The following is a 143,595-nucleotide window of genomic DNA, read 5'->3' as shown; positions in this document are numbered from 1 at the left end:
CAATAAAATTAGAGATTGAAAAACTATCCAACGACTTTAAAGTTTTAGGTGAGAGCGACCAATTACTTAGAAGGAAAAAAGACCAGTTAGAACACTAAAAGATAACATGGGGGTCTACAGGGGGTGAACATTTCTCTAGCATGAGTCATCCTAAGGAAGGATTTCTTATCTAAGGGGTAAGTTTCCAAGGGGGCCCTGAAGGGGTATCTCAATCATCCACAATGGATGACATCCTGATTGCCTCAGATAATGAGACCACCCTGGAACTTGTCAACACTGACATTTTAAAGGAGATCATAAGTCTGGTCTACAAGTAGCCAAAGATGAAGTGCAGTGATCCTCCCCTTGCAGGTACCCAGGGTACAGGCTCACTGTCACACCACAGATCAGCCACCTGCAGGAGGAACTCACCACCTTACACCCTCTGCAGAAACTCAATTAACGGGGTTAGGACCCGCCCTGGAATCACAAACCAGGATTTGGCTCCTTTATTTGATTTATTAAAGGGAAACACGGACCTGAACTCTCCCAGAGACTTCACACCAGATGCCAGAACCGGGTTGGATAAAGTGGCTACAGCACTGCACACTCACCAAGCCCACTGATACCACCCAGAGTCACATTTTTATTTGCTATTTTGGGTGAACGGCCACATTTTTATTTTTCAACGGAAAAAGGATTTGTCTGTCCTTTTGTTAATTTTAGAATGGATCTTCCTATCTTATCAGATGCCCAAAACAATCACTACTTGTTCTGAAATCCTTTCTCAGCTGATCATGAAATCCCAATCCCAAGTTTTAACCCTTTCCAGAAATTATTTCTCTGTTATGTTTATACTCATTACTTCCCTGTATTTAGAATTCTTAATTCAGCAACCTGAGGTTTTTCAAATTGCTTTAGCAGCTTTTACAGGACAAATGTCAGTTCATTTTCCAAAGCATAAATTAATACACCTTCCTTTGAATTTTACCCAAAAATCCCTAGAAAGCCACACCCCTCTTAATGCTCTTTTTTTTACAGATGGCTCCAGCAAATTGCATAAATCAGTTATCACCTGGAAAAACCCTAACAGTGATAACTGGGAATCAGACATTGAACTTGTAGAAGGATCAACACAGATTGTAGAACTTGCAGTGGTTGTCCGTATTTTCTCAAAGTTTTTAATTCCTTTTAATTTAGTTACAGATTCCTTTTATTATGCAGGCATTGTGGAATGAGCAGAAGGTCCCCTCCTCAAATTTATCACTAATGAAAACCTATACAATTTGCACAAAAGTTCAATTTTCTTTTTTAAGAAAACAACCTTATTTTGTCACACTTTGGTTCACGTACCAACCTACCTGGAAGTGAATTCAGGGCTGAAGGTAATGCCCATCCTGATCACCTCACCACGCCCATTCAAACCACCCTTCCAAATTTTTTTGAACAAGCCCATTTAAGTCACTCTTTCTTTCACCAAATGCCCCATCCCTCATAAGATCTTTTAATCTAACTAAAGATCAGGCCCACATGATCATCAGCTCCTGTCCTGATTGCCAGCAGCAATCCATTCTCTCGGGGGGAGGTGGTGTAAACCCCAGGGGACTCAATAGGTGATGGTGATCAGGAAATGACCATGAGATGACCATAAGATGATCAGGACAATGAGATGACCACATCAGGGTCACCTCAAGGCCATGGCTGTGCCATGACCAACCCATGGTCATCTCTTGTTCCAATCATCTCATGGGGCTGTGGTTGTGTCATGGTCATCCCATGGTCATCTCAGGGTTGTGTCACTCATGGCCACTCTCATCTCATGGCCATGGTCATGAGCAGGAACCTCTCTGAGATCCCAAATCCAGATTTTGGGACAGTCAAGGACCATTGGGGACAATGAGGCCTGGCCTGATCCCTCCCCCCATCCCACTGCCCCTCCAGGAGCCTGACACAGCCAAACCCTCCTGGGGACACCTCGAACATGGGACACAGAGCGGGAAATGAATCCTGGGGGATGGAGCCAAGGGTGGCTGGCAAGTCCCCATGTCAGTCCTGGTGTCCCCATCCCAATCCTGGTGTCCCCATTCTAGTCCTGGTGTCCCCATCTTGTTCCTTGTGTCCTCAAACTGTTCCTGGTGTCCCTATTTTCATTCCTGGCTCTCAGAGAAGAACTGACAGACACTGGAGGAGGGAACCTGGATTTATTGCCTCAAGCAGGATTTATTGCCCAAAGCAGGATAATTTCACACCAGAACTAAAGCATTGGGAATGTTTGTGGTTCTTGGCTTTGAAGAAGCCAAAATGGGAAAGTGATCCATTAGCAGAAGCTGTGGGTGGGTAAAAGCACGGGGAGGAGCTCTGCTGGAAAGCCTCAGTTTCCTGGGAACAGGAAGGGGCTGGATTCAGCTCCATGGATTGCTCAGGCAGTGATTGCTGCTGGGATGAGAGAGGGTCACAGTGTCACCCTGACCCTGTCCCCATCCCACAGGATGGGCCTGGCTGGAGCCCATGGAGAGCAGGAGCTGCTCCAGATCCAACCGGATCCTGCCCACTCCTGTTCCATCCATCCCACCCAAACCCACTCTGGAATCCCAACCTGATCCTGCCTCATCCATCCCACACCAATCCTGCCCTGTCCACTCTTCCATCATCCATCCATCCATCCATCCATCCATCCATCCATCCATCCATCCATCCATCCATCCATCCATCCATCCATCCATCCATCCATCATCCATTTTCCATTCATTCATCATCCATCCATCCATCCATCCATCCATCCATCCATCCATCCATCCATCCATCCATCCACCCATCATCTATCCATCATCCCAACTGATCCTGCTCCAGAATCCAGCCCCGATCCCACTCCACGATTCCATCTGATCCTGCTCTGGACCCCTCCTCTGATCCAGAATCCCTCCCTGATCCCAATCTGTCCATCCTGTCCCAATCCCCCTCTGGAATCCCACCCTGACCCCACTCTGTACCTGCAGTCAAGCCGTTGCTCCCACATCATTCCCTGCAGAAAGAGAAGATCCATGAGATTCCAGCACGGATCACACACTGGGATTAACCCCAGGATCCATCCTGGGATCCACATGGAGGGGATCCAAAGCTGGATCCGCCACTGGTACTCACTGGGTGCCTCGTGGTATATCTTCTCATTCTTCCTCCCTGTGGAAAAACAGTGGGATCAGCGTCGGTGGCACAGGATTCCCAGAAAGGTGCTGGGTGGATCTGTGCCCCTTCCTGACCCCCATCCCGTGTGTTACCGGATTGGCGCTTCCAGACAACGAATCCAGCGAGGACAATGAAGATGATGATGGCAACAACGGACACAGCGACCACCACGGTGAGATTCCCACCAGATGTCGGCTCTGGGAATTGTGGGATGGTGAGGAGGAGGAGGGGAATCCCCATCTGGGAATTCCAACTCCCCAGTTCCCACATTCCACATTCCCAGCCTCACCCCAAGCGAGGATCCCGGGCTCCGACATTCCGGGATGCTCCACCCGGCACCGGTACTGCTCCCGCTCCTCCGGCCGCGCCTCGATCCTGGCCCAGGTGTGGAAGGTGCCGTCGCTGTTGGGAACGACCCCGCCCCACTCCGTCTCCTGATCCCGGATTTCATCTCCCTTCATCCAGTTGACCGCGATGGCCTTGGGGTAGAATCCGTACGCGTGGCAGGACAAGATCAGCGTCCCGTGTTCCTCTTTTCCGGACACATGGACATCAGGGGGCTCTGGAATGGGATAACGGTGAGAGACATCCATGGAATTCTATGGGAATGGGATGGGGGTGAGATCTGCACATGGAATTCCCACTGGAATGAGATGGGGGTGAGATCTGCCCATGGAATTCCATGGGAATGGGATGGGGGTGAGATCTGCCCATGGAATTCCAGGGGAATGAGGGTGAGATCTGCCCATGGAATTCCCACTGGAAGGGGATGGGGGTGAGATCTGCCCAGGGAATTCCCACAGGAATGGGGATAAGATCTGCCCATGGAATTCCATAGGAATGGGATAGAGATAAGGTCTGCCTATGGAATTCCATGAGAATGGGATGGGGGTGAGATATGCCCATGGAATTCCCACTGCAATAGGATGGGATGCCCATGGAATTCCCACTGGAGTGAAATGGAGGTGAGATCTGCTCATGGAATTCCATGGGAGTGGGATGGGGGTGAGATTTGCCCATGGAATTTATTATGAATGTGATAGAGGTAAGATCTGCCCATGGAATATCATGGGAATGGGTTAGAGATGAGATCTGCCCATGGAATTCCCACTGCAATGGGATGGGGGGGAGATTCGTCCGTGGAATTCCCACAGGAATTACCCTGTTCCCAAGTCCTCCATTCCCAAACCCCACACTCCCACAGGAATTCTGCTCCCACCTTTGTGGTCCAGCTCCTTCTGCCCATATCCGACGTATTTCTGGAGCCACTCTGGGCAGATGTGCTCCAGGTAATTTATCAAACTCTCAGCCTCATTCTCATCTTCCCAGCGCCTCCTGGTGACCTCAGCAGCGCTGTCGGCTGCCACGAATCTCCTGGATTCCAGGTCAAAGGAGATGAAATCCCTCCCGTCGTAGCCATGCCGGTAAGATCCACGGATGCTCCCGTCAGACAGGAGGTCACAGCCATAAACTCGCAACCTTGTGTGGAGACCTGGGGGTATTGAACCCACAGAGACCCATGGAATTGTGTCCCAGCCCCACAGAGCCCCATTCCAGCGCTATGGAGCACCAGGAGACACAGAGAGCCTCATCCCAACCCCAGAGATCCCGATTCCAACCCCATGGATCCCACCCCAGCCCCATGGATCCCATCCCAACCCATGCAGCACAAGATATCCCATACCAGCCTAATGGATCCCCATCTCAGCCCCTTGGCAGCCTGTGAATCCACATCCAAGCCCTATAAATCCCATTCAAGCACTATAGATCCCCACTCTAGCCCCACAGATCCCATCCCAACCCCACAGCCCCATGGATCACCATCCCAACCCATGCATCCACATCCCAGCCCCACAGTTCCCCCCACTCACCCCTGCTCTGGTTGTACCGGTCCCGCAGTATCTCCAGGCCCCTGGCAGCCCCGTGCTGGCTCCCCACATAGATCTGGGTCTCTCTATCCCAATATTCCGGCTCTGCTCCGTCCTTCATCCACTGTGTCAGTGGCTCGTCTCGGCCCCGCTCGCTGTCGTAGCGTGTGAAGGGGATCCCATCCAGGTACCCAATGGACATGAACTGGGGGATCCCCGGGCTGGGCTCTGACACTGCCACCTCCAGGTAGTGCAGGGAGTGGAGAACTGGGGGGACACAGAGATTTGGGGGGGTTGAGGGGTCATGGATCAATGAAAGGGGAACTGGGAGAGCTGGGAAGGGAGTGCATGGGGTCCCAGTGTCCAGGAATGGGGGCTGGGGACTCCCAGTGTCAAGGAAAAGAGGATACAAGGACCGGGAGAAGTGAGATAAGGGATCAAGGAAATCCCCAGTGCCAAGGAAAGAGGGGTCACAAGGTGGGGAGACCCGGGATGGCTGGAATGGGGGGCTCAGAGGTCCTTGATGCAGAGGGAGAGGGGGGCTGGGGGCTGATAAAAAACAGGAATGGGGGTCCAGGAGGTCTCAGAGTCAAGTAAAATGTGGGTCTGGAGCTGGGGAATGCGGGGTGGATGGGAAAGGGGGTGCAGGGGGGGATTGGTACTGGATAAAGGAGTGCAGGGAGGTGCCTTCCTTTCCACTGGGACTGGGAATTCAGGGGGGTCCCAGAGCCAAGAATCCCCCCTGGGAGCCTATATGATACCCCAGGGACCCTCCCAGACCCCCCGCAGGACGAGCAGGGGGTGGAGATCTGGGGGGATGCAGAGATTTGGGGTGGGCAGGAAGCGGAACGGGGAGAGCCGGGAAGGGTCCAAGGTTCAAGGGAGGGACTGGGAGAGGCGGGACGGGGGATCCAGGGGGTCCCCGTGCTCAGGGAAAGGGGGGGCTGGGACTGGGAGAGGCGAACGGATCCCGGAGGCGCAGCCTGGGAGACGGGAAAGAGACAGAGGGAGTGCGGTGGGGGAGGGGTCGGGGAAAAGGGGGAATTCCAGGGAGTTTATCTGGATCCCATTGAATCCCCGCTGAGACCCCCCTGAGACCCCTGGGACCCTCTGGGACCCCGTTTCGGGAAGCGCCGGGAGTGGAAAACCGGGGGGACACGGAAAGTTGGGAGGTTCGGGGGGTCCAAAGGTCAAGGAAAAGGGCGGGACTTGGGTCTGGGAACAGCGAGATGCCCGAAAAGGGGGTTCAGGGGGGTCCCAGTGCCAGATGAGGGGGTTCAGGGGGGTCCCGGTGCACAGAAATGGGGGTTCAGGGGGGTTTTCTGCTGGGAAAGGCGATGGAGAGGTAACAAGACCGAAAATGACGATTCAGTGGTTTCTCCGTGCCCGGAAATCAAGGTTTAGAGGATTCCCAGTGCCCGGAAATGGGGGTTCAGGGGGTGCTGGTGACAAGAACAGGGGGGTTCAGGGGGGTCTCCATGCCAGATAAGGGGGTACAGGCGGACCGATGCTGGGGAAGAGGATCGAGGGGGGTCACACGACGTAAAATGTAGATTTCAGGGGTTCACCTGCCCGGGAATGGATGGTTAGGGGGTTCCCAGTGCCCAGAAATGGAAGTTCAGGGGGGCCCCGGTGCCCAAAAATGGGGGTTCAGGGGTTCCCGTGCTGGGGAATGTGTGTTAAGCGGGAGTTTCCTTCCCGGAATTCGGGGCTCAAGGGCGTTCTGCTGCCCGAAAATGGGGGTTCAAGGGGTGCTGGTGAGCAGAAAATGGGGGTACAGGGGGGTCTCCGTGCCAGATAAGAGGGTACATTGGGGTTACGGTGCTGGGGAAGGGGATCGAGGGGGGTCAGAAGACCCAAAATGGAGATTTCCGGGGTATCCCTGCCCAGGACTGGAGATTTAGGGGACTCCCGGTACCCGGAAATGGAAGTTCAGGGGGGGTCCCGGTCTCCGGGAATTGCGGTTCAGGGGGGTCTCTGTTTCGGGGGGTCCCACTGACCTTTCGTCGCGCCCCCCAGGCCGCCCAGGAGCCCCAAGAGCAGCCCCAGCCCCAGCGCTGGAGCCATCGCTGCCGTCCCCGCTCGCAGCTGTGGCGCAGCTCGAGAGACCCGAAAGCGAAAGTGACCGAGGGAGCGCGGGGGGGAGGGGAAAAGGGGGAATTGCAGAGAATTCCTCTGGACCCCTCTGGATCCCCGCTGCGACCCCCCTGGAGCCCTCTGAGAAACACCTGGGACCGCCCTGAAGAAAGCGCCGCGACTGGAGAACTGGGGGGACACGGAAATTTGGGAGATCTGGGGGTGCAAAGGGAAGGAAAAGGGCGGGTCTGGGGGCTGGGAAGGGCGGGATGCCCGAGAAGGGGGTGCAGGGGGTCCCCATGCCGAATTAGGGGGTGCGGGGGGAGTCCCCATGCCCAGTAATGGGGGCTCAGGGGGTCCCGAGGTGAAGGAAAATGGGGGGCTGGGTCCCCGAGAGGGGGAGGGCCGGGAAATGGGGTACAGGGGGGCACTGGGGCTGGATAAGGGGATCCGGGTGCGCAGGAAATGGGGTTCAGGGAGGGTCTTTTTGCGAGTTATGGGGTTCAAGGGGTCCCGGTGTCCGAAAATTGAGGTTCTGGGGGGTCTCGGTGCCCAGAAATGGGAATTCAGGGGGTTCCAGATTCCAGATAAGGGGGTGATGGGGTTTTCAGGACTGGGAAACGGGGTACAGAGGGGTCCCGGTGCCCCGAAATGAACCTTTAAGGGGGTCTCTGTGCCCAGAAAGGGGAGTTTGCTCAGAAATGGAAGTGCAGGGGGGTCCCCGTGCCCAGGAACGGATGTTCAGGGGGTCCCGGTCCCGGGGTCGATCCCGAAGCCGCAGCTTGGGAGACGCGAAAGTGACCGGGGGAGAGCGAGGAGGGGGAGGGGACAGAGGAAACCCTGGGAATTCCCTTGAATCCCCCCGGGGACCACCCAGAACCCCCCGCAGGACGAGGAGGAAGTGGAGAACTGGGGGGGAACTCAGAGATTGGGGGGTCTGGCGGCGTCCAAGGATCAGGAAGCGAAACTGGGAGAGCCGGGAAGGGCGCAGGGTTCAAGGAAGGGACCGGGAGAGGCGGGATGGGGGATCCAGGGGGTCCCTGTGATACCGAAATAATGAGAAAAAGGACTAATGTAGATATAGTAGTAGTCATGCTAAGGCTTAGAAAACTGCAGTTTTCGGACAGGCCCTGAGAACCTACCTTGTGAAACAATAGTGAAAAGAATTAGTAGAGCATATAGAACATTTAGAACTGTGAAAACAATAATCAAAGGATTTAGTAGGGCATATAGGACATCTAGAAACTTTCAAGATAAGGCTAAAGTATAATAATAATAAATAAAGGGTTCTGGTGATGGGCAAACATACAAGGGGGATTAAGGGGGGTAGCCTATAGTTCTAAGTAGACAAGCATGCAAAATTTATAACTTTTAGGAATGATACCTGCAAGATTTATGTATCTGTATTGTTTTGAAGAATGTGTATTTCTGCACGTAGACCACTTTGTAAAAAGGTATAAAAACTTGATGGAAAAAGGGAGCTGTGGGATCCTGACTTTGGACGCTAGTCCGCAGGTTCCCCGGGCCCTGAATAAAGCACCGCATAAACTAACTCTGTTAGTTTGTGTTCTGTTTGGGGCATCGGGCAACACCTGTGCCCAGGAAAGGGGCTCCAGGGGTCCCCAGTGTTGACAAAAGTGGGATCTGGGAGCTGGGAAAGGCAGGAACGGGGGTCCAGGGGGTCCCTGGTCCACGGGAAAGGGGGGCTGGGCTGGGAGGGGCGGGCGGATCCCGGGGACGCGGTTTGGGAGACGCGAAAGCGAGACGGGAGTAAAGGGGAATTCCAGGGAATTCATCCGGATCCCACTGGATCTGCGCTGAGACCCCCTGGGACCCCCTCCCAGGAAGCGCCGGCAATGGAGAACTCGGGGGATGCAGGAATTTGGGAGATCTGGGGGTTCAAAAGCCGAGGGAAAGGGCGGAACTGGGGTGTGGGGATGGCCGGGAATGGGGGTGCAGGGGGGTCCCAGAGCACTGACGGGGCTGCGGGGGGATCCCAGCCCCGGATTAGGGGGTGCAGGGGGGTCCCGGTGCTGGGGAAGGGAGTATGGGGGAGTCCCCGTGCCCAAAAATGGGGGTTCAGGGGTTCCCGTGCTGGGGAATGTGTGTTAAGGGGGAGTTTCCTTCCCGGAATTCGGGGCTCAAGGGCGTTCTACTGCCTGAAAATGGGGGTTCAAGGGGTGCTGGTGAGCAGAAAATGGGGGTACAGGGGGGTCTCCGTGCCAGATAAGGGGGTACATTGGTGATGCCGGTGCTGGGCAGGGGGATTGCGGGGGGTCACAGGACCCAAAATGGAGATTTCCGGGGTTTCCCTGCCCAGGATTGGAGGGTTAGGGACTTCCAGGTGCCCGAAAATGGAAGTTCAGGGGGGTCCCGGTGCCCGGGAATTGCGGTTCAGGGGCGTCTCTGTTTCGGGGGGTCCCACTCACCTTTCGTCGCGCCCCCCAGGCCCCCCAGGAGCCCCAAGAGCAGCCCCAGCCCCAGCGCTGGAGCCATCGCTGCCGTCCCCGCTCGCAGCTTTGGCGCAGCTCGAGAGACCCGAAAGCGAAAGTGACCGAGGGAGCGCGGGGGGGAGGGGAAAAGGGGGATTTCCAGAGAATTCCTCTGGACCCCTCTGGATCCCCGCTGCGACCCCCCTGGAGCCCTCTGAGAAACACCTGGGACCCCCTGGGACCGCCCTGAAGAAAGCGCCGGGAGTGGAGAACTGGGGGGACACGGAAATTTGGGAGATCTGGGGGTGCAAAGGGAAGGAAAAGGGCGGGGCTGGGGTCTGGGAAGGGCGGGATGCCCGAGAAGGGGGTGCAGGAGGTCCCCATGCCGAATTAGGGGGTGCGGGGGGAGTCCCCATGCACAGTAATGGGGGCTCAGGGGGTCTCGAGGTCAAGCAAATGGGGGGCTGGGTCCCCGAGAGGGGGAGGGCCGGGAAATGGGGTACAGGGGGGCACTGGGGCTGGATAAGGGGGATCCGGGTGCGCAGGAAATGGGGTTCAAGGGGGGGTCTTTTTGCGAGTTATGGGGTTCAAGGGGTCCCGGTGTCCGAAAATTGAGGTTCAGGGGGGTCCCGGAGAGCAGAAATGGGGGTTCAGGGGGGTTTACGTGCACGGGAATGGGGGTTCAGGGGATTCCAGGTTCCAGATAACGGGGTGATGGGGTTTTCAGGAGAGGAGAAAGCGGCACAGGGGGGTTCCCGTTCCCCATAATGAACGCTCAAGGGGGTCTCTGTGCCCAGAAAGGTGGGTCCGCCCCGAAATGGAAGTGCAGGGGGGTCCCCGTGCCCAGGAACGGGGGTTCAGGGGGTCCCGGTGCCGGTCCCGGGGCCGATCCCGAAGCCGCAGCTTGGGAGACGCGAAAGTGACCGGGGGAGCGCGAGGAGGGGGAGGGGACAGAGGAAACCCTGGGAATTCCCCTGAATCCCCCGGGGACCACCCAGAACCCCCCGCAGGACGAGCAGGGGGTGGAGAAATGGGGGGGACTCAGAGACTGGGGGGTCTGGCGGTGTCCAAGGGTCAGGAAGCGAAACTGGGAGAGCCGGGAAGGGCGCAAGGTTCAAGGGAGGGACCGGGAGAGGCGGGATGGGGGATCCAGGGGGTCCCTGTGCCCAGGAAAGGGTCTCCAGGGGTCCCCAGTGTTGAGAAAAGTGGGATCTGGGAGCTGGGAAAGGCAGGAACGGGGGTCCAGCGGGTCCCTGGGCCACGGGAAAGGGGGGCTGGGGCTGGGAGGGGCGGGCGGATCCCGGGGACGCGGTTTGGGAGACACGAAAGCGAGACGGGAGTAAAGGGGAATTCCAGGGAATTCATCCCGATCCCACTGGATCTGCGCTGATACCCCCGGGACCCCCTCCCAGGAAGCGCCGGCAATGGAGAACTCGGGGGATGCAGAAATTTGGGAGATCTGGGGGTTCAAAAGCCGAGGGAAAGGGCGGAACTGGGGTGTGGGGATGGCCGGGAATGGGGGTGCAGGGGGGTCCCAGAGCACTGACGGGGCTGCGGGGGGATCCCAGCCCAGGATTAGGGGGTGCAGGGGGGTCCCGGTACTGGGGAAGGGAGTATGGGGGAGTCCCCGTGCCCAAAAATGGGGGTTCAGGGGTTCCCGTGCTGGGCAATGTGTGTTAAGGGGGAGTTTCCTTCCCGGAATTCGGGGCTCAAGGACGTTCTGCTGCCTGAAAATGGGGGTTCAAGGGGTGCTGGTGAGCAGAAAATGGGGGTACAGGGGGGTCTCCGTGCCAGATAAGGGGTTACATTGGTGATGCCGGTGCTGGGCAGGGGGATTGCGGGGGGTCACAGGACCCAAAATGGAGATTTCGGGGGTTTCCGTGCCCGCGAATGGAGGGTTAGGGACTTCCAGGTGCCCGAAAATTGAAGTTCAGGGGGGTCCAGGTGCCCGGGAATTGCGGTTCAGGGGGTCTCTGTTTCGGGGGGTCCCACTGACCTTTCGTCGCGCCCCCCAGGCCCCCCAGGAGCCCCAGGAGCAGCCCCAGCCCCAGCGCTGGAGCCATCGCAGCCGTCCCCGCTCGCAGCTTTGGCGCAGCTCGAGAGACCCGAAAGCGAAAGTGACCGAGGGAGCGCGGGGGGGAGGGGAAAAGGGGGATTTCCAGAGAATTCCTCTGGATCCCTCTGGATCCGCGCTGCGACCCCCCTGGAGCCCTCTGAGAAACACCTGGGACCCCCTGGGACCGCCCTGAAGAAAGCGCCGGGAGTGGAGAACTGGGGGGACACGGAAATTTGGGAGATCTGGGGGTGCAAAGGGAAGGAAAAGGGCGGGTCTGGGGGCTGGGAAGGGCGGGATGCCCGAGAAGGGGGTGCAGGGGGTCCCCATGCCGAATTAGGGGGTGCGGGGGGAGTCCCCATGCCCAGTAATGGGGGCTCAGGGGGTCCCGAGGTGAAGGAAAATGGGGGGCTGGGTCCCCGAGAGGGGGAGGGCCGGGAAATGGGGTACAGGGGGGTTTCCGTGCACGGGAATGGGGGTTCAGGGGATTCCAGGTTCCAGATAACGGGGTGATTTGGTTTTCAGGAGAGGAGAAAGCGGCACAGGGGGGTTCCCGTTCCCCATAATGAACGCTCAAGGGGGCCCCGTGCCCAGGAACGGGGGTTCAGGGGGTCCCGGTGCCGATCCCGAAGCCGCAGCTTGGGAGACGCGAAAGTGACCGGGGAGCGCGAGGAGGGGGAAGGGACAGAGGAAACCCTGGGAATTCCCCTGAAACCCCCGGGGACCACCCAGGACCCCCCCGCAGGACGATCAGGGAGTGGAGAACTGGGGGGGGACTCAGAGATTGGGGGGTCTGGCGGAGTCCAAGGATCAGGAAGCGAAACTGGGAGAGCCGGGAAGGGCGCAAGGTTCAAGGGAGGGACCGGGAGAGGCGGGATGGGGGATCCAGGGGGTCCCTGTGCCCAGGAAAGGGTCTCCAGGGGTCCCCACTGTTGAGAAAAGTGGGATCTGGGAGCTGGGAAAGGCAGGAACGGGGGTCCAGGGGGTCCCTGGGCCACGGGAAAGGGGGGCTGGGCTGGGAGGGGCGGGCGGATCCCGGGGACGCGGTTTGGGAGACGCGAAAGCGAGACGGGAGTAAAGGGGAATTCCAGGGAATTCATCCGGATCCCACTGGATCTGCGCTGAGACCCCCTGGGACCCCCTCCCAGGAAGCGCCGGCAATGGAGAACTCGGGGGATGCAGAAATTTGGGAGATCTGGGGGTTCAAGAGCCGAGGGAAAGGGCGGAACTGGGGTGTGGGGATGGCCGGGAATGGGGGTGCAGGGGGGTACCAGAGCACTGACGGGGCTGCGGGGGGATCCCAGCCCCGGATTAGGGGGTGCAGGGGGGTCCCGGTGCTGGGGAAGGGAGTATGGGGGAGTCCCCGTGCCCAAAATGGGGGTTCAGGGGTTCCCGTGCTGGGGAATGTGTGTTAAGGGGGAATTTCCTTCCCGGAATTCGGGGCTCAAGAGCGTTCTGCTGCCTGAAAATGGGGGTTCAAGGGGTGCTGGTGAGCAGAAAATGGGGGTACAGGGGGGTCTCCGTGCCAGATAAGGGGGTACATTGGTGATGCCGGTGCTGGGCAGGGGGATGCGGGGGGTCACAGGATCCAAAATGGAGATTTCGGGGGTTTCCGTGCCCGCGAATGGAGGGTTGGGGGGTTCCCGGTGCCCGGAAATGAAAGTTCAGGGGGGTCCCGGTGCCCGGGAATTGCGGTTCCGAGGGGTCCCGGTATCGGAGGGTCCCACTCACCTTTCGTCGCGCCCCCCAGGCCCCACAGGAGCCCCAAGAGCAGCCCCAGCCCCAGCGCTGGAGCCATCGCGCTGCTCCGCTGCGATCCCGCTCCCAGAGCTGGCCGCGTCCCCAGCGCTGGCCCCGCCCCCAGAGCCGCCTCCGGCCCCGCCATTGGCGCCGCGATTTCCTGCCCGCCAATGGAAACTCAACGTGTCTGTGACGTCACGGGTAGCTGGGTAGATCCCGGTCTCTCGGTTTGAGATGCGGAAGCGAAAGTGACCGAGGCAGCGCGGTGGGGGAGGGGAGAAGGGGGATTTCCAGAGAATTCCTCTGGATCCCTCTGGATCCCCGCTGCGACCCCCTGGAGCTTTCTGAGAAACACCTGGGACCCCCTGGGACCGCCCTGAAGAAAGCGCTGGGACTGGAGAACTGGGGGGACACGGAAATTTGGGAGATCTGGGGGTGATTCCCCATGCTGCCATAATGACTACTTTTATATGTTCCTATCCATGGTGCCACAATGGCACCTTGGTTCTATTAGGCCCCGGAGTGTACCAATTCCCCTTTGGTTTCTGTGGTCCATTGGTGTCACAATGGCATTTTGGTTCCATGAGACTCCATGGTGTCAAAATGGCCCCATGATTTTTTTAGGCCCCAAGGTAACACCATGGCCCCTTGCTTCTCTTAGACCTCATGGTGTAACAATGGCCCTTGGTTTCAATAGTTTCCATGGTGTCCACATCACCCCTTGGTTTTCAGAGGCCCCATGGTTCCAGAATGGCCCCTTGGTTCTATGAGGCACCAAAGTGTCACAATGGCCACTTGATTCCATGAGGTTCTATGTGTTTCTAGGTGTTACAAGGGCCCCTTGCTTCTATTAGCCCCCATGTGTCACAATGGACTTTGGCTCTGTTAGGCACCATGGTGTCACAACACAACCTTAATTCTATGAGACCCCACGGTGTCACCATGGCCCCTTTGTTCTATTAGGCCCCATGGTGTTAATAATTGCCCCTTGGTTCCATGAGCTCCCATGGTGTTCAAAATGGGCCATCGGTTCCATGAGCCCGCTTCATGTCACAATGGCACTTTGGTTCTGTTTGGGTCCATGTTGTCAAAATGACCAATTTGATCAGACATACCAGATGGTGCCACAATGGACCCATGATTCTGTGAGGTCCCATGATGTCACATTGGCCCCTTGGTTTTATGAGGCCCATGATGTCAAAATGGCTCCTCAGTTTTTTAAGTTCCAAGGTGTCACAATGGCACCTTGGTTCTGTATGGCCCCATGGTGTCATCATAGAACATTGTTCCATGAGGCTCCATGATGTCAAAATGGCCGCTTGGTTCCATGAAGTGCCATAGTGACACAATGGAACCTGGGATCTATGAGGCCCCATGGTGTCACAATGACCTTTTGATACCATGAGATCCCATGGTGTCTCAATGGACCATTGGTTCTATGAGCCTTCACGGTGTCACAATGGCCCTTTGGCTCTGTTAGGTCCCATGGTGTCACAATACACCCTTGGGTCTATTAGGCCCCAAGTGTCACAATGACCCCTTGGTTTTCTGAGGACCTATGGTGTCACAATGAACCCTTGGTTCCATGAAGTCACATGGTGTCACAATGGGCCTTGGGTTCTGGTGGACACCATGGTGTGATTATGATCCCTTAGTTCTGTCAGACCCCATGGTGTCAAAAGGACCATTGGTACCATGCAACATAATGGTGTCACAACAGCCACTTGGTTCTGTTAGGCCCCATGGTGCCACAACCACCACTTTTTTCTCTTAGGACCCATGGTGTCACAATGGCTCCTTGGTTCTCATAGGCCCGACAGTGTCACAATTCAATTTTGGTTTTTGCGGTCCATTGGTGTCACAAGGGCATTTTGGTTTTACGAGGTTCCATGATGTCAAAATGTCCCCTTGTTTCTATTTGTCCGTATGGTGTTTAAATTGCCCCGGTTGTTCTATGAGCTCCCATGGTGTTCAAAATGGCCCCTTGGTGCTATGAGGCCCTGTGGTGTCACAATGGCCCCTTCGTTCCGTGTGGTCTGATGGAGTCACAGTGGCCCCTTTGCACTGTTAAGCACTATGGCGTCACAAATGCCGGTTGCATTCCTTGGGCCCCATAGTGTCACAATTTTCCCCTGGTTCTCTTAGGAGCCATGTTGTCAGAACAGCCCCTCGGTTCACACTGGCCACATGGTGTCACAATGGACCCTTGGTTCCATGAGGTCCCATGTTTTTACAATGGCCCTTCGGTGTAATGAGCTCCCATAGTGTCACAACAGACCCATCGTTCTGTTAGGCCCAATGGTGTCACAATAAACCCTTATGCCATTATGCCCCAGGGCATAAAATGGTCCCCTTGGTTCTTTTAGACCCTATAGTGTTCAAAATGGCACGTCAGTGCCATGAGGCCCTATGGTGTCACAATGGCACCGTGTTCCAGTCAGGCTCCATGGTGTCACAAAGGTCCCTTGGTTCTGGGAGGCCCCATAATATCATAATGGCCCCTTGATTCTGGTGGACACCATGGTGTGGAAATGGCCCCTTTGTCTGTTAGGCTCTATGGTGTGACCCAAACCCCTTGCTTCTTTTATGCCCCATGGTGTCACAATTTCCCATCTGTTAAGACCCATGGTGTAACTATGGCCCCTTGGTTCTGTTAGGCCCCATGGTGTTAATAATTGCCCCTTGGTTCTGTGAGCTCGTATGGTGTTCAAAATGGCCCTTTGGTGCCATGAGGCTACTTGGTGTCACAATGGACCTTGATTCTGTTTGAGTCCATGTTGCAACAATGACCACTTAGATCAGACATGCCACATGGTGTCACAATGGACCCATGGTTCTGTGAGGTCCCATGGTCTTATAATGGCCCCTGAGTTCTATGAGCCCTCATATGTCACAATGGACACTTGGTCCTGTTAGGCCCACTGGTGTCACAATACACCTTTGGTTCTATGAGGCCCCATGGTGTCACAATGGCATCTTGGTTCACTGAGACCCCGTCATGTCATGATGGCCCCTTGGTTCCATGAAGTCCCATGGTGTCACAACAGCTCATTGGTTCTATGAGGTCCCATCAGGTCACAATGGTATCTTGGTTCTATGAGGCCCGTGTTGTCAGAATGGCCCATTTATTCTGTTAGGCCCCATGGTGTCACAATGGAACATTGGTTCCAGGCAGCACATTGATGTCACATTTGCCACATGGTTCTATTAGGCCCCATCGTATCAAAATGGCCCATTGGTTTCATACAGCACAATGGGGTCACAATGGCTACTGGGTTTCCTTAGGCCCTATGGTACTCCCAATAGACCCTTGGTTCTTTTAGGACATATGGTGTCACCATTTTCCCTTGGTTTTGTTAGGACTCATTGTGTCATGATGGACCCTTGGTTCCATAAGGCCCGATGGAGTTATAATGGCCCATTCGTTCTGTTTGGCCTCATGGTGTTACAAGTTCCCCTTGGTTCTGTTAGACCCCATGGTATCACAATGGCCCCATGGTTCAGATAGGCCACATAGTGCCACAGTGGATCTGTGATTCTCTGAGATCTCATGCTGTTACCATGGCCCCTTGGTTCTATGACTGCCATGTGCCACAATGGACCCTTGGTTCTATGAGGCCCCATGGTGTCACAATGCACTCTGGGTTCTATGAGGACGCATGGTGTCACAATGGCCTCTTGCTTCTCTACGGTCCCATGGTGTCACAATGGCCTCTTGGTTCTGTTAGGCACCCTTGGTTTCAAAATGGCCCCTTGGTGCCATGGGGCCCTATAGTATCAGAATGGCACCTTGCTTCTGTTAGGTTCCATGGTGTCACAATGGACCCTTGGTTCAGATAGGCTGCATGGTATCACAATGGGCCCTTTGTTCTCTTAGGCTCCATGGTCTCACAATAGCCCCTTGGTTCCAGTGGACAGCATTGAGTAACATTGGCACCTTGGCCTGTTTGGTCCCATGGTCTCACAATGGCTCTTGGTTCCATGAAGTCCCATGGTGGCACAATGGCCCCTTGGTTCTGTTCGACTCCATGGTGTGTCAATACCCTCTTGTTTCTATGAGGCCCCTTGGTGTCACACTTGTGCCTTGATTATCAGAGGACTCATGGTGACACAAAATCCGCTTTGCTGTATTAGGCCCCATGGTGTTCAAAATGGCCCCTTGGTGCCATGAGGCCCCATGGTTTCATGAAAGCCCCTTGGTCCCATTGTGCCCCATGGGGTTACAATCTCCCCTTGTTGCCCAACAGAGAGACACGAAACAACTAGGTTGTTTAGTGCGATGCTTTATTAAGGGCCCTGGGGTCTGAGGACTAGCGTCCAAAGTCAGAGCTCGCCCGATTACAATTTCTCAGAGCTTAAATACACTTCTTGGAGAATTTCTTTATCCTTGATTTTCTTACTTCACTACCTCTATGTGATTTTCTCAACGTTCTCCTAATCTGTCTACATTCCTCTAAGTAATAAATTGTTACACTCGGCTAGACAAGTCACATACATCATGTAGATAAACAATGCACTATTCAAGAGAGTAACATTTCTACTGTGTCAGCAAGTTCTACTTCGGTACACACATAAATTTACTTAACTGAATACCCCTCACTCTCGCCAACTCAGGGCCTAAGCTACTTGATCAGTCCTTAGCATAACTACTACTAATTTTATATTTCAATTTTACTGAAACATACTGCAACAACTCCCCCCTTTTGAGCATCACTCAATCTCCTTTGAAGGGATGCTCAAATATTCACTCGATCCTCATCTGGAGATCGGACAAATTGCACCGTGTCCTTATATGATGGAGGTGGTGTCACTGGAGCATAGGTGACAGCGCTGAGCAGTCTTCTAGCATGCAGTCGCACCTTGGTTATTACACCTGTAATGCACTTAAACACTCCAGCGACAATAAGTACCACAATTACAATCATAATTACATATTGTATCACTGATGAGATCCATCCAGAAAGTTGGAGCCCTAATGACTGAAACAGAGCACCAACCCAATTGTGCTCTGCCTCTTTTTCCAAATCTTTAATTTTTTCTTCTACACTTTCTAATTGAGAAATATCTTTCTCTACGTCAACTGTCACATTTGCGATATGGATACAACAGTGGTCTATTTTATTGCTTAAATATCCACACACCCCATGTTCCTTTAACAACAACAAATCTAAAGCCATCCTATTCTGTATAGTCATACGAGTTGTAGCTTGCAGCTGGAGATTTAAATCCCTAAAACCCTTCTTGGTGGCAGCTGCTAATCTTTCTGTTTGTCCCATCAATCGATAGATCATTTCTCTATTCCTGTAAGAGGCAATTTGAGCAAACAAGGATTCTAACACCCAACCAAACTTTACTCCACTGTCAGGTTCATGCCATTGATCTTCCTCATTTTCTGCTTCCCTCTTGTGCCTTGTCATTTGTAGTTTTAATTTAGATTGTTTCCAGAAGGGACATAATGTTTGGATTCCTAACGTGATTTGGGTAACTGGCCCATCTACTGGCATATGAGTTGTCCACAAACCATGTCCTAATACCCATACTAAATTCCCTGGACTCCTTAATCTGGTAGTCTTGCAATTTATGTCCTTCTGGCTGGCAGTTCCTGTCATAGAATGGTTATATCCTCTACACTCACATCCTAATTTTAATAGCATCCTTACAGGCATCAGTCCAATTTCTAATTCCGGAGTGTCACAAGTGTATATTTTTATACAATTCCAATTTTCCTTTTGCTGTCTGAGTTGTCTCTGCGTAGAATGTAGCATAGTTAAACCTTTGTGTGTCTGATTAACTTTCCCCGTCCACTGGATGCACCATTTAACTGTATCAATGTAACTATAGGTTTCTAACAAGCTTGGTCCCCAAATTGTTTCCCATTCTTCCAAGGTAGTAATCCGTGTATGTTTTTCACACACTTCTTCCCTTGTTACCCTTTTCCTGCGTATTATACTTTTTGCACACGGCGACATTACTGTTCCTGTTATCATGCAATTTCCATCCACCTTAGGATCATTTACCCAAGCAAAATATCCTGGTAACTGTTCACATTGGTTTTGAGTTAACTGTTGAAATAAAATAGTACATGTTTTTATCCATTCAACAATTTCTTTCGGTACCATCCTGCAGTTTCATGTTATATTAGCAAAAGCATTTGGCATTTCCGTAATAGGTATTATTCCCCATGGAATGGGTTCACCTGCGGCTTGTGGTAAAGGCAAACATGCTGTAATCCTGGACATATTTTGAACCATCCCAAAATCTCTAATTAATCCTACAATTAGATTTTCCTGTTCATTACCTCGTTTGAACTCCGGGAGTTCAATTTCTGTATTATTGGGTGCCTCTCTGGTTTTCCGTGACCGAATCCATCCCTGTGTTATTATCACCATGGTCCTTGAGTGAGCCCACCAAGCCTCTTTCGCTACCCAGCACCAATAAGTTCCTTCATCACTTTTTTGTACGTCTTGTATGACTAAAGTAAGGGAATGTCCTAGCTTTCTCCTTTCAGCGTGATGTTTGCTACTTTGGGGAAGGTTACCCTTCCTGAACCACCATCTCAATCCTGTGAATTCAGTTCCAGCCCTCACCTTACATTCCAAAATTACCGGAACTCCTCGTTCTGCTCGGTATATTCCATGTGTTGGTCTCACTCCCAGTCCTAAATGGGTTGTCCCTACAACTTCCCTTTTTCCATAGTTTGCATACCAACCACATATTATTACACAAATATAACTTCCCTCAGATGACCCCAATTTTGCTCGAGTATTATTTAACCATCATACTCCTGCAAATTCACTTATCACCACATTTGCTTGTCCTATAGGTTTTGTCCATTGCGCAGCCTCCTTCTCCCATTTCCACCAAGTAACTGAATATTCTTGTCCACATGATCTTTTCATTGTCCATGTGCAATTGATCCTTAAAGGAGGTCCATCCCACATATCAACCTTGGCCTTGAAAGGGGAAACCACTATCTTGCTAATATTACTCCCCCACTTTTCTACCTTAAGTCTAATTTGCTTGTAATCGAAACTGCCTTGTACCACTACTAAACATGTGAACAGATCTGTCTCATCTGTCGTTACATTTGTTATCATCAATGTAGTATTACCAGTGTGTGTATCTCTATCCCAAACTGTGACAATATCACCTTTACAGTCTTTACCCCCCTTTTTCCAATATGGTATAATTTCCTCAGCTCCAATTTTCTGGTCATCTCGGATCTCACAGGTCAAATTCACGTTCATCCTTTCCATTGCTACAACTATCTGTTGTATCCTGTTCTGAAACAGAGACAATTACCATTCCATGAGTAGACAAAGATCTCAACATCACTAACAAAGCAGTAATTAACAGTTTGGTACAGCCCGTATTTTCAAACACGTCAGGGACATGATTTGAGTTTCCCATTGAGTAGGAACCTTTTTGACTCGAGTGTAATGTATCCAGTTGTCAATTCCCGCCACCTTGATTGCTGTAAAGGTTGTCAAAATTACCAGATGCGGGCCGTCCCATGTTTCCCTCAGTGGTTCCATTGACCAGTTTTTTATGTACACATTGTCTCCAGGTTGAATGTCATGGACAGGATTCTCTAGAGGAAGTGGTCTGTTCCACTGCAAAGCCCTTCGCAGAGAACTAAGAATTCTGTGAAGAGAAATTATATAATTGAAAACTACCTGGTCCCCTGTTATGTGTAAATCACCTTTCAGACTATTTGCGTGGTATGGTTTGCCATACAGTATTTCGTATGGACTTACTCTCACCTTCTCTCGTGGCTTGATTCTAATTCTTAGTAGAGCTAGTGGTAATGCTTGGGGCCACTGTAATTTGGCTTCCTGACAGATTTTTCTAATTTGCCCTTTTAAGGTCTGATTCATTCTCTCTACTTGTCCACTTGATTGAGGTCTCCATGGTGGGTGTAAATTCCAGGTTATATTTAACATTCATGCTACTTCCTGTACTATGGTGGCAATGAAATGTGGCCCCCTGTCTGATGATAGCCCTAGTGGAACCCCGAATTTCAGAATAATTTCCCTCAACAATGTCTTAACTACCTCCTTAGCTTGATTGGTTCTACATGGAAAAGCTCCTGGCCATCCAGAAAATGTGCACACATAAACCAGTATGTACTTATACCCCTGTGCTCGTGGCAATTCTGAAAAGTCTATCTGCCAATAATCTCCTGGCTCCGGCCCTACCTGCAATTTTCCTAACTGAATTTGCTTTTTCACTACAGGATTCTTTTTCAAACAAACTGGGCACATTGCATTCACCCGCTTTGCCAATGTTAGCATCCGGTTAGAGATTATGTCATTTTTCAGAAATTTCACCAATACCTCTGCACCCCAATGGCATTTATTGTGTTCTGTGGTTAAAATGACTTTCGTGATATTCCCGGGTACCACTACTTGTCCTGTAAGGGTTACATACCATCCCATAGTGTTCTTCTGGGCCCGGAGCAAGTGCACCAATTTTTCATCCTCAGGGGTGTACTGCGGCTGTTGATTTAAATAAGGTGTTATAGGATTTACCTTAACAGGTATTAAAGCCATCTGAGTCCAAACCTGTCGAGCCGGATCTCGTGCCGTGTAATCTGCCAAACAGTTACCATCGAATATCTTTCCTTCTTCCTTTCGATGTCCTCATACATGCATTACTGCCACTTGCTCCGGTCTGTGCACGGCATCAAGCAGAGCCAAAACTTCTTCACGATGTTTTATTAGAGTCCCCTGTGAATTAAGAAGCCCTTTTTCTTTCCACAGTGCACCATGAATGTGTACCACTCCGAAAGCATATTTTGAATCAGTCCAAATATTTGCTTTCTTTCCTGTGCTTAAAATTAAGGCTCTGGTTAGTCCGATAATTTCCGCTTTTTGTGCTGATGTTCCGGGAGGCAAGGCTTTGGCCTCTATTACTTGTGAAACCGTGACCACTGCATACCCAGCATACCTGGTGCCGTTTTCCATAAAGCTGGATCCATCGGTAAACAACTCCCAGTCTGCTGTTTCCAATGGTGTATCCTTCAATTCCGGCTGGCTGGAGTATACTTGTTCAATTACTTCAATGCAATCATGTGTAAGTTCTTCTTCTTTCGCCTCACTGCGAAGAAACTCTGCCGGATTTACATGGTTAGTAGTTTCTAATTCTACATCATCCTGCTCTCTCAATATTGCCTGATACTGCAACATTTGGCTGGATGATAGCCAATGTGGTCCTTTTTGTTCTAACACTGTTAACACCATATGAGGAACATACACAGTCATTTTTCCCCTCAATGTGAGTTTTCAAGCTTCTTGTATCAGCAGCACTGTTGCTGCTACAGCCCTCAAGCAGGATGGCCACCCGGCACTTACAGAATCCAACTGCTTTGAAAAATACCCCACCGGCCTTTTCCAGGACCCCAACCTCTGAGTCAATACCCCAGTCACCAGCCGCTGTCTTTCATTTACATACAGTTGAAAGGGTTTGTTCAAATCTGGCAAATCCAGAGCCGGCGCCTCTTTCAGGGTTTGCTTCAGATCCTGGAATGCCTTTTTTCCAAGAGGGGGTCCATTCCAGTTGTTGATCTTTCAAAGCTTCATACAATGGTAGAGCCATCAGTCCAAAATTCAATATCCATAGTCTACATCACCCGACCATGCCTAAAAATGATCTCAATTCTTGATGATTTCTGGGAAGTGGGATAGAGCAAATTGCTTCTACTCTATTCACGCCTAGCCGGCGTTGTCCCTGGGTTAGCTCACATCCTAAATATAGCACGCTTTCTTGTACTAACTGCGCCTTTTCCTTTGAGACTCGATATCCTGCTTGTCCTAACATGTTTAGTAAGGCAATTGTCAAAAAGGTACATTTTTCTTTTCCTTCTGTAGCCACTAGTATGTCATCCACATATTGTAATACCACATAAGAAAAAGGAGACTCTTTTACCTGCGTAGTCTTCCACTCCTCTAATTCCTTGGTGAGTTGATAACCAAAGATTGTGGGGCTGTTCTTAAATCCTTGAGGAAGTCGGGTCCACGTGAGCTGTCTTTTCCGTCCTGTCGCAGGATCTTCCCATTCAAAGGCGAAGTACTTCCTACTTTCTTCTGCCAACGGGATGCAGAAGAAGGCATCTTTCAAGTCAATCACAGTAAACCATTTAAATTTCTCTGACACGGATGTTAACAGGGTATAGGGATTGGCAACCACCGGGTAAATGTCCTTTACTATCTCATTAATTGCTCTTAAATCCTGTACTAATCTATATTTACCATTGGGTTTTCTTACTGGAAAAATTGGGGTATTATATTCAGACTCACACTCCTTCAATAACCCAAGAGTTGTATATTGAGAAATCATTGGGGCTATTCCTCGTTTGGCATCTAATTTAATAGGATACTGCCGTACCCTCACAGGTTTTGCTCCCTCTTTTAATTCTACAATTGCAGGGGGTGCCGCCTTTGATTTTCCCGGTACCCCCACAGCACAGGATGTAGGTGAATCCCTCCTCCATTCTGGGTCTCCATTGGCTGCAAGTGGATCTCTGCTGCATCATGAGATACCTGAGCCAGTCCCCCTCCCCATGTGTTGCTGCATGATTAGGGCAGGGGAAATTTGGGAGGACCAGAGCTCCTGTTTCCTCCAGTTACACGGTTGTGAATACTGAGTTTTCGGAGTAGCTACTGCCCATTCTGGTGTTGTGTCACCAACTGAACCATCCAGCAGTTCAATCTTAGGTCAGGCTCCCATATTGACAGGATCTTTTCTTGATCCCCTCTGGCTCTCATCCATAATTTCCTATATACTAGACCTAAGCATTGTTTTTCCAGGAACAATCTTAAAATGTTGGAAAAAAGATTTTAAAGTTTTAGAATAGAATAATACATATATAAAACAAGTAGTACTTTTAGAACAAAAGTTTGTCCTTTTGGCCTTCTTCTTCATAAGTCTAAGTAATATTTCATAATTAAATAAAAAGTCTGCATTACAAGCCACAAATTGTTAGTTATTAAGTTAAAAGTAAAAATAATTTAAGCATCATTTCTTAATTAAGCAATTTATCCTTAAAATACCTGCAAAAAAAGTCTTCATTTTAAATTGTTTAACTCAAAATATCGCAAAACTCACCTTTGGTAAAACTAGAATAGAAATAAAAAGTAATAAACATCCAAATCCAAACAGAAATAAAATCTCGCACATTTAATCCCAACCCTAACAAGAAATCCCCCCCACAGCATTAATTAATCATCCAAACATTGGGCAAGTCTTTGCAATCTTCAGGCCTAGATATTGGATTGAGTCCCATCAATGTTGGGATACCCAGACTCCATCCTTCATGCTGGAGTGCAGGATGACATCACATGTACACGGTGTTAGGCATTGCCATTCCTTGACAGTTGATCAAATCTGGAGGTCAGGGATTCAAGGAGCCCTGCTTTTGTATCCATTTCATCTGCCAAGTATCTTAGTCTAGGGATGGTGTATATGTTTTGGGTTATGTCAGTTTTCTGAAGAGGTTTTCATGTGAAGATGTATGTTCTGACACGTTACTCACCAAGCTGGTGACATGGCAGTCCACTTCCCTTTGTTGCAGAGCACGTAGAAAGTGCTGGTGGTCAAAAGCCTTAGCCAATATCCATGAATACAACACCCAGCTGCCTGTGTTCTCTTCTGGCAGATTAAATTTTTTGCTGGAGTATCAATTTTTCAGAGCATCCCGCTGCTTCATAAAGCCTCTTTGCCTTGGCTTGAGGGAGCATGCCTCAGTTAACCTTGCTGATCTTATTCTGGAGAACAGTCTTAACAAGATGGAACCAATTGTGATCATTCATGGCTTCTTATAAATAGATATGATAATAGATTTCTTTTCCAGGTTAAGTATAGGTGGCCCATCCACCTGGGCCAAATTGGTAAATTTATCTCAAATATGGGCAGTGGCCAACAAAGTATGATTGAAAGAATTGTATTGCTCCCACATGTCCTACCCACTGTCCAGCAATGTTGTTCAGCCTTATATTTTATTTTCATGAACAGGAACAATCCATCGAGCTTTGTCCACAAAAGTATGTACCATACCAATGGAGAAGAGCAGTGCTCTGGATGCTCTGGGCCCAGACTGTCTTCTCTTGCCTCATCTTAGAGAGACCTAGGGCCAACAGCAGAAGAGTTCTTCTCACACCACTTTCCTCGTGCTTCTATAGGAAATCCTACAAATTCAATGTCTGATGCATCTTGAGTTACTCTGTTGAAGGCATTGGTATTTCCTGACCTTCTCATTGGCAGCAACTTTCAAGGAGGAGTTGGAGTGCTTGTATCTGACTGTCATGTTCACCATGAATGCCTTTCCTCCTTCAACAAATATCAAATCTGGCTTGTAAAACTTGTTGTGATCGTCTCTTGAAATACAGTCCAGTTCTTCTTTTTAACAGCTCACAGATGTGTCTCTTTGTGCCTTTATTCCTGGTGTTTTGAGTAATTGGACAGTTCCCTATGATATGGGCTGATGTTTCATTATCAGCACCACAATATTATCAAGTTTCCACAAGTACCCCTGGCCAGGATCTCTCTCGTGGGGCAGACATTGACTCTCAACTGCAGTGCAGTTACCAATTTTCTATGAGGTGTGCTTCTGTACCTGGTTATCCTCCAATTACTGATATTATCATTTTTAAACTTCTCAATACCGTGGCCTTGGCATAAGAGTAATTTTATGATATGATATGATATGATATGATATGATATGATAAACATCATATGCTTTGGAATACTTGGCCAATTCCTCCCAGTTTCCACCAAAGTAGTTTACATGTTCCAAGAACTGTTTAGCAGGGCTCCTCCTCGGGTTTGCCTTTTTAGAGCCTGCACATTTCTTGGCTGTGGTTTCAGTCTGTTCTTATTATCACCTCCAGCCTGGGCTTCGGTCCATACTTGGTGCTGATTGTAGCAGGGGACTTCATCACCTCTCCATTGGAATCCCAACCAAGCAGGCAGTTCAATTCCCACAAGCATGACTATATCAGCTATTTCACTACTATGTTTCAGTTTAGTTAATAACTGAAATAAAAAAATATATTTTTATAGCAAAATTGCTATAACAGTATACATACATCATGCATTTTAATATTTGCAAAAAACCAATATTATAATGTGGATTTATATCATGCTGGACATTTTCCAGCCCATTCCCAGCTCAAAGCAGAGGGAAGAAGAAAAGGAAAGAGCAGCCCTGACAGAATCCCAGAATGATGGTGATGAGAAGGGGCCCAGCAAGGTAAGACACCTCAAGCCCAGTGAAGGTGCAAATAAGACCATAGGAGCTCAACCTGCGAATTTGATTGAACATGGATTTGACTGAAATGGAAATGTGAGGTAGAGAAATAGGAAAGAGAGAAAAAGAAAGAGGGAAGAGTTGAGGCTGGGACTGGGCAGCTGCTGGGAAGAGCCACAGAGCACAGAGTTATTCACCAGCACGGCCAGAGCCCAAACTGAACAATTTGCTCAGTGGTAACTCCACAGAGAGTGGCATGAAAAATGTGTTTCTTTTTGTGTTGATTTAAAAAGGTGTAATACAAGAAAATAAGAGACAAATAGTAAAGTAAAAGGTTATAATGGTTGGGAGATTGGTATTTGGTTAAGAATACACTTTTTTTTTAGGTATATTTCTTGAATTTATTAGCTTCTTGTATGTTAATAGACTTATTGTATAGTTTCGAACTGTTTTATAAATTATATTTTATAATTTAGGATTTGTTTTAAAGGTTATTTTATGAGTTCGGTTTTTAAGAGCATTTGTGGGTTTTGTTGTGCTTTTTAATTTAGTTTTTTTTAATAAGTTTTGATTTGTGGCTTTTAGTTTTTAGAGACAGTAGGTGTTGGTAATTGGTATATTAGCAATAGGTGTTTCTATTGAGTGTTATTTAATTAAGTAAGTAGTTTCTTTATTACAAATACTCTTTATTAACCTATGTTACTTTTAAAGAAAACTATATTTAAAAAATTATTTCAACACTACACATACAGTATTTATCTGAATATCCAGGAGAAGCCAATGCCATAACATGTGTTTGTAGCAGCGGCAGAGCCGCAGCGCCCAGCGCTCCCCACTCCCACCCCACCTGCGCCACCCCCTCGCATCCAGCGACCCCCGGGAGCGGAACTGGGGCTCGGGGGGAGGGGACAGCACGGACGGATCTGCACTGGGGGGCCCCGAGCCCCCTGCCCAGCCCTGTGAAGCGCGGAAAAACTCTCTCTACCGCACAAAATAAGGTATAAGAGTAGGAATGTATTTATTCAGCGCTGAAGGGGATAGCTCCTCCAAAACCACGCACACCTTTGGCGACCTGCACCTCTCTTTTTATTCTCTACGAACTAGGATTGTACAATACACCTAATACATATTCATTGCCTGTCCCCGCTTCATATTAAAATTAGCTACACGCCTCTTTCTGCTCCACACTGCTCCTTGGGAAAAAGTAAACAGTCTTCCTCTCAGTTGAACTTTTCATCTTATCTCCTAGCACATATTCTTTTTACTCCTCTGCCCATCTTCTGGACTTTGATACCAGTTTTCCTGGGTTCAGGGATCTGGAGAATCCCCCTTATCCGGTGGTGCCTTTGTCCTTGCATCCTGTTCGCCCACCCCAGCTCTTTATCTTATCCTGCAGCCTTGCTCTCCCCTGTTCTTGTAAGCACCGTAAATTCCAGCAAACATAGGGTTTTGTCAGCCCCCTTCTAGTCCAAGCATTTCTCGATGCTCGATTCCTAACTCTCAGTTGCTCTGTCTCCCCTGCAGGCTCAGGGGGTGCTGCCCCCTCCCCAACAGCCGCTGCTGCGGCGGCCGTGGGGCACAGGGGGTGGCAAAGGGGGGTCCGGGATGCGAGCGGGGGAGCAGCGGGAGGAAGAGGAGAGAGGGGAAGGGGAGGAGAGAGGAAGGAGAGGAAGAGGAGGAATGGGAGGAGCAGGAGGAGCAGGAGAGGAGAAGCGGGCGCAGGCGGAGAATCGTGGTGCTGCAGGGCGAGCCCGCTGAGCCCGCAGCTCCGCTGGCCCCGGCAGCATCGCATTCCTGCATCCCGCGGGTGAGCGCGGAGGGGAAGCTCGGCCCGGGGCTATCGCGGCAGCTCCGGCACGGCTGGTTGGGTTTTGGATTCTTGGGGGATGGGGGTTGGTGTTTGTGCCTCTCAGATTCGGGAATCGAGTCCCAAATGTATTTGGGTGTCCCTGGGAGGGGTATTGTTTTATTGATGTGAGGAGGGGATGTTTCTGGCTCTTGCAGGAATCCAAAGCTGAGCCGTAAATGCTCCTTGGGGGGATTTGGAGGGGCCCACGTGGCGATGGCCCAGTCCCGGCGGGGCGGGACATCGGTTTTGGGGATCCCCGGGAGAGGCGGGGGATGAAAGGTGGGAGCCCCGGCGTGGGGAGAGGGGCGACAGCAGAGCTGGGGGACCCCCGGCAGCCTGGAGGGGAGGTGGAGCCGGGAGATGAGTGGGGTGCGGGACCCCCGAGCCTGGAAGGGCTTGGCAGGGAACGGGGGAAGCCCCGAGTGCCTGGAGTGGGGGGATGCTGGAGAGGGGGACCCTGGGACCTGAGTCAGGATCAGGGCAGGATGAGACCTGGGACCCACAAAACTCCTTCAGTGTGCCTGAGCAGGAGCCAGGAGAGGGGGAATCCGCAGGAGCCACGGGTCCCCATCAGCTCTGAGAACAGGAACCCCCATAACCACAAAGTGAAGACAGTGCAAACAGAGATCTTCTGGGAGAGTGTTTTTGGGCTCTTTCGTGATTTTTGGAGGTTTTTATGGACACCAAACAGCCCGGGCATTTCTAGAGATGTACTCAGGCAGCAGGACCTTCAAAGCCATATCAATCACTTTGTTTTTCCCCTAAACCAAGATTTTCAATTCCCAAGTCTTATTCAGGTGGAGGAGAAGGCTGTGAGGAACAGGAAGATGCCCCTGGACAGCCAGGCAGGTGAGGAGGAAGTCACTGCCCCTTTCCCCCTCTGTCCTGCCGGGGAGGACTGGGGGCATCTCCTCCTTCCCTCTGGCACAGAGGCAAATCCCATCCTCTCCTTGTCCTTCCCCCCCCAGACCAGGAGCTGAGGACGGAGACCAGGGAGGACAAATCCCCACAGCAGAACCTCATGGAAGAGGCCGTTTGCAGCGGCTCCACAGTGCAGGAATCCAACAGGGAGGAAAAGCCGCGGAGATCCCGCACAAAGAGGAGCTGCAAACACAGATCATGGGGATCCGAGGAGGAAAGAGCCAGCCTGGGCCGGGAAGGCAGCCAGAGATGTGGCCAGAGCTCTGAGCTGAGGGTCCATGAGCAGCTTCATGATGGCAAAAAGCCCCTTCAGTGTTTGGAATGTGGGAAGAGTTTCCGCACGAGCTCTGGCCTGGTCCGCCACCAGAAGATCCACACTGGGGAGAAGTCCTATGAGTGTGGGAAATGTGGGAAGGGATTCAGAGACACATCAGATCTGATCAGGCACCAGACAGTGCACACTGGGGAACGGCCCTATGAGTGTGAGGAATGTGGGAAGAGCTTCAGTGTGAGGTTTGGTTTGACCCGCCACCAGAGGATCCACACTGGGGAACGGCCCTACAAGTGTGGGGAATGTGGCATGAGCTTCAGGATGCGCAGTGACCTCACCCACCACCAGAGGATCCACAGTAGGGTACGACCGTATGTGTGTGGGGAATGTGGGAAGAACTTCAGCCAGAACCGCAGCCTGATTGTCCACCAGGTGATCCACACTGGGGAACGACCCTATGTGTGTGGGGAATGTGGGAAGGGCTGCAGAACCACCACTGAGCTGATCTGCCACCAGACAGTGCACACTGGGGAACGGCCCTACAAGTGTGGGGAATGTGGGAAGGGATTCAGGAACACCTCTCACTTGATCCGCCACCAGACAGTGCACACTGGGGAACGGCCCTACAAGTGTGGGGAATGTGGGAAGGGATTCAGCCTCAGCTCCAGCCTGATCCGCCACCAGAGGTTCCACACTGGGGAACGGCCCTACAAGTGTGGGGAATGTGGTAAGAGCTTCAGCCAGAGCTCCAGTTTGATCTACCACCAGAGGATCCACACTGGGGAACAGCCCTTTGTGTGTGGGGAATGTGGGAAGGGATTCCACAAGAGCTATGGTTTAATCTGCCACCAGAGGATGCACACTGGGCAGAAGCCCTATGAGTGTGGGGAATGTGGGAAGGGCTTCACCGTGGGGTCCTGTTTGATCCGCCACCAGATGATCCACACCGTGGAACGGCCCTACAAGTGTGGGGAATGTGGGAAGAGCTTCAGGCACAGATCCCACCTGAGTGTCCACCAGAGGATCCACACCGGGGAGAAGCCTTATGAGTGTCCGAAGTGTGGCAAGAGGTTTCAGAGGAGATGCAGTCTGCTAAAGCATCAGCAGATTCATGTAGAGGAGAGGAGAGGCCCTTCCGCTTCCCCTAGTGCAGGAAGGGCTTTAAGAAAAACTTCACCATCGTCACGCACCAGTGGATCCACACCAGGGAGAGGCCCTAACAGTGTCCCCAGTGTGGGAAGAGCTTCTCCCAGAACTCTGCCATGACCCAGCACCAATGGGGGCACTGGCAAGGGAAGCTCTGTAAGTGCCCTGCGTGTGCGAAGAGGTTCCTGCGCTGCTTCAGCTCCATCCCCTCTGTTGGGCCCCGTTAGATGCTCCCCAGTGACCCTCGTTGGGCAGAGCCTTGGTGATCGATGGTCCTGGTGATCCGTGTTGGGAACTCACCTGGCTGGTGGTCTCCACATCTTCCTGGCTCATCGTGGGCACCTGGACTCAGCAGGCCAAAAACCCATTGGGATGCAGACTGACATCAGGAATTCATTTGGGACAGCGGATTTTACTTTCCACCCTGTGAGAGTCCGTGTGAGCCTCTCGCATGTTTCTGCCCAACGACCCTCGCCTGAGGCCTGCGCTGGCCAAGGATGGGAGGATAACCAAGTGACTGCTCCACAGGTGATGCCTACCAGGATTGGTTTCTCATGACAACTAGTCACGGGGCATTTACTCAACAAAGCTCCCACAGATAGAAAAACAATGGACTGGTCAGTATGGGCTGCCCTGCATGTGTTCATAACAACAAAGATGATTTTGTGTTCCTTGAAACGTCCTGTTTCCACCTGTTCCTCAAGATAACGATCACCACATACAATAGTCCATAAATCTTCCCACCTTTTGGCCAGAAGCCACTCGCTTTGGGAAAGGACTATAAAAGTGACTTTCTCAGAGGAGACCCCTGAGATCTCCCCAGACGGCAACAGACATCTATTGGCTGGCTCCACGAGGATTCGTCTGCCCGTCTTGGTAGCTATAATCCTGACCCCTCTTTCTCTCTCTCTCTCTCTCTCTCTCTCTGTCCCCCTATCACATTTTGGTTGGCACTAAATAAAGTGCATTTCTGCAAAAGTAAACTGGTTTTGTCCCCTGCTGTGTCTTTTGCACTCTGAGATCCATAAAAGAACCAGTCACAACTCCCTCTTGAATTGGGAGGACCGTGACATTATTTGGCGTAGTTGGCAATTGGATTCTCGATACTGGAGGAGTTGGGGTTTTCTGTGCACTTTGTACCAGGGGAAGACCTGTGCCATTTCAGCTGCACCTAGCCTGTCAGTGCCGTAAGGACTGAACAGTGTTAGAAAGCAAGGGAGGTGGTATTGGGTTCTTCTCGCAATTTGCACACAGACCCAGGTGGATAATCAACTCCATTTCAGTTATCAGAGAATTTTTTTAAAGGATCTCAGCTGAGCAAAAGATGGGACTTGTGTTTTATGTTGTTTGCTGCTTGATGTAGTCGAGGAGACACCCATTGTGCAACTAAAGAGATCCTCCCAAGCAGTTTGGTCTCCTCAGCCATCCAGGGATGGCAGGGAGTTGTCCCCAGCAGAAGTCTGGGTGACAAGTGTTGACCTTCCTGAAGTGGTTTTTTCCCCCTCGCACATAATCGTAACTCAGAGGTTACAGTTGTTGTATAATTATTGTATTTGACTACTTGGGATCGCAAAGAGACAAGTGGTTTTTGTAGTTAAGTTAGTATCTCCCAAGTAGTGTGTCTCTTCACCCGCTCCAGGGAAGAGAAGGGATTCACAGTTTCAGCTGTGCTTTTTGTGTAACTTTAAGTGTGTCTCCCTGAGAGTGGTTTTTGTCCCTTCATAAAAATGTCTGAAAATGATAAAGCTGCTAGCTTTACTAGCTAAGTATAATGCCAGACCCTCCCAAGGGGGGGAAGATTGGGCACACAGTAATTGGTTTAATTTAGAAAATGTGATTGATAGGATACATTCTTTGCAACATGAAACAAAATTCAAACTGAGCAAGAAAAATAAGACCGCACTTTGCTCAGTTCTAGGCGCTTGTCTTTCAGCTGATGTAGAATCTCGTTTTAAACGAGTGAGTGAGGAAAATGCAGTGATAGACTCCTTGCAAAACCTGGTGGAAGCTTTGCAGAAACTATTACAGGAGGAAAGAAATCAGGTACAAACTCTGCAAAACCAACTAGAGCAGGAAAGAAATCAAGTAGAAACTCTGCAAAACCAACTAGAGCAGGAAACAAATCAGATAGAAACTCTGCAAAACCAACTAGAGCAGGAAAGAAAACACAACTATTTGCTACAACTATCACATGCCTCACAACATGCAGATATACCTAATGAAGCAGAAGAAAAGGAAATATATCACATAAAGCAGATATACCCACAGAGAGAACTAGTACATGTACAGAATTGTGGGGAAAAATTGCTGCTCTAAAACGAGACCTCTCATTAAAACGGAACATAGATACTTGAACTACGAGGATTTTGACCCCCACATAACCTCCAAAGAAATACCATACACTGCTACTGAATTGGCCAAATTAAAGAAAGAATGTTCATGTCTCCCACAAGCATGTGAGACCAAGTATGTTTTTAGAGTTTCACTCACTGGAGGACATCAAATTAAATTGAGTGAACAAGAAGCCAGTGGGTACTGGGGGCCTGGAGTTTTCTTAACAACTGGAAACTCACGTGTTCCATGGTCTCTAACACAGCATGCAGCCTACTCGGCTGGGGGACTTAGCCCCCTAGAAAGAGGTGATCCTCTAGCCATAACTGGCACCCTAGACCAACTCCTAACAAACATTCAATAAGCTGCCTGCTTGCAAATTATACATGAAATACAATTCACTGCTGGTCATAAATCACCTATGCAATTATCTGTAAATGTAAAACAATACCCTCTTTTCTCTGGTGCCAAGGTAGAGATCAAACCGGTTATACAGGACTTGCAAAACTCCCCTGTATGGCCAATCCAAAACCCCAAACCTGACACTGTAGCTGTGTACCAATACATAGATGATGTATTGATAGGAGGAGAAGAAAAAGAAGAAGTGAGGGATGTGCAACAGAAAACAATTTCACTCCTACAAAGCATTGGTTTGAAGATTCCTTCAGGGAAAATTCAAAAAGCTTCTCAGGAAGTGAAGTTTTTGAAGACAGCTACTACTGGGACTGCCCCCTCTGACTGGGTGGCCCAGAAATCCTCAGTAACAAAAGGAACTGTAAAAAATCTGACATTAACAGAAACTGAGACGTTGGGCAACAGCGATGACAAATCTGCCTCAATAATTAAAGTAGCCTCTGCTTTCTCCCCCAAACACTCTTTGCTCACTAATTCTTCATTCACTGATGCTTCTGCTGAACAAATTATTGCTGTGGGATTGGGTGGGTCTAGAGTTGGGGTGCTGATGGTTATTTGCAGTGTTTTCCAGCTTGAAGTTCAGAGTGCCTCCTTTGCTTGTAACTACACTGACTCTTATGCTGTGTTTAAAGGAGGTACAGAGTGGCTTCCTTCTTGGCAGCAAAATGATTGGGAAGTTAACAGAATATATGTCTGCATAGTTCCATCATTTTAACCTCCTGCCTCTTCGTGGCAGATTCTGTTGTGTTTACTTTTCACAGAACAACGCCATGGAACGTGAAGATTAATTGCTGAATCCCTCATCGAACCTGAATACAGTTATGGCACAGGACCTTACAGCTGTGTTTTATTTTGTGAAGATTCAAAATCAAAATTGAACTGTTGTACAATTTTTCCAAAAAAATTATGTGTGGGAAAAAAATACAAAATATAAAGGAGAACTTGATGTCAATGTTGTAACACCTACTACCCAACCACCGGTTATACTGAGCCTGAAAATTTTTGAAATTGGACCTTGGGTAATTCAGAAAACTGGCCAACAGCAAATATTGTTTAATTCAGCATGGCCTTTTAAAGAAGTCAAATTGCCAATGCAAAACAATGTCTCAGTAATTCAGCCAGCTTGTTCACCTTTTCTAGGGGTGGACAAACGACCTGGTTGCAAAAGCAGGATGATCCTTTCAAGAAAAAAACAAGAGACATAACCGGTGTTGTGGGAACAGGATGGGGAATTTTAAATAGCATTGATTCAGAGGTATTAATGAACAAACTGGTTGCCACCACCAGAGACCTGACCAAATTGAAACAACCTCTGCAGTCCTCTTTAACAGCCCTGGGGTTGCAACAGTGGTTTGCGTGGGTGCGGAGCCACTTGTGGAGGAATGGCGAGGGGATCAGCCAGACAATCAATGTGATTGATAAAGCATAATCCAACTTTATTGAGAGCATCAGACAGTTTTATAGCCCAAAATAGCATAAATCAGCATTATTCATATTAGTATAATCTTAGTGGTTTTTACTATGTATGCCTTCTCTTATTATTGGTTTTTACAAGTGTGAGATAATCACGCCTACTGAATTTCTAGCCAAAAATTTTACGTGCTACCTCGCTGCTAGTCTTGGCTGCTACTTCCCTTATTCTTACACTTATTGCTATATAGTATCCGTCCCAGGGTTATACCTCGCTTGCTACGTGCTTCCCTGGAAGTTAAGGCCTTGACTGAACAATGGGCATATGTATTACTTATCGACTAACTCTGCAGATTATGCTAGCTGCATTGCTTTTGCAAAAGTCTCTAAAAAGCAAACACTGCTGCTCAGCAAAATCTGCTTAAGAGCAAGGCCTAGCTACTACTTAGCAGGAGCTGCTCTCCTGCAACAAGGCCTCAGCTGAGCCATATCCACAGTTGTGTCCATGGCTTTCTAACCAATTCTCAACAGTGGTTATTATCAAACATTTTACCAAATTGGGAAAAGGCAAATGTAAATGATCACAAATTGAGAATTGATGCTCTTGGTACTGCTCAAAACAACATCTCCTTAGCCCTCAGCTGTAGACCATGGTGACAGTAGGGAAACTCATGCAACCAAGCGTCCATTGTGACCAAGCAAGGCCTTGTGGAACCAAGGGTCCATTGTTAAACTGTGTGACCTCATGGAGCTGTGAGCCATTGTTACACTGTGGCCACAAGGAGCCAAGGGGGCATTGTGACACTGCCAATTCAAGGAGACCATTGTAATTGAGGAACCCCATGGAGGCAAGAGTCCATTGTTACACTGTGAGGCCCTGTGGAACCAAGGGGACAATGGTGACATTGCAGGGCCTCATCAAACCATGGAGACTATTCTGACACTTTGGGACTCACTGGAACAAGGGGCGTTATATCATGGTAGGGCCTCATGGAATCAAGAGCACTACAGTGAACACTGTGGATCTCCATGGGATGAAGGGTCCATTTTGACACCATGGAACCAAGGATACCATTGTGCCACTAAGGAGCCCCATGGAATCAAAGGTGCATTCTTACATGAAATCATGGAGGTCGTTTTTACACTTTGAGGCCTTGAGAAATCAAAGGGCCATCGTGGACTTCAGAGCCTTGTGGAGCCAAGGGGACCACAGTGACACCGAGAGTCTCAGTGAAATCAAAGGGCTGCTGTGACACTGTGGGACTCAATGGATCCAATGATCTGTTGTGACACTGCAAGTATTCCTTATGGAATCATGGAGACTATTGTGACACTACAAGCCTCATTGATCCAAGGGGCCATTGTGACACTGCAAGGCCCCATGGGAGCAAGGGACCAGTGTGATGCTATGGAGCCCCATGGAAACAAGAGGCCAGTGTGACACATCTGGGCCTCAAGGAACCAAGGATCCAGTATGACACTGCCATTGTGATACTACAGGGACACATGGAAACAAAGGAACAGGTAACAGGTCTGGATGTCTTGCCTGACTGATCCAACTGCCCTTGGCATATCAATGGTCTCTTCTCATGTGCCCCTGAAACACTGGGGATCCCGTGGCACCAAAGACATCACTGTGGCCCTGCTGGGCTGCATGGTCCCAAGGGGCTGGTGTGCAGCAGCAGGGCTGTGTAGAACCAAGAGGTCATTGCTGCATTACAGGGCCTGGTGCAGCCAAAGGGCCATTGTGATCCTGCAGGGCACCATGGATCCATGGACACCATTGTGGCATTTCAAGGCCTCATGGAATTATGGAGACCACTGTGACACTGTGGGGTCCCATGGAACCAAAGGGCCATTGTGACCCTGCAAGGCCTCATGGAACCAAGGGGACATGGAACTAATCTGGTGGGTTTGGCCTCCCAGGGACTACCTGACAACCCCAGCTGACTTTGGCATGTGGAAAGTTGCCTCTCATTTACCCCTGTAGAACTGGGGCTATGTGCTTTCCTTCCAATGGAAAAGAACCTTCCCTCTTTCCAGGAACCCTTGGCTGAAATTGGTACTGGCCCTAAAATATTTCTTATATTCAAGGGTTTCTCCCAGGCACAAGCTGCCAGGACAGCCCCTGGTGGTCACAACTCATCGGCCCCTGAGACACTCAGGTACGTTCCCTCCTACCTATTAAAAGAAACCAGCCTTATGGTTCAGGGGCCATGGCCAAAACTGTGATTTGGCCTCCCAAATTCTATCTAGGCAAGGATTCCTCTCAAGCAAAATAAGCTAGAACAGAGAAGTCTGGCTGCTTTAGTTCTTCTGCTGATTTCTGTAGACAATGAACAAAATGTTTTTGCCAACACATTAGAGAGGACCCAGAGATCTCCAAAGATGAGGTTTGCAGTCCACAAGCACATGACCACTGTATAGGAACAAAAAAGCTCTATGCTTAGTGGAGTGGAGACTGAGGACAGCAGAGGAGTGCCGTGGGAGTGCTTGGAGGGCAGTTTCAGAGATGGTGGATCTTTTTAGCACAATAGAGAGCAGTTGGAGTAAGAAAGAATTAACGCCAGTGGCAGCTGGGGAGGTCTGAACTGGAAAAATGGAGAAAGGAATTTCTCTTCCAGGACAGGTCTAGGGTGCAACACATCCCTCAGAAGGAGTCTGGAGTAGCCCAAGGTTTTGTGTGGCCAGACAGAGGCAGGCAGGATGCAGAGCTGTCAGCAAAGGAAGGGGCCAGCGAGGTGGGGCAGTTGGGGGATGACGACAGCCTGCAGGGACAGAGGCGCAGGACATGGACACTGTAGGACAGCCTGGGCTGCAGAGGGCACAGAGATGGGCAGCAGCTGAAAGGCCCTGCCAGAGCCAACTGCTGCAGCACTTGGGCCATGGCTGCTGGCCCTGGGCCTGAGGCCAGCAGGGGACAAGTGAGCCTTGCTGTGCTGGGGTCTCATTGCCTCCTTGTCCCTTCTCAGCAGCCTGGCAGGGGCTGCCCCATGGTCCTGCCCTTGGCATTGCACATTCCCAGAGCCCAGTGCCCCAGGAAGAGCCCTGAGCAATGAGGGAGGGACAGGATCTGCCTTGCCAGGTGCTGGAGCTCAGGCCTTGGCCCTTTGCATTCCTGAAACACATCCAGGTTTGCTCAGCATCAGAGACACCTTTCACTTGTTTGTCTCCCCCCTGTCATCAGTGCCACCTGATGCTCTAACTGGAAGCTGGGGAAAATTTCAGTCATATCCCTCAGTGGAATCCATTAAAACTTAGAGGAACTTTGGACTTTCAATTAAATTTTGAGTTCTTGAGAAGTTTTTTGAGCACACTCTCTCAGGGACTGAGTCTGATGTAAACAGAACCAAAGTCCTGAGAGATCATTAAAGTCCTTGTGCTCTGTCTGTGCTGCTGAGTTGGGCCAGGCTCCTGGCACAAAGGCAGCTCCCAAGGTAAACCAAGAAAAGCTTCAAAAAGATATTTCTGCTCAAGAGCAGCTCCTCTTCCAGCCCAGCAGGGCTGAGGCACTGCCTGCAGGCACTGAGGGGACAGGAGCCAGGTACAGACAGGCTAAAGGCAATCAGGACTGGGAAGACATTGAGCTGAGACTTCACTTGGGGAAACATCTTCACAGCCCTGGAAATGGTGAGTCTGTGGGTGCAGAGTAATGTTCTCTGTGCTGCTGGGAGGGATCTCCTGGAGCCAGCACAGCCCACAGCCTGGGGGATGTGTCAGGAGGACTCTTACAGTTTCTCTGAGGCACAGGAGGAGGAGGAGGAGGAGGAGGAGGAGGTGGAGGAGGAGGAGGAGGAGGATGTGCTGCAGAGCGGGGCTGCCCTGGGCACCGTCAGAGGGACAGGGCAGGACGGCTCCTGCTGCCAGGGATGGCTGCAGGGGCTGAAGCTGGGGTGCAGCCAGGGCTGCCCAGGGCTGTCCTGCAGAACAGCTCCTGCAGCCCGCATGGCTCTTGGCCAGCCCAGGGTATGTGCCACCTGCCAGGGATAGCTCTCAGCCTGCCTGGCAGCTCCCCATGGGCTGTGGGGAAAAGTTGGAGGTGGAAGGAGCCACCCCCATCAGGGCAGATTCCTCCTGCTGTGGAGATGGTGCTGCATGGCCAGGGCTACTCTCAGCTTTCTCCTCAAGGGAAGGGAAAGGGGCTGTCAGGTGTGTCTGTGTCACTGAGACTCCTGCACTGTCCCACTGGGGATCTGCCTCAGGTCTCCCTCACAAAGTGCCTCCTCACCCTCCTCTGCCTACAGACAGCTGCAGCAGCACCTTGACTTAAAACATCTCTGTCTGAGCTGCCGTTAAGGCCCTGCTAGAAGGGCGATGCCCCTGGGCAGTGCCGTGTGCTGGGAGGGGTCTGCAGGGCAGAGCTGAGCCCCCAAGGCTGGTCTGGGCTCTTGAATCACTGGCAGGGACAAGATTTGGATAGAGAGAAGAAGCTCCTAGTAGGTACAACTCCAGGAATCAGAGAGCAAGACCAAACCTCATATTCTCTTCTCTGTCCATCTGCACAGAGAAAATAAAAGATAATAAGGGAAATTAATTCAAAATTAGGGCATTCAAAAAGGCTACCTTTTTTACAGGTATGTTTTATGTGCAACCACCCTGAATTAGTGGGAGGTGTGATGAACAAATGGCACGTTTGGGGGACCAGTAGGTGTGACTACACTGGGATAAACGGAGCCCTGTTTTCCCTCTGGTCTCCCCAGTATTCAGGCTAAGAGCAATGTTGAAGACTCAGCAGCAACAGATAGCCAAACTCAAACAACTTTAGCAACATTCTCCTACAGGAAGAGCAGTATTTTGAGGGAATTCCTAAGAAAATAGTGTAGAATTGAGTCAAAAAAGTTCATCCCAACTTGTCAATGCTTACTTTGAACAGCTGACTATGTCCAGAGGGAAGAAATGTCCAACATAAGCTCCATCAGCCACTTCCTCCTGCTGCCATTGGCAGACACATGGCAGCTGCAGCTCCTGCATTTCTGCCTCTTCCTGGGCATCTCCCTGGCTGCCCTCCTGGGCAACGGCCTCATCATCAGCGCCGTAGCCTGCGGCCACCACCTGCACACCCCCATGTTCTTCTTCCTGCTCAACCTGGCCCTCAGTGACCTGGGCTGCATCTGCACCACTGTGCCCAAAGCCATGCACAATTCCCTCTGGGACACCAGGACTATCTCCTACTCAGGATGTGCTGCACAGCTCTTTTTCTTTATAGTCTTCATTTCAGCAGAATATTTCCTCCTGACCATCATGTGCTATGACCGCTACGTGTCCATCTGCAAACCCCTGCACTACGGGACCCTCCTGGGCAGCAGAGCTTGTGCCCACATGGCAGCAGCTGCCTGGGCCAGTGCCGTTCTCCATGCTCTCATGCACACGGTCAATACATTTTCCCTGCCCCTGTGCCATGGAAATGTCCTGGGCCAGTTCTTCTGTGAAATCCCCCCGATCCTCAAGCTCTCCTGCTCCAAATTCTATCTCAGGGAACTTGGAATCATGGCAGTTAGTGTGTGTTTAGGAGTCATATGTTTTGTGTTCATGGTTTTCTCCTATGTGCAGATCTTCAGGGTCGTGCTGAGGATTCCCTCTGAGCAGGGACGGCACAAAGCCTTTTCCACCTGCCTCCCTCACCTGGCTGTGCTCTCCCTTTTCCTCAGCACTGGGACATTTGCCAACCTGAAGCTCCCCTCCATCTCCTCCCCATCACTGGATCTGTCAGTGTCAGTTCTGTACTCAGTGGTGCCTCCAGCCCTAAATCCCCTCATCTACAGCTTCAGGAACCAGGAGCTCAAGGTTGCTGTGTGGAGACTGTTGACTAGACAATTTCAGGAACATTAATTTCTGGCCAATTTCTGCAAATCCCTTGGAATAAACATAATTTCTGATACTTCTTGTTGGTTTCATATTGGAGGTTCTTTTACCTTGTTTTCCCTTCTGTTAATACTGTCCACAAAGAAATGTCATTTTTTGTGCCATTTTGCATTTGGTTTCACTCCACCTTCCCTGTGGCCACAGACTGTGTAAATGAATGCCTGCTCTCTCAGGGGCCTTAAATGAACAAAATGATCTCCTAGAAAAGTTTTCACTGGAGATTCCCATTTTCTTCCCATCTCTGGAGCTGCAGCAGCAATGTCTGTGTGCAGAGCTGGGGCAGATCAGTGCTGGCACAGCAGCTGTGCCCAGCAGCAGCAGCACTTGGTGTTGCCAGTGCTGCTCCCGTGCCACTGCCCCGCTGCCCTCCTGCCCCTCGTGTTTCTGCAGGGCCTGAGTGCTCTCGGGATCGGGCACAGCCCTGGGGGTGGCAGTGCCGGGGCTGCAGCAGGGACAGGCCATGGCCACCGCTGGGGCAGTGCTGGAGCTTCAGGGCAGGGCCTGGAGGCTCCAGGCTCCTTGGCCAGGCTCTCTCCACAACACTTGGCCAGGCCAATGCTTAGCAGAGAAAACCCCCGTGAGCAGCCCCAGGCTGGCCGTGGGCAGGCTGGGGGCAAACAGCATGGCTGGTGCTCTGCAAGGTCCCTGCAAGGGGGAGACCCTGGCAAGGAGCAGCAGAGCAGGGGCTGATCCATCCCCACTGCACTGGACAGCACAGGGCAGCGTCCCAGAGCGTCCTCATGCACCTGCCAACAACATCCCCCCTCTGCAGCCCTGGCCTCTCCCCCAGCTCACACAGATGCCACATCCTTGCAGGCACAGACACGGCAGCACTGGCTCAGGAGCCCCTGTTTGCACTGCACAGAGCAGGTGTCAGCACCCCCATGGTGCTGCTGTGGGGAGATGGAGCTGAGTGAGCAAAAATGCCATCAGTCCCTGGGCCAGCAAGGGCTGGGGGATGACAGGGAAACCACTCAGGTTTGTAGTGGACTCTGCAGTCAGCCAGAAAATTTGTTCCCATGAGCTGTGAGTTTCCAGTCCCACTGCAGACACTCTTGCTCAGAGCCACAGCTGCCTTGTAGCCACCCCCACACAGCCTTGAGCATTTCCTTTGATTCACCTTTTCTTTCTTTTCTCATTCCTGATCCATATTTCTGTCTCTTTCCCAATTCTGTCCCCTCTCCTGCAAACAGTCAATCCTGATTTTGCCATTCCTCTATGGCCTGCACTTCCCATTTCAGTTTCTCAGTTGGCACCATGGGAACATCCCTTGGGGAGCAGGATCATCCTACAAGTGCTTCAGGAATTGCTGCAGTCTCCTGCAGTGCCTCGTGCTGCTCCCTTGCTAGAGGCACCACAGGCCAGGGGGGCACATCTGGGCTGGTGTGTCTGGGTGTGGGGCTCCCTGTTCTGGGCAGTGAGGAGGGGCTGGAGAGGCTCTGCAGGACTGACAGGATGGGCTTTGGGGCTGTGTGGAGAAGCTGAGTGACCTGGGCTGCTGGACCTTGTGAAGAGGAGGCCCAGGGCTCATCCTGCAACTGTTCCCGGTGTGGCTTCAGAGAATCACTGAATCAGCCGAGTTTGAAAAGACCTTGGAGATCATCAAGTCCAACCTGTGCCCTGACACCGCCTTGTCTTCCTGAGCCTCCTCCTCCCCAAAATATACATCATCAATTCACTCAGCCAGTCCTCACAGGACTTGTGTTCCAGACCCCTCACCAGCCTTGTTGCCCTTCTCTGGACGCACCCCAGCCCCTCCATGACCCTCCTAAATTAGGGGGCCCAGATCTAGACACTGCACTTGAGATGCTGCCCAACCAGTGCTGACTACAGGGGAAGAATTACTGCCCTGCTCCTGCTGGCCTCACCATTCCTGGTCCAGGCCAGGAGCCATTGACCTTCTTGTCCACCTGGGCACACTGCTGGCTCATGTCCAGCCTCCTGTCCATCAATGCCCCAGCTCCCTTTCTACCTGGCTGCTGTCCTGACACTGTCCCCAGCCCATAGCACTGCAGGGTTGCTGTGACTGAAGTGCAGGACCTGGCACTTGGTCTTGTTAAACATCACCTTGTTGGATCTGAGCCCTGGATTCAGCCTGTCCAGGTCCCTCTGCAGAGCTCTCATACAGTGAAGCAGAGCTCTCATACAGTGAAGTAGATGAACACTCGCAGCCAGCTTGGTGTCACAACATTTCCATGATGCCCTAGAGTATCACAAGTCTCTCCATGATTTCTTGACGTCTGCCAATTTCACAATGTCCCTTTGGTTCCATTTGACCCCTTGGTGTCACAGAATCCCATGGATCCTTGGCCCCCGCAGTGTCACAATGGTCCTTAGTTCCATGAGGTCTCGCAGTGCAGCAATGTTCTCCTTGTTCCTCAGTGTCACAATGGATCCTTGGTCCATCATGGTGTCAGACATTTTTCCTTCATTCCTGGAGTCCCTGAGGAGCAGCACTGGACCCTTAGTTCCATGGGGCCCTGCAGGGTCACAATGGCCCCATCATTACAGAAGGTCCTGCTCTGTCACAGTGCTCTGCATGGTCCCACAAGGCCCTGCAGTGTCACAGTGGCCTCTTGGTTCCAGGAGGCCTCTGAGTGCCACCATGAATTCCTTGGTGCTGCAGTGTCACAATGGAGCCCTGGTTACACAAGATCCTGCAGTGTCACGAGGACCCTTGATTCCATGGGGCACCACAGTGTCACAATTGTTCCCTTAGTTCCAAGAGTCCTTGCAGTGGAACAATGGCCCCTTGATTCCATTGGCCCCAGGCTCTCACAAGGCTCTTTTTTGTTTTGGAGTGTCACAATGGACCCTTGCTTCCCCAGGGCCTGCAGTGTCACAGTGGCCTCTGTGGTTCCACAATGACCCAGAGTGTCACAATGGACTCCTTGCTTCCATGTAGCCGCACAGTGTCACAGTGGCCCCTTGGCTCTGTGGTACCATGTTGTACACAGTGTCACTCTGGTCCTCTCAGTTCCATGAGGCCCTACAGTGTCACAATCATCAGAGAATCACCCAGGCTGGAAAAGACCTTTGAGAGCATCAAGGCCAACCTGTGACCCAACACCACCTTGCCACCCAGACCATGGCACTCAGTGCCATTGCCAGTCTATCCTGAAACACCTCCAGGGACAGTGACACACCCTCCTCTCTGGGCAGTCCAATGCAATGCCCAATCACCCTCTTAGTAAAGAATATTTCCTAATGTCCAGTCTAAACCTCCCCTGGTGCAACCTAAGGCTGTGTCCTCCTCTCCTGTTTCTGTTCCTTGGGAAAAGAGCCTGAGTCCCATCTGGCTGTACTCTCGGGTCAGGGAGATGTAGAGAGTGATGAGGTCTCCCCTGAGCATCTTCTCCAGGATAAACAACCCCAGCTCTCTCAGCCACTCCTCACAGGACTTGTGTTCCAGACCTCTTACCAGCCTTCTTACCCTTCTCTGAACATGCTCCAGCCCCTCCAGGTGCCTCCTAAATTGGTAGACAAGAACTGGACATAGCACTTAAGGTGCTGCCCAACCAATGCCGAGCACAGGGGAAGAATCACTGCCCTGCTCCTGGTGGCAATTCTGTCCCTGATCCATATAAGTTCTAGGGGTGGGATGAGGGAAATGATGGGGAGGGTGGGGGGACAAAATCTGATCAATTGTCATGTCAGTCATGAAGGGTCTTGATTTTCATATCAGTTCAGACTGCAGTAGAAGGTGCTGGGGGTCAATATCAATTGGACATGGCTGGTATCAATCTATAAACAGAAAAGACAACAGGACAAAAGAGTTCTCTCTGTATTGTTTTCAATATAGTATATTTACTTGGAATACACTTCTAAAATCTTTCTAATTAACCACAGAAGAATTGAGAACTGAAATAATTCCCAGGGGCCTTTTTTGTTCTGGTGTTTTCAACAAATGTTTATGAACCTTTGTCACTGAAGTCCTGAACTGAGGAGCTCAAGAAAGAGGAGGCCTCTGGAAAAGTAAAATTCATCAACAGCCTCCAAGTGGCTGAGGATCCATCCTCATCAGAGCAGGAATGAACAGAAATGGGCACAGCTTTGTGGCTGCCCCAGCTCTGGGATGGGCCCTGGGCCTGGAGCAGGAGCAGCTCTGCAGGGCCCCAAGGCCAAGGCTGTTGTGCTGGCCTGGGCAGATGGGATGGCAGCAGGGGCTGCAGAGCTCTCAGGAGCTCAGGGAGAGGGCAGCAGGGCACACAGGGAGCCTCCTTTTGCCTTGGCCAAGCATGTTCTCATTCATCACCCCAAAGGGACACACCCACTGACCACTCACACTGACCACACGCAGTGTACCCAGTGACCACCCCCACTGACCACAACCAACTGACCACATCCTACTGACCACAACCCTCTGACCACACCAACTGCAAAGACACCAATGCCCACACCCCACAGACCATACCCACTGACCACCCAACTGACCACACTGCCACTGACCAAAATCACTGACCACCTCCTACTGACCCCTCCCACTGACCATGCCACTGACCATTCCCATATGGCAACACCCACTGACCAGACCTCACTGAGCTCCCATACTGACCACAACCACTGACCACGCCCAGTAAACACACTCACAGACCACCTCTGCATACCATGCCTCAGTGACCATAGCCCACTGACCATACCCACTGACCACAACCAGTGACCACACCTATTGACCACAGCCAGTGACCACACCTATTGACCACAACAACTGACTGCACCTACTGACCACATCCTTTGCCAAGTCACCAATGCCCACACCCACTGACCACATCCCACCGAGTTCTCTCACTAACCACACCCACTGACCACATCCCACCGAGTTCTCTCACTGACTGCACCCACTGAACACACTCACTGGCCACACCCACTGACTATAGGCACTGGCCACACGCTACTCACTGCCCTAATGACCATACCTCCACTGAGCACATCTCACTGAACACACCAATGGACCACACCCCAATGACCCCCAAACTGACCATACCCCAACTGAACATAACCACTGACCACACCCATATCCAAGAAACCAATGCCCACACCCCCCTGACCACACCCACTGACCACACTGCACTGACAAACTGACCATATCTTCACTGACCGCACCAACAATCACATCCCCTGACCACCTAACTGACCACCCCCACCCAACTTCCGAATTGACCACATTCACTGACCACAACCACTGACCATACCCACTGACCACTCTCCAATGGCAACCTATTTGACCAAATCCTCTGGCTAGAAATGCTTACCTCACTCCCTCTGACCACCTGCGCTCGCCACCCCCAGTGACAACCCAACTGACCACACTACCACGGACCACAGCCACTGACCACATCCCACTTCTAACACTTCCAGCACTGACCACACCAAATGGCCACACCCACTGACCAGGACACACTTACCACCCCCACTGACCACACCCACTGTCCATATCCACTGACCACAATCCACTGACCACGCAACTGACTAAGCTGACCACCCAACTGACTATACCCTGACTGACCACATGCCGCTGGCCACACCAACTTGCCACCCCCATCACTGAGCACACCCACTGACCACACCCACTGCCCAGACACCGAGGCTCACATCCCACTGAGCACACCATTGACTGCTCAACTGACCACACCCCACTGACCACACCTACTAATCACACCAACTGACCACCACAAGGACCACTGCCCACTGACCCTAACCACTGACCACACCCGATGACCACACCCACTGACCACACCCACTGGCCACACCTCACCAGCCACTTACACTGACCACACCTATTGGCCATACTCACTTCCCATTCCAATGAGCACAACCACTGACCACACTTCACTCCCCTCCTTAATGACCACACTTACTGGCAACACCCACCAACCACACCTCACTGACCACTGCAATGACCATGGCCCACTGACCTCACTCACTGACCAAACCCACAGACAACACCCCAGTGACCAAACCACTGACCACATCCCCACTGACCACCCCCATTGACCACATCCCACTCACCACCTAACTGAACACTCCAACTGACCACACCTATTGCATCAATTCAGGTTGTGGTGGGAGACAGAGATCACACGAACCCTCAGTGATCCATATGACAAAAGCTTTCTTTATTGTTTGGGACTCTTCTTAATCGAGGGTTTGAATGTCCCAGATAAACACATGTGATTGGTTGGGGTCTTAACACAACCATTTCCCTGGCCAATGATGCATCTGCACTTCAGGTTCAATGCATTGGCTGGGATCCTTTCTATGTGTTCAAATCCATCAGTTCATCTCTCATCCAGGGACCCTGTTACTTCTAGGCTGCTGTGATGGTTTGTAAAGATTTCCTGAAATTTTTCTCAGCCAGGACCTGGGCAGCCTCCCATGGACCTGACAAGGACCAATTGGTGTCTGATTTTTAATATTGAAACACTGTTACACTAACACAGGCCAGGGAATCACAAATGGGACGGGACTGCTGTGGAACGTCTCTCAAGCTGCTTTATTATTTTTTCTTTCCTCCCAAGCATCAGTGTCATTACAAGGTTGGAACAGCAGGAAGATGCCAGCAGCTCATGTTCTCAGCAACAGCCAGAGAATAGTGATGTTACAATGCACTTGGAAAGTTTTTTGACCAATCACAAAAAGCAAAAGCATGATGACAATAGTTTCATCCAACCACTGTAAGTGCATGTACCTTTGGTTGAAACAATACTTGCTTATTTTGAATACAATACCTACTTGTAAGCCTTAAAATACAAAGCACAGAGCTGCATTATTAAGCTTAGACATTCCTAATATCTTGCTAGATATACTTTTCTGCATCTTACAGAGTTATTCTAGCCAAGCGTTAATACACAGGCCATTGCTCTATTTGTCCTTGATTTCTACATGTCATATAACTTTTCTGCTGATATGCCTTATGCTTTCTGCTTTGCTCTAATTGCAGTTCTGTTGTCTCTGAGGCCTAGTGTTTTTGCACCTTCTGATTTTAAGGATTCCCATATTACACCAATGAGAAAGGTTCTTTGTGAAACACACATGTAAAGGTGAAAAAACGCTGAGAAACTTCTCTTTTGCTTCTGGCCTCAGTACAGGTAACACTGGCCCAGGCCCCTCCGTGCAGCCCACAGGCCTGGCCGGGTCTGGGCCAGGGCCGGGCTCTGACTCTGGGCCCCGTTTTCAGCAGGGTCCCAATAGAAACGGGGAGGGGAGGCCCACGCAGCTGCCAAGATCTTAGATTCCCCCCTGGCACAGCCAGGGAGCCCATGGCTCAGTAGAACACCGAGCTGACATTCAAACCCTGCCCTGCCCTGGTCCACGGGGCCTTTTTCCCACCGGGAGAGCGGCTCCGGGTGGCCGGGCCCCCCTGGGCAGCGCAGCCTGGGGCAGACACAGCTGGGCCCGTCCTGGCAAGGGACTCACCCTTCACCTGCTGGGCAGGGGAAGGGAAACCCATCTGCCCGTGCCTGGAATTGAATGCAGCAAACACCAGAAAACAGCAATGGAGCCAGAACAACCACCACCCTTCTGTGGCTGGACCCTTGCAATCCCATCCCAGTCCCAGCTGGTCTGAAATGCTCCATCCCAACTGCTCCAGCCACTGCCTGAGTGAGATATTAACTCTTTCATTGCCCAGAATGACACTTGTAGGCACTTTGTTCTCTGTCCTGAGTGAAAGAAAATGACCAAGATGAAGATATGCACAGAAACAGCATGAAAACACCAAGGTCAGACAAAAGGAAGAGTCAGACCCCAGATGAGGGAAAGAGGAGAGTCATGGACTGAAATTTCTCTTTTTTAAGCTATGAAGAAGAGACTCGTTTCCCTACAGCACATAGAGATTATAGGTTTAATTGTAGATATGAGCAGAGGCATTTGTGCTGAAATGAGCAGATGTTGAAATGGTTGTAATCCCATAAGTTTGAATAAAGAGGAGAGATGAAGATCCCTGCTACCCCCCAGCAAAGAGAAGAAGAAAGACCTCTGTTTTCAAAGATGAAGATAGCTTTTGTTTGAACTGTTATCATGCTTAAAGTGTGCCCCATAAATTGATATGGTCCTGAACAATGTTATGGAAAACCTATTTAGGAAGAAAGGGATTTTTACATAGTGATCTTGCAATATATGAATATAAAATAATTCGTGTAAGAATTATACAGTACTGTAGAATAAGCAATGTTTGTAGGAGCAAAATAATAAAGCTCAAAACGGACCACAGACAATAGGGACACAGATTGCCCGATTATATCATTATAACATCCAACAAAAGCAGGACAGCCCAAATTAACAACTTAATAGACCTAGCTGTTGATGCTTGGCTAGCAAGTAATGGACATGGCTCAGCTGAGGCCTTATTAACAGGCCATGAGGATTCAGGGCAAGAATCTAGCTGCTAAACTGCACGTATTAGCAACGTCAGGCTATAGTAACCTATTCATAAAATCGATACTACTGCAGCTAGAGGATGTGAGAGAAGGAAGAGATGGTTAGTTTGTTGCTACATAGAGGATAGATGCAGTAGGTTTGCTGCTAAAAAGCATGTATACAGACATAGCTGAAAAAGCAGAAGGGGTGGTCATCTCACTCTTGCAAGATCCAATAATAGGAGAGGCGTATGTACCTCAAACCAATGAAATTATGCCAAATATGCTTAGTCATTGTATTTTGGATTATAAATAGAGATGGTGCCTTCAATAAATGGAACTATGCTTTATCAATAACATTGATTGGTTGCATATTTCCCTGGCCAAACTTCCCCCACACTTATCTACTCCTTTCACCAGAAAAAATCTTGCCAACTGGTAGGGATTGCTAGAGACAAGGCTTTGAAACCAGTCCCCAGTTTGATTAGCCCAATGTCCCTACTAAAATCCATGTATGCTTGTATTAGAAGGAGTGAACTATTCTAACTCCCCTGCCTCCTCCCGTTTTTTTTTTTTTTAGTAGCTCTTCAGGCAAGTCCTGTATGCCATTCCAAGCCTTTGCTATCAAATGTGTGAAGTGATGTTGCTGCTGTAGCAGCACCCTGAGTTCAGTGGGAACAGCTCCAGAGCACTGGGTGCCACAGCAGTGGGCATGGTGAGAGACTCGCCTCCACTGCCATGGCCATCCAGCCACGGGGAGACCAGCTGCTGGGGCTGCCCCCATTCTGCCGACAGCAGTCTGCCACCAACATGTGGACTGTGTGGCCATGATTTTGTCAGAATATGGAAAATGCATTGTTTGAAGGTATTTTCATGTTGTCTAACATCACCTGACTGGAGCAGTTTGGTAGGCTCTGCCCTGTGGGCAGAGCCATGTCAGGGATGGGTAGCTGTCACTTGCACTGGCAGTGTCATTTTTCCAGGCAGGCTCCTGAAACAGCTGCAGGAGAAGGCACCAGCTGCTGAATCAGGCCCAGGGAGCAGCAGCAGCAGCAGCACATTGAGGAGCCCCTCATCTGCAATGAGCCCCTCACCCCCTTTGCTCCCCCATGGCAGCACAAGATGATTCCACTGCAGGTGAAGGGCTGCAGCAGACTGGAGACTCCTTCAGCCAGAACTTGCTGCAATCTCATTCCTGCAGCTGTGCTGGGAGGATGTTGGCTACAGCAGGGGTGTCCATGCCCAGGAATGCTGCTTGTCTCAGGGAGGCAGAGTGTGCACAAAAGCTGCATTCAAAGCACTGATCGTGAGCCCCCTGAGTTGCTGGCAAGTGCAGCAGCTCTTCTTCATTCCGTGCAAGTGAGAGCCCAGCCTTGGAACCTGCCCCTGGGAACAGGGAAACACTCTGAGTATTGTCCTGAATTTTCAGGGACAGTCAGAATGAGAATCATTTTGAGGCTGGTGTTGCAGTGTTGGGTTTGGATGTGCCTGCAGGAAAGAAAGCAGGAATAAATCCCTGCCACAATGAAGGTGAACCTTTGCATGGCCAATTTCTACACTACAGAAACACCGATGATATTGGCCCACTAAATAGAGGGGGCAGTGAATGAAGAGTGAAAAGCTTCTTTGAGGAGGTAGGAGAGATGAGACATGAAGAAATAATTTTGCTGATGCAGGAAAAGGGATCAGACCCACTAGTCCCTTGGCTCATGCTCAGTTCTGCCACATCAAGCATGATCAGTTTTAACCACTCTGTTGGAGAGTATTTCAGAAAAACCTGCTCCGTGCTATTTCCATTAAGAAAATTTTGAATTGTCAGGAAGTACAAAGATCAGAAATATTTTGAGGCAAATCCTGTTTATGTTGTGTTTCAGTGTCTCTGCAATAAAGAAATCAGGGAATAAACACCTGAAACAATGAAGCAGAGCAAAAGTGGAATGTTTGGATGATCAGTTTGTTCTCTAAATGACACCGGCCAACTGAATTCAGGGGTCATTTACTGGGGAGGGCAAAGCTTGTTTTACTTCCAACCCCTGGTTGTGTCCCAGCATTTTATTTGTTGAGAAGAGAAATAAACAAAATCCCCAACCTACAAGCTGCAACCCGGAACTGAGTGGGAATGACAGAAATAAATGCCTTGAAAAGTAGCTTTGGAAAGCATCAACTTCCTAGACAGTGTCAAACATTCAGGACTGGCCGGGCCCAGGGCTGGCTGCCCTTGGAAGGGAAAGGGATGGAGCTGGGGTGGGGGTTCTGTGGCCATGGAAACGAGAGAACCAGGGGCGAGCGCGTCACAAAGGGGCAGCCCTGCGCTGGGGCTGGGAAGGTTGTGGGTGACACGGACACAGCGGCTGGAGACACACCAAGAGACATGTCTGGCTCTGCTGTCTGTGCCCACTGCTGGCCATTGGAGTCACCCCACCTTGTTCTAGGGCTGGGGACCAGCTCCTGTCACTGTCTATCCCAGACAGTTCCCAAATTCAACTGAGATACTTCTGTGAGACACAAGCACGGGTTCAAACATGGATTCTACTGGAAAACAAAGGCCACAGAAGGCAAAGGTGAGGATAGAAAGGAGTTGAAAGGCCTGAGCCTAATGGAGAAAAATGCCACCAGTGTTCAGGGAAAATTGATCCATGGTGGTCAGTGCTGGCCCTGTGTCAGAGTTGGTGGCTGACAGCTGCAGTTGATCTTGCAAGGATGCCCATGGCATCACAACATTCTGTCATTAGTTTGCTCTGCTTTTTCCTTTTTGACAGTAGCCAAATCACTCATACTGTCAGCCAGGACAGGGACTGTAGCCACAGTTGACCACAAATTGAACATGGTCAGGAGATGCAAATCCTGTTTCTTTCTTAGCCATCAATGTTTGGTCTCACTACAGATAAATTTTCTGTTCTTCCTCTGCTTGGTGATTGGGTCCAACACTGAGGATGATATTACGGTGCTATAAAAACACCAGCAAGGCCTGCCTGCTTGCTGAGACCTCTTTGAGGTTTGCAGAAATAGCAGTCACAGCTGTGTGGTCTTTACTGGGTATTCACAAAAGGCCACCATCAAGAAGAAATATTTCCTCCGCTCTTATCATTGGAGCTTTCCTCCTTTTCCTTCAGATATGATGACTCAGTAGTGTTCAGAGGAATTAAACACAGGCTAGATCCCTAAAAAAATAAAAACAAAGAATTTTTCTCAAGAATTGAGAAGCCCCTCTAGATCTTCAACCATTGACCATGTATATGGTATGATAAAGGAGGAAGGTCATCTAACTCACCTGTTCCCTTGTGAACATGAATCAGCCTCACACACATGTAAGGTGGGAGCTGGGTCACTGTCTGGCAGGAGGAAAGGTCTTATGCCAGCCTGGAGAGCCTGTGCACATTGCCAGGGAACAGTTCTGCCCTTCAGATGCCCCCTGCCATGAGCTGTGCTGCTCCCAGGGCCCTGTGGAGCTGTAGGGCTGCTCAGCTGTGGGGCAGGGAGAGGAGCAGGGGGCTGCATGTGCAGCTGAGCCATTGCTGGAAAGCACGGGGCACTGGGCTCCCTGCTGTCCCAGGGTAGCCCAGAGGCCAGGTTGCTGCCCTGGGAGCTCTGTGCAAGTGGGTCAGGGTGTGGCCCTGGCCTGCCCCAAGGGGCTGCTGGCAGGAACATGTTTCCCTGGGCAGCTATTTAGAGGTTTCCAGGAAATGTGTCCCATGCAATGTGGAGCTTTAGATGCTTTCAGTTTGCATTATTTTATGTTACATTTTGTGTCTTCACTTTGCAGGCCTGACTGGCTACCCTCTTGCCAAGAGGTTTTCCCTGACAAATCCCTCTATTCTCCTTCCCTCCAAGCCCTTGCCTCCCATCCAGAAGAACTCTCCTCCTACCAAGCCATACAAGATGTGCAGCAGAGAGCAGGAAAATGGGGAAAAGGGCACTGGCTGTGATGACGATGTAAGAAATAACAGGGATCTCAATTCTAAGGGAAAAGGACATAAGGTAAGGAGACCAAGCTAAGTCCTGTGCAGTAGATTTTCAGTTTGTGCTCTGTAGGCAGAGCTCAGAGATCTTTTCCTTTGGTGTGAGCCCATGGAAGCAACTGTGCCAATTAAGAGCTTAGATGGACACTGCACTTCAGGCTGTCTTTGCAATGGGGCTGTAGTGCAGATTTCACATCCTCATTGTGTATGAAGAGCAGGAGGGGTCTTTGAATGGTTTCTGGGCTCTGATGTGGCTCGTGCCCTGCCTTATTGCTGAGAACGCCCCAACAAGCAGTCAGAGCAGCTCAAGTTGTCCCATCTGGCTAAGTAATCCTCCTACATTCAGTAACCTACGGGTATCTGTGAACCATGTCTTGGTGGTGTGTTCTGTCGACTCTGTCTGCTTGGGAAGGAAAAAGGTGTTTCCCGGAACAGGCAGTCCTGCAAAGTCAGTTCCAGGTTTTCTCAGCTTCTGAGTTGTACAGCCATGGCCTTCTGCACAGTTGTCTCTGATGCTGTTTCTGGGCAGATGTGTACCCTGGCATGGCTTTGTCCAGAGGGAAGGGATGGGAGGTGGCCATGGGGAGACCAGCCCAGAGCCCAGCCACACAATTGCCTTTGCAGCAGGGCCAGCACCTGCAGTTGTTTTGTGTTTGCCATGGGGTGCAGGAGGAGGCAGGTGAGCAACAGCTTTGGTAAAGAGAATGTCCAATCAAAGGCCTGTGTACTTGATGTCAGCCTTGATGAGAAAGGGCCCAATGTATCCCTGACAGGATCTGATCCTTTCACTGGAGTTTGAACAAGTCCTGATTTGGCTCTTTAGCAGTACCAGAAATGATGGTATACTAAGCAAGGGTGAGCATCTGCTCCCAGTGCCTCCACTCCCCTTCCTGGCGATGGCATGGGGTCCCCTGGAGAAACCTGGGCTGAAACCTGCATTCCAGAGAGCAGCAGGGCAGGGAGCTCTGCTGAACTTCCTGGATGCCAGTGAGCCTGAGATGATGGAGGTGTGGAAGCGGGAGAGCAGCGAGCATCCTGAGATCTCAGCAGCTTCTGGGCTGAAAGGCTGCTGGGGAACTGAAAGAGGGAAGGGGAGTAGCAGAAGGAATGAGGGGCTTGAGAAAAGCAGGTTTTAGATCCTGCAGAATGGTTTTGTGGGGATGTGGCTGGAGATTTGCAGTTGCTGTGAGGTGCCTAAGGGGCAGGGATGGAACAGTGATCTAAACCCATTCCCATACAATCCAAAAGGCCAGTGGAGGCAGTGGCACCCCTGAACATACTGATGCCAAACATGTGGATTCCAGATGTGGATGTTCTTTCTGACCCCCAGGTTCTCTACAGGCACCTAACTCCCAGAGCTCTATAGGCTCCTGCTCGCAGCTCTTAGGCTCTTACTTGTTGGGTAATCTTCTAAATAACCTAAGCAGCTAATAGTTAAAAAGGTTATTTATTACAAAGCACATCTTGTTACAAAGCACATTAGTCTCAAAAGGCAATACCAAAAGCAATGGCAAGCAATGGCAAAAGCAGTAGCAATAAGCAAATGGCTAGAAGCCAGAATGGCTAAAAGCAACACCTCTCCCAATACATACTGTTATATAGCATTTTTCCAACAAGCTAAGATGCAAACTCACACCACCACTCTTTAACCTATTAGAATTCTAGTTTCTTAGCTCACCAGGTTATGTATAACACTACACATAGATTCTGTCTAAGAAATGCAAGAAATATTCTTGCTATAACACTATTATGTCTAAGTCCTGTCAACAACTGTGGGCTTAGAGCCTCTTTTGAAGATATCAGTGTTTCTGCAACCTTCAGCAGAACAGAAGCTACTGCTGTGGAATCCAGACCTTTTACTCACTAAAGACATCAGAACTCACTCTAGGACTTATTCAATCCCTGCACTCTAAATTCTCTCTGAATAATTCAGAGAGACCCCTAACTGACTGACTCCAACACATGGACTTCCAGCATTTGCCAATCAGACTCATCCTCCCAGGTAACAGTGGCCTTCCCTATTTCGCCTGACCTGTCAGTGAAAGCAGCAGAACCTTGCACTGGCACACGACTACTTTTGGGTCTCAAAGACAACTTAACTTGCAGTAGCTTATGGTTGGACAGATGACAAGCAATTTGTACTGGAAAATCTTTCAGTGCACTTTGCAAAGAACACTATTAACAAAGCCTCCTTCAATGAATTCCTGCTCCACAGGAAATACAATCCTTGCGGAATCCACTGCTATCAAGTGCACGCATCGTAGACAGCATTTAATTATCAGTCGCGCAAACAATTCCAACACCATCCTTGCTGTCTTTTGCAGCTGATGCGGCATAACAACCCGCTCCAGAATGTGCAAGGGATCAGACCATTTGTCATTCCACTGGCCAGTGATACCTGTAGGATGTAAATCCAGATTGGTGATAAATCAATGGAAGGATCTACTTGGTATACCTGATGAGTAGAAAGACTTTGCTGCAGCCTGCTGCAGTGTGTTGGGCTACAATAACAACCCTGTGGCAAAAATTTCCATTGATATCTCTGCCCTGGCTCAGAATTGTTCACTGCAGGCACCGTAAAAACAAATTTTGGCCTATCTTCAGGACACCAGGGTATTGTGAAAAAGCAATCCTTCAAGTCAATAACCAAAATGTCCCATCCAGCAGGGAGCATGGTGGGCAAAGGCATACCTGGCTGCAATGCCCCCATGCTCTCCATCACTGCATTTGAACCAATTGACAAAGGGCTATCAACTTAATTTTTGGTATGGACAACTGGTTCAGCCAAACAGGGGTATCAGTCAACCACCGTAAAGGCATCATAGGATAATTCCTACCCTTCACCTCAATAACCCCGATCAGAAATTTGCCTCAATTTGCACTCTCCAGGCTGCCAAATCTCCAAGTTGAATTTGAGGTGGGGTGGTGCCTGGTATCATCAGAGTGCACAACATCTGTGGGTGCTGGTTGGAGATATTCATTGTGATGCATGAAAGGCAAGGAAAATACCTTTCAGCCAATTTAGTCAAAAGGATATGTCTATTTCAGTGCTGGGCGAACATGCGGGATGTCTCCAAAAGATGTGTGCACCCTGGTCAGACTTTGGTCCTTCATTTATTCACAAAAATCATGCATATTTAAAAACGCCTATACACATTTATTACCCGTCACCGCCTTTTCTCCATTTAGTATTAAAATTAGCTGCATACTCATTGCAGCTGCGTAGTATCCCCTTGGTTTTGGGGAGGTGGTCTTCAATTTGAATTGAAGGGTTGTAGGAGATGAATTAAGGATTGTCTACCTTGCTGTAAACTCTTTACCTCTGTCTCGTTACCATGACTACCTGACTTGTTAATCCCTTTATTCATTTATTGCCTTCAGTGTCAAAATCTATAACTGATGGGTTTCTTTTGGCTAACTCTAAGCATTTTCTAATGTATATCAGTTTCACTTAATGTTTCCACATGTATATTTTGCTGGTTCTGCATATTACATGACCAGACTTTGTCAACTTCTAATCCCCCTGCTAGGATATCTATGTTTAAGGGTTACATTCCTAATCTCTAGCTCCTAAGCTTTTCAAGATATCTACCCCATAACTCATTCCCTAAACATACAATTCTCAAAACTATAAAATAATAGTATGAATATTATGTCTCATTCACCCCTTTTCTATAAAATGAATAAGTTCTTTTACTAGTACCTAAGTCCTTTATCCTCATACTGAGGCACAGTGTCTCTTAAAGCTGCACTGAATGCTCTCGTCAATGAAGTTAGAATTGCTACTTCTTGCAATAACCTCCAATTCCAAATAAACATTTTAATAGACATAATTATGCTAACACCAACTAAAATTCATAATACAATAATTGGATGAATCAATGTGTTGAGTATTCCAGTTTCTTAAGGTGACCATCTGAATAGCGCATCCCTCCAACGATAAGAGGTGTCTATTTCCAATCTTTTGAAAGCTTTTCTTATGGTTTCTGTGTCGTGGTATAGAGTGATCAGAGTCTTTGTCCCTTTGTTCTTAATTTCTTTGAGAATCTCCTTTAAGTCCTCATGCTTCAATAGCTGCTTGACTGAAGTCAAATTCATCCTGATAGGTACAGGCGATATTTCCTGTAATGAAGTCAGATTTGCTTTTAAATATTGGTGCGATATCACAAGTGCTTGAAAAGAAAAGTCACAAGCTTCAATTCTAACAAAGTTGCAAATACACAGATTGGACTGGGTTTCATTTATAGCTAATTCGTCTACCCAAATTGTGGAGCATGGTGTTCTGAGACACACACAATCCTGGCCTCTGTGCATAAGTAAGGTTGTCCGGTTGGCCAAGTGAACTTCAAAGTGGCAAATGCTTTTCTCTGTATCCAGACAGATATCTTGGTCATTATTTATGTTTCCTTCACATATAAACCCCAATGGTTTCCTCAATGTACAAGAATCTGTATTAATAGTCTGCCATTTCCCTTTGGCCTTCTGTGCCCATTTCCTGTGCTCGGAAGGGAATAGGATGGTTCCTTCATGGTTCAATCCTAAGGTAATTATTGGATGTGTCAGATTTACTGATGCATTATGTATAGTTAGAAGAAAGGCAGTTACCATACTTGTTACAGGATCATAAGTGAAATTAACTAGGACCCACCATGACTGGAGGTCTTCTCCTAAATCAGAAGCATTATCCCAAACTATTCTGCGAATCTCCACAAGGAATGTGTTTTTACCATCTTCCCTGATAATAGAGGCAGCTACGGATTGCATCCATAATTGTGCTCGTACACATCCTAGGGCTAAGGACATGTTTTCATTACCCGCTCCCATTGCATTCACTATTAGTCCGTGGTCTTGTTCTTCTATACTTTCCCACTCTGGTAATATTTGCACTGCCTAGTACCTAAGGCTCGTAGAGAAGATTGTAGAGGTTGTTGTAATTTAACTGTGTCACTATCAGTTGCAGCCAATTTATTCATTAACACTTCTGAGTCCATAGTGTTCAAGATTCCCAATCCTGTCCCTAGTATTCCAGTAAGATCTCTTTTCTGTCTGAGCATATCAGGAGCATGTTTCTGTAACCAAGAGGTCGTCCAGTCTATAAAGGAAGTGGTAAGGATTAGGGTACATTCTTATTGTATAGCAGAAGCATTTACTTGTATTTCCATTTCTACCCGCTTCAAGGACCACTCTGGATTCAGTAATCATCTTTGGGTCCCTACTCTCTTAATAGTACAAGGTCCAATTTTGGTAATTATTGGCTGAATTGTTGTCCGTGAGATAGTTTGGGTTTGAGTGACTGTGGTTTCTTCTGGTCTCTGGGTCAGTGGATTTTCTCAGTCTCATCTATTTGGGGTTCAACGCAATCCTGAGTAATATTGGAATCTAATCTACACCCCTTAACTGCACACCTTCAATTTTAAGTCTAAACTCAGGACAGGTAGACAAACAGGTCTCACAACATCCAGAATCAATTCGAAATCGTTCATAGGATTCTGGTGATACTTATGAAATCCAACCTGAACAAACTCTTATTCACAACCCCAAACCTTTCTCCCTTCCCCAACAGTTGCATTGGTAACCTTCATCATTTGGGATGACATCCTACAGGATTAAGCGTCATAAGCTTTTCCATGGCAAAAAAATCTCCCAGTTGTACTATATATATGTGGTATTGCATTAACTTTGGTCAGAGTTATGGCCATAATATGAGAAATACAGTTCTCCAGGCTAACTGTCCTATCCAAAATCTATTCATCTTTCTCAAGTAAATTTCAAATTAAGTTCATTATCACCCAGTCTTGCTTTCCAAGGAGCTTCTGGAGCCTTCTTTACTTGCATATGATGAATCCAAGCCTTCTGTTCCTTAATCTTGATTGCAGTATTAGTGGTGAGAAGCACCTGTAATGCTCCTTCCCACTGAGGCTCCAGAGTCTTTTCTGTAAAAGACTTAACATACACATAATCTCCAGGTTGTGTGTCATGTACTGGGCCATCTAGTTCTCTGCTCCGAGCTCCAGCCACATGCTTCTCAATTTCTCTGAGTTGTTTGTTCAGGGCCACCATATATCTGTGTAGAGTTTCTTCCCCTACTTGGGGCAGTGTTCCATGTTGTAGCCCATATGGCATTCCATAGAGAATCTCAAAAGGACTCAGTTTCTCTTTTGCCCTCAGTTTAGGCCGAATCCACGACGATGCTCATGGAAGAACCTGGGGCCAAGGTAATTGAGCTTCTTGTCCTAATCTTGCAATTTGATGTTTCAAATTCAAATCAAATGATTCACTTTTTCTACCTGGGCACTTGACTGAGGGTGATAGGGGGTGTGAAGTTCCCAATCTATACCAAAAAGGTGGCTAATTCGCTTTGAAATGAAATGAAATGTGGCCCTCTGTCTGAGGATAGTGTGGCTGGAACTCCAAAGCATGGTATCATTTCTTGTAACTGTATTTTGGTGACCTCTCATGCTTTGGCAGTTCTGGTAGGAAAGGCTTCTGGCCACCCTGAGAAGGTGTCTATTAACACCAATAAGTATCGGTACACCCCTTTCCTTGGAAGTGAGCTTCCCCATCCCTTTCCTTTAGGATTTTCAAATTCAGACCACATCAGCCTTGAACCACTTGGTGTGGGGCTGTTTCTTACAGATTGGGCTGCTGACTTGCTGAGGTCTCTTCCAACTCAGCTCTCTGATGATCCTGGGACAATGCTGATCTCTAATTTAGATAAAAGCACGTATTTTTGGGACAGGAGACCTCCAGGGCTGTACAAGACCTGCAGTTTGTGGGGTGATTAGCTCCATCATTTGAGTACTTTTAAGAAATGTCAAAGTTTTCCTACCGCAAGAGAGCAGGAATTACCTGCAATTGTACAGCGCCAGAAGAAGAAATATTGATCTTTCCCTCTGTTTGTGTCACCAATATTCAGGTTTTTCATGTCCTTCTTCATTCATGAGTTTCCACCTCTCCTATTTAAACGGCCATGTCTATGGACATCTCTTAACTAGACCAGCTGGATCTATGGCCTTCTCATTGCTCCCAGATTTCCTCCTCTACCTCCACTCTGGGCATTCCAATGCCTCTCAAATGAGTATCTTCCCACTTTGAGCTTCAGGGAGTTGCCCAGTCTTTCAGAACTTTAAACAACTCATTAGTCAACATCTTAATTGCACTTATGTCTTTTACAATTACTTTTGCCTATATCTAAAAATATTGCTGTATGGATATCCCTAGTGGATAAGTGGACACATCAGATGCTGCTGGGTCATCTCATATGGCTGAGAGAAGAGTTTTGATACTTTTAAAATTATAAGATATTTACAATTTTTTATGTTGGCCATGAAGACAAACTTTTTCTGTGCCTCTGAGTCTCACCAGTTCCTGACCCCCAAAGAACCAAAACTAAAATATTGCTGAGGTGCCTTCCAGTCTCAGCTCCCTGATGATACCAGGATTCTGCTACTCCCAATGTTGGAATGGGCTGGAGCAGATGTTTATAGGACAGGAGCCCTCGGGCTGTAGGGGACCTGACACTTGCAAAGGGCATGAGCATAACTCATTAGCTGGGTCACTTGAGTACTTTAAGAAATGTCAAAGGTTTCCCACCAGGAGAGAGCAGAAAATTCCTGGAAGTGTACTGAGGCAGGAGAAGAAACTTTGCAATTCACCTCTACCATGTCTTACCATTATACTCTTTCCCTCTGTGTTACCATTATACTGTCTATTGTTTCATGTCCCTCTTCATTTTCGTGTTTCCACCTCTCCTGTTTAAATGACTATGTCTAAGGACATCTCTTCACTAGACCAGCTGGTTCTATGGCCTTCCCATTCTTCCCAGATTTCCTCTTACATTTCTTCTCTAATCATTCCACATCAGTCAACATCTTAATTGTGTTCATCTCTATCACAGAATCACTCTTTCTAATGTCTTTGTTTAAAACTATTCCTGTAATGAAATCACTTGCACATGGTTATGCTCACGTTTCTGGCAGTAGCTCTGTTTCTGGCCACCTGCACCCCAAATTGCTTTTTCTCCCAAGTTCTTAAGAATAGAAAATTAGGTATATTATAAAAGAAATTATTTACTGAATGGCCTTAATCTTAACAGACAAGAGACCTTAAATGGACTCCTTACTGCACAGGATAAATAAAAGAAGTGCAGATGCATACAAACACAGTGCACAATGAAGATTCCTATATTACAGCTAGTGAAGAAATAGCAAAGATCAGGAGTCAATGTCACTTGCCACCAAAATGATGAGGGAGTACACATGAAGCCCTTTCACTCAACTTCCAGAGGAGTAACCACAAAAAGGCATCCAGACTTGGGGGATAAGCCCTACCTGTTTGCAAAGACTACACAGTAGACTTCTGCTTTGTGAGAGTTTCTGCAACATTTATAGTTAGTAAAATGAATGTGTGTCACTCAGGAATTCAAGTCTTATCTACCTTCAGTCTGCTATCGAGCAAGATGCTCATGGTCAGCTGGGAATTCCACCTCCCTGGCACCAGAGAGAAATCAGGACAGGACAGATGTCCAGCCTGGGCTATCTCAGCAGTCCCAGAGAGGGGGAAGATGCCCTGAGTTATGGCCCCAGCTGATGGACAGAACAGATGAGCTCTGCTGTGCCACAGGGGAAGTCATGATGCAGGAACCTTATGGAACCAAGGGTGTGTTGTGGCATTGTGATGCCTCATGACACCAAGGAGACCATGGGGACACCAATGAACCTCATGGAACCAAGGGGCCTTTGTGACACTGCAAGGCCTCAGAGAACCAAGGAGTGCAAAGGTCTCCAACATTCCTTGCAGGGTTCTGCCTTGGGGAAGGGGAGCCTCCTTGGTGGCACCTTGGGCTGGCACATACCTGCGGAGTTTGTCTGTTTTCAGTGGTAAAATTTGGAGTTTGAGATTGCTTGAAAAAAAAAAAAAAAGAAAGAAACAAACTCCCACTTTACCTGGGTGCCACCAGTTCTCAGAGACTCAGTGCAGAAAGGAAGAAGTAAATAATTTTAAAAGACTGAAGCACCTAGAGGCATTGAACCATTGGCCATTGAGCCCCACTGAGTGCTGTTACTGAGAAAGGCTCTCAAGTGACTAATTAAAGCAGATAACTGGAGGCCATGATTGCACAAAGCTCTCAGAGACTCCAAGGCAAAACCAAAACCCAAAGTCCTTTGAAAAACCTGCAGTCCCGGGGAGCATGAAGGAGCCCCCAGGGCCATTCCTGACCAAGGCTCCCCAGGGACTGGTCCCAGCAGATCCCTGAGGCCACTGGGATGTGGGGCGATGCTGAGGGCAGGACAAGGGGTGACAATGCCCAGCCTTGCTGGGACTGTGCCAGGAGGCCCTAATGGCTCAGGTGAAGGTGTGTTCTCAGAGCCCTTGGTGGCACAGACCCTACTGTGCCCCAGGGCACCAAGACTTGGCTTCTCTTTGTCCCCACCTCTCATCTCTGCCTCCAGTTCTCTGCTCTGATTGAGGCTTGGGGACACATTCTCACCTGTGTTCCTTGATGGGAACCATTAAAACTTCCAAGAAACTTTGGAGTTTGATTCTGACTTGCAGTTCTTGAGAGGTTTCCTAACAAACCATGGTTGTGCCTCGATTTCCCTCTGATCTGGTGAAGTTCATTAGGAATGTTTATTATAATAATTATGGAAAAATATTTTGAAGTGCATCTTAAAAATATCCATTCCTATTTTAAAGGGTGTATTTTATTGCTTTTCTCTGTAAAGCAGAGGTGATTGCAGCATTCTGTGATTGATATTGATCCAGGGCCTGCTCAGAGAAGCTGTGCCTTGAGGTCTGACCCAGTGTGGACAATCTTGCTCCACATTCCCCAACCTCATCCTGTCTGTCCTCACTCAACTGGGAACTGCTTTGCTTGGACAGTTGTCTGCTCTCAGGGAAAGAGGAGTTTTTCCTTTTTGTTATTTTTGACACAATCTAGAACTCCTAATTTTCTCTATGGAAAACAGACACAGTCCTCAGGTGTGTGCCAGCCCAAGGTGCCACCAAGGAGGTTCAGCGCCATGGACCAGGTCCTCAGGGGTTGTGCCTGGAGTCGGTGCAATCTTTCCTTTCTGCCTCTAACTCCCATCATGCCCCGTGGCCCCATAGAACCCCATTGGAGCCGGGACTACAATACCCATCATGCCCCATGCTCCACTGAACCCCGGTATTTCGCCCCACCATATGTCCAATAGATTTCCTCCAGAATCTCCAGGGTCCCCAAGGGTCCCCTCAGTGCTCATTTGGGAACCTCCCAAAATGTCCCCGACTCCCCTGAATGCTCCCAAGCCCACAGATGCCCATTACAGGCACTTCTGGGTATTCATCTCCTGCCATCCCCTGTGAGCTCAGAGCACCTCATAAACCAGTCAGTCTCCTAAAATTCCTGCCATGCCCCGTGCCCCGTGCCCTAAAACAGCCCAGTTAGAGCTCCCCAAGATCTCCCCAAACTCTCCCAAATCGAACACGTTCCCCTCTCAGGACCTCAAGTCTCCATTCAGAGGCAAAAGTGTCCCCACAGGGCCCTTCTGGACCCCAAACTCTCCACAAGAGGCACTTCTGGGACTACAGCTCCCATCATGCTCCACGGTTCCAGTAACACGCCATTCCAGCTGAGACTTCTTTCCCCATCATGCCCCCCACCTCACAGATAGACATGGCAGCTGTGCCTGGAGCTCCCATGATGCTCTGCAGCCCCTTTACACCATATTATAACCGCGCCTACAACTCTCATCATCCCCCGCATCCCAGAGAGCCCTGTTAGAGCCCCCCAAGTGCCCGCCCAGACCCTAAAGGGTCCCAGATTCTTCTCCATGACCTCCAAGTGCCTCCCTGGACCCCCAAGTGCCACTGTGAAGCCCAGACTTCCTTCTAAATTTTTCCCCAGACCCAAAACCACCACAAATGTGCTCTAGAAATGTGTCCATGGACCCTTAAGTGCCCACCTTGACCCTGTCTGAGAAAAAGCTGATAATAAAGATGATAAAAAGATTACAAATATTATGAATTATCTTAAAGAGGGAGAAATAAATAACCAATACAGATTAATTATTAATTATGGGATTTGTCTTACTTAGAAACAATGACCAATAATTTATTTGGTTGCTAATAATATAAAGATTATTATTATAATTTTTAAAATTAAGTTAAAATGTATAGAATAGTAATATTATACTTCAGAAAAATAAAATGCTATTATTTAATTACATTTTTGTTTTAAAGAGAAATTGATGAGGTTTTTTTGTATTTTTGGTTGTCAGTCCCAGGTGGGAGATATCATGAGTTGGTAAGGTTGGGGGGTGAGGAGGAGGTTGTCTGAACTGAGTCAGTCTGCAAGGGGCTCATTCTTCTCTGTGCCGACAGCTCCCAAGCAGACATTCAGCAGCAAGATCACCTGCAGAAAGCTACTATCAGTTTCTCTCTGAAATGAAAAATAGAAAAACATTCCCTTTAGGAAAATAAACAAGTCATGAGATGCACTTTCAAATCTTCCTCCTTAACAGAAGTCCAAACTGACTCCAAGCAGCTGCACAAGCTTTGGAGACTTGATGACAAATAGAGTGAGAAAAAGAGCTCCTGAAAACTTTCTGTATTTTAATGATCCCCAGGGTGGATTTGGGGCTGAGTCCAGGACCCTCAGGCACTGAGAGAAGCTTGAAGAAGCTGCTCAAGAAGGCAGAAGCAAAACTCCAAGTCCCTTGGAGCCTCAGTGGCCCCACTGAGGGCAGGGACTGCCAAAGGCTCCCCAGGGACTGGTGAGAACAGATCCTTGAGGGCAGGATTGCAGGAGCCAAAGGCTATGAGCAGGAACTGCAATGCTGAGCAAGACTTGGGCTGGTTGGAAGCAACAGAAAGGCCAAGGGCTGAGCCCAGGCCTGGCCCAGCAGGGCCTGTCCCTCACGGGTGGCTGGGGGCTGTTCCTGGGGCACTGGGATGGGAGGGGCAGCAAGGACAAATGGCATCAACCTGTGTGACACTCCAGATGGTCATTAACCAAGGGCCAGTGTGACATTGCAGGGCCTCATGGAAACAAGAGGCCATTGTGAGTCTGAGGGGCTGTAACACCCCAGAACACTGAAATCCTGGGGGTGACCAAAGGTTCCTTTACTCGATTTTAGTGCACAGGAGAAACCCCAGCCAGATATTCTCAAGAGGTCAAAATGACAGAAAATTTTACTGGCAAAGTACAGAAAATCAAGGAACTTTGGAAAAGGATTTATTACAACATCCAATTCAACATAAAACACTTGTCATTGCATGAACTTCATTAGCTTAACCCATTTAACCTTAGAAAGCATTAAACACTTCAATTGTCAAGATACCCAAAACTGTTCCACATAAAGAACATTAGGAGAGGAGAGACAAAAAGACAGAAGCTCTATAGAAAGACACACACATGGCTACCAACTCCTCGGGTTCCAGTGTAGGTGAGATGCAGCCCCCAGCAGAAGGCAGGGTACAGACCAGGGGCTCAGTGCCTGCTCCGTGTTTTGAGCCCCTGGACCTTCATGTGCCTCCCCCCAGGTGGGACTTGTGATTGCTGGGGCAATCAGAGCCTGGGTCAGCACCAGCCCACTGTGTGACTGACTGACAGCTCATCCTGAGGTGTCTGGGACATTGATCTCATCCAGCCTCTGACAGTGACCATGGTGACACTGCGGAACCTCATGGAACCATGGGTCAGTTGTGAGAAGGACAGCAGCAGATACAAGGACACCATGGAGACGCCATGGAGACACTCTGGCACCTCATGGAACCAAAACGACCATTGTGACACTCTGGTGCCTCATGGAAGCAGGGGACCCTTTTGAAACTCAGGACCCCTATGGAACCAAGGGTCAGTGATGAACCTGTGGGCCCATAGAACCAAGGAGCAGAGAACCATTGTCACAAGAACCATTGTGACACAGAAGGGCCACACGGAGCCCAGAGGCCATGGTGACACTGCAGGACCTTATGGAAGCAAGGGGCCATTGTGACACTACAGAAGCAAGAAGAATATTGTGACAAGGAGAATATTATGTCACTAAAGGAACTAATGGATTCAAGGAGACCATGGTGACACTGTGGGGCCCCACAGAACGAAGGGAACACAGAACAGGTCTGGCTGGCTGGGCCTCCAGGGGCCACCCGACAGGTCTGACTGACATTGGCATGTTGAGGGTCTCTTCTCATCTGCTACTGAAACACTGGGGCCCTGGGCTTTCCTTCCTATCAAAAAGCACTGTCATTCTCCTCTAGGTACCCTTGGCCAAGGTTGGGAATCCTCTCCTGTGTTGGTTTCATGTGATGGGGGGGAGGGGTGGAGCTGCCTGAGGGAAAGCAACACGAGACAGGAGGAACAGGAGGGGCTCTCCCATCTCTGAGAGCTTCCCCTGTGAGCTGCTGGAACCAGTCAGAGAGCTGATTTAGTAGTTGATGGCTCGGGAAAACAATTATAAGTTATTTTGCTTTCACAAATCACATTGGATCGAGTTAACCAACTCTGTTTCAGCTTCTGGATCCCGGGGGGGGTGGTTGCCTCTGGCCAGGGCATCCCCCCCACCCAGTCCAGCTCCGGGCCCAGAAGGGGGCCTGGACTGGCACCCTGGCACTGGCTCTGTGGGGAACCCCTGGCCAGGCCCTGGCCTGGGGGCCCCCAGCTCCACATGGCCCCAACCGCATGGCTCTGGCATGGTCCCAGCCTCTTCCCTGGTGGTCCTTGGCTCTGCTTGGCTCTTTGCTCGGTTCGGCTTGGCCCGGCTCACCTCTCCACGTGGCATGGCCAAGCGGGGGGATTTTGGGGAGCCAGAAAAGGCTCTCCCTTCCCTCCCCTCCCCACCCTGCCATTCTGCAAGAAGAGGCCTCCAGCTCCCCACCTGACTTCTTCACCATCTGGATACAATTTTAACTCTTTTTAATGCCTAGATAAGAATCTCCATCTCCTGAGCTCCCCTGAATGAGAAGAAATAAAGCTTGGAGATTACAGAGGTCAGCGGAATGAAGATAAAGTTCCTGGTGGGAAGAGATTTAAAAGACGCAACTGATAAGTAGCTGAAAACCTTTTTTGTGGGCTAAGGGGATTGTGACTACACTAAAATTCCTTTAAACTGTGAAATATACTTGGGGAGGTTTGGATGCTTGAGAAGACTTTTTGCCTCGGAGAAATGGAGCTCTCTCTGTTCTGGGACTGAAATATGAACAGAGACATTTGGGAGAGAAGAAGATGAAGAGAATTTTGTTTTTCAGCAGCCTGCCTTTAAAAGTGGTACCCCAAGTGTGTAACATAACCCACAGCACAGCTCTGGAAGGACTGTGAAAATGAGAGGATAGTCATAATCTGCAATATTTTCCCGGGCGGATGAAGATTGTGAAGGTGAAGACACTCCCTAAGCCTAAACTAAAAAAGGAACTTTTCTGTCTTAAGTGAACTGAAATGATTGTTTAATTAGATAACAGACTGAAGTGTTCTCTATATGTTGTTGTTAAGGAATGTGGAATGAAGGAAGGGAGAGGAGGGAACAATCTAGGAATCTTATTGAGAATTATTTTTCTGTTATTACTAAATTTCTTCTTGTATCTTTTTAAATTTTAAGCCTGGCTTGCCTATGGTCATAAATCCTATCTGTAAAAGAAATTAAGTATATTAGAATTGGCAAAACAAAAGTCACACCTCCAAAATTCCCTAAATCCAAGGACGGCTCCCAGACAAAAGCTACCATGACTGACAAGTCTGGCTGGCCTTGGCTTCCTGAGGGCTGGCTCACATCTCTCTTTGAAATACTGGAGTGTTTCCCAATGAAAAACTCTTCTTCCTTTCCAGGCACCCACAACCAAAAATTGAGACTCCACTTCCAAAAATCCCTATGTCTAAGGATTTTCCCCAGATGAAAGGTGTCAGGAGAGACAGGTTTGGATGCCTTGGCCTATGGTGGTCACCTGTCATCTTCTTCCAAAACACTTGGACTTCACATTTTTCTTTCTTGTAAGAAAAAACTATCCTTCCCAACCAGGTTGTTATGGGTTATGTTTTGACTAGCTCCTCTCCCTACCCCCCACCATGGAGCTGCCGGCCCCTCCCCCGGGCTGTTTTATCTAGCCGGGTGTTTTTCGGCTTTTGGGGCTTTTTGCCGCTGCTTCCGCTGCTCGTTGCTTTGGCTGCTGCTTGCCGCTGCTTCTGCTGCCCCCCTGCCCCCCTCCCCTCAGCTGCTCAGCTGCTTTTCCCCCCCCCCGGCTGCCTAAACTGCCCCTCTCCCCCCCCCCCCCCCCCCATCCCTAAGATTTGCACCGGCTCCAGAGGACACGGATCTGAACTTCGGAGACCACCTCTGGAAGTCTGCCAAAGAAGCTCTGCTGCCCTTCCCGGCGAAGATCTGCCGAGTTCATCTCAATTTGGGTCTGTGCTGGGAAGTGTTTCTTTTGTATTTTGTTAATAAAAAGTTTTTTCCACTTTCCCCTGAAGAAAAATTCTTTCCGAGCTTAGTGAAGGAAGGAATTGTAAGGGGGAAGGGGACCCTTTGGAGGTCTTTTTTCCTAAAATTTGTCCCAAACTTGGACACAGGTGTCCATGTCTGAAACTGGGATTCCACTTCCAAAACTCCGTATATCCAAGGATTGCTATCAGGTGAAAGCTGCCAGGACAAACAGGTCTGGCTGCCCTTTGCCTCTTGGGGGCTGACTCTCACCTGATTTTGATACACTGAGGCTCAGTGCTTTCTTTCTTATGGGAAAAAACCTGTCCCTCTCAGTGCAGATAGAGCTGAAATTAGGAATCCATCTCTGAAATTACATGTATCCAAGGATTGCTTTCAGACAAAAGCTGCCAGAACAGAGAAGTCTGGATGGGCATGGCCTCTGATGGCCGCTTTTCATCTGCCTCTGAAACACCAGTGTTCTGTTCTTTCCTTCCTTTGGAAAAGAACTGTCCTTTTCCTCCAGATGTTCATGTCAGAAAATGGTATTCTGCCATGAAAATTTCATTTCTCCGAGGTTTACTCCAAGAAAAAATATGCAAATACCATCAAGTCTGGCTGTCCTTGGCCTCTGGTGACTGCCCCTCATCTGCTTCTGCAGAACTGGGGCTCGGTTGTTTCCTTCCTATGGTGACCGTTGTGACACAGAGGGGACCCCACGCAACCAAGGACATCACTGTGGCACTGCTGGGCTGCAGGGTCCCAAGGGGCCGGTGTGAAACAGCAGGACTTTGTGGAACCAAGAGGCCATTGCTGCATTACAGGGCCCTGTGCAGCCAAAGGACTCTTGTGTTCCTGCAGGGCATTGTGGATCCATGGAGACCATTGTGGTATTGCAAGACCCCATGGAATCATGGAGACCATTGTGATACTGTGGGGGCCCTCAGAACCAAGGGCCATTGTGAACCTGCAGGGCCTCATGGAAATAAGGGGCCATTGTGACACTGCAGAAGCAAGGAGAACATTGTGACATTGTGGGGCCTCATAAAGCTGAGGGGAGATGGAACAGGTCTGATTGGTTTGGCCTCTCAGGGGTGACTTGACAGATACAGCTGACCTTGACATCTCAAGGGCTGTCTCTCATTAGGCCCTGGAGCACTGGGGCCCTGTGCTTTCCTTCCTATGGAAAAGAACTGGTCTTCTCATACAGAGGCCATGGACAAAACTGGAATTTGGCCACCTAAATTCTACCTATTCAGGGACTACTCCCAGAAAAAAGTAGCCAGAACAAAGAAGACTGGCCTTGTTACTCTGGTGATTTTCTTACACTATGAGGGGATAGTTTTCATTTGAAAACACCTTGGAGAGGGCCCAGAGATCTCTAGAGGTGGGGATTGGAGGTCTCAAGCAAATGAACAATATATAGGGACGATAGACCACAGTGCTCAGTGGAGTGGAGACTGAGGACAGCAGAAGAGACTCCTGGGAGGGATTGAAGGGCCATTTCAGAGATGGTGGATCCTTTTGACATAATGGAAAACAGACAGAGGAAGAAAGGATTCATTTCAAGAACTGCTGAGGCAATCCAGACTGAACACAAGGAGAAAGGAATTTCTCTCCCGGGGAAGGGCTGGCATGCAACACGTCCCCCAGATGGAGTCTGGTGCAGTCCAAGGCTTTGTGTGGCCAGGCAGAGGCAGGCAGGAGGAAAAGCTATCAGCAAAGGAAGGGGCCAGCGAGGTGGGGCAGCTGGGGGATGACGACAGCCTGCAGGGACAGAGGTGCAGGGCATGGACACCGTAGGACAGCCTGGGCTGCAGAGGGCACAGGGATGGGCAGCAGCTGAAAGGCCCTGCCAGAGTCAACTGCTGCAGCACTTGGGCCATGGCTGCTGGCCCTGGGCCTGAGGCCAGCAGGGGCCAAGTGAGCCTTGCTGTGCTGGGGCCTCATTGCCTCCTTGTCCCTGCTCAGCAGCCTGTCAGGGGCTGCCTCATGGTCCTGCCCTTGGCATTGCACATCCCCAGAGCCCAGTGGCTTGGGAAGAGCCCTGAGCAATGAGGGAGGGACAGGATCTGCCTTGCCAGGTGCTGGGGCTCAGGACTTGGCCCTTTGCATTCCTGAAACACATCCAGGTTTGCTCAGCATCAGAGACACCTTTACTTTCCTTGTTCCTACCTCTCACAAATGCCTCCATTTTTCTGCTCTTTCTGGTACCTTGGGGAGACACTTTCTCAGTCCTGTCTCTCAGTGGGACCCATTAAAAGTTCAAGAAACTTTCAAGTTTAAATTAATTTTTAGTTGTTGAGAAGATTTTTGAAAAACATTCTCTCAGGACTGAATCTAATTTAAAAAAGAACTAACTCCTGAGAGGGTCATCAAAGTCGTTGTGTTGTGTCTCCTGGCACAGAGGGAGATAATGGCAACCAGGAAAAGCTTCAAAAAGACATTTCTGCTGAGGACCAGCTCCTCTGCCACCCCAGCAGGATTCAGGGCACTGTCTGCAGGCACTGAGGGGAAAGGAGCCAGGCACAGACAGGCTAAAGGCAATCAGGACTGGGAAAACATTGAGGTGAAACTTCACTTGGGGAAACATCTTCACAGCCCTGGGCATGGTGAGTCTGTGGGTGCAGGACAATGTCCCCTCTGCTGCTGGAGGGATCTCCTGGAGCCAGCACAGCCCACACCCTGGGGGATGTGTCAGGAGAACTCTCACAGTTTCTCTGAGGCACAGGAGGAGGAGGATGTGCTGCAGAGCGGGGCTGCCCTGGACACTGTCAGAGGGACAGGGCAGGACAGCTCCTGCTGCCAGGGATGGCTGCAGGGGCTGAAGCTGGGGCTGCAGCCAGGGATGCCCAGGGCTGTCCTGCAGAGCAGCTCCTGCAGTCCTCAGGGCTCTTAGCCAGCCCAGGGCATGTGCCACCTGCCAGGTGCAGCTCTCAGCCTGCCTGGCAGCTCCCCATGCACTGTGGGGAGAAGTTGGAGGTGGAATGAGCCACCCCCACCAGGGCAGATCCCTCCTGCTGTGCAGATGGTGCTGCATGGCCAGGGCTGCTCTCAGCTTTCTCCTCAAGGGAAGGGAAAGGGGCTGTCAGGTGTGTGTGTCACTGAGACTCCTGCACTGTCCCACTGGGTATCAGCAGATCTGCCTCAGATCTCCCTACAAAAGTGCCTCCTCACCCTCCTCTGCCTACAGACAGCAGCAGCAGCACCTTGGCTTGCATCATCTCAGTTTGTGTGAGCTGCCGTTAAGGCCCTGCTGGCAGGGAGATGCCCCAGGGCAGTGCCCTGTGCTGCGAGGGGTCTGCAGGGCAGAGCTGCGCCCCAAGAGCTGGGCTGGGCTCTGACAGCACTGGCAGGGACAAGGCTTGGATAGTAAGAAACAGCTCCCAGTAACCACAACTCCAGGCAGCAGAGAGACAAACAAACCCTTGGTATCCCTACCTCTCCAGCTGCACTGGGAAAGAGACAAAGTTTTAGGGAGACTGACTTTGAATCTGGGGCCTTCAAAAAGTCCACTTTATTTTTCAAGCACATTGTTATTGTGATCAACCTGAATATGAGGGACTTGTAATCAACACAAGGCAGCTGTGTAGCACCAATGGGTCTGACTGCCCTGCAGCACTAGAAACCCTATTTTCCCACCAGGATCCCCACAATTCAGGTTGAAAGCAATGCAGAAGATGAGAGAGTAACTCAGCAGCACAAAAGTGAACTGAAAAAAATTATTTTAGTTAAGTTCCCACAGAGTAAGAGAAGTGATTTTAAAAGGATTCCTAATATAATTGCACAGGCTTGACCCAAGGAAAACTATTCCAGCTTTTTAATGTCTTCTTTCAACAGTCCACCATGCCCAGAGTGAAGAAATGTCCAACAGCAGCTCCATCAGCCACTTCCTCCTGCTGGCACTAGCAGACACACAGCAGGTGCAGCTCCTGCACTTCTGCCTCTTCCTGGGCATCTCCCTGGCTGCCCTCCTGGGCAACGGCCTCATCATCAGTGCCATAGCCTGCGGCCACCACCTGCACACCCCCATGTTCTTCTTCCTGCTCAACCTGGCCCTCACTGACCTGGGCTGCATCTGCACCACTGTGCCCAAAGCCATGCACAATTCCCTCTGGGACACCAGGACTATCTCCTATAAGGGATGTGCTGCTCAGGTATTTCTGTTTATGTTCTTCATTTCATCAGAGTTTTCCCTCCTGACCGTCATGTGCTACGACCGCTACGTGTCCATCTGCAAACCCCTGCACTACGGGACCCTCCTGGGCAGCAGAGCTTGTGCCCACATGGCAGCAGCTGCCTGGGCCAGTGGCTTTCTCAATGCTCTGTTGCACACAGTCAATACATTTTCCCTGCCCCTGTGCCATGGCAATGCCCTGGGCCAGTTCTTCTGTGAAATCCCACAGATCCTCAAGCTCTCCTGCTCATACTCAAGGCTCAGGGAACTTGGGCTTCTTGGTGCTAGTGCCATTTTAGCACTTGGTTCTTTTATGTTCAATGTTTTCTCCTATGTGCAGATCTTCAGGGCTGTAGTGAGGATCCCCTCTGAGCAGGGACGGCACAAAGCGTTTGCCACCTGCCTCCCTCACCTGGCTGTGGTCTCCCTGTTCCTCAGCACTGGTACATTTGCTCACCTGAAGCCTCTCTCCATCTCCTCCCCATCCCTGGATCTGGCACTGTCTGTTCTGTACTCAGTGGTGTCTCCAACCTTGAACCCCCTCATCTACAGCCTGAGGAACCAGGAGCTCAAGGCTGCAGTGTGGAGAGTGATGACTGGGGCATTTCAGAACCATTATAGTTCTGGCCAATTTCTGCAAATCATTTGTAATAGAAGTCACCTTTGAAAAACCTAGTTGCTATGATTCTCGGTGGTTTTATCTTTATTTTACTTTTTCATTTATGTTCACAAAATATTGCCATTGTTTCAGTCCTTTTTGAAACTTTCATTCTCTTTATCTTTGGTGTGGTCCACAAAGTGGGTCTAGGAGAAGCTGTGCTCTTGCTTGCTTTAAATGAAATAAAAGATCTGTCTCCCAGCAAAGGTTTCTCCAGAGGTGCCCCTTTTCCTCCCTTCTCTGGAGCTCCAGCAGCACTGTCTGTGTTCAGAGCTGGGGCAGATCAGTGCTGGCACAGCAGCTGTGCCCAGCAGCAGCAGCACTTGGTGTTGACAGTGCTGCTCCTGTGCCATTGCCCTCCTGCCCTCCTGCCCCTCGTGTTGCTGCAGGGCCTGAGTGCTCTTGGGGCCGAGCACACCCCTGGGGGTGGCAGTGCCGGGGCTGCAGCAGGGACAGGCCATGGGCACTGCTGAGGCAGCGCTGATGCCTCAGGGCAGGGCCTGGGGGCTCCAGGTTCCTTGGCCAGGCTCTCTCCACAACACTTGTTCAGGCCAGTGCTGAGCAGAGAAAACCCCCGTGAGCAGCCCCAGGCTGGCCATGGACAGGCTGGGGGAAACAGCATGGCTGGTGCTCTGCAAGGTCTCTGCAAGGGGGAGACCCTGGCAAGGAGCAGCAGAGCAGGGGCTGATCCATCCCCACTGCACTGGACAGCCCAGGGCCTGAGGCCTGCTGTGGAACATATATTTAATTATATAATCCTAAGCATAATTCGCTTGCGCTACCTGAGAGGTCACACAGTGGACACTGAGGAAGACCCAGAGCCTTCATCAGAAGGAAGGCCGCCGAAAGGAGGAGAGACCCTGACCACTGGTGACACATGAGCAACACAAGAGAGTGACATAGATTTTAGGAATAGAAACGAGGAGGAGCTTTCTAGAACATTCTGTATTTTTATGTATTAGTAAACAGTATATAAGTGAGATTTTAGCTTGGCTTATTTGGTACGATGTGAGGAATGGCCCTGCCCCTATCCCCGGTTGGTTATCCCCCGGTCAGTTTTGCTCATGCTTTGTTCGAGCCATACCTCAATTATACTAGATCACTCACTGCCAAATCTTGTATTTACTTAAATGTATGTAACTAATATATTTTGATTGTATTCATTTATATACAATTGCTGCTATTATTAATAAATTGCTGCTATATTTATTTTTGTTGTTTGATTAATTGAACAATCGAAGACTCCATTCATAACTTTGAGGATCATTAAAATACAGAAAAATTCCAGAAGCTCTTTGTCTTTCTTCACTTGTCTTCAAGTCTTCAGGGCTTGTGCAGATGCTTGGAGACATTTTGGAGTTATCCTAAGAAGGAAGATTTGAAAGTGCATCATGATTTTACTTTACTCAAGGGAATATTTTTCTATTTTTCAGTTCAGAGGAGAAGTGATAGAAGCATTTCCAAAATGACCTTGATGCAGAATGTCTCCTTAGGAGGTCTGGGCACGTTGAAGAATGAGCCCCTTTGCAAGCTGACCCTGTTTAGACAGCCTTCTTCTCACCCCCATCATCACCATATCATGATATCTCCTATCTGGTGCTGACAACCCTAAATATGAAAAAAAGTCATTAATTTCTCTTTATAATAAAAATGTTATTTAATTTTAAAATAGAAATTAATTTTTCCTTATTTGTAATATTGCTATTCTATATTTTTTTACCTAATTTTTTTATTTGTAATAAAAATACATTATTAGCAACCAAAAAAATTATTGGTCATTGCTTTTACGTAATACAATTCCCTTCATTAATTAAGCTCTATTGGTTATTGATTTCTCCCCCTTTAGGATAATTCATAATGTTTTTGTCATTTTTTAAACTTTTTTATATCTTTTTTTCAGACGGTGTCAGGGTGGGCACTTTGGGGTCCACAAAGACATTTCTGGGGCACATCTGAGGCAGTTTTGGGTGTGGGGGAAGAATTTTGAGGGACAGGAGAACACTTGGGGACATTGAGTGGGCACTAAGAAAGAACTTAAGGATCCTGAAGGAAAGTCTGGGCTTCAGAAGGGCACTTGGGGGTGCAGGGATGCGCTTGGGGGTCAGAGAGGGGAATCTGGGGCCTTTCAGGGTCTTGGTGGGTACTTGGGGGGCTCTGACGGGGCTCTCTGGGGCGCAGGGGATGATGGGAGTTGTAGGCATGGGTATAATACAGTTTAATGTGGCCTTGGAGCATCATGGGAGTTCTAGGCGCAGCTGCAATGTCTGTTGGTGGGGCGCGGGGCATGATGGGAGATGAAGTCATTGCTTGAATAGCACTCTATGGCACCACAAAGCATGATGGGAGCTGTAGTCCTGGAAGTGATTCTAACTGAGCATTTACGGGCTCTGGGAGGGCACTTGGGGGACAATTTTGCCTCTGAATGGTAACTTCAAGTTCTCAGAGTGGAATGTTACAGTTCGGGAGCACTTGGGGGGAGCTTGGGGAGCTCTAAACAGGCTCTTTAGGGCATGGGGCACAGCAGGAGTTTTGAGCACGGGACTGTGTTATGAGGTGCTCTGAGCATGTGGGGAATGGCAGGAGATGAATTCCCAGAAGTGCTTGTAAAGGGCATCTGTGGGCTTGGGAGCATTCAGGTGATTCGGGGATGTCTTTGGGAGGTTCCCAAATGGGCGCTGAAGGAACACTTATGGATCCTTGGAGGACATCTATTGGACATACGAGGTGGGGGGGATACTGGGGTTCTGTGGAGGATGACGGGTATTGTAGTCCTGGCTCCCGTGAAGTTCCATTGGGCCGCGGAGCATGATGGGAGTTACAGACACAAAGGAAAAATGGCGCCAACTCCAGGCACCAGCCCTGAAGCACCGATCCCCAGCGAGGGGCTTCCATGGTGGCACCTTGGGCTGGTGCACACCTGAGGAGTGTGTCTGTTTGCAGTGGGGAAAATCAGGCATTTTGGGTTCCAAACAAACAAACAAACAAACAATCAAACAAAAAAAACTAAAGGAAAAACCTAACTTTTTGTGACATACCCATTCTCCAAGAAAAGCAAGTGCCAGGTGAGTGAGGGCAGATAGGATGGGGTTGGGGAAGTGCAGCAAGGTTGTCAACACTGGATCACACCTCAAGGTACAGCTTGTCTGAGCTTCTTTCACCTCCTGAGGAGAGACCCTGGATCAATATCAATCACAGAACGCTGCAATCATGGATGCTCTAATGAGAACTGTAATCAAATCCATCCTTTAAAAAAGGAATGGATATTTTTAAGAAGCACTTTGAAATATTTTTCTAAAAATGTTATAAGAAACATTCCTAATGAACTTCACCAGACCAGAGGGAAATCAAGGCACAACAATGGCTTGTTAGGAAACCTCTCAAGAACTCCAAGTGAGAATTAAACTCCAAAGTTTCTTAAAGTTTTAATGGTTCCCATTAAGGAACACAGAGAGAAAGTGTCCCCAAACCTCAATCAGAGCAGAGAATTGCAGGCAGAGATGACAGGTGGGGACAAAGAGAAGCCAAGTCTTGGTGCTCTGGGGCACAGCAGGGTCTGTGCCACCAAGAGCTGTGAGGAGACACCCTGTCCTGAGCCACTGGGTTCTCCTGGCACAGCCCCATCAAGGCTGGGCACTGTTACCCCTTGTGCTGCCCTCAGCATCCCCCCCACATCCCAGTGACCTCAGGGATCTGCTGGGACCAGTCCCTGGGGAGCCTTGGTCAGGAATGGCCCTGGGGGCTCCTTCATGCTCCCCAGGACTGCAAGTTTTTCAAAGGACTTTGGGTTTTGGTTTTGCCTTGGAGTCTCTGAGAGCTTTGTGCAATCATGGCCTCCAGTTATCTGCTTTAATTAGTCTCTTGAGAGGCTTTGTCAGTAACAACACTCAGTGGGGCTCAATGCCTCTAGGTGCTTCAGCTTTCAAAAGTTCTTTACTTTTTCCTTTTCACACTGAGTTTCTGAAAACTGACAACACTCAGGCAAAGAGAGGGTTTCAATTTTTTTTTTGAAGCAATCAAAATTTTTTAAGGTTCTCCACTGCAAACAGGCACAAGGTGCCACCAAGGAGATTCCTCATCCCCAACACAGAATCCTGCAAGCAATGTTTGAGACCTTTGCACTCCTTAGTTCCCTGAGGCCTTGCAGTGTCACAAAGGCCCCTTGGTTCCATGAGGTTCTGGACTGCCACAATGGAGATTTGGGTCCATGGGACCCCACAGTGTCACAATGCTCTTTTTGGTTCCATGAGGCCTTGATCTATCACAATGGACTTTTGGTTCATGAGGTTCTGTACTCAACAGTGGTCTCTGTAGTTCTAAATTATCACAATGCACCCTTGGTTCCATGAGGTTCATTGGTGTCACCATGGTCTCCTTGGTTCCATGAGACATCACAATGCCACAACGCACCCTTAGTTCCATGAGGTTCCTGCAGCAGGACTTCCCCTGTGGCACAGCAGAGCTCATCTGTTCTGTCCATCAGCTGGGCCATAACTCAGGGCATCTTCCCCCTCTCAGCAATTGCTGAGATAACCCAGTCTGGACATCTGTCCTGTCCTGAGTTCTCTCTGGTGTCAGGCAGGTGGAATTCCCAGCTGACCATGAACAGCTTGCTTTGTCAGGAGACTGAAAGGAGATAATCAATTTGGTGGTTACATTGACTTCTGATCTCTGCTATTTCTTTACTAGCTGTAATATAGGTAACTTTATTGTGCACTGTGCTTGTATCTACCTGCACTTCTTTTGTTTATCCTCTGCAGTAAGTAGTCCATTTAAAGTCTCTTATCTTTTAATCTTCAGTCCATTCAGTAAATAATTCAATTTATAGTACACCTAATCAGGCATTTTTAGGAACTTGTGAGCGAGAGCGATATGGGGTGCAGGTTGCCTAAACAGAGCGACTGCCAGCCTGTGCTTTGGGAAGGACTTGTCTAAGCTTTCATTCCATTCAAAGCATATTTCATTTAAAAACAAAAAGTGAGAAGATCTTGTTTTCCTGTTTATTCTTCTTCTGTTACAGATTAGTGTCAGCAATCTCAGTTGATATTGATCCCCAGCACCTCCTAATGTAGCCGGAACAGATACGAAAATCAAGACCCTTTATGGCTGACAATCAATCACACTTTGTTCCTACTCCCACCCCACCATTTCCCTTATCCAAACCCTGGCACTCAGAACAGTCCTGTGCAAATCTAAGCTTTGTCCACTTCAGGCTGTGCCTGCAGCTTTCAGCTCCTTGGCACCAACTCCCACCTGCTTTCCTTGCAGAAGGAACTGCCTGAGAAAGAGGGATGTTCATTTATTGCAAGCAAACCGAACCAAGGGAAAGCACAGCTCCATAAAAAACAAAAGACATTCTTCTAATGGATATTACATCCACTTTCACAACAGACAATCTCGGGTCAATAGAAAACACATTCTGTGCCCAGCACAGCTCCTGACATGCCCCAAACAGTCCCTGCCCCGATTCTGCCCATATTTGCTCTTTGCACACGAGTCACACGCTGAAGTCACGAGCTCCCTCAATGCCCAGAGGAAGGAAAAGAGAGAAAGCGGCTGCAGTCCTCTCTTATGCACAGCTACAGCTGCACTAATGCCAATATTCTGGGCTCACAGGAACTTGACCCAACAGCCCCTGCAGTATCTGTTCCCTGGGTAGAAATCTGTCTGGATGGCTCTGTGCTCTCCATCAGCTCCTAGGTGGCACTGCCAGGTTGGCATGAGGAGCCCCTCAGCCTTCCCTGCTCCAGGCTGGACAAGCCCAGCTCCCTCAGCCTCTCCTCACAGCCAAAGGGCTCCAGCCCCACCTTGGAGGCCCTTCCCTCACCCTGCTCCAGCTGCCAGACATCTTTCCTGCTCTGGGAAATGCAAACCAGGCCCCAGTGACCTGGATAACCCACGTCCTTGATGTCCTGATCACACAGCCCTGGCCCCTTGTCCCTGTGTCAGGTTCTGGGGTTGATTTGTGGAACATCCTTGGGGGAGGCTGTGGCTCCAGGTGGAGCAGGGGGATACAGAGGGACAGGGGACCCTGCTGGGCATGAACACCATTGGACTTGTCTGGGGAAACCATGAGGGGGGCTGGGGCAGACTGACCAACCCAGTGACCACACACAGCCCAGGTGATGATGCAGAGACAGCCTATGATGTCGTAGCTGCTTGATGACCTCATAAAATCCACTCTGTGATGTCATAGCCCACTCTGTGACCTTATGGTACTAGATGATAAATTGCCCACCCCAGGTGAGATAATACAATGGTTGTTCTCCAAAACCACTGACCTCTGGAAACCACACAATGCTTGTTATGAAGAAGGGGAACTGGAATTCACCAGCCTCAGTATCCTTCCATCTCAGCCAGGCCAACTGGAAGACTGGGGTCCATGGCCACCAGGGACCACCATAGAGACCCCCAGGACAGAAGAGCACATGGGTGAAGGGGAGGGAAAATACATTAATGATTTTGGGGAAATTATTATCATATGTGTGTTTAGTCCAGGACAATCAATTAATAAGTTTGCAAACTACAGAATATAAACAGAAACTTCCCTGTACTCAGCATGCATGGATTTGGGAGGAGCTGTCCCCACTATGCATCCAGCCAAATAAAGACTGTTGCTTTTTAATGCTACATTGGTTTTAAGGAGTTTTTTATTTTACTGAATTTTTGGTGACACTCCCACTTCCAAGGAAAGCTCTGTCTCCTGCTGTTCACGGAGAAGGGCTGGTGGGCGATTTGGTGGTCAGAGGTTGCCTGGGGTACAGTGACCATGAAATAATTGAGTTTTCAATATTCTGTGAAAGAAGGAGGGGCATCAACCAAACTTCCGTATTGGAATTATGGTGAACAGACTGTGGCCTATTCAAGATGCAGATTTGGGGATAACTGCATAACATACTGATGTTTTTAAAGGGAAACAGCCCTTAAAAACACAGGTCGAGGATGGATGGACACATTTAAAGAAAGTAATCCTTATGTGGAAGGAGCAGCCTGTCCCTGTATGCCAAAAAGTGAGCCAGTGAGAAAAATGACTGTCCTGGCTGGGCATGGAGCATTAGTGGGAACTTAAGGGAAAAAAGGTGGTACATCACCTTTGGAAAGAAGGTAAGACAATTCAGGAAGTGTTCAAGGATATTGTGAGGTCATGCGGAAAGAAAATTAAAGAGGTGAAAGCTCAATTAAGACTTAATGAGGCCACTTCCATGAAAAATAATAAAAATGTTTCTATAAATAAATTAATGGCAAACTGTGGGATAAGGAGAACCTCTACTCTTTATTGGATGCAGTGGAGAATACCGTAACTAAAGACGAGGAAAGGCTGAAGTACTTAGCATCTTTGTTTTCTCAGTTTCCAGCACTAAGACAGGTTGTCTTCAGGACAAGTGTTCTCCTGAGCTGGTAGATGGGGACAGAGAGCAGAACTGACTCCCTGTAATTAGGGAGAAGCATCTGGGGACCTGCTGAGCCACTCAGATGCTCACAGGTGTCTCTGACACCAGACAGGATCTATCCTAGGAGGATGAGGGAGCTGGTGGATGAGCTCCCCAAGCTGCTCTGTCTCCTGCTTTTCACAAACAGAGAAGGGCTGGTGGGAGATGTGGTGGTCAGAATCTGTTTGGGGTACGCCTACTTTGCCTCAGTTTTCAACAATAAGACAGGTTGTCCTCAGGACAAGCATTCTCCTGAGGGGACAGATGGGGAAAGAGAGCAAAACAGTCCCCTGTTAATCCAGGAGGAAGCAGCTGGGGATCTGCTGAGCCATTCTGATGCTCACAAGTGTCTCTGGGAGCAGATGGGATCCGTCACAGGGGGATGAGGGAGATGCTGGGTGAGCTCCCCAAGCTGCTCTCCATCATCTACCATTAGTCCTGGCTCACCAGGGAGGTCCCAGAGGACTGGAGATGCCAATGTGAGCCCATCCCCAAGAAGGGCTGAAGGAGGATCGGGGAAACTCCAGGCCTGTCAGCCTGACCTCAGTGCCCAGCAAGGTGATGGAACAGATCACCTTGAGTGACATCACAGTGCACCTACAGGATGGCTGAGGGATCAGAGCCAGCCAGTGTGGATTTCAGTATCTGCATTGATGATCTGGATGAGGGCATTGAGTCCACCATCAGCAGCTTTGCTGGTGACACCAAGCTGGGTATGAGAGTATGAAATCTGCTGGAGGGTTGGAGGGCCAGGTGGGGTCAGCTTCTTCTCCCAGGGAACAGTGACAGGACAAGGGACACAACCTTATGCTGTGCCAAGGGAGGTTTAGGCTGGACATTAGGAAATATTCTTGACAAAAAGGGTGATTGGGCATTGAAAAGTGCTGCCAGGGAGGTGGTGGAGTCACCATCCCTGGAAGGGTTTCATGATAGACTGGATGTGTCACTGACTGCCATTGTCTGGGTGTTGCATCTCAGGTTGGACTTGATAATTTCAAAGATCTTTTCTAACATGGGTAATTCTGTGATAATTGTGACACTGCAGGACCCTGGGGAAGCAGGGGGCCATGGTGCCAGGGCAGAACCAAGGACAGCATTACTGCACTGCGAGACCTCATGGAACCAAGGATCCATTGGGACACTTCAGGGCCTTGGGGCACCAAGGGCCATTGTGACTCTCAAGGGTTTTGGGGAACCAAGGGGCTGTTGTGACACTATGGAGCCTCCTTTAGTCTTGGAGATCATTGTGACACTTAAGGGCATTGTGGAATCATGGTGACACCAAGCTGGGTGTGAGTGTGGATCTGCTAGAGGGTAGGAGGGCTCTGCAGAGCAACCTGGACATGTGTTATGAATTGGTTTAAACACAGAAGAACAAAAGAGATGAAACCTCAGTGAATAAAACAGATCGGATATAAAAAGATTTTAAATATACACAAAAAATGTGATTACAACCAAGCGACTTTAGATGCTAGTGCCAAAAAAAAAAAAATTATATATTTTATTTAATATTAAAAGAGGCAAAGGGAAAGGAAAATTAGAAAAAGAGTTGTTCTAGGGGGCCTGATGGGACTGGGAGAGAGTGACAGGGGTTAGATAGAAGTGTATCACCCTTCTGGGAGTCGCAACCACGTTTTCACTCCATCTGGTAGTGAGGATCCCCCTCTGCCACCCTGAAAAGCACAGGATCCAGTGGATTAATGTACCTTTGGGCAGGTGGGAGTGCCCAGGTGCCTGCCCTGCAGGGGGCCAGTTTGACACTGTCTCTTGCAACATTGTGGATCATGCTGCAGTGCTCTGGTGCAAGGTCCAACTGGGGGGAGCCTTTGGTGGGCCATGACAGCCCCTCTGCTGTGCATAAGCTTTTTCCAAGGTCAAGGGCCACTGCAACTTGGGCTCCTCTGCACAGTGGAGAGTGGGCGGTCACTGCCTGGAACCAGAGGCTTTTTCACTGCACACCCAAAGCCTCTCTATCCCCAACTCTGTGGAGTGAGGGTCTGCATGAGCCTGGCATCTGATAGCCCTGGGGCCAAGGTCTCCAACCTGAAAGTGCTAAGCTTGATCCCCCAGTGAATATATTCTCTCCTGAGTTACTTACATCCATGAGGGAGTGGTTCAGGGCCTCAATCAGGAGGCCTATTCAGGGTGTTATAAATGGATATTTGGATTTGTTCAATTTTGTCCAATAAATGAAACAACAAGATTAAATCCAGCAGCAGTTTAATAATAATAGTAGCAATTGTATATAAATGAATGCAATCAAAATATATTAGTTACATAGATTTAAGTAAATACAAAATTTGGCAGTGAGTGATTTAGTACAATTGAGGTTTAGCTCGAATAAAGCATGAGCAAAACTCATCAGGGGATACCCAACCAGAGGTACAGGCAGGGCCCTTCCTCTCACACTGTACCAAATCAGTCAAGCTAAAATCTCACTTCTATACTGTTTACTAATACATAATAATACAGAATGTTCTAGAAAGCTCCCCCGTGTTTCTATTCCTAAAATCTCTGTCCCTGTGTTGTGTTGCTCATGCGTCACCAGTGGTCGGGGTCTCTCCTCCTTTTGGGGGTCTTGTTTCCGATGAAGACTCTGGGTCTTCCTCAGTGTTCGCTGTGTGACCTCTCAGGTAGCGCAAGTGCATTATGCTTAGCGCATTATAGAATTAAATATATGTTCCACAACAGGCCTTATTCCAGTGTGCAATGCCTGGAATCATCCCAATTTGGACCAATTCAAGGTCTAAAGTTTTATTTCTAGAGGCTGTTCTTAGATCTATGCCCTTACTATCCTCACATTCCACCAAACATTTGGAGGATGATTCCATCTGCTTTGTTTAACCATTTCTTTCCCCGTTTTGCTTTGTAACAAGTAGGTACAATTTTTCTAATAAGCAACATTTTTGCTACTATAGTTACAATTTAATTAGCACGAATCACATATATAACAAGGGAGTGATGGTCTGCTCTGCACCTTTTGGAAAACAGCTTTGCTAAAACAGGCAAAAGTCTTTCATGAAAATGTTTAAGTCACAAATTACAATATTTCAGACTCTGACAACAGGGAGCCCCACACCCAGACACACCAGCCCAGATGTGCCCCCCTGGCCTGTGGTGCCTCTGGCAAGGGAGCAGCATGAGGCACTGCAGGAGCCTGCAGACAATTCCTGAAGCACTTGTAGGATGGTCCTGCTGTACAAGGGACGTTCCCATGGTGCCAGCTCAGGAACTGAAATGGGGAGTGGGGCCAGAGAAGAAAGGGCAGAGAGGGATGGGCTTTTGGTTCATGAGGGAATAGGCATGGGCAGTAAGAAGAAATCTGGAACTGGGGTATTAAGAGAGCAATTGTGAAGTAAAGGAAATTCTCAGTGCAGTTTGGAGGTGGCTGCCAGGCATCCCTGGCTCTGAGCAACAACATCTGCAGTGCGACAGGAAAATCACAGCTCATGGGAACAAACCTTCTTTCCAACTTCAGAGGCCACAACGAACCTGAGTGGTTTCCCTCCCGTCCCCCAGCCCTTGCTGGCCCCAGGGGCTGATGGCACTTGTGCTCATTCAGCTCCATCTCCCCACAGCAGCACCATGGGGGTGCTGACGCCTGCTCTGTCCAGTGCAAACAGGGGCTCCTGAGCCAGTGCTGCCGTGTCTGTGCCTGCAAGGATGCAGCACCTGTGTGAGCTGGGGGAGAGGCCAGGGCTGCAGAGGGGGGATGTTGTTGGCAGGTGCATGAGGACACTCTGGGACGCTGCCCTGGGCTGTCCAGCACAGTGGGGATGGATCAGCCCCTGCTCTGCTGCTCCTTGCCAGGCTCTCCCCCTTGCAGGGATCTTGCAGAACACCAGCCATGCTATTTGGCACCAGCCTGCCCACGGCCAGCCTGGGGCTGCTCACAGGGGTATTCTCTGCTCAACATTGGCCTGGCCAAGTGTTCTGGAGAGAGCCTGGCCAAGGAGCCCCTGGAGCCCCCAGGCCCTGCCCTGAGGCGTCAGTGCTGCCCCAGCAGTGCCCATGGCCTGTCCCTGCTGCAGCCCTGGCACTGCCTACCCCAGGGCTGTGCCCGTCCCCACGAGCACTCAGGCCCTGCAGCAACACAAGGGGCAGGAGGGCAGCGGGGCAGTGGCACGGGAGCAGCACTGGCAACACCAAGAGCTGCTGCTGCTGCTGGACACAGCTGCTGTGCCAGCACTGATCTGCCCCAGCTCTGCTCACAGACATTGCTGCTGGCCCCATACAGCTGACCTTTGCTCATTACACCTCCCTGTAATTCAGGGTAATCAATTAAAACCAACAATTAAAATCTGTTGGAAAAATAAAGCTGACTTTTTGAGGTTTCACTTGCAAAATCATCCTCTTATAACCCTTCTCTCCTTCCCTGTGCAGATCGACAGGGAGGGATAGTATGGATGCTAGGTCCAAGGGTTGGTCTGGCTCTCTGTTGACTGGAGTTGTGCCTACTGGCAGCAGTTTCTCTCTATCCAAGGCTTGGCCCTGCCAATGCTCCCAGAGCCCAGCCCAGCCCTGGAGGCTCAGCTCGCCCTGCACACCCCTCCCAGCACAGGGCACTGCCCAGGGGCATCTCCCTGCCAGCAGGGCCTTAAGAGCAGGTCAGACAAACTGAGATGCAGCAAGACAAGGTGCTGCTTGTCAGGCTATAGCAGCCTATTCATAAAATTGATACTACTGCAGCTAGAGGATGTGAAAGAAGGAAGAGAAGGTTAGTTTGTTGCTATGTAGAGGATAGATGAAGTAGGTTTGCTACTAAAAAGCACGTACACAGACATAGCTGAAAAATGCAGAAGGGGGTCATCTCACTCTTGCAAGAGCCAATAGTAGGAGAGGCGTATGTACCTGAAACCAATGAAATTATGCTAAATATGCTTAGTCATTGTATTTTGGATTATAAATATAGATGGTGCCTTCAATAAATGGAACTATGCTTTATCAATCACACTGATTGGTTGCATATTGCCCTCGCCGAACTTCCTCCACACTTAGCTACTCCTTTCTCCAGAAAAAAATCTTGCTACATGTGGGAACTGCTAGAGACAAGGCTTTCAAACTAGTCCTCAGTATGATTAGCCCAATGTCCCTGCTTAAATCCATGTATGCTTGTATTAGAAGGAGTGAACTATTCTAACTCCCCTGCCGCCTCCCGTTTTTTTTTTTTAGTAGCTCTTCAGGCAAGTCCTGTATGCCATTCCAAGTCTTTGTTATCAACTGTGTGAAGTGATATTGCTGCTATAGAAGCACCCTGAGTTCAGTGGGAACAACTACAGAGCACTTGGTGCCACAGCAGTGGGCATGGTGAGAGACTCGCCTCCACTGCCATTGCCATCCAGCCACGGGGAGACCAGCTGCTAGGGCTGCCCCCATTCTGCTGACAGCAGTCTGCCCCCAACATGTGGACTGTGCGGCCATAGTTTTGATAGAATGGAGAAAATGCATTGTTTGTAGGTATTTTTATGTTGTCTAACATCACCTGACCTGGAGCAGCTTGGTAGGCAGGACGCCCCATGGACAGAGCCACGGCAGGAATGAGTGGTTGTCACTTGCACTGGCAGTGTCATTTCTCCAGACAGGCTCCTGATACAGCTGCAGGGGAAGGCACCAGCTGCAGAATAAGGCCCAGGGAGGAGCAGCAGCAGTACATTGAGGAGACCCTCATCTGCAATGAGCCCCTCACTCCCTTTGCTCCCCCATGGCAGCACAAGATGATTCCACTGCAGGTGCAGGGCTGCAGCAGACTGGAGACTTCTTGAGCCAGGACTTGCTGCAATCTCATTCCTGCAGCTGTACTGGGAGAATGTTGGCTGCAGCAGGGGTGTCCATGCCCAGGAATGCTGCTCGGCTCAGGGAGGCAGAGTGTGCACAAAAGCTGCATTCAAAGCACTGATCATGAGCCCCCTGGGCCACTGGCAAGTGCAGCAGCTCTTCTTCATTCCGAGCAAGTGAGAGCCCAGCCTTGGAGCCTGTGCCTGGGAACAGGGAAACTGTTGGGGATGAGGAAATAGATGTGAAAGTTTAAGGCCCCTTCCTTCGTTTAGATAATGCCAAATGCCACAAATACCAAGGAGCTAACAGTCATCCTGTTCCAAATATGGCAGAAAAGGTTTAGAGATAAGGTTTATAGATAAGAAAGCCATAAAACATGGTAATAGAGAGATTCCTATAGGTTGCATGCAAATATTAGGAAATTAGTATTTTGTAGTAGATTGGTTAATGGAAGTTAGAATATTCAACATAGAAGAATACTTATTGTATTGTAAATGGGAAATGGCTCTCTTATCCTCTCTCTTATTCTCTCTATGCTCTATTCTCTCTACTCTCTTATTCTCTCTTACACTCACTCCCTCATATACCCATGCCTATACAATAAACTACAAAGTTCATGACCAGAAATTAGTGAGCTCCTGAGTCTGTCCTGATGACCATCCACCTGACTTTAACGCCCACAGATAACACTCTGAGGATGGTTCTGAATTTTCAGGGACAGTCAAAATGAGAATCATTTGGAGGCTGGTGTCGCAGTGTTGGGTTTGGGTATATCTGCAGGAAAGAAAGCAGGAATAAACCCCTGCCACAATGAAGGAGAAACTTTGCATGGCCAATTTCCACCCGACAGACACATTGATCATATTGGCCCACTAAATACTGGGGGAAGTGAATGAAGAGTGAAAAGCTTCTTTGAGGAGGTAGGAGAGATGAGACTTGAAGAAATAATTTTGCCAATTCAGGAAAAGGGATCAGACCCACTGGTTCCTTGGCTTATACTCAGTTCTGCCAAATTAAGCATGATCAGTTTTAACCACTCTGTTGAGGAGTATTTCAGAAGAATGTGTGCCCCATGCTATTTCCATTAAGAAAATTTTGAATTGTCAGGAAGTGCCAAGATGAGAAATATTTTGAGGCAAATCCTGTTTATGTTGTGTTTCAGTGTCTCTGCAATAAAGAAAGCAGGGAATAAACCCCTGAAGCAATTAAGCAAAGGTGGAATGTTTGGATGGTCAGTTTGTTCCCTAATGATATTAGCCAACTGAATTCAAGGGTCATATCCTGGGGAGTGCAAAGCTTCTTTTACTTCCAACACCTGGTTGTGTCCCAGTACTTTATTTGTTGTGAAGAGAAATAAACAAAATCCCCAACCAACAAGCTGCAGCCCAGAACTGAGTGGGAATGACAGAAATGAAAGCCTTGAAAATTAACTTTGCAAAGCATCAGCTTCCTAAACAGTGCCAAACCCTCAGGTCTGTCAAGGCCCAGGGCTGGCTGCCCTTGGGAAAGGAAGGGAAAGGGATGGAGCTGGGGTGGGGGTTCTGTGGCCATGGAAGCGAGAGAAGCAGGGGCGAGCGCGTCACAAAGGGGCAGCCTCGCGCTGGGGCTGGGAAGGTTGTGGGTGACATGGACACAGCGGCTGGAGACACAGCAGGAGACGCATCTGGCTCTGCTGTCTGTGCCCACTGCTGGCCATTGGAGTCACCCCACCTTGTTCTAGGGCTGGGGACCAGCTCCTGTCACTGTCTATCCCAGACAGTTCCCAAATTCAACCAAGATACTTCTGTGAGACACAAGCACGGGTTCAAACATGGATTCTACTGGAAAAGAAAAGGTCACAGAAGGCAAAGGTGAGGATAGAAAGGAGCTGAAAGGCCTGACCAAAATAGAGAAAAATGCCACCAGCGTTCAGGGAAAATTGGTCCATGATGGTCAGTGCCGGCCCTGTGTCAGAGTTGGTGGCTGACAGCTACAGGTGATCCTGCAAGGATGCCCATGGCATCACAACATTCTGTCATTAGTTTGCTCTGCTTTCTCCTTTCTGACAGCAGCCAAACCACTCATTACTGTCAGCCAGGACAGGGACTGTGGCCACAGTTGACCACAAATTAGACATGGTCAGGAGATGCAAGCCCTGTTTCTTTCTTAGCCATCAATGTTGGGTCTCACTAGAGATACATTTCCTGTTCTTCCTCTGCTTGGTGATTGGGTTCAATACTGAGGATGATATTACAGTGCTATAAAAACACCAGCAAGGCCTGCCTGCTTGCTGAGAGCTCTTTGAGGTTTTCAGAAATAGTGGTCACAGCTGTGTGGATCTTTACTGTATATTCACAAAAGGCCAACATCAAGAAGAAATCATTCCTCCCCTCTTATCATTGGAGCTTTCCACCTTTCACTTCAGACATGATAACTCAGTAGTGTTCAGAGGAATTAAACACAGGCTAGATCCCTAAAAAATAAAAACAAAGAATTTTTCTCAAGAATTGAGAAGTGCCTCTAGATCTTCAACCATTGACCATGTATATGGTATGATAAAGGAGGAAGGTCATCTAACTCACCTGTTCCTTTGTGAACATGGCTCAGCCTCACACACATGTAAGGTGGGAGCTGGGCCAGTCTCTGGCAGAAGGAAGGGTCTTGTGCCAGCCTGGAGAGCCTGTGCCCATTGCCAGGGAACAGTTCTGCCCTTCAGATGCCCCCTGCCATGAGCTGTGCTGCTCCCAGGGCCCCATGGAGCTGTAGGGCTGCTCAGCTGTGGGGCAGAGACAGGAGCAGGGGGCTGCATGTGCAGCTGAGCCATTGCTGGAAGCACAGGGCACTGGGCTCCCTGCTGTCCCAGGGCAGCCCAGAGGCCAGGTTGCTGCCCTGGGAGCTCTGTGCAAGTGGGTCAGGGTGTGGCCCTGGCCTGCCCCAAGGGGCTGCTGGCAGGAACATGTTTTCCTGGGCAGCTATTTAGAGGTTTCCAGGAAAAGTGTCCCATGCAATGTGGAGCTTTAGATGCTTTCAGTTTGCATTATTTTATGTTACAATTTGTGTCTTCACTTTGCAGGCCTGACTGGCTACCCTCTTGCCAAGAGGTTTTCCCTGGCAAATCTCTCTATGCTCCTTCCCTCCAAGCCTTCCATCCAGAAGAGCTCTCCTCCTACCAAGCCATACAAGATGTGCAACAGAGAGCAGGGCAATGGGGGAAAGGGCAACGGCTGTGATGACGACGTAAGAAATAACAGGGAGCTCAATTCTGAGGAAAAAGGACATAACATAAGGAAACAAGCTAAGTCCTGTGCAGTAGATTTTCAGTTTGTGCTCTGTAGGCAGAGCTCAGAGATCTTTTCCTTTGGCGTGAGCCCATGGAAGCAACTGTACCAAGGAAGAGCTTAGATGGACACTGCACTTCAGGCTGTCTTTCAATGGGGCTGTAGTGCAGATTTCACATCCTCATTGTGTATGAAGAGCAGGATAGGCCCTTGAATGGTTTCTGGGCTCTGACATGAGAACGTCCCAACAAGCAGTCAGAGCAGCTCAGGTTGTCCCATCTGGTTAAGCAATCCTCCTACATTTAATAATCTACGGGTATCTGTGAACCATGTCTATGTCTTGGTGGTGTGTTCTGTCGACTCTGTCTGCTTGGGAAGGAAAAAGGTGTTTATTGGAACAGGCAGTCCTGCATAGTCAGTTCCAGATTGTCTCAGCTTCTGAGTTGAACAGCCATGGCCTTCTGCACAGTTGTCTCTGATGCTGTTTCTAGATTTCACAGCTTCTAAGCAGCTGTGTGCCCTGGCATAGCTTTGTCCAGAGGGAAGGGATGGGAGGTGGCCTTATGGAGAGCAGCCCAGAGCCCAGCCACACAATTGCCTTTGCAGCAGGGCCAGCACCTGCAGTTGTTTTGGGTTTGCCGTGGGGTACAGGAGGAGGCAGGTGAACAACAGCTTTGGTAAAGAGAATGTCCAATCAAAGGCTCGTCTACTTGATTTCAGCCTTGATGAGAAAGGGCCCAATGTATCCCTGACAGGATCTGATCCTTTCACTGAAGTTTGAACAAGTCCTGATTTGTCATTTTAGCTGTGCCAGAAATGATGGGATACTAAGCAAGGGTGTGCATCTGCTCCCACTGCCTCCACTCTCCTTCCTGGCCATGACATGGGGGCCCTGGAGAAACCTGGGCTGGCAGAGACATTCCAGAGAGCAGCAGGGCAGGGAGCTCTGCTGAACTTCCTGGATGCCAGTGAGCCTGAGATGCTGCACGTGTGGGAGCTGGAGAGCAGTGAGCATCCCAAGAGCTCAGCAGCTTCTGGGCTGAAAGGCTGCTGGGGAACTGAAAGAGGGAAGGGCAGCGGCAGAAGGAATGAGGGGCTTGAGAAAAGCATTTTTTGACATCCTGAAGAATGGTTTTGTGGGGATGTGGATGGAGATTTGCAGTTGCTGTGAGGTGCCTAAGGGGCAGGGATGGAACAGTGATCTAAACCCATTCCCATATCATCCAAAAGAACAGTGGAAGCAGTGGCACCCCTGAACATACTGATGCCAAACATGTGGATTCCAGATCTGGAGGTTCTTTCTGACCCCCAGGTGCTCTACAGGCACCTCACTCCCAGAGCTCTATAGGCTCCTGCTCGCAGCTCTTAGGGTCTTACTTGTTGGGTAATCTTCCAAATAAGCAAAGCAGCTAATAGTTAAAAAGGTTATTTATTAAAAAACACATCTTACTACAAAGCACATTAGTCTCAAAAAGCAATACCAAAAGCAATGGCAAACAATGGCAAAAGCAGTAGCAATAAGCAAATGGCTAGAAGCCAGAATGGCTAAAAGCAACATCTCTCCCAATACATACTGTTATATAGTCTTTTTCCAACAAGCTAAGATGCAAACTCAGACCACCACTCTTTAACCTATTAGAATCCTAGTTTCTTAGCTCACCAGGTTATGTATAACACTACACATAGAATCTATCTAAGAAATGCAAGAAATATTCTTGCTATAACTCTATTATGTCTAAGTCACGTCAACAACTGTGGCCTTACTGAAGATATCAGTGTTTTTGCAACCTTCAGCAGAACAGCAGCTACTGCTGTGGAATCCAGACCTTTTACTCACTAAAGACATCAGAACTCACTCTAAGATTTATGCAATCCCAACCCTCTAACTTCTCTCTGAAGAATTCAGAGAGACCCCTAAGTCACTTACTCCAGCATATGGCCTTCCCGCATTTGCCAATCAGACTCATCCTCCCAGGTAATAGTGGCCTTCCCTATTTTGCCTGACCTGTCAGTGAAAGCAGAAACCTTGCACTGACACCCGACTACTTTTGGGTCTCAAAGACAACTTAACTGTCTTTGCTATTTGCAGTAGCTTATGGCTGGGCAGATGACAAGCAATCTGTCCTGTAAAATCTTGCAGTGCACTTTGCAAGGAACACTATTAACCAAGCCTCCTTCAAAGAGCTCCTGCTCCACAGGAAATGCAATCCTTGCAAGGTCCACTGCTATCAAGTGCACGCATCCTAGACAGCATTTGATTATCAGTCGGGCAAACAATTCCAACACCATCCTTGCTGTCTTTTGCAGCTGATGCGGCATAATAACCCACTCCAGAATGTGCAAAGGATCAGACCATGTGTCATTCCACTGGCCAGTGATACCTGTAGGATGTAAATCCAGATTGGTGATAAACACAGTGTTATCAATGGAAGGATCTACTTGATATACCTGATGAATAGAAAGACTTTGCTGCAGCCTGCTGCAGTGTGTTGGGCTACAATGACAACCCTGTGGCAAAACTTTCCATTGATATCTGTGCCCTGGCTCAGAATTGTTCACTGCAGGCACCGTAAAAACAAATTTGGCCTATCTTCAGGACACAAGGGTATTGTGAAAAAGCAATCCTTCAAGTCAATAACCAAAATGTCCCATCCAGCAGGGAGCATGGTGGGCAAAGGCATACCTGGCTGCAATGCCCCCATGCTCTCCATCACTGCATTTGAACCAATTGACAAAGGGCTATCAACTTAATTTTTGGTATGGACAACTGGTTCAGCCAAACAGGGGTATCAGTCAACCACCGTAAAGGCATCATAGGATAATTCCTGCCCTTCACCTCAATAACCCCGATCAGTAATTTGCCTCAATTTGCACTCCCCAGGCTGCCAAACCTCCAAGTTGAATTTGAGGTGGGGTGGTGCCTGGTATCATCAGAGTGCACAACATCTGTGGGTGCTGGTCGGAGATATTCATTGTGATGCCTGAAAGGCAAGGAAAATACCTTTCAGCCAATTTAGTCAAAAGGATATGTCTATTTCAGTGCTGGGCGAACATGCGGGATGTCTCCAAAATACGTGTGTGCCCTCGGCAGTTTTTGGTCCTTCATTTATTCACAAAAATCATGCATATTCAAAAATGCCTATACACATTCATTACCCGTCACAGCCCTTTCTCCACTTAGTATTAAAATTAGCTGCATACTCATTGTGGCTACGTAGTATCCCCTTGGTTTTGGGGCGGTGCTCTTCAATTTGAGTTGAAGGGTTGTAAGAAATGAAGTAAGGATCGTCTACCTCACTCTAAACTCCTTACTTCTGTCTCATTACCATGACTACGTGACTTGTTAGTCCTTTTATTCATTTATTGCCTTCAGTTTCAAAATTTATAATTGATGGGTTTCTTTTGGCTAACTCTAAGCATTTTCTAATGTATAGCAGTTTCACTTAAATGTTTCCATATGTATATTTGGCTGGTTCTGCATATTACATGACCAGACTTTGTCAACTTCTAATCCCCCTGCTAGGATATCTATGTTTAAGGGTTACATTCCTAACCTCTAGCTCCTAAGATTTTCAAGATATCTACCCCATAAATCATTCCCTAAACATGCAATTCTCAAAACTATAAAATAATCGTACGAATATTATGGCTCATTCCCCCCTTTTCTATAAAATTAGTAAGTTCTTTTACTAGTACCTAAGTTCTTTATCCTCATACTGAGGGACGGTGTCTATTAAAGCCGCACTGAATGCTCTCGTCCATGAAGTTAGAATTGCTACTTGTTGCAATATCCTCCAATTCCAAATGAACATTTTAATAGACATGATCATACTAACACCAACTCAAATTAATAGTACAATAATTGGATGAACCAATGTGTTGAGTATTCCAGTTCCTTAAGGTGACCATCTGAAGAGCGCATCCCACCAACGGTAAGAGGTGTCTATTTCCAGTCTTTTGAAAGCTCTTCTTATGGTTTCTGTGTCATGATGTAGTGTGATCAGAGTCTTTCTCCCTTTGTTCTTAATTTCTTTGAGAATCTCCTTTAAGTCCTCATGCTTCAATAACTGCTTGACTGAAGTCAAATTCATCCTGATAGATACAGGCAATATTTCCTGTACTGAAGTCAGACTTGCTTTTATATATTGGTGCGATATCACAGGTTCTTGATAAGAAAAGTCACAACCTTCAATTCTAACAATGTTGCAAATACACAGATGGGACTGGGTTTCATTTATAGCTAATTCGTCTACCCAAATTGTGGAGCATGGTGTTCTGAGACACACACAATCCTGGCCTCTGTGCATAAGTAAGGTTGTCCGGTTGGCCAAGTGAACTTCAAAGTGGAAAATACTTTTCTCTGTATCCAGACAGGTATCTTGGTCATTATTTATGTTTCCTTCATATATAAACCCCAATGGTTTCCTCAATGTACAAGACTCTATATTAATTGTCTGCCATTTCCCTTCGGGCTTCTGTGCTCATTTCCTGTGCTCGGAAGGGAATAGGATGGCTCCTTCATGGTTCAATCCTAAGGTAATTATTGGATGTGTCAGATTCACTGATGCATAATGAATAATTAGAACAAAGGGAATTACCATATTTGTTACAGGATCATAAGTGAAATTAACTAGGACCCACCATGACTGGACCTCTTTTCCTAAATCAGAAGCATTATCCCAAACTATTCTGTGAATCTCCGCAGGGAATGTGCCTTTACCATCTTCCCTAATAATTGAGGCATCTACAGATCACGTCGATAATTGTGCTTGTACAGATCCAAGGGCTAAAGACATGTTTTCATTAGCTGCTCCCATTGCATTCACTATTAGTCCGTGGTCTTGTTCTTCTATACTTTCCCAATTTGGTAATATTTTGGAAAATTTCCACTGTCTAGTACCTAACGCTAGTAGAGAAAATTGTAGAGGTTGTTGCAATTTAACTGTGTTGCTACCAGTTGCAGCCAATTTATTCATTAACACTTCTGAGTCCATAGTGTTCAAGATTCCCAATCCTGTCCCTAGTATCCCAGTAAGATCTCTTTTCTGCCTGAGCATATCAGGAGCATGTTTCTGTAACCAAGTGGTCCGATCCATAAAGGAAGTGGTAAGGATTGGGGTACATTCTTATCGTATAGCAGAAGCATTTACTTGTATTTCCATTTCTACTCACTTCAGGGACCATTCTGGATTCAGTAATCATCTTTGAGTCCCTACTCTTTTAATAGCACAAGGTCCAATTTTGGTAATTATTGGCTGAATTGTTCTCCTTGAGGTAGTTTGGGTTCAAGTGACTGTGGTTTCTTCCAGTCTCTGGGTCAGTGGATTTTCTGCAGTCTCATCTATTTGGGGTTCAACACAATCCTGAGTAATATTGGAATCTAATCTACACCCCTTAACTGCACACCTTCAATTTTAAGTCTAAACTCAGGACAGGTAGACAAACAGGTCTCACAACATCCAGAATCAATTCAAAGTCATTCATAGGATTCTGGTGATAGTCATGAAATCCAACCTGAACAAACGCTTCCTCACAACCCCAAACCTTTCTCCCTTCCCCAACAGTTGCATTGGTAATCTTCATAATTAGGGATAATATCCTATGAGAGTAAGTGTCATAAACTTTTCCATGGCAAAAAAATCTCCCAGTTGTACTATATATATGTGGTGTTGCATTAACTTTGGTCACAGTTATGGCCATAATCATGAGAAATACAGTTCTCCAGGCTAACATTTCTATCCAAAATCTATTCATCTTCCTCAAGTAAATTTCAAATTCAGTTCATTATCACCCAGTCTTGCTTACCAAGGAGCTTCTGGAGCCTCCTATACTTGCATATGATGAATCCAAGCCTTCTGTTCTTTAATCTTGATTGCAGTATTAGTGGTGAGAAGCACCTGCAATGCTCCTTCCCACTGAGGCTCCAGAGTCTTTTCTCTAAAAGACTTAACATACACACAATCTCCAGGTTGTGTGTCATGTACTGGGCCATCTAGTTCTCTGCTCCGAGCTCCAGCCACATGCTTCTCGATTTCTCTGAGTTGTTTGTTCAGGGCCACCATGTACCTGTGTAGAGTTTCTTCCCCTACTTGGGCAAGAGTTCCCTGTTGTACCCCATATGGCCTTCCATAGAGAATCTCAAAAGGACTCAGTTTCTCTTTTGCCCTCAGTTTAGTCCGAATCCACGACAATGCTAATGGAGGAGCCTGGGGCCAAGGTAATTGAGCTTCTTGTCCTAAACTTGCAATTTGCTGTTTAATCAAATGATTCACTTTTTCTACCTGGCCACTTGACTGAGGGTGAAAGGGGGTGTGAAGTTCCCAATCTATACCAAACAGGTGGCTAATTCGCTTTGAAATGAAATGAAATGTGGCCCACTGTCTGAGGATAGTGTGGCTGGAACTCCAAAGCGTGGTATCATTTCTTGTAACAGTACTTTGGTGACTTCTCCTGCTTTGGCAGTTCTGGTAGGAAAGGCTTCTGGCCACCCTGAGAAGGTGTCTATTAACACCAATAAGTATCTGTATGCCCCTTTCCTTGGAAGTGAGCTTCCCCATCCCTGTCCTTTGGGATTTTCAAATTCAGACCACATCAAGCCTTGAACCACTTGGTGTGGGGCTGTTTCTTACAGATTGGGCTGCTGACTTGCTGAGGTCTCTTCCAACTCAGCTCTCTGATGATCTTGGGACAATGCTGACCCCTGTTTTAGATAAAAGCACGTATTTTTGGGACAGGAGACCTCCAGGGCTGTACAAGACCTGCAGCTTTTGGGGTGATTAACTCCATCATTTGAGTACTTTTAAGAAATGTCAAAATTTTCCTACCACAAGAGAGCAGGAGTTACCTGCAATTGTACAGTGCCAGAAGAAGAAATATTGATCTTTCCCTCTGTTTGTGTCACCAATATTCAGGTTTTTCATGTCCTTCTTCATTCATGAGTTTCCACCTCTCCTATTTAAATGGCCATGTCTATGGACATCTCTTAACTAGACCAGCTGGATCTATGGCCTTCCCATTGCTCCCAGATTTCCTCCTCTACCTCCACTCTGGGCATTCCAATGCCTCTCAATTGAGTGTCTTCCCACTTTGAGCTTCAGGGAGTTGCCCACTCTTTCAAAACTTTAAATAACTCATTAGTCAACATCCTAATTGCACTTATGTCTTTTACATTTACCTTTGTCTAGTTCTAAAAATATTGCTGTATGGATATGCCTTGTGAATAAGTGGGCACATCAGATGCTGCTGGGTCATCTCATATGGCTGAGAGAAGAGTTTTGATGCTTTTAAAATTATATGATATTTAAATTTTTTATGTTGGCCATGAAGAGAAACTTTTCTGTGCCTCTGAGTCTCACCAGTTCCTGCCCCAAAGAACCAAAACTAAATCATTGCTGATGTCCCTTCCAGACTCAGGTTACTGGTGATACCAGGATTCTGCTACTCCCAATTTTGGAATGGGCTGGAACAGATATTTATAGGACAGGAGCCCTGGGGCTGTAGGGGACCTGACACTTGCAAAGGACATGAGCACAACTCATTAATTGGGTTACTGGAGTACTTTAAGAAATGTCGAAAGTTTCCCACCAGGAGAGAACAGAAACTTCCTGGAAGTGTACTGAGGCAGGAGAAGAAACATTGCCCTTCACCTCTACCATGTGTTACAGTTATACTCTTCCCCTCTGTGTTACCATTATACTGTCTATTGTTTCATGTCCCTCTTCGTTTGGGTGTTTCCACCTCTCCTGTTTAAATGGCCATGTCTAAGGACATCTATTCACTAGACCAGCTGGTTCTATGGCCTTCCCATTCTTCCCAGAATTCCTCTTCCCGTTCTTCTCTATTCATTCCACATCAGTCAACATCTTAATTGTGTTCATATCTATTACAGAATCACTCTTTCTAATGTCTTTGTTTAAAACTATTCCTGTAATGAAATCCCTTGTGCATGGTTATGCTCACGTTTCTGGCAGTAGTTCTGTTTCTGGCCACGTGCACCCCAAATTGCTTTTCCTCCTAAGTTCTTAAGAATGGAAAATTAGGTATATTATAAAAGAAATTATTTACTGAATGGCCTTAATCTTAACAGACAAGAGACCTTATATGGACTTCTTACTGCACAGGATAAATTAAAGAAGTACTGATGTATAAAAACACAGTGCACAATGAAGATTCCTATATTACAGCCAGTGAAGAAATAGCAGAGATCAGGAGTCAATGTCACTTGCCACCAAAATGATGAGGGAGTACACATGGCGCCCTTTCACTCAACTTCCATAAATGTAACCACAAAAATGCATCCAGACTTGGGGGATAAGCCCTACCTGTTTGCAGAGACTACACAGTAGACTTCTGCTTTGTGAGAGTTTTGTGCAACATTTATAGTTTGTAAAATGAATGTTTATAAAATGTCACTCAGGAATTCAAGGCTTATCTCCCTTCAGTCTGCTCTCAAGGCAAGATGTTCATGGTCAGCTGGGAATTCCACCTGCCTGGCACCAGAGAGAACTCAGGACAGGACAGATGTCCAGACTGGGTTATCTCAGCAATTGCTGAGAGGGGAAAGATGCCCTGAGTTATGGCCCAGCTGACGGACAGAACAGATGAGCTCTGCTGTGTCACAGGGGAAGTCCTGCTGCAGGAACCTTATGGATCCAAGAGTCTGTTGTGGCATTGTGATGCCTCATGGAACCAAGGAGACCATGGTGACACCAATGAACCTCATGGAACCAAGGGTCCATTGTGACAGTTTGGAACTACAGAGACCATTGTTTAGTACAGAACCTCATAAACCAGAAGTCCATTGTGACAGATCAAGGTCTCACGGAACCACAAAGAGCACTGTGACACTGTGGGGCCCCATGGACCCAAATCTCCACTGTGACAGCTCAGAACCTCATGGAACCAAGGGCCCTTTGTACACTGCAAGGCCTCAGGGAATCAAGGAGTGAAAAGGTCACAAACATTGCTTGCAGGATTCTGCCTTGGGGAAGGGGAACCTCCTTGGTGGCACCTTGGGCTGGCACATACCTGATGAGTGCGTCTGTTTTCAGTGGCAAAAGTTTGGAGTTTTAGATTGCTTAAAAAAACCCAAAAAGCCATAGAGCCCCATTGGAGCTGGGACTACAGTTCCCATCATGCCCTCCGCTCTACAGTACCCCGTAATCCCCCTCATATGTTCCACAACTGTCCCCAGATCCCCAAGGATCCCTAAGTGCTTCCTCAGCTCCCATTCAGGAATCCCTAAAAGCCTCCCCAGATCCCCTGAATGCTCCCAACACCATAAATGCCCCTTACAGCAACTTCCGCGAATTGATCTTTTCTCATTCCCCATGAGCTCAGAGCAGCTCAGAACCCAATCACTCGCCTAAAATTTTTGCTGTGCCCCGCGCCCTAAAGGGCCTGGTTCGAGCTCCCCAAGCTCCCCTTAAGTGCTCCCGAACCCTCTATGTTCCACTTGGAGGACTTGAAGTCGCAGCTCGGATGCAAAAGTGTCCTCCAAGTGCCCTCCTGGACCCCCAAATGCCCCATCTGAGCCACTTCTGGGACTACAGCTCCCAGCAGGCTTCACGGTTCCATAGAGTGCTGGTAGAGCTGAGACTTCATCTCCCGTCATGCCCCGCGCCCCACAGGCAGACATGGCAGCTGCACTCATGACTCCCATGATGCTGCACGGCCCCATCAAACTGTATTATACCCACGCCTACAACTCTCATGATCCCCTGCGCCCCAGAGAACCCCGTCAAAACCCCCCAAGGGTGTGCCTGGACCCCGAAGTTCCCCAGATTCCCCTCCCTAATCTCAAGTGCCCCCCTGGACACCCAAGTGCCATTATGAAGTTCAGACCTTCTCTCAGGATCCCTAAGTTCTCTCTTAGATCCCACTCGATGCCTCCATATGTCTTCCTGTCTCTCAGACTCCTTCTAAATTCTTTCTCCAGATCCAAAACTGCCCCAAATGTGCCCCACAAATGTCTCCCTTCACCCCGAAGTGCCCACCTTGACCCTGTCTGAGAAAATTATGATAATAAAGATGACAAAATGACTGCAAATATTATGAATTATCTTAAAGAGGGAGAAATTTGTTACCAGTAGAGCTCATTTAATTAAGGGAATTGTGAAATTTAGAACAAATGACCAATAATTTTTTTATTTACCATAATGTATAGAGTTTTAATATAAAAATTTAAAATCAGGTTTTAAAACTATAGAATACTAATATTATAAATAAGAAGAATATAACTGTAATTTTAAAATTTAACAACCTTCATTTGAAAGATAAATTTATAAGATATTTTGATATTATGAGTTGTCAGTCCCAGGTGAGAGATAGCATGACATGGTGAGGCTGGGGGTGAGGAGCAGGTTGTCCAAACGGGCTCACCAGCTAAGAGGCTCTTTCTTCCATGTGCCCAGACCTCCTAAGAAAATATTCAGCATCAAGATCCCTTGGCAAATTCTTCTATCAGTTTCTCTCTGCACTGAAAAGTAGAAAAATATTCCCCTGAGGTAAAGTCAAGAGATGCACTTTGAAATCTTCCTCTTGTTATATATGCATAACATGTTGTTAGCTCTGTGCAAGTATTGGGATAAATGCTATATGCATAGTGTTAAAATAGTATTTCTATATGGATATATTCTTAGTTAATAGTAAAAGTTAGACATAAGTTTTTTTTAGAAATAGGATGCTTAAACTACCCGCTTAGTCAAAGATAACAGTCCATGAACATATGATGAGGACCCCTGCAGCTGACAAGACAATTATCAACACGCATCGACTAGACCACCACCCAAATTAAAAAGGGATAAGGAAAAAAATAAAACCACAAGGCAAGAAACATGCATGCACTAAAAAGGCAGACACAAAGCGTGGCCATGCTAAACAGTTCCCAGAAACAGTTGACTATGTATGAAGGTCTATGAATACGAAAAAAATTGAGGGATTGTAAAACATATTTAAAGGGGTGTGAACAAAGCAGTGGTGGGCTTTGGGCAGCATGCCAAGCAGCCGGCCGTTTTAACCCTTTGCTATATGTATGTCTCTTACTGTCTTTTTATTCAATATTTTAATTCTCCCAAAACAGTAAACTGTATTTTTCACACTCTTAAACAGAACTCCAAACTGACTCCAAGCAGCTGCACAAGCCCTGGAGACTTGAAGACAATTGAAGGAAGACAAAGAACTCCTGGTGGCTTGCTTTATTTTAATGAGCCCCACAGTGGATTTGGGGCTGAGTCCAGGACCCTCAGGCACTGAGAGAAGGTTGAAGAAGCTGATCCAGAACTCAGAAGCAAAACTCCAAGTCCCTTGGAGCATCAGTGGCCCCACTGAGGGCAGGGACTGCCAAAGGCTCCCCAGGCACTGGTGAGAGCAGATCCTTGAGGGCACGATTGCAGGAGCCCAAGGCTGTGAGCAGGAACGGCAATGCTGAGCAAGGCCTGGGCTAGTTGGGGGCAGCAGAAAGGCCAAGGGCTGAGCCCAGGCCTGGCCCAGCAGGGCCTGTCCGTCATGGGTGGCTGGGGGCTGTTCCTGGGGCACTGGGATGGGAGGGGCAGCAAGGACAAATGGCATCACCCTGCAAGCCCTGCCAGCCTGCTCAGGGAGGGCCAAGGCAGCAGCAAAGTGCAGCCCCTGCAAGGAAAGTTCCTCCTGTGGGGCTCCAGAGGCGCTGCCCAGCCTAGGGCACAAAGGCCTGGGTGCCTCTGGCCCTGCCAGCCCTTGGCCATCTCTCCTGCAGCCTGTGCCCCTGTGCGTGCTGCTCCTCTGCCCTGGCCGGCTGCACACGCCCATCTTGCTGTCGCCCCAGCATTTCTCAGCCCAGCATTGCTGTGCCCTCCCTGGGCTCCCTGCACCCAGCGCTGCCGGCTCCTGGCACACAGAGCCATGGCATGGCCCAGCCTCAGCTGGGACACCTCGGCCACCAACATTCTGCCCTGGCAGGGACTTTGCTGTTTCCTCACCTGCAGGCTGAACCTTCCAGGCTGCACCTTGGGGGAGGTTTCCTTCTCTTCCCACTCACCAGGAAAGCTCTGTCTCCTGCTTTTCACAAACAGAGAAGGGCTGGTGGGAGATGTGGTGGTCAGAATCTGTTTGGGGTACGCCTACTTTGCCTCAGTTTTCAACAATAAGACAGGTTGTCCTCAGGACAAGCATTCTCCTGAGGGGACAGATGGGGAAAGAGAGCAAAACAGTCCCCTGTTAATCCAGGAGGAAGCAGCTGGGGATCTGCTGAGCCACTCTGATGCTCACAAGTGTCTCTGGGAGCAGATGGGATCCGTCACAGGGGGATGAGGGAGATGCTGGGTGAGCTCCCCAAGCTGCTCTCCATCATCTACCATTAGTCCTGGCTCACCAGGGAGGTCCCAGAGGACTGGAGATGCCAATGTGAGCCCATCCCCAAGAAGGGCTGAAGGAGGATCGGGGAAACTCCAGGCCTGTCAGCCTGACCTCAGTGCCCAGCAAGGTGATGGAACAGATCACCTTGAGAGCCATCACAGGGCACCTACAGGATGGCTGAGGGATCAGAACCAGCCAGTGTGGATTTCAATATCTGCATTGATGATCTGGATGAGGGCACTGAGTGCATCATCAGCAAACGTACAGATGACACCAAGCTGGGTGTGAGTGTGGATCTGCTGGAGGGTAGGAAGGCTCTGCAGAGGGATCTGAACAAGCTGTATCCAGGGCCCAAATCCAACAATGTGATGTTTAACAAGACCAAATACTGAGTGCTGAACTTGGGCCACAACAACACTTGTAGCGACACAGGCTGGGGGCAGAGTGGCTGGAGAGTGGCCAGGAAGAAAGGGACCTGGGGGCACTGATGGATAGCAGGCTGGACATGAGCCAGCAGTGTGCCCAAGGTGCCAAGAAAGCCAATGGCTCCTGGCCTGGGTCAGGAATGGTGTGGCTAGCAGGACCAGGGCAGTGATTCTTCCCCTGTGCTCAGCACTGGTTGGACAGCACCTTGAGTGCTGTGTCCAGTTCTGGGACCCCCAATTTCAGAAGGACATGGAGGGGCTGGAGTGTGCCCAGAGAAGGGCAACAAGACTGGTGAGGGGTCTGGAACACAGGTCCTATGAGGAGTGGCTGAGGGAGCTGGGGTTGTTTATCCTGGAGAAAAGGAGGTTCACAGGGCACAAGGTGGTGTCAGAACACAGGTTGGACTTTATGCTCTCCCAGGTCTTTTCCAGCCTGGCTGATTCTGTGATTCTCTGAAACCACCCCTGGAGTAATTGCAGGATGAGCCCTGGGCCTCCTCTTCACAAGGTCCAGCAGCCCAGGTCCCTCAGCTTCTCCTCACAGCCCCAAAGCCCATCCTGTCAGTTCTGCAGAGCCTTTCCAGCCCCTCCACACTGCCCAGAAAAGGGAGCCCCACACCCAGACACAGCAGCCCAGATGTGCCCCCCTGGCCTGTGGTGCCTCTGCCAAGAGAGCAGAACGAGGCACTGCAGGAGCCTGCAGACAACTCCTGAAGCACTTGTAGGATGATTCTGCTCCCCAAGGGATGTTCCATGGTGCCAACTCAAGAAGTGAAGTGGGCAGGGGGGCAAGAGATAAAAGGGCAAGGTGGGATGGGCTGTTTTCAGGGGAGGGAACAGGGCTGGGCAAGAGGAAGAAATTTTTACAAGGAAGAGTAAAGAAATCAAAGGTGAATCTAAGGAAATACTCAGGGCAGTTTGGTGGTGACTGCCACGCATCCCTGGCTCTGAGCAACAATATCTGCAGTGGGACAGAAAACTCACAACTCATGGGAACAGACTTTCAGAGGCCTCCACAAAAAACCTGTGTTGTTTCCCCACCTGTCGCCCAGCCCTTGCTGGCCCCAGGGGCTGATGGCATTTGTGCTCACTCAGCTGCATCTCCTCACAGCAGCACCATGCTGTGTCAGCACTCATTTGCCCCAAGCTCTGCACACAGACATTGCTGCTGCTGCTTCAGAGAAGGAAACAAAAGGGGCATCTCTGGAGAAAATTTTGCTGAGAGATCTTTTAGTTAATTTAAACCCACTGAGGCAGCTCCTCATTGACAGAGTTTGTGGTCATAGGGAAGGTGGAGAAAAAGCAGGAAATGGCACAAAGAATGACATTTTTGTGGACAATATTTTAAAAAGTAGATCAAAGGAAAAAAAGCTTCAAATTGAAACCAACAAGAAGTATCTAAGATTACTTTTATTACAAGTGATATTCAGAAATCTGCAATTTGAAAGCAGCCAGTCATCAGTGTCCACACTGCAGCCTTGAGCTCCTGGTTCCTTAGGCTGTAGATGAGGGGGTTCAGGGCTGGAGGCAACACTGAGTACAGAACTGACACTGCCAGATCCAGGGATGGGGAGGAGATGGAGGGAGGCTTCAGGTAGGCAAATGTGGCAGTGCTGAGGAACATGGAGACCACAATCAGGTGAGGGAGGCAGGTGGAAAAGGCTTTGTGCCGTCCCTGCTCAGAAGGGATCCTCAGCACCGCCCTGAAGATCTGAACGTAGGAGAAAAAAATGAACACAAAACATCCGAGTGCTAAACAGACACTAAAAGCAAGAAGCCCAAGTTCTCTGAGATAGGATTTAGAGCAGGAGAGTTTGAGGATCTGTGGGATTTCACAGAAGAACTGGCCCAGAGCATTGCCATGGCACAGGGGCAGGGAAAATGTATTGACTGTGTGCAGCAGTGAATAGAGAAAGCCACTGGCCCAGGCAGCTGCTGCCATGTGGACACAAGCTCTGCTGCCCAGGAGGGTCCCGTAGTGCAGGGGTTTGCAGATGGACACGTAGCGGTCGTAGCACATGATGGTCAGGAGGAAATACTCTGTTGACAAAAAGAAAAAAAAAAAGAAAACTTGTGCAGCACATCCAGAGTAAGAGATGTTCCTGGTGTCCCAGAGGGAATTGTGCATGGCTTTGGGCACAGTGGTGCAGATGGAGCCCAGGTCGCTGAGGGCCAGGTTGAGCAGGAAGAAGAACATGGGTGTGTGCAGGTGGTCGCCGCAGGCTATGGAGCTGATGATGAGGCCGTTGCCCAGGAGGGCAGCCAGGGAGATGCCCAGAAAGAGGCAGAAATGCAGGAGCTGAAGCTGCCGTGTGTCTGCCAATGGCAGCAGGAGGAAGTGGCTGATGGAGCTGCTGTTGGACATTTGCTGTGTCTTGGCACGGGATCTGTAAAAAAGTTAATCATGGAATAGTTTGGTTTGGAGAGAATTTGAATATCCCAGCCCAGCTTGGTGGCACTTTCCCCCACTGCCTGCCCAGGGCTCTGCTGCCTGGAGCTGTCCCTGCCAGCAGCTGCTACCCTGTGTCCAGTGCTGGGCCCTGCCAGTGGTGCCGGAGCCCAGTCCAGCCCTGGGGGCTCAGCTCTGCTCTGCAGACCCCTCCCACCAAAGGGCACAGCTCAGGGCCATCTCTGCCTCTGCAGCCTCTCATGGCAGCATCAGAACAACCCTGAGGAGGCTGGAAAAGCAACAGTGATCTTGCCTGCAAGGGACCTTGTGCTGATTTCTCCCTTCACTTTGTTTATTACCATGTAGAGATTTTTTTTTTAATTTTTCTCAACCTGAAATGAGAGATGAATATCAGTCTGCTATTTCACATCCAGGCAACCCAGAGCAGTAGATTTAATAACAGCTCCTGCCTTGCTATGCTCCCTGTATATTCTAATTCAAAATATTCTGGAGTGAAATGTCATGCTAGAGTCATGACACATGAGTCCTGAACAATGCAGCATCCTCACCACACAAGGAGAACACTTCCAAGCCTTACCAGCTATCTCCTTCCACCCAGACCCTGTCCCCCAGTGCTGTGGGCAGCTCCCAGGGCTGGCTGAGAGCTGTTCCTGGCTGACAGCAGAGTCTCTGCCCCAGCACAGTGCCCTGGGCTGCAGAACCCTGCTCTGCAGGACAGCGCTGGTCACCCTTGGCTGCTCCAGACAAGAGAGAATCAGGGAATTTACTCACAGAGTCTGTAGGCATTGGGATGTTCCAGCTTTAGGAGATCACTGCAGGAGCTGCAGCTGCCTTGTCCTGCAGCCAGAGGCTTCCTGTGTCAAGGGCTGGGAGTGATTCTGCCCCAATCACTTCTGAGCATCTTCCCAGCCCTGACTGATTGAAACTCTCAGTGCCTCTGCTGTGCCTGGGGTGGCTGCAGGCAGTGCCCCAGCCCTGCTGGGCTGGGAGAAGAGCTGCTCATCAAGAGAAATGTGCTTTTGAAGCTTTTCTTAATAGCTAGGATGGCCCTCTGTGCCAGGAGCCCAGCCCAGCTGAGCAGCATAGACACAGCACGAGGACTTTTAATAACCCTCTTGGGGTTTGTGCTGAAGCCCTAAACTTCAGTCCCTGAGAGGGAGCTGGATAAACCTCTCAAGAACTCCAAGTCAGAATCAAACTCCAAAGTTTCTTCAAGTTTAATGGGTCCCACAGAGGGATACAACTGAGAAAGTGTCCCCAAGCCTCAATCAGAGCAGAGAACTGGAGGCAGAGATGACGGGTGGGGACAAAGAGAAGCCAAGTCTTGGTGTCCTGGGGCACAGCAGGGTCTGTGCCACCAAGGGCTGGGAGAACACATCTTGTCCTGAGCCACTGGGGCCTCCTGGCACAGCCCCAGCAAGGCTGGGCACTGTGGCCCTTGTCCTTCCCTCAGCATCCCCTCCACACCCCAGTGGCCTCAGGGATCTGTTGGGACCAGTCCCTAGGGAGCCATGGCCATGGGGGGGCTCCTTCATGCTCCCAGGAACTGCAGGTTTTTCCAAGGACTTTGGGTTTTGCTTTTGCCTTGGAGTCTCTGAAAGCTTTGTGCAATCATGGCCTCCAATTATCTGCTTTAATTAGTCTCTTGAGAGCCTTTGTCAGTCACGACACTCAGTGGGGCTCATTAATGCTTCAAGGTACTTCAGCTTTTTAAGGTACTTCAGCTTTTTAAGGTACTTCCCTTTTTCCTTTCTTTGAGTCTCTGAAAAAATTTTGTGCAATCATGGCCTTTAATTCTCTTCTTCAAGGATTTCATGAGGAGCCTGTGTTAGGGACGGACCTCAGAGGGACCCATTAATGCTCTGATATGCTTTGGGTTTTTCTTCTGACTTTGATTCCTGGAAAGGTTTGTGCAATCTCCTCTTAGGTGTGAAGTTCAACGTCTCAGCACCAAAGGCACCACGAGGATCACTGGGACCCATCAAGTCCTGAGAAAGCAAATCCTGCCTTGATTTCCCTCTGATCTGGTGCACTTCATTAGGGAGATTTCCTGATACTGTTATGAAGAAATATTTCAATGAGCTTCTAAGAAATTCACATTCCTGTTTTAAGGAGTATATTTTATTACAGTTCTCTTTAGAGCAGAGGTGATGCAGCATTCTGTGATTGGTATTGAGTCCATATTCTCTCAGGAGGTCTGTCCTGCTCAGAGAAGCTGTGTCTTGAGGTCTGACCCACTGGGGACAGTCTTGCTTCACATTCCCCAACCCCATGTTGTCTGTCCTCATTCACCTGAGACCTGCTTTGCTGGATAACTAAGTGCAGTCAGGCCAAAAGATGTTTTCATGGGTTTTTTAAGTAATCCAAAACTTTTAAGTTTCCCCATCGAAAAGAGACACACTCCTCAGGTGTGTGCAAAGCCCAAGGTGCCACCAAGGAGGTTCCCCTTCTCCAAGGCAGAACCCTGCAAGGAATGTTTGAGACCTTTGCACTCCTTGGTTCCACAAGGCATTGCTGTGTCACCATGGACTCTTGGTTCCATGAGGTTCCATACATTTGCAATGGATATTTAGTTTCATGGGGCCTTACAGTGTCACAATGCTCTTTTGGTTCCATGAAACTTTAATCTGTCGGGTGGACTTTTGGTTCCTTGACATTCAGTACTCTAAAAATAATCTCTGTAATTTCAAAGTCTCACAATGGACCCTTTCCATGAAGTTCCTCAGTATCAAAAAGGAATCCTTGGTTCCATACGGTGCCACAGTGTCACCACAGTGTCTCCTTGGTTCCACAAGGCTGTGCAGTGTCACAATGCCCTGTAGGTTTCATGAGGCCCCACAATGTCACAGTGAATCCTTGGTTCCATGAGTTTCTTTAGTGTCACAATATTCTCCTTGTATCTGCAGTATCTCAATGGTTCCTTGGCTTCACATGGCCCTGCTGTGTCACAATGAACCCTTGGTTCCATGTGACCCCACAGTGTCACCTTTTTCCTGTGACAACCAGCAACAAACCCCACTGCCAGGGCCAAGTGCCTGGGAAGAAGGAGGAAGGGGGGTGGGAGGTTTGGAGTGATGGTATTTGTCTTCCCAGGGCGCAGTGCAGTGGGGTGGGGCTCTGCTGTCCTGGAGATGGCTGAACACCAGCCTGCCCATGGAAGGGGGAAGAGACAACAACCTCTGTCCATGGAACTACAACAGCAGAGAGATCAGGCTAAGGGCTGGGTTTAAAAGACTGTCAGCAGCACAGGAAACCTCAGTCTGAGAGGAAAGATGTGTGCTAATGTCTTTACAAATCATTTGATGGGTGAAGGAATGGGTGTTAAGATCTTTGAAATAGATCATAAGGTTTCTATTGACTTTGGGCAGCAGGTTTGTTACTGGGCCCAGACAGCTTGGCTCCTGAAACAGACAAGGGTCTGCACAAGGCTGAACTTCTGAATTTTGGGGGGAAATGCCAGGTTCAAGGGGGGATATGGAACAGCAGGTTTGGGGATGCTGTACCTTCCTATTACCACAGCCAATGGGGAAAGGAGGAGGGCAAAATGCAGCCAGGAGTTTAGGATAAAAGGAAACCTCAAGAGAGAAAAAACCCGTGGGCATGTGCCCCAATGAACTCTCTCTGTTTATTCAAAAGAAGTTGAAGGACTCCTCTGTCTCATTTTTGGACATAAACTTCTGGCATTTCTAGATTTTCTTGACAGTGGCAACATGGAATCTCATGGAACCAAATGTCCACAGTTCCATGGTGCAACCTCAGAGAGCGCTGGAGACCATTGTGTCACAATGGGAACACATGGAACAAAGGCTCCATAGTGACACTGCAGGGCCTCATGGAATGCAAGAGGTCATCTGATGGAATGGAAACTCATGGAACCAAGTATCTACTGTTTTACAGCAGGTCCTCATGGAATCCAAGAGACCATTGTGATGCACTAGAAATGCATGGAATGCATTGTGACAAAGCTGGGTCTGATGCAACCAAGGAGACCATTGTGATGCAATGAAACCTCAAGGAATCAAGAGTCAATTGTCAACACATCAGGCTCTCATAAAACTAAAGAGAACATTGTGACACAATGGATTCTCATGGAACTGAAGCCCCATTGTGAGAAAATGTGGCCTGATGGAAACCTGGTGCCACTGGGACATCTCCAGCCTTGGAGGAAGCGAGTGTCCAGTGTGACACAGCACAGCCTTGTGAATCACAGCAGAGCACAGTGACGCCGTGGAATCTTGGGGAACCAAGAGTCAGCTGTAAACACAGAGGAGACTCATGGAGCCCAGGAGGTCATGGTGATTCCACACTGTCACAATGGAGCCTTCCTTCTGTGAGAATCCATTTCCCCACAATGTTCTCCTGGGTTCCAAGCTGTGCCTCAATGGCCCCTTGCTTCCACAAGCCATGGCACAGTCCCACTTGTCCCTGGGCTACATGAGTCTGTGCCATGTTCACAATTGACACTTGCTTCCATGAGATTCCATTGTGTCACAATGGTCCTCATGTTTCCATGAGGCTGTGCTGTGTCACAATGGATTTCACAAAACCTGGCAATGTCCCAGTGACACCTGTGTCCCATGAGGCCCCACTTGGTTAAAGCAGAGCCTTGGATCTGAGAGATTCTAGGTTGTCCCAATGGTCTGCTGAGTTCCATGCGGCTGTGCTGTGTCACAATGGACACTGAGTTCCACATGCAATGTCCAAGTGGCACCTGGCTTCCATGAGGCCCCACTGTGTTTGCAGCTGACACTTGGTTTCCCAAGACTGCCTTGTGTCACAGTGCTCTCCTGGGTGTCATGAGGCCCTGCTGTGCAATAATGCAGCCTTGTTTCCACTGGGCCTTGCAATGTCCCAGTGACACCTGTGTGCCATGAGGCCCCATTTGATCAAAGTGGATCCTTGGGCTGATGTGGATGAGGGTACATAGTGATGCAAAGTCCTCAGGCAGGTGCAAAGGTGAATACTTGATTGCAAAACCGGGCCTTTTAAAGCAATGAGACCATTATCAGTTGCACTGTTTTAAAGCTTAACAAACATACTGACTTACCTTCTGTCCATCTGGAAATAAAGCTCCCTCAATCGTCATCTCACCTTTTGCTGCTTCTTTTGCCTCTCTGCCTGCCCACTCATTTCCTTCCTGCAATTCTGAGCTCACCTTCTGATATGCCTTAATGTGCATAATTGGTACCTGCTCAGGTAGCTGAACTGCTTCCAGTAGATGCAATATTTCCTGCACATTTGATTTTTTCCCTTGTGAGTTTAACAGTCTGCTTTCTATCCAGATGGCTCCATCCGCATGTACAACTCAAATGCATACCTTGAGTCTGTATAAATATTTATTTTCTTTCCTTTGTGATTTCTTAGATGTGGGTTAGAGTGATTATCTCAGCTTTTTGTTCAGAGGTATCTATTGACAAGGGTCCAGACTCCATTACCTCTTTGCAGGTGCTAACTGCATACCCAGCATGTCACTTTCCACTGACGACATCGCTGCTTCCATCAGTGAACCAGATTCTGTGTCATCCAAAGGGGTGCCCTTCAGATCTGGGCATCTGGAGCAGGAGGCTTCGATAGTCTCCAGACAGGCGTGGTGTACTGGCTCCTCTTGATTTTCACTAAGGAAAGAAGCTGGGTTGATAGTGTTAGTTACAGCTACCTCTATATTGGCTTGTTCCACCATGATGGCTTGGTGTCCAAGTTTAGGACAAATTTGGGGGAAAAGACCTCCAAAGGGCCAGCCGCCCCCCCTCCCCTTACAATTCCTTCCTTCACCGAGCTCGGAAAGAATTTTCTTCATGGGAAAGTGGAAAAAACTTATTTATTAACAAAAATACAAAAGAAACACTTCCCAGCACAGACCCAGATGACCAAAAAATTTCACTGAGAGAGTGAGACGAACTTGGCTGATCTTCTCTGGGAAGGGCAGCAGAGCTTCTTGGGCAGACTTCCAGAGGTGGTCTCTGAAGTTCAGATCCGTCTCCTCTGGAGCCGGTGCAAATCTTGGGGATGAGGGGAAGGGAAAGAGGGAAGAGAGGGAGAGGGGCAGCGGGAGCAAGCAAAAGCAAGCCGAGGGCAAGCAAAAGCAAGCCGAGGGCAAGCAAAAGCAGCGGGGGGCAGCAGCAGCAGCTGCAGGCAGCAGCAGGCAAGCAGAAACAACAGCCTAGATAAAGCAGCCCGAGGGAAGCCCCGGCAGCTCCATGAAGGGGGGGACAGGGAGAGGAGCTATTCACAACACCAGCCTAGAGCACTTGGTATTTCAGGAACCTTTGTGGGGAGAGCCAGTGCCTGCCCTTTACTTCCAGGACAGCAGACACTGTGTGAGACACCACTACAGTCATTTTCTGGCCCAAGGTGGATTTGTGTACATCTTGAATATTCAGCACCACTGCTGCAAGGGCTCTGAGTCATGCTGGCCATCCCTTGGTTGTTGCATCCAGTTGCTTGGAGAAGTAAGCAGCTGCTCTCCTGGTCCGGACCCACGTCCTGGGCCAGTATTCCCAGTGCAATTCCCTGCTTCACACGGGAAAACAGAAAGAGTGGTTCTGGGCATTAATTTTTCCAGTGTCTGTATTTCTTACAGATCACACACTGGTCTCTGCCTAACCAATAGAGACCTTGTCTAGGTGGTCCCTGTCTGCGTCTTCCTCTCTACCTCTCACTTATGACAGCTATGAACTTCCTCATTCCTTTTTTATATCCTTCTTCCTGGTTATTAAAGACTTCAGATTTCAGGGGGCAAGGTTCTGATGCAGGGTACAGGGATGTCAGTCCCAAGTGGGCGATGTCATACGTGGTGATGCTGGAGGTGAGGAGTAGGTTGTTCAAACAGGAAAGCCCTCAAGGGGCTCATTCTTCTGTGTAGTCAGACCTCCTAGAGAGTCATTCAGCTTTCAGATCATCTGGGGAATGTTTCAGTCACTGCTTCTCTAAGCTAAAATGTAAAAAAAAATATTCTCGTGACTAAAACCAATAATACTGAGTTACACTTTGAAATCTGCCTTCTTAAAAGAAATCTAAACTGACTCGAATGATCCGCTCAGGCCCTGGAAACTCAATGACAATTGAAGAAAGACAAAGAGCTCCTGACAGCTTTCTGTATTTTAATGAGCTCCACTTTGTGGAGATTTGTGGCTGAGTCCAGGACCCTCAGGCACTGAGAGAAGGTTGAAAAAGCCGCTCAAGGAGTCAAAAACAAAACTCCATGTCCCTTAGAGTATCACTGGCCCCACTGAGGTTAGGGACTGCCAAAGGCTCCCCAGGGACTGGTGAAAGCAGATCCTTGAGGGCAGGATTGCAGGAGCCCAAGGCTGTGAGCAGGAACTGCAACGTTGAGCAAGGCCTGGGCTGGTTGGAGGCAGCAGAAAGGCCAAGGGCTGAGCCCAGGCCTGGCCCAGCAGGGCCTGTCCCTCACGGGTGGATCAGGGCTGTTCCTGGGGCACTGGGATGGGAGGGGCAGTAAGGACAAATGTCACCAACCAGATGCTCATAGAACCAAGGGCCAGCATGACACGGCAGGGCGTCATGGAAACAAGAGGCCGTTGTGAGCCTGCAGGGCTGTAACACCCCAGAAAACTGAAATGCTGGGGGTGAACAAAGGCTCCTTTACTCGAGCTTGGTACACAGGAGAAATCCCTGCCAGATATTCTCAAGAGGTCAAAATGACACAAAATTTTACTGACAAAGAATAAAAAATCAAGGAACTCTGGAAACGGATTTAATACAGAATCCAATTTAACATTAAACACTTGTCATAGCAACTGGAATAGCTTAGCCCATTTAACCTTAGAAACCTTCAAACACTTAAATAGCTGAGGTACACAAAAATCTCCGATATAAAGAGTGTTAGAAGGAGAGGAAAGAGAGAGAGACAGAAGCTCTATAGAAAGACACACAAATGGCTACCAACTCCTAGGGCACCATGGTGGGTGAGACACAGACTCCAGCAGAAGGCAAGGTACAGACGGCCTGAGCTCCTGCTCTGTGTCTAAGTCCCTGGGACTCCCTCCAGGTGGGACTTGTGATTGCTTGGGCAATCAGAGTCTAGGTCAGCACCAGCCCATTGTGTGACTGACTGACAGCTCATCCTGAGGTGTCTGGGACATTGATCTCATCCAGCCTCTGACAGCGACCATGTGGAATCTCATGGAACCATGGATCAGTTGCGGCAAGGACAGCAGCAGACCCAAAGACACCATCGAGACACAACGGAACCTCATGGAACCAAAGAGACCATTGTGACACTGGTGCCTCATGGAAACAGGAGGATCATTATGAAACTCAGGACCCCTATGGAACCAAGGGTCAAGAATGAGGCTGTAGGGCCCATAGAACCAATGAGCCATTGTGACACTGAAGGAGGAGGAATTAAAATTAAAATTAAAGACTTTAGCTTAAAAATACAGGAAGATGCTTTAGCTGGAAGGGGGCTGACAAGATTCTGTGAGTGCTTAACATTCGCTGTCTTTACAAGAACAGGAAAATAAGACAGAGAGCCAAGAATACACAAACAGCATGGAAGAGCGAGGCCCCTTCCAGATAAGAGGGATTCTTTAGACCCATGAGCCAGCGAAAATCTGTATCAAGGTCTGGAAAGTGACCAAAGACTAATATGTGTGCACAAAGAAGGCAAGGTAAAAAGTTCAACAGAGAAGAAAAGTGTTTACTTCATCCCAGGGACCCCCAGACGACCACCAGAGTGACCAACAAGCAGCAGTGTGCAGTAGCAAAGAGGCCTGGAGCTAATTTTAATATGAAGCAGGGACAGGCAGGAAATGAATATGTGTTAGGTGCATTGTGCAATCCTAGTTTATAGAGAATAAAAAGAGAGGTCCAGGTTGCCAAAGGTGTGCGTGGTTTTGCAGGAGCTATCCCCCCTGCACCTCAGTGCTGAATAAAATACATACCTATAACTTACTTTGTGGGTTACAAAGTTTTTCCTCACATCAGTTTGGGTGACCCCACTGCCCCCTGAGATTTTGGGGTGCACCCTTTGCCCTGCCCAGAGCTGGAGCTGGTGCAGTCTTCACCGACCCCACAGACCAAAGCGCTGGGGTGTACCTGTGCTGCATCCTCCCACCCCTGGGGACCTAACCTTGAGTTTTGGTGCACCCCCTGAATGTTGGGATGCATCTTGACAGCCCCCCGCCACTGCAGCTCATCTGTGTTCATGTCAACCAGCAGGATGCAATGGTGGCCATAGTCTTCTCCCATCCTGTCAAGGTGAGTCAGGACACATGAGTGCCCCAAGCATGACTTGGACATCCCCAAAAATGACCTGGATACACCTGGATCCCCCAAAAATATCCTTGATCACACCCAAAATCACTTGGATACACCTCTGTACCCCCTGGACATCTGGATCACCCAAAACCCCTGAGGCGCCCCAACACTGGTGTCCCAAAATCTTCATTGCTTTTGCAGGGTAGACCTAGGGTCCCTAAATCCCCTTTGACTTCAGTGGGGTCCTGATTGTCCCCATTTTTCTCTACTAATCCCTCCCAGTAATCCCACTTTTGCCCCAGTGCTAGCAGTAACTGCAGTGCCCTCTCTTATCCTCCCCCAGTGCTCCCAGTTTAACTGGTAACCCTTCCCACTCAAGCCCAAAAAATGGATAGATCTGGTGCCTCAAAATTCCCAAATTACTTCAGTGGGATAGACCTGGTTTCCCTAGATCTCCATTCACCTCAATAGATAGACTTGATGTCCCAACATTTTTGGTTTTAAAAATCTCAATGTTGGGCTCAGAATTTCCAGATTTTGGGCTGAAAATGGGGAGTTTTTGCCTTATGTGGAGGCACAGCTCCAGCATGAACCTCAAGTATGGAATAAGGGATTTGGGATTGGCTTCCAGGAATTCATCCAGGACTTCCAAAGTCTCAGCAGCACAATCGTGGAGTGGAAATTCCCAAAATTCAGCCTAACACTTCCCCCAAATTTACCAAATTTCCCCATTTTAGCCCCAAATTTCCACTAAATCCTGATTTATTTTAATGGGTAAACCTGGTTTCCCTAAATCCCTATTGACTTTAATAGGGCAGACCTGGTGTCCCTCCATCCTCACAGATTTCTAATGAGGTAGACCTGGTATTCCTACATTGCCATTGATTTCATTAGAAATATCTGATGTCTGAAAAATCCCTATCAGGAGATTTATATTACAAGAGATGGGGCAACTAAGAGATGCTGCAAAAGATGGTTTACTACCACATGGCATCAGTCTTATAGAAGGGTGAGACATTAAAGGTGTTACATCCAACACCATAACATCAGAAGCTGTCTAATTCTCAGCTACAATGCCTGATGTTAGTTTTTTAGCCAATCACATACTTCTACAAAGTTCGCTACTGTCTTTTTACACCAGTCATTAATTGCATTATTGGCTTTCTGGCAATACGTAGTTTTTCAGCCAATCATATAACACTTCACAAACCTACATTGATATATCTTAAGGTTCTAACTAGCTTTGTAATAGGCTCTATTGCTAAACTTTAAAATCTTTTGCTATCTTACTTAACATATTGCTTTGCTTATATAATACATATTTCTGTTTGCTTAAAACATATTGCTACTTAAACTATAAAATTATATTCTTGTTTTATGTTTATTTTACTTTTAATGCTGTTATTCTCTAAGCTTTCTGAAAGGTCTTAGGTCAAACCTTGTATCCATCTCTATCTCTGAGCCTGTATGCACCAGGTCCTGAAAGCTCTCCATGCCTGCAACCCCCACACCACCTGTCATTTGTGCCTCCAATTTTCTACTCTGACTGGAACCTGGGGACACTTTCTCAGTCATGTCCCTCAGTGGGACCCATGAACATCATCAGAAACTTTGGAGTTCAATTATGAATGAATTCTTGAGAGGTTTCCTAACAAACCATTGCTCTGACTTGATTTCCCTCTGGTGTGGTGCAGTTCATTCAGAAGGTTTTCAACTCCAGTTATGGAGAATTATGTCAAAAGGATTCTTAGAAATTTCCATTCCTATTTTAAAGTGTGCATTTTATTCCTATTCTCTTTAGAACAGAGGCAATTGCAGCATTCTGTGATTGATTGTTGTGACAAATTGATTTGTAAAGGATTCTCAAAGCCTGGCTGAAAGCTCACACAGTCTTGTACACCTGTATGCAAACTCTGAGATAAGGTGTGCTGCCTTAGAAAGAATGGAAAGAGAAGACATTGTTGAGACAGAGATTGAATTAGAAACAAGTTTCAGATGATGGCTTTGCAAAAAGATCAGATGTTTTTGAGAATTAGAACTGTGAAAGATGTATTGTGACATGACCATGTGGGGTAAAATAATAGGTGATTGGTGTTAGAGGTATCAGCACCATTGTGTGGAAAATAGCTAATAGGCTGAAAAACATTTCTAAGGTATTGTAATCAGGAAAAAAACTTGGTTTTTGATAAAATGGCATTGAGTTTTCAATCTCTTATGTTTCGCCACTCATCAAGATTGATAATGGAATACAATCTTTTAAAACACCTCTCAGTTGCCCTGTCTCTGGAGAGCTGGGATTTTCCAACAGTGCTGAGTCCCTAGACATCAGTCTCCAAGAGAGTGTTTTCAAAAAAACTTCTCAAAACTCAAAGTCAGATTCAAACTCAAAAATTTCTTGAAGTTTAATGGATTCCACTGAGGGACATGACTTTGAAAGTGTCCCCAGGTTCCAGTTAGAGCAGAACACAGTGACGACAGGAGGGGACAAACAAGGGAAAGCTTTCACTTGGGAGCAATCCTTGGATGTACGGAGTTTTGGAGGTGGAATCCCAATTTCGGCCATGGGCACCTGGTCAGATTGATGTTTTGTTCCATAGGAAAGAAAAGTACAAAGTCCAAGTGTTTTGGAAGAAGATGAGAGGCGGCCATCCTTGGGCCAACCCAGCTAGACCTGTTATTCCTGGCACCTTTCATCTGGGACTATCCTTCGACATAGGAATATTTGGAGGTGGAATCTCAATTTTGGTTGTGCGTGCCAGGAATGGAAGAAGAGTTTTTCTCATTGGGAAAGCACAGAGTGTCAGTGTTCCAAAATACTGATGAGAGCCAGGCCTCAGGAAGCCAAGGCAAGCCAGACTTGTCAGTCATGGCAGCTTTTGTCTGGGAGCATTCCTTGGATCTGGGGAATTCTGAAGCTGGATTCTGGCCCAATTTTGGCCATGGGCACCTGGAGGACAAGGATGGTTCTTTTCCACAAGAAAGAAAGTCCAGAGCCCCAGTGTTTCAGTAGTAGATGAGAAGCAACCCTCAGGATGCCAAGGTCAGCAGACCTGTCGGGTGGCCCCCAAGAGGCCCAGCCAGCCAGATTTGTTCAGTGACCCCTTGGTTCCGTGGAGCCCTACACTTTCACAATGTTCTCCTTGTCACAATATTCTCTTCTATTCTGTAGTGTCACAATGGGCCCTTGCTTCCAAAAGGTCTGGCAGTGTCACCATGGCCTCTGGGCTCCATGTGGCCCCGCTGTGTCACAATGGTTCTTGTGACAATGGTTCTCTGCTCCTTGGTTCTACTGTCCCCACAGCTTCAACACTGACCCTTGGTTCCTCAGGGGTCCTGAGTTTCACAATAGTCTCCCGGATTTCATGAGGCACCAGAGTGTCACAATGGTCTCTTTGGTTCCATGAGGTTCCATAGTGTCTCCATGGTGTCCTTGGACCCACATTGTCACAACTGACCTACGGTTCCATGAGGTTCCGCAGTGTCACCATGGTCACTGTCAGAGGCTGGATGAGATCAATGTCCCAGACACCTCGGGATGAGCTGTCAGTCAGTCACACAGTGGGCTGGTGCTGACCCAGGCTCTGACTGCCAGAGCAATCACAAGTCCCACCTAGGGGGAGGCCCACGAAGGCCCAGGGGCTCAAAACACGAAGCAGGCACTGAGGCCATGGTCTGTACCCTGCCTTCTGCTGGGGGCTGAGTCTCACCCACACTGGAACTCAAGGAGTTGGTAGCCATTTGTGTGTCTTTCTATAGAGCTTCTGTCTTTCTGTCGCTCTCTCTCTCCTGTCCTAATGTTCTTCATATGGAAGAGTTTTGGATACCTCAAAAAGTGAAGTGTTTAAAGGTTACAAGGTTAAATGGGTTAAGATAATCAAGTTCCTGCTATGACAAGTGCTTTATGTTGAATTAGATGTTGTATTAAATCCTTTTCAAGCATTCCTTGATTTTCTATACTTTGCCAGTAGAATTTTATGTCATTTTGATCTCTTGAAAATATCTGGCAGGTATTTCTCCTGTGTACCAAGCTCAAGTAAAGGAACCTTTGGTCATCCCCAGCATTTCAGTGTTCTGGGGTGTTACAGACCCTCAGACTCACAATGGCCTCTTGTTTCCATGAGGCCCCACAGTGTCACAGTGGCCCTTGGTTCTATGAGCATCTGGAGTGTCACACAGGTTGATGCCATTTGTCCTTGCTGCCCCTCCCATCCCAGTGCCCCAGGAACAGCCCCTAGCCACCCATGAGGGACAGGCCCTGCTGGGCCAGGCCTGGGCTCAGCCCTTGGCCTTTCTGCTGCCTCCAACCAGCCCAGGCCTTGCTCAGCATTGCAGTTCCTGCTCACAGCCTTTGGCTCCTGCAATCCTGCCCTTAAGGATCTGCTCTCACCAGTCCCTAGGGAGCCTTTGGCAGTCCCTAACCTCAGTGGGGCCAGTGATACTCCAAGGGACATGGAGTTTTGTTTTTGACTCCTTGAGCGGCTTCTTCAACCTTCTCTCAGTGCCTGAGGGTCCTGGACTCAGCCGCAAATCTCCACAAAGTCGAGCTCATTAAAATACAGAAAGCTGTCAGGAGCTCTTTGTCTTCCTTCAATTTTCTTCAAATCTCCAGGGCTTGTGCTCCTGGTTGGAGTCAGCTTGGAGTTTTCTTAAGGAGCAAGATTTCAAAGTGCATCCCATGACATTACTCAAATAAATGTTTTTCTACTTTTCAGTTCAGGAAGTGATAGAGGCATTCCCCAAGTGATCTTGATGCTGAATGTCTCCTCAGGAGGTCTGGGCACATTTAAGAAAGAGCCCCTAGTGGGCTGACCCTGTTTGGACAACCTGCTTCTCACTCCTATCATAGCCATGTCATGATACATCCTATCTGGGACTGACAACCTGAAATATAAAAAAACCTCCTTAATTTCTCTTAATAATAAAAATATTATTAAATTTTATAATTATAATTATAATTTTATTATTTATAATATTACTATTCTGTATTTTTATAATCTATTTTTTAATTTATATTAAAACCCTTCACATTATTAGAAACAAAAAAAATTATTGGTCATTGCTTTTAAGTAACACCATTTCCTTCATTCATTAATTAAGCTCTATTGGTTCGCTAGTTCTCCCTCTTTAGTACAATTCATAATGTTATAGTCCTTTTTTCATCTTTTTCATCATCTTTTTTTCCAGACAGGGTCACGGTGGGCCCTTTGGGGTCCAGGGAGACATTTTTGGGGCACATTCGGGGCAGTTTTGGGACAGGGGAAAGAATTTCGAGGGACGGGAGGACACTTGGGGGCATTGAGTGGGCACTAAGAAAGAACTTAGGGATCCTGAGGGCAAGTCTGGGCTTCAAAGTGGCTCATGGGGGCTCTAAGGGGGCTCTTCAAGGGGTGGGGGATGATGGGAGTTGTAGGAGCATGTATAATACAGTTTAATGGGGCCACAGAGCATCACGGGAGATCTGGGTGCAGCTGCAGTGTCTCTCAGTGGGGTACAGAGAATGATGGGAGATGAAGTCACTGCTTACATAGCACTCTACAGGAACCGTGGAGCATGATGGGAGCTGTAGTCCCAGAAGTGATTCTAACGGAGCATTTGCAAGGTCTGGGAGGGCACTTGGGGGACACTTTTGCCTCTGAATGACGACTTCAGGTTCTCAGAGTGGAACGCACATGGTTCAGTAGCACTTGGGGGGAGCTTGGGGAGCTCTAACTGGGCTCTTCATGGAGTGCAACTTGGCAGGAGTTTAAGGCATAGGACTGTGTTATGAGGTGCTCTGAGCTCACGGGGGATGACAGGAGATGAATTCCCAGACGTAACAGACATTTGTGGGCTTGGGAACATTTAGAGGATCTGGGGATGTTTTCTGGGGGGGTCCCAAATGGGTGCTGAGGGGGAACTTAGGGATCCTGGAGAGTCTGGGGGCACTTATGGGACATATGGGGAGGATACCGGGGTTCTGTGGAGTGTGGGGCATGATGGGTGTTGTAGTCCAAGCTCCAATGAAGTTTCATCAGGCCGTGGGGCACGGTGGGAGTTAGAGGCAGAAAGGAAAGATGGCACCGGCTCCAGGCACCGCCCCCAACAACACGAACCCCTGTATGGAACATCCTTGGTGGCACTTTGGGCTGAAACACACCTGAGGAGGGCAACTGTTTGCAGTGGGTTAAAATAAGGACATTTAGGTTGTCTAATAAAAAAAAAATATAAAACCCTCTTTTTCTGAGTGCAGCCCATTCTCTAAGTAAAGCAGGTCCCAGGTGAGTGAGGACAGACAGGATGCGGTTGGGGAATGGGGAGCAGGGTTGTCCACATTGGGTCAGACCTCAAGATGCAGCTTCTCTGAGCAGGCCAGATGTCCTGATGAGAAACTGTGGATCAATAACAACCACAGAAGACTGCAGTCATCTTGGCTCTAGCGAGAACAGTAATAAAGTACACCCTTAAAATAGCAATGTTTCTCAGAAAATATTTCTCAGAAGCTCTTTGAAATATTTCTCCATAACTGGAGTAGGAAACCTGCGTAATAAACTTCACCAGACCAGAGGAAAATCAAGGCAGAATAATGGTTTTTCAAGAAATCTCTCAAGAATTCAGTCATAATGGAGCTCCAAAGTTTCTGATACTGTTCATGGGTTCCACTGAGGTACACAACTGAGAAAGTGTCCCCAGGTTCCACTTAGAGCAGGAAATTGGAGGCAGAGATGACAGGTGGGGACAAAGAGGAGCCAAGTCTTGGTGCCCTGGGGCACAGCAGGGTCTGTGCCACCAAGGGCTCTGAGAACACACCTTCACCTGAGCCATTAGGGCCTCCTGGCACAGTCCCAGCAAGGCTGGGCACTGTCACCCCTTGTCCTGCCCTCAGCATCCCCCCACATCCCAGTGGCCTCAGGGATCTGCTGGGACCAGTCCCTGGGGAGCCTTGGTCAGGAATGGCCCTGGGGGCTCCTTCATGCTCCCCGGGACTGCAGGTTTTTCAAAGGACTTTGGGTTTTGCTTTTGCCTTGGAGTCTCTGAGAGCTTTGTGTGATCATGGCCTCCAGTTATCTGCTTTAATCAGTCTCTTGAGAGCCCTTCTTAGTCACAACACTCAGTGGGTCTCATTAATACTTCAAGGTACTTCAGGTTTTTAAGGTACTTTCCTTTTTCTTTTCTTCTTGGAGTCTGTGAGATGTTTTTGGGCAATCATGGCCTCCAGTTCTCTCCTCCAAGGAGTCCATGAGGATCCTGTGTTGGGGATGGACCTCAGTCGAACCCATTAATGCTTTGAAGCATTTTGGGTTTTTCTTCTGCCTTGGACTCCTGGAAAGGTTTGTGCAATCTCCTCTCAGGCCCTGAGGTTCAAGGGCTCAGCACCAAATGCATCATGGGGCTCATTGGGATCAAGCAAGTCCTGACAAACCATGGCTCTGCCTTGATCTCCCTCTGGTCTGGTGCCGTTCATAAGGAAGGTTTTCAAATCCACTTATGGAGAAATATTTCAAAGAGCTTCTAAGAAATGCACATTCCTTTTTTCAAGGTGTATTTTACTACTCTTCTCATTAGAGCAGAGGTGATTGCAGCATTCTGAGATTGATATTGATGAGGGGTCTCTGCTCAGGAAGTCTGGCCTGATCAGAGACGCTGTGCTGTGAGTTCTGATCCAGTGTGGACAACCTTGTTCCAACCCCATTCTGTCTGTCCTCATTCACCTGGCACCTGCTTTGCTTGGAGAACTGTCTGAATTCAGGAAGACAGAGGTTTTTCCTTTTCTTTCTTCTTTGAAGGAATTTATAACTCCTAACTTTCCCCATTGAAAAGAGACACATTCCTCAGCTGTGTGCCAGCCCAAGATGCCACCAAGGAGGTTCCCCTTCCCCAAGGCAGAACTCTGCATGGAGTGTTTGAGACCTTTGGACTCCTTGGTTCCCTGAGGCCTTGCAGTGTCACAAAGGTCCTTTGGTTCCATGAGGTTCTGTACTCAGCAATGGTTTCTGTAGTTCCAAATTGTCACAACCACCCTTGGTTCCATGAGGTTCCTGCAGCAGGACTTCCCCTGTGGCCCAGCAGAGCTCATCTGTTCTGTCCATCAGCTGTGGCCATAACTCAGGGCATCTTCCCCCTCTCAGGAATTGCTGAGATAACCCAGGCTGGACATCTGTCCTATCCTGAGTTCTCTCTGGTGCCAGGCAGGTGGAATTCCCAGCTGACCATGAACATCTTGCCTTGATAGCAGCTGAAGGGAGATAAGCCTGAATTTCTGAGAGACTTACACTTCACTTACTTTACAAACCATGAAAACCACACAAAACTTTCACAAAGCAGAAGTCTTCTGCATAGTCCCTGCAAATGGGCAGGGCTTCTCTCCCAAGTTCCTTTTTTGGAAGCTGAGTGAAAGGGCTCCATGTGCACTCCCTCATCAATGTGGTGGTTATGTTGACTCCTGATCTCTTCTATTTCATCACTAGCTGTAATGCAGTAACTTTATTGTGCACTGTGTTTGTATCTACCTGCACTTCTTTGTTTATCCTGTGCAGTAAGTAGTCCTCTTATAGACCCTTATCTGTTAATCTTGAGTCCATTCGATAAAAAATTCATTTTATAGTAGACCTTTTCTGCAATTCTAAATAATTTGTGAGCAAGAGCAATTTGGGGTGCAGGTTGTCTGAAACAGAGCTACTGCAGAAACTGGAGCATAAGGCAGGACTTGACTGAGCTTTCACTCCATTCAAAACACATTTCATTTAAAATCAGAAGGAGAAAGTATCTTTCTCCCTTTAACTCCTTTCCTATTTATAGACTGATATCAGAAATCTCCAGTTGATATTGATCCCAAGCACCTCCTAATGGAGTCTGAATAGATATGAAAATCAAGACCCTTTATGGCTGACAATGAATCACACTTTGTTCCTTCCCCCGCCCCACCAATTCCCTCATCCAACCCCTGACACTCAGAGCAGCCTTTTGCAAATCTGAGCTTCCTCCAGCCCAGGCTGTGCCTGCAGCTTTCAGCTCCTTGGCACCAACTCCCACCTGCTTTCCTTGCAGAAGGAGCTGCCCAAGATACAGAGGAATGTTCATTTATTGTCAGTATACAAAACCAAAGGCAGGCACAGATCCACGGAAAACAGAAGTCCAGCTCAAGGAGTGCTGGGGAATGGAGCCACATCCAGGGGTGTCCCCAGGGCTCAGGATTGGGGCCAGGGCAGTTCAATCTCTTTCTTGCTGATCTGGACGAGGCCATCGAGGGCACCCTCAGTCAGTTGCCAGGTGAGCCCAGGCTGGCTGGGAGTGTGGCTGTGCTGCAGGGCAGGAAGCTCTGCAGAGGGATCTGCACAGGCTGGAGCCATGGGCCCAGGACAATTGGATGAGGTTCCCCAAGGCCAAGGGCTGACTCCTGCCCTGGACTCACAACCACCCCAAATCCCTGGCTGTGCCCTGCCCTTGATCCCCACAGCCTGTCCTGTTTCCTTCATCCCTGCAGTGCCAGGCACTTTCTGGGACAAGGGAGCTCTGCTGTGGGGATGGAGGGAGGTGCAAGGGCCAGCACTGCAGTGGGCACCACAACTCATCATGTTTGTGTCCTTTGGGGGTCAGGAACTGGTGAGACTCAGAGGCACAGAAAGTTTCTCTTCATGGCCAACATAAAAAATATAACAATGATATAATTTAATAAACATCAAAATTCTTCCCTCAACTGTGTGCAATGTCAAAGCAGTATCTGATGTATCCACCATGCACAAGGTATTTCATCACAGGAACCATTTTAAACAAAGACATTAGAAAGGGTGATTCTGTGATAGATATGAACACAATTAAGATGTTGACTGATGTGGAATGATTAGAGAAGGGACTGGAAGAGGAAATCTGGGAAGAATTGGAAGGCCATAGAGCCAGCTGGTCTAGTGAAGAGATGTCCTTAGACATAGCCATTTAAACAGGAGAGGTGGAAACACCCAAATGAAGAGGGACATGAAACAATAGACAGCATAATGATAACACAGAGGGGAAGAGTATAATGGTAACACATGGTAGAGGTGAAGGGCAATGTTTCTTCTCCTGCCTCAGTACACTTCCAGGAAGTTTCTGTTCTCTCCTGGTGGGAAACCTTTGACATTTCTTAAAGTACTCAAGTAACCCAGCTAATGAGCTGTGCTCATGCCCTTTGCAAGTGTCAGGTCCCCTACAGCCCCAGGGCTCCTGTCCTATAAACATCTGCTCCAGCCCATTCCAAAATTTGAAGTAGCACCATCCTGGTATCATCAGGGAGCTGAGTCTGGAAGGGACCTCAGCAATGTTTTAGTTTTGGTTCTTTGGGGGTCAGGAACTGGTGAGACTCAGAGGCACAGAAAAGTTTCTCTTCATGGCCAACATAAAAAATTGTAAATATCATATAATTTTAAAAGCATCAAAACTCTTCTCTCAGCCATATGAGATGACCCAGCAGCATCTGATGTGCCCACTTATTCACAGGGCATATCCATACAGCAATATTTTTAGATATAGACAAAGGTAATTGTAAAAGACATAAGTGCAATTAAGATGTTGACTAATGAGTTATTTAAAGTTCTGAAAGACTGGGCAACTCCCTGAAGCTCAAAGTGGGAAGATACTCAATTGAGAGGCATTGGAATGCCCAGAGTGGAGGTAGAGGAGGAAATCTGGGAGCAATGGGAAGGCCATAGATCCAGCTGGTCTAGTTAAGAGATGTCCATAGACATGGCCATTTAAATAGGAGAGGTGGAAACTCATGAATGAAGAAGGACATGAAAAACCTGAATATTGGTGACACAAACAGAGGGAAAGATCAATATTTCTTCTTCTGGCACTGTACAATTGCAGGTAATTCCTTCTCTCTTGTGGTAGGAAAACTTAGACATTTCTTCAAAGTACTCAAATAACTCAGCTAATCACCTCACAAGCTGCAGGTCTTGTACAGCCCTGGAGGTCTCCTGTCCCAAAAATATGTGCTTTTATCTAAAACAGGGATCAGCATTGTCCCAAGATCATCAGAGAGCTGAGTTGGAAGAGACCTCAGAAATTCAGCAGCCCAATCTGTAAGAAACAGCCCCAGTCCAAGTGGTCCAAGGCTTGATGTGGTCTGAATTTGAAAATCCCAAAGGACAGGGATGGGGAAGCTCACTTCCAAGGAAAGGGGCACACAGATACTTATTGGTGTTAATAGACACCTTCTCAGGGTGGCCAGAAGCCTTTCCTACCGCAACTGCCAAAGCACGAGAGGTCACCAAAGTGCTGTTACAAGAAATAAAAACGTGCTTTGGAGTTCCATCCACACTATCCTCAGACAGAGGGCCACATTTCATTTCATTTCATTTCAAAGCGAATTAACCACCTGTTTGGTATAGATTGGGAACTTCACACCCGCTATCACCCTCAGTCAAGTGGCCAGGTAGAAAAAGTGAATCATTTGATTAAACAGCAAATTGCAAGATTAGGACAAGAAGCTCAATTACCTTGGCCCCAGGCTCTTCCATTAGCATTGTTGTGGATTTGGACTAAACTGAGGGCAAAAGAGAAACTGAGTCCTTTTGAGATTCTCTATGGAAGGCCATATGGGGTACAACAGGGAACACTGGCTCAAGTAGTGGAAGAAACCATACACAGGTACATAGTGGCCCCGAACAAACAACTCAGAGAAATTGGGAAACATGTGGCTGGAGCTTGGAGCAGAGAACTAGATGGCCCAGTACATGACACACAACCTGGAAATTATGTGTGTGTTAAGTCTTTTAGATAAAAGACTCTGGAGCCTCAGTGGGAAGGAGTGTTACAGGTGTTTCTCACCACTAATACTGCAATAAAGTTTAAGGAACAGAAGGCTTGGATTCATCATATGCAAGTAAAGAAGGCTCCAGAAGCTCCTTGGTAAGCAAGACTGGGTGATAATGAACTTATTTTGAAATTTACTTGAGAAAGAGGAATAGATTTTGGATAGAAATGTTAGCCTTGAGAACTGTATTTCTCATGATTATGGCCATAACTGTGACCAAAGTTAATGCAACACCACTTATATATAGTACAACTGGGAGATTTTTTTGCCATGGAAAAGCTTATGACACTTACTCCCGTAGGATGTTATCCCAAATGATGAAGGTTACCAATGCAACTGTTAGGGAAGGGAGAAAGGTTTGGGGTTGTGAATAAGTTTGTTCAGGTTGGATTTCATAAGTATCACCAGAATCCTATGAACGACTTTGAATTGATTCTGGATGTTATGAGACCTGTTTGTCTACCTGTCCTGAGTTTAGACTTAAAATTGAAGGTGTGCAGTTAAGGGGTGTAGATTAGATTACAATATTACTCAGGATTGTGTTGAACCCCAAATAGATGAGACTGCAGAAAATCCACTGACCCAGAGACCGGAAGAAACCACAGTCACTCGAACCCAAACTACCTCAAGGAGAACAATTCAGCCAATAATTACCAACATTGGACCTTGTGCTATTAAGAGAGTAGGGAGCCAAAGATGATTACTGAATCCGGGTTGGTCCCTGAAGCGAGTAGAAATGGAAATACAAGTAAATGCTTCTGCTATACAATAAGAATGTACCCCAATCCTTACCACTTCCTTTATGGATCGGACCACTTGGTTACAAAAACATGCTCCTGATATGCTCAGACAGAAAAGAGATCTTACTGGGATACTGGGGACAGGATTGGGAATCTTGAACACTGTGGACTCAGGAGTGTTAATGAATAAATTGGCTGCAACTGGTAGAGACACAGTTAAATTGCAACAAACTCTACAATTTTCTCTACTAGCCTTAGGTACTAGACAGTGGAAATTTTCCAAAATATTACCGAATTGGGAAAGTATAGAAGAACAAGACCACGCACTAATAGTGAATGCAATGGGAGCAGCTAATTAAAACATGTCCTTAGCCCTTGGATGTGTACAAGCACAATTATGGATGCAATCCGTAGCTGCCTCGATTATCAGGGAAGATGGTAGAGCCACATTCCCTGCGGAGATTCGCAGAATAGTTTGGGATAATGCTTCTGATTTAGAAAAAGAGCTCCAGTCATGGTGGGTCCTAGTTAATTTCACTTATGATCCTGTAACAAGTATGGTAACTGCCTTTCTTCTAACTATACATAATGCATCAGTTAATCTGACACATCCAATAATTATTTTAGGATTGAACCATGAAGGAACTATCCTATTCACTTCCGAACACAGGAAATGGGCACAGAAGGCTGAAGGGAAAGGGCAGACTATTAATATAGAGTCTTGTACATTGAGGAAACAATTGGGGTTTATATGTGAAGGAAACATAAATAATGACCAAGATACCTGTCTGGATACAGAGAAAAGCATTTGCCACTTTGAAGTTCACTTGGCCAACCAGACAACCTTAGTTGTGCACAGAGGCCAGGATTGTGTGTGTCTCAGAACACCATGCTCCACAATTTGGGTAGACGAATTAGCTATAAATGAAACCCAGTCCAATCTGTGTATTTGCAACTTTGTTAGAATTGAAGCTTGTGACTTGTCTTATCAAGCACCTGTGATATCGCACCAATATATAAAAGCAAGTCTGACTTCAGTACAGGAAATATCGCCTGTACCTATCAGGATGAATTTGACTTTAGTCAAGCAGCTATTGAAGCATGAGGACTTAAAGGAGACTCTCAAAGAAATTAGAACAAAGGGAGAAAGACTCTGATCACACTACACCACGACACAGAAACCATAAGAAGAGCTTTCAAAAGATTGGAAGTAGACACCTCTTACCGTTGGTGGGATGCGCTCTTTGGATGGTCACCTTAAGGAACTGGAATACTCAACACATTGGTTCATCCAATTATTGTACTATTAATTTTAGTTGGAGTTAGTATGATTATGTCTATTAAAATGTTCCTTTGGAATTGGAGGATATTGCAACGAGTAGCAATTCTAACTTCATTGACGAGAGCATTCAGTGCGGCTTTAAGAGACACTGTGCCTCAGTATGAGGATAAAGGACTTAAGTAATAGTAAAAGAACTTAGTAATTTTATAGAAAGGGAGGGAATGAGCCATAATATTCGTACTATTATTTTATAGTTTTGAGAATTGCATGTTTAGGGAATGAGTTATGGGGTAGATATCTTGAAAATCTTAGGAGCTAGAGGTTAGGAATGTAACCCTTAAACATATATATCCTAGCAGGGGGATTAGAAGTTGACAAAGTCTGGTCATATAATATGCAGAACCAGCAAAATATACATATGGAAACATTTAAGTGAAACTGATATACATTAGAAAATGCTTAGAGTTAGCCAAAAGAAACCCATCAATTATAAATTTTGACACTGAAGGCAATAAATGAATAAAGGGACTAACAAGTCAGGTAGTCATGGTAACGAGACAGAGGTAAAGAGTTTAGAGTGAGGTAGACGATCCTTACTTCATCTCTTACAACCCTTCAACTCAAATTGAAGACCACCGCCCCAAAACCAAGGGAATACTACGCAGCCACAATGAGTATGCAGCTAATTTTAATACAAAGTGGGGAAAGGGCGGTGACAGATAATAAATGTGTAAAAGTGTTTTTGAATATGCATGATTTTTGTGAATAAATGAAGGACCAAAAACTGACGAGGGCACACAAGTCTTTTGGATATATCCCGCATGTTCACCCAGCACTGAAATAAACATATCCTTTTGACTAAATTGGCTGAAAGGTATTTTCCTTGCCTTTCATGCATCACAATGAATATCTGCGATCAGCACACACAGATGTTGTGCACTCTGATGATACAAGGCACCATCCCACCTCAAATTCAACTCGGAGGTTTGGCAGCCTGGGGAGTGCGAATTGAGGCAAATTCCTGATCTGGGTTATTGAGGTGAAGGGCAGGAATTATCCTATGATGCCTTTACGGTGGTTGACTGATACACCTGCTTGGCAGAACTAGTGGTCCATACCAAAAATTAAGTTGATAGCCCTTTGTCAATTGGTTCAAATGCAGTGATGGAGAGCATGGGGGCATTGCAGCCTGGTATGCCTTTGCCCACCATGCTCCCTGCTGGATGGGACATTTTGGTCATTGACTTGAAGGATTGCTTTTTCACAATACCCTGGTGTCCTGAAGGTCCTGAAAATTTGTTTTTACGGTGCCTGCAGTGAACAATTCTGAGCCAGGGCAGAGATATCAATGGAAAGTTTTGCCACAGGGTTGTCATTGTAGCCAGACACACTGCAGCAGGCTGCAGCAAGGTCTTTCTACTCATCAGGTATAGCAAGTAGATCCTTCCATTGATATCACTGTGTTTATCACCAATCTGGATTTACATCCTACAGGTATCATTGGCCAGTGGAATGACACATGGTCTGATCCTTTGCACGTTCTGGAGTGGGTTATTATGCCGCATCAGCTGCAAAAGACAGCAAGGATGGTGTTGGAATTGTTTGCCTGACTGATAATCAAATGCTGTCTACGATGCGTGCACTTGATAGCAGTGGACCCTGCAAGGATTGTATTTCCTGTGGAGCAGGAGTTCTTTGAAGGAGACTTTGTTAATAGTGTTCCTTGCAAAGTGCACTGCAAGATTTTACAGGACAGATTGCTTGTCATCTGCCCAGCCATAAGTTACTGCAAGTAGCAAAGACAGTTAAGTTGTCTTTGAGACCCAAAAGTAGTCGTGTGCCAGTGCAAGGTTCTGCTGCTTTCACTGACAGGTCAGGCAAAATAGGGAAGGCCACTGTTACCTGGGAGGATGAGTCTAAATAGCAAATGCTGGAAGGCCATGTGTTGGAGTCAGTGAGTTAGGGGTCTCTCTGAATTCTTCAGAGAGAAGTTAGAGTGCAGGGATTGCATAAGTCTTAGAGTGAGTTCTGATGTCTTTAGTGAGTAAAAGGTCTGGATTCCACAGCAGTAACTTCTGTTCTGCTGAAGGTTGCAAAAACACTGTTATCTTCAGTAGAGGCTCTAAGCCCAGAGTTGTAGACAGGACTTAGATATAATAGAGTTATAGCAAGAATATTGCTTGCATTTCTTAGGTAGATTGTATGTGTAGTGTTATACATAACCTGGTGAGCTAAGAAACTAGAATTCTAATAGGTTAAAGAGTGGTGGTCTGAGTTTGCATCTTAGCTTGTTGGAAAAATGCTATATAACAGTATGTATTGGGAGAGGTGTTGCTTTTAGCCATTCTGGCTTCTAGCCATTTGCTTATTGCTACTGCTTTTGCCATTGCTTGCCATTGTTTTCGGCATTGCCTTTTGAGACTGATGTGCTTTGTAGTAAGATGTGCTTTGTAATAAATAACCTTTTTAACTATTAGCTGCTTAGGTTATTTAGAAGATTACCCGACAAGTAAGAGCCTAAGAGCTCAGAGCAGGAGCCTATAGAGCTCCAGGAGTTAGGTGCCTGTAGAGCACCTGGGGGTCAGAAAGAACCTCCAGATCTGGAATCCACATATTTGGCATCAGTATGTTCAGGGGTGCCACTGCCTCCACTGGCCTTTTGGATGGTATGGGAATGGGTTTAGATCACTGTTCCATCCCTGCCCCTTAGGCACCTCACAGTAACTGCAAATCTCCAGCCACATCCCCACAAAGCCATTCCGCAGGATGTCAACACCTGCTTTTCTCAAGCCCCTCATTCCTTCTGCTGCTGCCCTTCCCTCTTTCAGTTCCCCAGCAGCCTTTCAGCCCAGAAGCTGCTGAGCTCTCGGGATGCTCGCTGCTCTCCAGCTCCCACACCTCCATCATCTCAGGCTCACTGGCATCCAGGAAGTTCAGCAGAGCTCCCTGCCCTGCTGCTCTCTGGAAGGTCTCTGCCAGCCCAGGATTCTCCAGGGCCACCATGCCATGGCCAGGAAGGAGAGTGGAGGCACTGGGGGCAGATGCACACCCTTGCTTAGTATCCCATGATTTCTGGCACAGCTAAAGAGACAAATCAGGACTTGTTCAAACTCCAGTGTAAGGATCAGATCCTGTCAGGGATACATTGGGCCCTTTCTCATCAAGGCTGACATCAAGTACACATGCCTTTGATTGGACATTCTCTTTACCAAAGCTGTTGTTCACCTGTCTCCTCCTGCACCCCATGGCAAACTCAAAACAACTGCAGGTGCTGGCTCTGCTGCAAAGGCAATCGTGGCTGGGCTCTGGGCTACTCTCCCCATGGCCACCTCCCATCCCTTCCCTCTGGACAAAGCCGTGCCAGGGCACACAGCTGCCCAGAAGCTGATGAAATCTAGAAACAGCATCAGAGACAACTGTGCAGAAGGCCATGGCTGTTCAACTCAGAAGTTGAAACAATCTGGAACTGACTTTGCAGGACTGCCTGTTCCAGGAAGCACCTTTTTCCTTCCCAAGCAGGCAGAGTCGACAGAACACACCACCAAGACATACACGTTTCACAGATACCCATAGGTTACTAAATGTAGGAGGATTGCTTGGCCAGATAGGACAACTTGAGCTGCTCTGACTGCTTGTTGGGGCATTCTCAGCAATAAGGCAGAGCCCAGAAACCACTCAAAGACCCCTCCTGCTCTTAATACACAATGAGAATGTGAAGTCTGCACTACAGCCCCATTGTAAAGACAACCTGAAGTGCAGTGTCCATCTAAGTTCTTTCTTGGCTCAGTTGCTTCCATGGGCTCACACCAAAGGAAAAGATCTCTGAGCTCTGCCTACAGGGCATAAACTGAAAATCTACTGCACAGGACTTAGCTTGGTCTCCTTACCTTATGTTTTTTCCCTCAGAATTGAGCTCCATGTTATTTCTTATTTGGTCATCACAGCCGGTGCCCTTTTCCCCATTCTCCTGCTCACTGCTGCACATCTTGTATGGCTTGGTAGGAGGAGAGCTCTTCTGGATGGGAGGCAAGGGCTTGGAGGGAAGGAGCATAGAGGTATTTGCCAGGGAAAACCTCTTGGCAAGAGGTGAAGACACGAAATGGAACAAAAAATAATGCAAACTGAAAGCATCTAAAGCTCCACGTTGCATGGGACACATTTCCTGGAAACCTCTAAATAACTGCCCAGGGAAACATGTTCCTGCCACCAGCCCCTTGGGGCAGGCCAGGGGCACACCCTGACCCACTTGCACAGAGCTCCCAGGGCAGCAGCCTGGCCTCTGGGCTGCCCTGGGACAGCAGGGAGCCCAGAGCCCTGTGCTTTCCAGCAATGGCTCAGCTGCACATGCAGCCCCCTGCTCCTCTCCCTGCCCCACAGCTGAGCAGCCCTACAGCTCCACAGGGCCCTGGGAGCAGCACAGCTCATGGAAGGGGGCACCTGCAGGGCAAAACTGTTCCCTGGCAATGGGCACAGGCTCTCCAGGCTGGCACAAGACCCTTCCTCCTGCCAGAGAGTGGCCCAGCTCCCACCTTACATCTGTGTGAGGCTGAGCCATGCTTACAAGGAAACAGGTGAGTTAGATGACCTTCCTCCTTTATCATACCATATACGTGTCCAATGGTTGAAGATCTAGAGGGACTTCTCAATTCTTGAGAAAAATTCGTTGTTTTTATTATTTTAGAGATCAAGCATGTGTTTAATTCCTCTGAACACTATTGAGTTATCATGTCTGAAGGGAAAGGTGGAAAGCTCCAATGATAAGAGGGGAGGAAAGATTTCTTCTTGGTGGTGGCCTTTTGTGAATACCCAGTAAAGACCACACAGCTGTGACTGCTATTTCTGCAAACCTCAAGGAGCTCTCAGCAAGCAGGCAGACCTTGGTGGTGGTTTTATAGCACCATAATATCATCCTCAGTGTTGGACCCAATCACCAAGCAGAGGAAGAATAGGAAATTTATCTGTAGTGAGACCCAACATTGATAGCTGAGAAAGAAACAGGGCTTGCAACTCCTGACCATGTCTTATTTGTGGCCATCTGTGGCCACAGTCCCTGTCCTGGCTGACAGTATGAGTGATTTGGCTACTGTCAAAAAGGAAAAAACAGAGCAAACTAATGACAGAATGTTGTGATGCCATGGGCGGCCCTGCAGGATCACCTGTAGCTGTCAGCCACCAACTCTGACACAGGGCCAGCACTGACCACCATGGACCAATGTTCCCTGAACACTGGTGGGATTTTTCTCTATTTTGGTCAGGCCTTTCAGCTCCTTTCTATCCTCATCTTTTCCTTCTGTGGCCTTTCCTTTTCCAGTAAAATCCATGTTTGAACACGTGCTTGTGTCTCACAGAAGAATCTAGGTTGAATTTGGGAACTGTCTGGGATAGACAGTGACAGGAGCTGGTCCCCAGCCCTGGAACAAGGTGGGGTGACTCCAATGGCCAGCAGTGGGCACAGACAGCAGAGCCAGATGCGTCTCCTGCTGCGTCTCCAGCCGCTGTGTCCGTGTCACCCACAACCTTCCCAGCCCCAGCGCGGGGCTGCCCCTTTGTGACGCGCTCACCCCTGGTTCTCTCGTTTCCATGGCCACAGAACCCCCACCCCAGCTCCATCCCTTTCCCTTCCCAATGGCAGCCAGCCCTGGGCCCTGCCAGACTGAGGGTTTGACACTGTTTAGGAAGTTGATGCTTTCCAAAGTTTCTTTTCAAGACCTTCATTTATGTCCTTCCCACTCAGTTCTGGGCTGCAGCTTGTTGGTTGGGGATTTTGTTTATTTCTCTTCACAACAAATAAAGTACTGGGACACAACCAGGTGTTGGAAGTAAAAGAAGCATTGCACTCCCCAGTAGATGACCCCTGAATTCAGTTGGCTGATATCATTAGGGAACAAACTGACCATCCAAATGTTCCACCTTTACTCTGCTTCATTGCTTCAGGGGTTTATTCCCTGCTTTCTTTATTGCAGAGACACTGAAACACAACATAAACAGGATTTGCCTCAAAATATTTCTCATCTTGGTGCTTCCTGGCAATTCAAAATTTTCTTAATGGAAATAGCACGGAGCAGGTTTTTCTGAAATACTCTCCAACAGAGCAGTTAAAACTAATCATGCTTGATTTGGCAGAACTGAGCATTAGCCAAGGGATCAGTGGGTCTGATCCCTTTTCCTGCATCAGCAAAATTATTTATGTAAGTCTCATCTCTCCTACCTCCTCAAAGAAGCTTTTCACTCTTCATTCACTGCCCCTTGCATTTAGTGGGCCAATATGATCAGTGTGTCTGTCGGGTGGAAATTTGCCTTGCAAAGATTCTCCTTCATTGTGGCAGGGGTTTATTCCTGCTTTCTTTCCTGCAGACACACCCAGACCCAACACTGCAACACCAGCCTCAAAACCATTCTCACTTTGCCTGTCCCTGAAAATTCAGAACATACTCAAGAGTGTTTCCCTGTTCCCAGGGACAGGCTCCAAGGCTCAGCTCTCACTTGCACAGAATGAAGAAGAGCTGCTGCACTTGCCAGTGGCTCAGGGAGCTCACGATCAGTGCTTTGAATGCAGCTTTTGTGCACACTCTGCCTCCCTGAGCCAAGCAGCATTCCTGGGCATGGACACCCCTGCTGCAGCCAACATCCTCCCAGCACAGCTGCAGGAACGAGATTGCAGCAAGTCCTGCCTGAAGGAGTCTCCAGTCTGCTGCAGCCCTTCACCTGCAGTGGAATCACCTTGTTCTGCCATGGGGGAGCAAAGGGGGTGAGGGGCTCTTTGCAGATGAGGGTCTCCTCAATGTGCTGCTGCTGCTGCTGCTCCCTAGGCCTGATTCAGCAGCTGGTGCCTTCTCCTGCAGCTGTATCAGAAGCCTGCCTGGAAAAATGACACTGCCAGTACAAGTGACAGCCACCCATCCCTGCCATGGCCCTGCCCACTGGGCAGAGCCGACCAAACTGCTCCAGTCAGGTGATGTTAGACAACATGAAAATACCTTCAAACAATGCATTTTCCACTTTTCTGCCAAAATTATGGCGACACACTCCACATGTTGGGGGCAGACTGCTGTCAGCAGAATGGGGGCAGCCCCAGCAGCTGCTCTCCCCGTAGCTGGATGACCATGGCAGTGGAGGCGAGTCTCTCACCGTGCCCACTGCTGTGGCACCCAGTGCTCTGCAGTTGTTCCCACTGAACTCAGGGTGCTGCTACAGCAGCAACATCACTCCACACAGTTGATAACAAAGGCTTGGAATGGCATACAGGACTTGCCTGAAGAGCTACTAAAAAAAAAAAAACGGGAGGCGGCAGGGGAGTTAGAATAGTTCACTCCTTCTAATACAAGCATACATGGATTTAAGCAGGGACATTGGGCTTATCATACTGGGGACTGGTTTGAAAGCCTTATCTCTAGCAATTCCTTGGCAAGATTTTTTCTGGCAAAAGGAGTAGATAAGTGTGGGGGAAGTTTGGCCAGGGAAATATGCAACCAATCAATGTGATTGATAAAGCATAGTTCCATTTATTGAAGGCACCATCTATATTTATAATCCAAAATACAATGACTAAGCATATTTGGCATAATTTCATTGGTTTGAGGTACATACGCCTCTCCTACTATTGGGTCTTGCAAGAGTGAGATGACCACCCCTTCTACTTTTTCAGCTATGTCTGTATATTTGCTTTTTAGCAGCAAACCTACTGCATCTATCCTCTATATAGCAACAAACTAACCATCTCTTCCTTCTCTCACATCCTCTAGCTGCAGTAGTATCAATTTTATGAATAGGCTGCTATAGCCTGACGTTGCTAATACGTGCAGTTTAGCAGCTAGATTCTTGCCCTGAATCCTCAGACGAGCCATTTTCATGGCCTGCTAATAAGGCCTCAGCTGAGCCATGTCCATTACTTGCTAGCCAAGCATCAACAGCTAGGTCTATTAAGTTGTTAATTTGGGCTGTCCTGCTTTTGTTGGATGTTATAATGATACAATTGAGCAATCTGTGTCCCTATTGTCTGTGGTCCATTTTGAGCTTTATTATTTTGCTCCTACAAACATTGCTTATTCTACAGTACTGTATAATTCTTACATGAATTACATTATATTCATATATTGCAAGATCACTATGTAAAAATCCCTTTCTTGCTAAATAGGTTTCCCATAACATTATTGAGGACCATATCAACTTATGGGGCACACTTTAAGCATTATAACAGTTCAAACAAAAGCTATCTTCATCTTTGAAAACAGAGGTCTTTCTTCTTCTCTTTGCTGGGGGGTAGCAGGGATCTTCATCTCTCCTCTTTATTCAAACTTATGGGATCACAACTGTTTCAACATCTGCTCATTTCAGCACAAATGCCTCTGCTCATATCTACAATTAAACCTATAATCTCTATGTGCTGTAGGGAAACGAGTCTCTTCTCCATAGCTTAAAAAGAGAAATTTCAGTCCATGACTCTCCTCTTTCCCTCATCTGGGGCCCGACTCTTCCTTTTGTCTGACCTTGGTGTTTTCATGCTGTTTCTGTGCATATCTTCATCTTGGTCATTTTCTTTCACTCAGGACAGAGAACAAAGTGTCTGCAAGTCTCATTCTGGGCAATGAAAGAGTTAATATCTCACTCAGGCAGTGGCTGGAGAAATTGGGATGGAGCATTTCAGACCAGCTGGGACTGGGATGGGATCGTAAGGGCCCAGCCAGAGAGCGGTGGTGGTTGTTCTGGCTGCATGGCTGTTTTCTGGTGTTTGCTGCATTCAATTCCAGGCACGGGCGGATGGGTTTCCCTTCCCCTGCCCAGCAGGTGAAGGGTGAGTCCCTTGCCAGGACGGGCCCAGCTGTGTCTGCCCCAGGCTGCGCTGCCCAGGAGGGCCCGGCCGCCCGGAGCCGCTCTCCCGGTGGGAAAAAGGCCCCGTGGACCAGGGCAGGGCAGGGTTTGAATGTCGGCTCAGTTTTCTGCTGAGCCATGGGCTCCCTGGCTGTGCCAGGGGGGAATCTAAGATCTTGGCAGCTGCGTGGGCCTCCCCTCCCCGTTTCTATTGGGACCCTGCTGAAAACGGGGCCCAGAGTCAGAGCCCGGCCCTGGCCCAGGCCCGGCCAGGCCTGTGGGCTGCACGGAGGGGCCTGGGCCGGTGTTACCTGTACTGAGGCCAGAAGCAAAAGAGAACTTTCTCAGCATTTTTTCACCTTTACATGTGTGTTTCACAAAGAACCTTTCTCATTAGTGTAATGTGGGAATCCTTAAAATCAGAAGGTTTTGGGAAAGCTGCAATAAAGCAGGCCTCAAAGACAACAGAACTGCAATTAGAGCAAAGCAGAAAGCATAAGGCATGTCAGCAGAAAAATTATATGACATGTAGAAAGCAAGGACAAATAGAGCAATGGTCTGTGTATTAACGCTTGGCTAGAATAACTCTGTAAGATGCAGAAAAGTATATCTAGCAAGATATTAGGAAGGTCTAAGCTTAATAATGGAGCTCTGTGCTTTGTATTTTAAGGCTTACAAGTAGGTATTGTATTCAAAATAAGCAAGTATTGTTTTAACCAAAGGTACATGCACTTATAGTGGTTGGATGAAACTATTGTCATGATGCTTTTGCTTTTTGTGATTGGTCCAAAAACTTTCCAAGTGCATTGTAACATCATTATTCTCTGGCTGTTGCCGAGAGCATGAGCTGCTGGCATCTTCCTGCTGTTCCAACCTTGTAATGACACTGATGCTTGGGAGGAAAGAAAAAATAATAAAGCAGCTTGAGAGACGTTACACAGCAGTCCCGTCCGGTTCGTGATTCTGTGCATAAACCCCTGGCCTGTGTTAGTGTAACAGTGTTTCAATATTAAAAATCAGAGACCAATTGGTCTTTGTCAGTTCCATGGGAGGCTGCCCAGGTCCTGGCTGAGAAAAATTTTAGGGAATCTTTACAAACCATCACAGCAGCCTAGAAGTAACAGGGTCCCTGGGTGAGAGATGATCGGATGGATTTGAACACATAGAAAGGATCCCAGCCAATGCATTGAACCCTAAGTGCAGATGCATCATTGGCCAGGGAAATAGTTGTGTTAAGACCCCAACCAATCACATGTGTTTATCTGGGATATTCAAACCCTCGATTAAGAAGGCTCCCAAACAATAAAGAAAGCTTTTGTCATATGGATCACTGAGGGTTTATGTGATCTCTGTCTCCTACCACAACCTGAATTGATGTAATAGGTGTGGTCAGTTGGAGTGTTCAGTTAGGTGGTCAGTGGGATGTGGTCAGTGGGGGTGGTCAGTGGGGATGCAGTCAGTGGTTTGGTCACTGGGGTATTGTCCATGGGTTTGGTCAGTGAGTGATGTCAGTGGGCCATGGTCATTGCAGTGGTCAGTGAGGTGTGGTTGGTGGGTGTTGCCAGTAAGTGTGGTCATTAAGGAGGGGAGTGAAGTGTGGTCAGTGGTTATGCTCATTGGAATGGGAAGTGAGTATGGCCAATAGGTGTGGTCAGTGTAAGTGGCTGGTGAGGTGTGGCCAGTGGGTGTGGTCACTGGGTGTGGTCATTGGGTGTGGTCAGTGGTTGTGGTCAATGGGGGTGTGCTGATTTGGGTGGTCAGTCGGTGTGGTCAGTGGGAGTGTGGTCATTTGGGTGGTCATTGGGGTGTGGTCAGTGGATGGGCTGAGTGGATGCGTTCAGTGGGTGTGCTCAGTGGAAGTATGATCTGTTGGGTGGTAAGTGGGATGTACTCAGTGGGTGTGGTTAGTGGGGTGTGAGCATTTTGGCAATGGGTGCAGCCAGTCTATGTGGTCAGTGGTTTATGGTCAGTGGTTGTGATCAGTGGTGGTGAAGTCAGTTGGGTTCTCAGTGGGTGTGGTCAGTGGTTGTGGTCAGTGGGTGTTGTCATTGTGTGTGGGCAGTGGGATGTGACCAGTAGCTATAGTCAGTGGATGTGGTCAGTTGGGAGGTCGGTGGGGCTTGGTAACTGGGTGTGGTCAGTTGGGTAGTCAGTTGGTGTGGCCATAGGTAGTGGTCAATGGGTGCAGTCAGTGGCAGTGATCAGTGGGGTGTGGTCAAAGGGTGGGGTCATTAAGGGTAGTCAGTGGTTGTGGTCAGTGGTAGAGTGGTCAGAGAATGTGGTCAGTGGGGGTGGTCAGTGGGAGGTGGACAGTGGTGTGTGGAACAAGGGTATGGTCAGTGGTTGTGGTCAGTGGGTGTGGTCATTTCTCAGGACCATATGGTTGGGTCAGTGGGGTGGTCATTGTGTTTGGTCAGTGGGTACCATCAGCGGGAGTGGGCAGTGGGGTGTGGGCATTGGTGGCCTGGAAGTAGGTGTAGTCAGTGAGGGTGGTCAGTGGACGTGGTCAGTGTGTGTGATCATTGAGGTGGTCAGTGGATATGGTCAGTTGGTGAGGTCAGTGGATGTGGCCAGTTTTTGCAGTTACTGGGGGTGGTCAGTGTTGTGTGGTCAGTGCATACAGTCAGTGGGCATGGTCATTGAGGTGGTCAGTGGATGTGATCAATGGGTGTGGCTAGTCATGGTGTGGTTAGTTGGGTGGCCAGTGGATTGTGGTCAGTAGGAGTGGACTGTGGGTGTGGTCAGTGGGAGAATTCATTGGGGTGTGGCCAGTGGGTGTGGTCAGTGGGCTGTTGGCATTGGTACCTTGGCAATGGGGTGTGTTCACTGGCTGTGGTCAGTAGTTGTGATCAGTGGGGGTGGTCAGTGATGTGGTCAGTGGCATGGTCAGTGGGAGTGGTCAGTAGGAGGTGGTCAGTGTTTGTTGTCAGTGGCAGAATGGCCAGTGGCAGTGTGGTCAGTTGCTATTCTGTGTAGGCATTGGTGTCTTCATAGTGGGTGGGGTCAGAGAGGTGTGGTCACTGGTTGTGGTTAGTTAGGGTGAAGGGTGGGTGCAGTCAGTGGGTGTGGTCAGTGGGGTGTGGTCACTGGTTTTGGGGAAAGGGTGTGGACAGTGGTGTGTAGGCAGTGGGTGTGCTCAGTGGACTGAGGTTATTGGGGTGTGGTTAGTGGTGATGGCTTGTGAGTGTGGTCAGTGGGTGTGGTCACTATCTGTGGTCAGCGGGTGTGGTCAGTGAATGTGGTCAATTGGGTAATGGGTGAGGATTGTCAGTTGGTTGATCAGGGGATGTGGTCATTGGTGTGGTCAGTGGGTGTGAGCAGTGGGTGTGGTTGGTGGGTTTGGTCAGTGAGGGATGGCCACTTGGTGTGATCTTTGTGGGCAGTGGGGGTGATCAGTGGGGGTGTGGTCAGTGGGTGAGGTCAGTGGGGGTGTGGTCACTTGGGTGGTCATTGCATTGTGGCCAGTGGGGTGACCATTGGGTCTGGTCAGTGGAGTGGTCAGTAGGTGTGATCAGTGTTTGGGGCCAGTGGGCAGTGGTCCTTGTCTACCAATTTAAAAGGGACCTGGAGGTGCTGGTGTGTGTTCAGAGAAGGGTAACACGGCTAGTCTGGTGAGAGGTCTGGAACACAAGTCCTGTGAGGAGTGGCTGATGGAGCTGGGGTTTTTTATCCTGGAGAAGAGGAGGCTTGGGGAGACCTCATCACTCTCTCCAACTCCCTGACCAGAGAATGCAGCCGGGTGGGACTCAGGCTCTTTTCCCAAGGAACAGAAACAGGACAGGAGGACACAGTCTTAGGCTGTACCAGGGGAGGTTTAGGCTGGACATTAGGAAATATTCTTGAATAAAAGGGTGATTGGGCATTGCATTGGACTGCCCAAAGAGGAGGGTGTGTCACTGTACCTGAAGGTGTTTCAGGATAGACTGGATGTGGCACTGAGTGCCACAGTCTGGGTGACAAAGTGGTGTTGGGTCACAGGTGTAACTTGATGTTCTCAAAGGTCTTTTCCAGCCTGGGTGATTCTCTGATGATTGTGACACTGTAGGGCCTCGTGGAACTGAGAGGATCAGAGTGACACTGTGTACGACATGGCACCACAGAGCCAAGGGGCCACTGTGACACTGTGGGGCTACATGGAAACAAGGAGTCCATGGTGACGCTCTGGGTCCTTGTTGAACCACAGAGGCCACTGTGACACTGCAGGGCCTTGTGGAACCAAGGGGCCATTGTGACACTGTGGAACCAAGGAGAGCCTTGGGAGAGCCTGGGGCCCAGTGGAACAAATGGGCCATTGCTGCACTGCAAGGACTGTTGGAACTAAGGGAACAATTGTGACACCGTGCTGCCCCATGGAACCAAGGGTCCCTCATGACACTTCAGGATCTTGTATAACCAGGGCTCCATTGTGACACTGCACCACCAAGGAATTCATGGTGACACTCAGAGGCCTCATGTAACCAAGAGGCCATTGTGACAGTGCAGGGCCTTGTGGGACCATGCAGAGCATTGTCACAGAGCAGGACCTCATGTAATGATGAGGCCACTCTGACACTGCAGGGCCCCATGGAACCAAGGGACTCAGGTACTCATGGAATGAAGGAAACATGTTTGACACCATGATGCCCCTTGGGACCAAGAGGCCATTATGACACTGAGGGACCAGGAGAGCATTGCTGCACTGTGAGACCTCATGGAAGCAAAGATCCACTGTGACACTGCAGGGCCTTGGGGCACCAAAGCACTATTGTGATACTGTAGGGCCCAAGGATCCAAGGGACTTTGTGAAACCAAGGGGTCCCATGGAACAAAACGGACATTGTGAACACTGGGAGGCATCATGGAATCATGGAGACCATTGTGACACTGCAGGGTGACATGGAACTGTGGTGATGCCAAGTTGACTGGGAGCATGGATCTGCTAGAGGGCTCTGCAGAGGGACTATGAAAGGCTAGATCCAGGTCCCAAATCCAACAAGGTGAGATTTAACAACACCATGAGGTCCTGCACTTTGGCCACAACAACCCCTAAAGTGCTACAGGCAGGGAACAGAGTGGCTGGACAGTGGCCAGGCAGAAATAGACCTGGGGTCACTGATGGACAGCAGGCTGGACATGAGCCAGCAGTGTGCCAGGCAGCCAACAAGGGCAATGGCTCCTGGCCTGGATTAGGAATGGTGTGGCCAGCAGGACCAGGGCAGTGATTCTTCCCTGTGCTCAGCACTGGTTGGGCAGCACCTCAAAAGCTGGGTCCAGTTCTGGTCCTCCCAATTTAGGAAGGACATTGAGGGGCTGGAGTGTGTTCAGAAAAGGGCAACAAGGCTGGTAATGGGTGTCCAAATTTAGGACAAATTTGGGGAAGAGGACCTCCAAAGGGCACCCCCCCCCCCCCCCCCCCCCACCGCCTTTACAATTCCTTCCTTCACCGAGCTCGGAAAGAATTTTCTTCAGGGGAAAGTGGAAAAAAACCTTTTTTATTAACAAAAATACAAAAGAAACACTTCCCAGCACAGACCCAGATGAGATGAACCCTGCCGATCCTCGCCCGGAAGGGCGGCAGAGCCTTCCCGGACGGCCTCCAGAGGTGGTCCCCTGTGAGAGTCCGTGTGAGCCTCTCGTCTGTTTCTGCCCAACGACCCTCGCCTGAGGCCTGCGCTGGCCAGGGATGGGAGGAACGCCAAGTGACTGTTCCGCAGGTGATGCCTACCAGGACTGGTTTCTCATGACAACTAGTCACGGGGAGTTTACACAACAAGCTCCCACAGATGAGAGACAATGGACTGGTCAGTATGGGCTGACCTGCGTGTGTTCATGACGACAAAGGTGGTCTGAGCGTCCTGTTTCCACCTGTTCCCCCGCGTAACGAGCTCCACATACAATAGTCCATAAATCTTCCCACATTTTGGCCAGGAGCCACTCGCTTTGGGAAAGGACTATAAAAGTGACTTTCGCAAAGGAGACCCCCTGAGATCTCCCCAGACGGCAATGGACATCTATTGGCTGGCTCCACGAGGATTCGTCTGCCTGTCTTGGTAGCTATAATCCCGACCCCCTTTCTCTCTCTCTCTCTCTCTCTCTCCTCTCTCTCTCTCTCTCTCTCTCTCTCTTCCTCTCTGTCCACTATCGCATTTTGGTTGGCCCTAAATAAATTGCATTTCTGTGAGAAGTAAAACTGGTTTTGTCCCCTGCTGTGTCTTTGCGCTCCGAGATCCATAGAAGAACCAGTCGCGACTCGCTCATGATTTGGGCGGACCGTGACACCCCGCACCCCCTAATTCGGCATGGGGACCCCCTGTACCCCCTTCTCGGGCATCCCGCCCTTCCCAGACCCCAGACCCGCCCTTTTCCCTCCCTTTGCACACCCAGATCTCCCAAATTTCCGTGTCCCCCCAGTTCTCCAGTCCCGGCGCTTCCCGAAACCGGGTCCCAGAGGGTCCCAGGGGTCTCAGGGGGGTCTCAGCGGGGATTCAATGGGATTCAGATGAACTCCCTGGAATTCCCCCTTTCCCCCGTCCCCTCCCCCACCGCACTCCCTCGGTCTCTTTCCCGTTTCCCAGGCTGCGCCTCCGGGATCCGTTTGCCTCTCCCAGCCCCAGCCCCCCCTTTCCCTCAACACCGGGGACCCCTGGAGCCCCTTTCCTGGGCACAGGGACCCCCTGGATCCCCCATCCCGCCTCTCCCAGTCCCTCCCTTGAACCTTGGACCCTTCCCGGCTCTCCCCGTTCCGCTTCCTGCCCACCCCAAATCTCTGCATCCCCCCAAATCTCCACCCCCTGCTCGTCCTGCGGGGGATCCCAGGGGGTCTGGGAGGGTCCCTGGGGTATCGTGGAG

At 48.6% G+C, this 143,595-nt stretch overlaps 4 protein-coding genes and 1 long non-coding RNA gene across 5 annotated transcripts in view; 2 read left to right on the top strand and 3 right to left on the bottom strand.

Moving 5' to 3' along the window:
* Positions 1-3,036: 3,036 nt before the first annotated feature.
* LOC306815583 (class I histocompatibility antigen, F10 alpha chain-like) lies at positions 3,037-9,690 on the bottom strand. Its single transcript, XM_079332160.1, has 5 exons — positions 9,536-9,690; positions 5,034-5,297; positions 4,382-4,654; positions 3,452-3,724; positions 3,037-3,359 (listed from the first exon to the last, which is right to left on the bottom strand). Exons 1-5 carry the CDS (start codon positions 9,600-9,602, stop codon positions 3,052-3,054), a joined length of 1,185 nt encoding a protein of 394 aa, XP_079188286.1. The 5' UTR covers positions 9,603-9,690; the 3' UTR covers positions 3,037-3,051.
* A 28,776-nt stretch (positions 9,691-38,466) lies between these two features.
* Positions 38,467-74,205, top strand: LOC306815586 (olfactory receptor 14J1-like; the record flags this gene model as incomplete). Its single annotated transcript, XM_079332163.1, has 3 exons — positions 38,467-38,549; positions 72,330-72,947; positions 74,114-74,205. Exons 2-3 carry the CDS (start codon positions 72,353-72,355, stop codon positions 74,203-74,205), a joined length of 687 nt encoding a protein of 228 aa, XP_079188289.1. The 5' UTR covers positions 38,467-38,549; positions 72,330-72,352.
* LOC306815588 lies at positions 64,147-65,767 on the bottom strand. The gene is made up of 2 exons (XR_013777422.1): positions 65,495-65,767; positions 64,147-64,519 (listed from the first exon to the last, which is right to left on the bottom strand). It is a non-coding gene; the product is annotated as an uncharacterized lncRNA (long non-coding RNA).
* Positions 74,206-103,967: 29,762 nt separating the features above from the next.
* On the bottom strand, positions 103,968-104,906 carry LOC306815585 (olfactory receptor 14C36-like; the record flags this gene model as incomplete). The annotated part of the gene is made up of 1 exon (XM_079332162.1): positions 103,968-104,906. The coding sequence occupies one exon, from the start codon at positions 104,904-104,906 to the stop codon at positions 103,968-103,970; it is 939 nt and encodes a 312-aa protein (XP_079188288.1).
* A 38,139-nt stretch (positions 104,907-143,045) lies between these two features.
* Positions 143,046-143,595, top strand: part of LOC306815584 (class I histocompatibility antigen, F10 alpha chain-like) — a gene marked incomplete at its 5' end in the record, with an annotated part of 2,842 nt that continues 2,292 nt past the window's right edge. The window contains 1 exon segment of the mRNA XM_079332161.1: positions 143,046-143,058. Within this exon segment, the coding sequence (XP_079188287.1) occupies positions 143,046-143,058 (13 nt within the window).

This window comes from Erithacus rubecula (assembly GCF_903797595.1).
Source record: "Erithacus rubecula genome assembly, contig: scaffold_163_arrow_ctg1, whole genome shotgun sequence".
NCBI lineage: Eukaryota > Metazoa > Chordata > Aves > Passeriformes > Muscicapidae > Erithacus > Erithacus rubecula.
Note: the sequence above shows the minus strand (reverse complement) of the source record. Positions and strands in the feature narration are given on the sequence as shown.

What these genes read in the sequence shown, in the direction of transcription:
- LOC306815583 (XM_079332160.1), bottom strand. Translation starts at nt 9,602, where the DNA reads ATGGCTCCAGCGCTGGGGCTGGGGCTGCTCTTGGGGCTCCTGGGGGGC. An exon ending in CCGGTACAACCAGAGCAGGG is followed by an intron (nt 4,655 to 5,033) that starts GTGAGTGGGGGG and finishes CAATACCCCCAG; the next exon opens with GTCTCCACACAAGGTTGCGA. An exon ending in GCCCGGGATCCTCGCTTGGG is followed by an intron (nt 3,360 to 3,451) that starts GTGAGGCTGGGA and finishes CACAATTCCCAG; the next exon opens with AGCCGACATCTGGTGGGAAT.